General features: G+C 47.5%; 3 protein-coding genes across 5 annotated transcripts; 2 read left to right on the plus strand and 1 right to left on the minus strand.

Annotated features, from left to right (window-relative positions):
• Window positions 1-2,975: 2,975 nt before the first annotated feature.
• CAT (catalase) lies at window positions 2,976-27,693 on the plus strand. Its single transcript, XM_070427770.1, has 13 exons — window positions 2,976-3,128; window positions 11,279-11,450; window positions 12,558-12,668; window positions 14,073-14,203; window positions 14,671-14,775; window positions 15,352-15,477; window positions 17,956-18,147; window positions 19,364-19,516; window positions 20,783-20,921; window positions 24,382-24,515; window positions 25,629-25,736; window positions 26,541-26,624; window positions 26,952-27,693. Exons 1-13 carry the CDS (start codon window positions 3,063-3,065, stop codon window positions 27,015-27,017), a joined length of 1,587 nt encoding a protein of 528 aa, XP_070283871.1. The 5' UTR covers window positions 2,976-3,062; the 3' UTR covers window positions 27,018-27,693.
• A 4,818-nt stretch (window positions 27,694-32,511) lies between these two features.
• ELF5 (E74 like ETS transcription factor 5) lies at window positions 32,512-58,518 on the minus strand. 3 transcript variants are annotated; one of them, XM_070427773.1, is made up of 7 exons: window positions 58,402-58,518; window positions 51,502-51,626; window positions 40,941-41,174; window positions 37,634-37,684; window positions 35,779-35,847; window positions 34,590-34,785; window positions 32,512-34,103 (listed from the first exon to the last, which is right to left on the minus strand). In XM_070427773.1, the coding sequence occupies exons 2-7, from the start codon at window positions 51,620-51,622 to the stop codon at window positions 34,007-34,009; spliced, it is 768 nt and encodes a 255-aa protein (XP_070283874.1). In that variant the 5' UTR covers window positions 51,623-51,626; window positions 58,402-58,518; the 3' UTR covers window positions 32,512-34,006. The 3 variants fall into 3 exon arrangements, with proteins under 3 accessions (XP_070283874.1, XP_070283872.1, XP_070283873.1); XM_070427771.1 differs by lacking the exon at window positions 58,402-58,518 and adding an exon at window positions 56,228-56,483; XM_070427772.1 differs by lacking the exon at window positions 58,402-58,518 and adding an exon at window positions 56,317-56,393.
• Window positions 58,519-115,733: 57,215 nt separating this feature from the next.
• SPATA31E1 (SPATA31 subfamily E member 1) lies at window positions 115,734-131,325 on the plus strand. Its single transcript, XM_070426288.1, has 5 exons — window positions 115,734-115,861; window positions 126,027-126,264; window positions 127,014-127,077; window positions 127,522-127,582; window positions 127,830-131,325. Exons 1-5 carry the CDS (start codon window positions 115,734-115,736, stop codon window positions 131,323-131,325), a joined length of 3,987 nt encoding a protein of 1,328 aa, XP_070282389.1.
• The last annotated feature ends 11,398 nt before the right edge of the window (window positions 131,326-142,723 follow it).

Consider the following 142,723-nt stretch of genomic DNA (forward strand, 5'->3'; position numbering starts at 1 on the left):
ACCGCAACCTCCCCATCGACCCTGCCTTGAGTGTAACAGGGGGCGGTGCCCCAACCCCCCAATCAGTCTACCCTGAAAGTGACTGAGGGTGGCAGTGCAATCTCCCGATCCGCCCTGCTCTGTGTATGACGGGGTGGCGCCCCAACTCCCCAATCAGCCCTGCTCTGAGCCTGACCAGGGGCTGCACTTAGGGATTGGGCCTGCCCTCTGCCACCTGGGAGCAGGCCTAAGCCAGCAGATTGTTACCTCCTGAGGGGTCCCAGACTGCGAGAGGGCACAGGCCGGGCTAGGGGACCCCCCCCCCTCGAGTGCACAAATTTTTGTGCACCGGGCCTCTAGTCTATAATAATAAAAGCATAATATGCTAATTAGACCAGACTTCCTTCCAGACGTCCTTCCGGCTGGGGCTTCGAGGGAAGCCTGGGTCCCAGAGGGAAGCTGATGCCGGCAGCTGGGGGAGGAAGGCCTACTCTTGTGTGAATTTCGTGCATTGGGCCTCTAGTGTTTATATAAAGAACAAAGGTTAACACATGACTCCAGGTCACTTTTTATTTACTTTGTTGATATTTATCTTAGTTAATAAAGAAAATGATTAGCTTAATTCTTTCAATGTTTACTTATTCAACAAACCATGGACCCTGGAAATGAATGGACAATGCTAGAATTCTAGTTCTATCTCTTAATAATTGTGTAACCTTGGGCCAGTATTTATTTAACTTTGCTATGCCTCATTTTTCTAATCTATAAAATGAGGCACAGAGAAGTTAATTCTAACTTGTAGGATTGTTGGAAGGGTTAAGTGGACAAACGTACACAAGAAGCTTAGAACATTCCCTGGCATAGAATACTCAATCAATTCTAGGTGTGCTGGAATACAACAGGGAGCAAGTCAAGAGTCCCTCCTCTCATGGAGTCTACACTCTGTGGATGGGGTAGGTAGCAAAAGACATCACACAAATGACACAGCTAATAGCACCTTTACAATTGTGTTGAGTGTAATGAAGGAAAAATATAGGGCACTGAAGGTCACTCTGTAGGCTGCTTTTCCAATGAACCTCAGACATTAAGCCTTTATGATTTAGACCAGCTGTTTTCAATCGGTGTGCCATGGCACACTGATGTGCCACAAGAATTTTCAAAACATGCAATGCCTGACTATTTAGTTAGGGGCACTAACCTCTTTTCTCTTAGATTGTCAAATAAAAAAATGACAACTTCCAACACAACAACAGCTGTCTGGTGTGAAGGAATCCAAAGTATACCTATTTTTTTTTTTGTCAGATTGGCAAAAAAAATATATATTTTTGGTGTATCATAGAATTTTAGTAATTAGTTTCTGTGTGCCATGAGATGAAATAGGTTGAAAATTACTGACTTAGAATCTTGATATCACACTTTGGTAAAATCAAGAACATCTGAAGTTTACACTACTATTTATCCACCCATTATATGTAGTGTGATTTAAAAAAATCAAACTTAAAAGTTGAGAACTTTTAATTTAAAGATGACAGCATATTATGTATATCAAGGTGTTTAAAGATAAATCTTAGCATCTGAGGGGAGAAAAAATTCATTCAATCCATTTGACTTAAAAGACAAACTAGTCCATGACTTATTAAATATTTTACTTTTCAACTATATTGCTCTTTAAAGACACATAATTTTTCAATAGTCTTAGAAAGGCAGGCTACTGTAGTGATTTAGGTTCTGAAATCAGAAGACCAAGGATCTAGCTCTGACATTTGGTTAGCTTTTAAGCGTTAGGCAAGTTCTTCCACCTCTTTAGCACCAGATTTTTCATATTTAAAATGGGAACAACCAAGTTTACATCACGAGATTGTTAAGATCAAGTGATAGTCTGGCAACCATCTAGCAGCCTCTAGCACATAGCAGTCACTGTAAAAAGGGGAGCTGGTACCCTGCCAGCGTGGCTCAGGAGGTTCAATTCCCGGTCAGGGCACACACTCAGGTTCTGTCTTGATCCCCAGTTGGGGGTGTGCAGGAGGCAGCCAATGATTCTCTCTCATTATTGATGTTTTTTTTTTTTTTATCTCTATTCCTTCCTCTCTGAAATTAATAAAAGTATAGATTTAAAAAAAAAGAGAACTGCTTATTCAAAGGGGACCCTAAAAGGCTGGCCTTTCTTGCTATGATTTTAGACTATTAAGACCATCAAGACACCTACCCGGTTTGGCTCAGTGGATAGAGAGTGGGCCCAAGGACTGGAGGGTCCCATCGATGTTTCTCTCTTTGTCTCTCTGCCTCCTTTCCACTCTCTCGATAAAAATCAATAGAAAAATATTCTCGGGTGACAATTAACAACAACAACAACAACAACAAATAAAAATAAATAAAGACCATGAAGAAATTGTCGATGTTTCATTTTTCTATTTTTCAGAATGGTACATTTTTCTGTGCATAGTTTGTCTTGAAGAAAAAGTCATGTAACATCTGAAAGTAAGATTACTAGAGGAGCCTGATTGCAGAATCAGTGTCGGCATTTATTCCAAATTCCCATCAATCCTTCAGTTGCAAATAATACTATCATTAGGATATGTATGTCAAAACCTCATTTTGCATGGGGGAATTCACCCAGGATTTCTTAAACGCTGAGAGCCTGTTTACAGAGTTCAAAGCTCCACCCAGCAGGGCCTCCCCAAAACTGGCAGGCCACCAGCAGCCCAGGGCGGCCTGCAAGATGCTGATAACCAGAGGTGACCCAGGTCCCGGTAGGCGAGGGTCCGCTCAGGGCTCACTAATCCGGGGGTTTGGCGGCCGGAGGGGTGTGGCTCCCCTGTTTTTCACACGGCTCCCCAGCCTGACCCAGTCCTGGGGTCGCACCAGGCTCCAGAAACCCCTACTCCTCACCCCGCTGCTCCCGCCCCTATTTGGCTGCCTGGCCAATCAGGAGGAGGCTCTCCCGATGGGGCGGGACGAGGGGCGGAGCTGATTGGCCGAATCTGAAGTCTCGCACTTCAGCTCCGGGCAGTAAGCCGCGTTGGCTGCAGAAGGTGGCGTGAGCCGAGGCCTCCTGCAACGTTCTGCAACCCAAGCCTGTCGCCATGGGGGACTCCCGGGACCCAGCCAGCGACCAGATGAAGCATTGGAAGGAGCAGCGGAACGCGCAGGTACACCCCGCGCCCTCCGAAAGCGGGGCGACCGCGAGTAACGGCCCGGAATTCCCGAGCGCGGCGATGTGCCGGGGCTGAACCCCTCATCGCGGCCTGGGGTTGGGGCCGGGGCCGGGGCCGGGGCCGGGGCCGGGGCCAGGGTCGGAGCCGGGGCTGCTTTTCGGTCCGGACGGAGTTGCGTTCTCGGGGAGGAGGGAGAGGGTTCCCGCGGGCCTGCAGGGTTGTCTGGCTCTGGGTTTTGCACTTTTGCCAGGTAGGACAGAGGTCGCAGCTTCAGGGAGAAGTGGAGGCGCGTGGAGGGAGAGGCCGAGAGCTGCAGCTGCAAGGAAGGAAGTGTGTGTGTGTGGGGGGGGGCGGGGGGGGGAGCGGGGCCGGGCTCTGTTTTGACCTTGCTCACACAGTTATACAGGCTTTCGTGTTTGCGGGCTGCCGTGGGCTCAGGGACAGTGTTCTATGCTCTCCATGACCCCAGCACCCATGACGGTGACGGATACTTAGTACCTCCATGATTTCATTTACATCGGGAAAATATGGAGTCTAGCATTTGAGAGGTGGAAGCGACATTAGGGATTACTTCATGCGTGTTTTCACACGTGTTCTTTGAGAGCCTGCATGTGCCAGGCACTGTGCTGGGAGGAGGCGTACAAATACCAGTGGAGCCAGAACTCTGACGCGGAGAAGCTCAAAGTCTCATCTGGGAGACAAGATAGACAAACAGACGATTATTTATTCCATTGTGGGGAGGGCTCTTATATAGTTATATAGGTATCTGTACGGTGTGAAGGGAGAGGCCGGCTTTGCCTGACAGGCTTCCCGAAGCAGGTGACATCTGACTCAGACCTTCAAAGAAGAGTAGGATCTCACCCGGTGGTGGTGGGTGAGGCATTCCTGGCCGGCACCCAGAGTCTTAAGTGTGTATGTGTTCCCCCACGTCCCGCGTGGTTCAGGGTTCAGGATCTGGAAGAGGAGCTGCACACAAATGAAAGAGAAGAGACAAGAGATACTTTGGAAATATTGGGGGGCCAGGCGGGCAAGTCCAGCTCAAGGGGAAGGACTTCCACTGGTGCCCAGGCCTCGCCAGCCTTTTATTCAACTTTGGTTACACATAAAGCCCTTAGTCAGGCAGGCAATTGCGGTAGCAATTTACAGACTATCTTAAAGGTCAGTAAATACTAGAAGGATTTACTCTGAGACTGTTTGGTCAGGAAATAGCTTGAGCCCCCATTGTCAGGACTAGACAATCGGTGCATAACTCAGGCCCTTGCCATGGGTTCAAGGTTCACCAGCGTTCTGGGATCCTTGTTTGCACTTCTCTGCTAGTGAAGACAATGGGCGGCTTCCCACACTTAAGGGGCATCTTTGAGGAGGTTGGATTACATGAGAGCACATCTGCTCTGAGTCTCCTTTTATCAACTTGGCCCAGAGAGTCTAAGGGACTTGCCCAGTTCTGGTGGTGGCTGGTGAATGGCAGAGAGAGGACTAGAGTTGAGCTTTCCCTGGCTCTTGCCTAGGGCTCTTTTTCAAAGCTGGGTTACTAGTCCTGAAATGGGGTATTTATTCGTGCTGAGTGCACATGGATTGCTTTATCGTTACTTCCCAGTTTGCGAGAAGACTGCCATTCTCCTCTAAGGGCCTGCAAAATCTCTCTTCTCATCCTGGCCTTTATTGTATGCCAGTAGCTAGTTCAGTTTTTTTTTTTTTTTTTAAATTTATCTCGATTGTTGGAAGTATTACAGATGTCTCCCTTCCCCCCCCAATTGACCCCCTCCACCCCGCACCCCGCACCTGTCTCTCCCTTGTTCCCCCCCCTCCCCCCGCCTTCACCACACTATTGTCTGTGCCCATGGGTTATGCATATATACATTAAAGTTCTTTACTTAATCTCTCCTCACCCACCCAACCAGCCCCCCTTTCCCTCAGATTCATCAGTCTGTTCCATGCTTCTATATCTCCGGATCTATTTTGTTAATCAGTTTATTTTGTTCATTAGGTTCCACATATGAGTTGAGGTCATGTGAGTTTTTTATGAGCTTTTCATCATAGCGAACCCGAGAGACGTGGAGTCTTACTCATCAAGCACGCGCACCTAGTTGTGGCAGAGTCACACCCAGATCTTGGCTCTTGGAGACAGGACTCTCTCCATACCCAGTGGTTGCTACATCGTGGCTCACACAGAAGTTTGCATGAACACTCGGTGAATTGCAAAAAATACGGGCAATGTAATGAGTTTTACATAGAACAAAATTTACTCCTTTTGAAAGGACTCCCCTTTATTCTGAGACTAGCTTGCCTCTGTCTTCATTGTTTGGGAGAATCATGAACTGTTTGTTAAATCATGGAGACCCTGCTGTTGATTTACCCTACATGGTTTGCCCAGGCCAGACACAGCTGGCCCACAAAGCACATCTGTACTTGGGGGACTCGAGGTTGGAATGCTGCTGTCTCCTCTGCCCGTGGCGTTGTAATGCACTGTGTACTTGTCCTGATTGGAATGTCTTCGTATTCCTCACTTTTCGCTGCTCTGAGTGAAAACAGCTTATTTTTTTGAAGTGTCCTCCACGCTATACCTCCCAAGAGGAATTTTGCATATGTCATAAAAAGCCTGTATGATTTTCCAGTGTTTTAGTGTAAAAAAGTTTCTAACATTCGGAAAAGTTGAAAGAATTGTGCAGTGTATCTCCATATACCCACCCTCTGGATTGTACACTGAATATTTTGCTATATATGTTTTATTTCATGTATTCTCTCTGTCCATCCCTCCATATATTCATTCTCCTACTTTTGGGGGGTGCATTTCAGAGTAAGTTGTAGATATCAGTAGACTGGACCCCATGAACACCAAGCATACACATGAACAGAGTTCAATGTTAATGTTTTTAAGGTAAATACTTATACACAGAGAAATACACAAATATTAAGTGGATCATTCTATGATATATACACCTGTGAATCCTATTCCTTTATCAAGATATAGAAGATTATCACCGCCCTGGAAAGTTCCCTCATTGCTGTTTCCCAGGCATTTCCTTCAATCCCTCTGCAGGCAACTACTGTTGATTTTCTTTTTTAACTTTCGATTTTTGTACTTTTTGTTAATGCTTCATTCAGCAAAAGTGTTTTAAGACTGTGTTAGCTGGTTTGGCTCAGTGGATAGAGTGTTGGCCTGTGGACTGAAGGGTCCCGGGTTCGATTCCGGTCAAGGGCACATGCCTGGGTTGCGGGCTGGATCCTCAGTGAGGGGGTGGGAAGGAGGCAGCTGATCAATGATTCTCTCTCATCATTGATGTCTCTCTCTCCCTTCCTCTCTGAAATCAATAAAAATATTTTTTTAAAAAAAGTGTTTTAAGTCTAAAAAAATGTTTTCAGATTCATTCATATTGTTGCATATGTCAAACTTTATTTTTTTTTTTATTGCTGAGTAGTGTTCTGTTGAATAATATACCATTTGTTTATCCTGGAGCTGGATACCTGGGGTATTTTCAGTGTTTGGCTATTATGAATAAAACTGCTATGAAAAATATTATACAAGTCTTTTTGTGCACATATACTTTCATTTCTCTTAGGAAATACGTCGGCGTAGAGTTGCTGGGTCATAGAGTATGTGAATGTTTTAAAATATGTCTTTATTGATTTCAGAGAGGGGGAGGGAGAGAGAGAAAAATCAATGAGAGAGAACCATTGATCAGCTGCCACCAGCACAACCCCTAGTGGGGATCGAGCCCTAACTGGGAATCGAACCATGACCTCCTGGTTCACTAATTGACGCTCAACAGTAATGACCCACTCCGGCCGGGCCAGTCTTTTCATTTTAGCTCTTCTGGTGGGTGTGAAGTGGTATCCGATTGCACTTTTAATTTACATTGTTCTGATGACCAGTGGTGCTGAGAAGAAGTAAACACAGAAACAAGAATTTGGAATTTGTTATTACCTTAACTTCTTTTTCCCAAAGTGGTTGTACCCTTTTATGCTTCCATCATCAGCGTGAGAGTTCTAGTCGCTCCACTTAATATTTGTGTATTTCTCTGTGTATTCTGTCAGCTTTTCGTGTCCATCTTTTTCTCTCTCTTACATGATGAGCCACAGTGGTTTGAGGTTGAGGAGGGGAGTGAGTACCTGCAGTCATTGAGGGCTTCAGGCTGAAGGAGGCCACTCCTTTGTGGACTAGCTTTCTTGGAACCAGAGCGTCAGCAAATGTGAAAGCAATTTATTGGGCGTCTTTCCTTGTGATCCGATTTTGTTGCGGTTAAGTGAACTGGGAGTTTTGTAAACTTGAATCAGATATGACCTTTAAGATTGCCCTGGGCATCGCTGTCTAGCTACAGGGGGCCAAGAGCATGGAGAAGTGTGTGTGAGAGGTTTAGGGGCCAAGCTAGAAGTGGTGTAGGTCACTTCTACTCATATTCCATTGGCCCGAACTCTGTCACATGGCCACATCTAGCCATGAGGGAGGCTGGGAAACGTAGTCTACCTCTGTGTCCAGGTAGTTTACCCTACTGCATTATCCAAACCATACAAAACACGTTTGGTGAACATCTATCCAGCCATTTTCTTGTGATGTGATGAAAGGCTGGATAGATTTTCATAATGTGTCTGTCTGCCTGCCTCCCTCCCTCCCTCCCTCCCTCCCTCTCTCCCTCCCTCCCTCCTTCCCTCTTTCTCTTCCTCTTTAAGGAAGGACATGATCTCGTTTTAAAGATTATGTCCTTTTTACTTTCTGACATGAAAATATTCTTTCTGTTAGAAAATTATGACAGTAATGGATAGTGTGTTTTTTAAATCTCTCCTTGCTTGGCCCACGCTTTTGCTCACATGGGCAGCGTTGTATCCGCGTCCTCCTCCTCACTCCCCAGGCTGTTTTTACTTTTACTGGACTGTGCAAGCTTTACCTGTCGGAACTCCTGTCGGAGCGCACCATGCTGCCTTCTTCTCCTCCTCCTGGACCCAGGCGCAGAATGCCAAGCTGGGTGGATCCTCTTGGAACCAGAGCGTCAGCAAATGTGAAAGCAATTTATTGGCCGTCTTTCCTTGTGGTCTGATTTTGTTGCGGTTAAGTGAACTGGGAGTTTTGTAAACTTGAATCAGATATGTCCCTAGGTACGACTTGGACCGTCTTAAGTATCTTTATTTCTCGTTCTCGGAATACATTGAGGGAGGGAGGCGATGCTGCAGGGGTTCCCAGTCTCTTTGGATGGAACTTAACCGGGAGCTTGTGTGGCTCACAGCTTAGGATGCCATGGGCTGGCTCTTCCACTGGGACACTTAGGCTTCATTAGTGGCCTCTGCTCCCTTAAAAATTGGAGGCTTTGTATGTCTCAGGCCTCACCTTTTTAACCAGTTAACTGCCAAGCGTCCAAAATGGAAACCATCCCACTTGTGTTTACAGACGCTTACGGGGTACAAAGGGTTAAAAAGTTTCCTTTTTTTACCTGGGAGAGAGGTTGGGTCTTAGCTCATCCTTTCCTGTCTGTGAGTCATAAGACAGTGCCTGCAGGGTCTGTGTATTTTTTTTTTTTTTTTTTTTTTTTAGTAATTGCATTGATGTGATGCTGCCAATATTTGGGATGGAGAAAGAGTGACTGATAATTTAATTCACTATACACATGTGCTTTCACTTCTCTTGGTAACTAAACTTACCTAGGAATGGAATTGCTGGGTCATAGTGTGGGGGAGAGAGAGAGAGAGAGAGAGAGAGAGAGGGGCAGACAGACACATGATGAGTAATGGAATAAGCATTTCTAAGCTCCTATTTCTGTTTGTCGAAATCTAGAACACTTCATATTTTTTCTCCAGGTAAGAAAAGAGAGGCTGATTGCAAAATATAAAACGAGCAATTCTGTTTTTTTTTTTCTCTTTTATGTTTTGTTCTGTATTTTCTTTCTAAGTATTTTGACCACTGTAGTTTCTATTACAAAAAGTAAAGGAGTATTTTACATTTGTGGATCAATTATCCTTCATTTCTTGATCCTCTTTTTCTTTCTTCTTCTTATTCCCTACTTTTTTTTTTTTTAAGGGACCCTGCCAGTTCTCTGTGCTCCCAGATGTATTTAATAGACAGTTTCAAGACAGAGAAAACCTCGTTTGCAATAGCTATTACTCCGTGCATTTTAATGATTTCATTTTCCAGAGTGTTATTCTAAATGTTTGCTGGTTATTGAAAACCACTAGCGATGTTGTGATCATTTCGTGTTGGCAACTCACCAAGAACAGAGGAAAAAAGTTCCCCTGGTGATTCCACTGATAGCTAGGGCTGAAAAATTAAGGTTTAGGTTTAAACTAAAGGTTAAATTGCACAAGTTCACTCCTTTTTCGGATTCATTTTTCTACTTTAAGTTTTAAATGGAAGTGTACAGTGTCACATGTGTATCTGCAAAAGAGAGTGGTGTGATTGGCGGTAACTGTTTTCCCTTAAACTTTTGTCCAGTTCCGAAGGGTTTGCTGCTGGATGGGTAGGGAGAGGGCCTGACTGGGTGCGTGCACGTCTGTCATGGCTGTTGGGTCAGTTTCTCACAGCCAGTGAAGTGGTAGCATACATGTGCTTACGTGTGCGGCCTGCATTTTGCAGACATTTACTCTTTTAATCCCTGTATTAACTCTGAGAGGTAGTCTTTTTTTTTTTCCATTCTGCAGATGAAAAATTGCAACTCAGAAATAATAAGTAACTAGCTAGTAGCTGCTCATCTGGTAACTGGCAGGGCTGGAAGTTGGACCCAGGCTCTGTGGGGGCGGGACGCAGGATTTCTCCACGGTGCCGAGTTGACTTCCCTTTTCACTGTGAGCAGAACGCTAGTGGCTATAGGGATTGTATTAGTGCGTGTGAGGGCCTTTTTGATTAATTTTTAAAATTCCAAGATCTCTCTTTTTTAAAAATATATTTTTATTGATTTCAGGAAGGAAGGGAGAAGGGGGAGAGAGAGAGAAACATCAATGGTGAGAGAGAATCATTGCTCCGCTGCCTTCTGCACGCCCCCTAGTGGGGATTGAGCCCTCAACCCAGACATGTGCCCTAATCAGGAATCGAACTGTGACCTCCTGGTTCCTAGGTCTACGCTCAACCACTGAGCCACACCAGCTGGGCCCAAGATCACTTTTATTCAGTGCATTTTCCCAAAGCTCACGGTACTTTTATGGTTTAAGTGACTTCCCTCCCATCTGTATTTTAAAGTTTGGGACGGATATGCACTAAGTTATATACTCCACTCCAGGTGGTGGAAATTCTGAGCATAGTGCTTTTTTGGGTAAGTGAGGTCGGTACCGTTAACTTTCATTAGTAGACGTTTTTGAGTTGTTCTCCCGGGACAGAGGTGGTGTAGCTTGGTTTCACCCACACATCTCCCCTGCCTTCCCTGTGAGGGGGACATGGAGAGGTGGTTGTCGGAGTCAGAGATAGAGTGTGTGACGATGGAACAAGGATCATGTGGGGCTTAGAAAAACGCTGCTCCCACCCTAGAGAAGGGAAGCTTCGGATGTCGCTGAAATTGGAGAATTGAGTGGATGAAAACATGCTTGATTACGGTAAAATAACCTATTGTACTTCAGAGACATTTGACGTCTTTAGAAGATTACTACTATTATCCATCTTACCAGTAACAGTTTGTTTTCAGTGACAATGAAAGCTGTTGACCTTTTCTACTTGGGGAATGGAAGAGAAATGTTGCCGATAGCTGGGATACACACTGCTTGAGGGAAATGGGCAGGATGGCCCACTGTGACATCTATAAAGTGTAATAAAGCATGTGTGAGTGCTGAGTACCGTGCTCGCTGCCATAACTTCTCAGAGGCCACCTTCTCACTCTTCGTTTGGACACTCGGTGTTAAGCACGTACGATCCCTTCTTTGGGGATCCTTAGCTGGGGGTGGAGCCTGATGACTGTATTTGCAACAGGAGCTGAGCAGGTTCGCGGGTTATTTATCTTCCTGTTCTTGAGAGCAGACTTCTTAGCAGATTGGGGTTGAGATTTCTCAAGGACTTCTGAGACCTGATTATAAATTCCAGGCAATGAAATGTAAAGACTTTGTGTAGAAAGTATGAACATTGCAAAATGATGTACCTGTGGCAGTGCAAATGACCGTCTTTTAAAATTATTATCATTATCACTTTTTATTTTGTACTGACTCGCCTGCACTCTTTTCCTTTCGTGTTTGCTTAGAAACCTGATGTCCTCACCACCGGGGCTGGTATTCCAATAGGGGACAAACTTAATACTATGACAGCAGGACCCCGGGGGCCCCTCCTGGTTCAGGATGTGGTTTTCACCGATGAAATGGCTCACTTTGACCGGGAGAGGATTCCTGAGAGAGTGGTGCATGCTAAAGGAGCAGGTGAGAGCTGTGTCCACTGGTTGTCAAAGGATTGTTTCAGAACACTGGGGTTAAAAATGATTTCTCATTTCAAAGAAGTGCCAAATCTCCATCCCTGGGAGAAAGGAAAAGGTGTCCGTCAAAATAGGAATTAGTAGTTACATGATGCTCATTTCCCTGGATGAAACATTGTGTATAAAATACTTTATTTTATTGAAAACAAAAGTAATCTCCCTTTTCTGCCATTATGCAGTTTAGTGAAGAAATACAAATATGATATACAGACATGGACATACCATAACTAGGTTGAGATGTTGCACTAACTGAATAAACAATGGCACAGACTGTGCAGAATTGAGGATAGTTGGGTTAGGATGGTGGGTTGGTGGTGATTTTTCCTTTTTTGTTCAAAATATCTGTAAAACGTTTACCTTGCTTTTAATTACAGAAACAAAAGATGGAGGTGGTATTGAAAAGAAAGCTAAAAACTCAATAGGAAAAAGGAAGCTTGATAGAAAGGAAGAAATAGTCTTTCTCTTAGCTGCTTACTCGGACTCCCTGATTTCTTTATTTCCTCTTCTTCCATCTTCTCTAGTTTTTTCGTTTGTTTTTTTGGCCTGGCTTTTCCACGGTGACTTTGGTGTGTTGTGCGGTTTGTTGTTTGGCTCTGTGATGTCCTTCCTACGTGTTTATTGCTTTCCTTGTGTTTTCTTCTCTTCTCCTGTTCTTTTCTCTTCTAGGTCCTCCCTGTACTTCCAGGCCCTCTCAGGCCCTATGTCCTTGGGGCCACCTTGATCAGTTACTGCCAGCCCCACCCCTGTCTTCCTGCTCTTGGCTCCAGCTGTACAGCCCTCAGTTTAGCACTGTAATAGGGCTTTGACTTTTACTCCTGTCACTGTGTGTTTGGACACCTCCCCTTGCCCTAGCATCAGGGATGCCATACTGGTAGGTGATACAGGAGTTTGCACTCTACAAATGCTTGTTGGTTTAAATTGACTTCATATTGGAAGCTCCCAGAAGGCCAGTTTCAAGGCTAACCCATCAGTTTCTCTGGTCACCTAGATGCCTGTTGAGGGCCTGATAGTCTGAGTGACGGTCTCATGAGAATGTCTGTGTCTTTCTCGTTAGGGGCCTTTGGCTACTTTGAGATCACGCACGACATTACCAAATACTCCAAGGCGAAGGTGTTCGAGCATATTGGAAAGAGGACTCCCCTTGCAGTTCGATTCTCCACTGTTGGTAAGTCAGTCTGTTTGCGGGACCTGTATTCCCGCACCTTATTTGGGGCATTTGTGACGTAATTTCAAGAAAACCTTGTTAAGAAGACAGAAAACAAGCACTTCTTCAAATCATTGCCACGTGTCACAGTAGAAAATATATCTTGCAACATGTAGGACGTTACTTATATATCTCTTTGTTGAGGTCTAAGGAAATCACACTTGAACCAGGAGGTCACGGTTTGATTCCCACGGTCCTGGGTCAGTCCATGCACTGCCGTGCCATTTGGAAAGAACTTTGCCGCAAGTGGTGGTGCCTCAGACGGAAGCATGGAGTTGGTGCTCTTGTTCAGTCACCACGATGACAGCTGCCCCTTTTTGAGAATTAACTCCACGCCACCCATGCTTTACGGACATTAGCTGTCATCTAACGTGTAGTTTTACTTTGCAGAGAGGGATTAGTTCTGTTGCAGAGAGGTTAAGTGATTTTTCTCATGTCACGGAGCTAGTGAGAATTAGATCTGCCGGGCTACATCTTAACACACCACAATGTTGTGACTCTGTTCAATCTGTTTGTGCACTGTTAAAATTCTTGGGAATGCAAATCTAAATGAAATCAAGAATAAGAACCTATATGTCAACTCATTTTCTTAATATGAAACTCGTAATTCTGCTAACTTGTGTTCTCTTTGCTCACCACCTTATCTTCGTAATTATTCTCTCCCCTTATTTTAATTTAAATTTTAATTTCCTGTTCGAACAAAGCTTTCTCATTATGTTGAATGAATAATCTTCTCAGCTGTTATTACATACACAGGCAAACCTCCGGATATTGTGCTTTCGGCTCCAGACCATCCCCATAAAGCAGTTATCACAATAAAGCCAGTCATAGGCTTTTTGCTGGTGGAGGGTCTTGCCTTCCATTTGTAAAAATCGAAACATCGGTGATATAAAGTGCAATAAAGCGAAAGCACAATAAAACGGTGTATGCCTGTCTTGCTCTCCATTAATTCTTTTGTTTAATTTGTAGACCAACTTAGCTGGTGGGTGGTAGAAATAATAACCTAGGCACTTCCACACCTAATTTACGTCTAGGAAATGGATTGGATAGGCTAGATATCAGTGTTTCTTTATGACTCTAGGCCAGGGGTGGGCAAACTTTTTGACTCGAGGGCCACAATGGGTTCTTAAACTGGACCGGACGGCCGGAACAAAAGCATGGATGGAGTGTTTGTGTGAACTAATATAAATTCAAAGTAAACATCATTACATAAAAGGGTACAGTCTTTTTTTTTTTTTTTTTAGTTTTATTCATTTCAAACGGGCAGGATCCGTCCGCGGGCCATAGTTTGCCCACAGCTGCTCTAGGCTTCTTGGGGGCAAAGTGCTCTGCGTGTGCTTCATTTCCCCCATTTGAATCTTCTAGCTGGAGAATCGGGCTCAGCCGACACCGTTCGTGACCCTCGTGGGTTTGCAGTGAAATTTTACACCGAGGATGGTAATTGGGATCTTGTTGGGAACAACACCCCCATTTTCTTCATCAGGGATGCCATATTGGTAGGTGATAGCGTATTTTGCACTCTACAAGTGCTCGTTGGTTTAAATTGATTTCAAATCCTCCGTATAGATTGGCATTTGAGGGGCAGTCCTGGGAAAGACAGGAAGAAGAGAATTCGGGTCGGAGGGATTGCCTTCTAAGACACATCTTTCTGTAGTTAATGTCTTCTTATAAGATCAAATTATGACAGTTACCATTGGGCTTGGATTTGGCATTTTAGTCTTCACTGACTTAATGGGAATAGTCCAATTTTCCTTGCAGAGCATGGAAGATTAATAAAAACAGTCACTTTGCCCTAGAAACAGGAGGAGGGTAAATTTCATGCTAGGGTTTAGCAGTTTGAAATTCTAGGATGATGTTCGGAATTATAATCCATCAACCTAGCAACAGGCATTGTATAATATTCGATACCATAATTCCTCTAAGTGTGATTTGTTTTTTATTCTCTCTCTCTTTTTTCATTTAGTTCCCGTCCTTCATCCACAGCCAAAAGAGAAACCCTCAAACGCACCTGAAGGACCCAGACATGGTCTGGGACTTCTGGAGCCTGCGGCCCGAGTCTCTGCATCAGGTGGGAACACTGCTTTTTCCTTGGGTCACAATATGGCACCTGGGAGGAAACTGGGATCATGCCTCAGAGTGTGTTTCTCCAGTTTTGACTGTTTCATTGGAATTGGTTTCTGACTTTCTTTTTGGGAGGCTTACTCAGATTTCTTGATCTTGAATAATTTTATAATGACCGATCTTATTAATCTTGCCCTGATCATAGACCTTAAGTGATGCTAGAAACATTATCAGTTGAAATTTAGCAATATTAAGGACTAAAGTCTCTAGTATGAAGTATTAGGGAAATGAGGGGAAAGTAGTGCAAACAAATTTACTTTTAAAATAAATTTTGAATAGCAAGTTAGGCTAGTTTTCAGGTTTATTTTAGTTTTTCTTTGTAGAGGTTAATGATTTATCTATCATTCTGCTTTAAAATTCTTCTTTTTAAAAAAATAAATGATGGTAATGGTAACCCTTCTTGTAGGTACTTGGTTAGTATGTTTCATGCTAGGGACTTTCTGGACATGTAGGAGTGTCTTAAAAACCTAGGATGTTTTGATCTAAATGGAAAAATATTAGGTGTTATTTTTCTGTTCTTTAGGTCTCCTTCTTGTTCAGTGACCGGGGGATTCCAGATGGACACAGGCACATGAATGGATATGGGTCGCATACTTTCAAGCTGGTTAATGCGAATGGAGAGGCAGTTTATTGCAAATTCCATTATAAGGTACATGCTTTCCTTTGGGGCAAGGGATAAAAGGCTCCCACCACCCACATCTCCTTAATTCTGTGGGTTAGGCAGAGATGCAAAAGGTCAAGGCCTCTCCACCCTTCCCCTTACTTCCACCCCCAAGGATGAGAAGTACTCATCTACTTGATTAGTACCGTGACTCTTTTGTTTTCCTGCTCAGTCAGGACTGTGTATAGTCTCCTTTTCATGTGGCTAGAGGGTAAGACGACATAGCTGCTGTCCATTGTCAAGCTTTCTTCTCCTCCTGGACCCTGGGCACTCTGCCATACATATTTGGGAAAATGTTTCTTTTGTGCTGGCTTTCTGGTGTGGGCAGGTGCACATTGAAATTCTTTTCTCCCTGGAGAGGGAGGATCTAAAGTTTTTATTTGGGCTCAAAAGTAATAAGATAATACAGGCCTCCAGACTAGGCCAATGAGATTTCTATCTGGTTTAGCCTAGTTCTCTAGAGTTCTTTGTTGGAGTTTTAGAGTCAAGCCTTTGCAAATAGTAAAGGCTTTGCCTTTCCTAGCCCTTAGTCACTGTTCTGAACATAGATATATATTGGGGTCCAGGAGGGGACTACGGCAGAAGTGGGGCATTCTGTCGGCAATACCTAGCTCACCGTTACTTTCTAAATACATTTCTCCTAACATTTTAATTCATCCATCCATGTATTTAGCATTTATTGAGGGCATATGGTGAACAAGGAAAATAAGTAAAATCAATTACAAACGTCAGAAAATAAAAATTCTATTTTTTGCCCTCACTGGTTTGGCTCCGATAGAGCGTCGGCCTGTGGACTAAAGGGTCCCAGGTTCTAAATAGAATTATTTTAAAAATATATTTTATTGATTTTTTTACAGAGAGGAAGGGAGAGGGATAGAGAGTTAGAAACATCCATGAGAGAGAAACATCGATCAGTTGTCTCCTGCACACCTCCTACTGGGGATGTGCCCACAACCAAGGTACATGCCCTTGACTGGAATCGAACCTGGGACGCTTCAGTCCGCAGGCTGATGCTCTATCCACAGAGCCAAACCAGTTAGGGCATATTTTTTAAATTTACTTTCGTACGATCAGTTACCTTTGGGGAGGTTTTTGAGAGCCCTTTAATTAACTGAATGTTTTAAAGGGCTCTCTCTTAATCTTGCCATTTGTTAGGATAAGCAGTATCCCATGAGAGCTCTAGAAGGTTACTAGGAAACCTCTGGTGTCTAAGAACTTGTTTCCAAAACTCCTGCTAAAATAAGAAGAGACAGAAGTGGACTCATGACAAATGGCGTCTCCCTTTAATGACCTCACAAAGACCTGTTTTCTTCTGTCCTGTCTTAATATTTACTTGAACAACTTACTAGTATGTAGGTATATCAAACAGAAAAACCGTCACTCCTCTTTATACTTATGACTTGGATCTATAATCTTTGGCAAGGAATACGTTGGCTTGTGACTGGCTTGAACGTGGCCCATGGGCTTGTCATTGCCAAAAGAAGTGTTAGAGTAGGACTAAATCCGTGGTCGGCAAACCGTGGCTCACAAACCAAATGCAGTTCTTTGGCCCCTTGAGTGTGGCTCTTCCACAAAATACCACGTGCGGGTGGGCACGTACAGTGTGATTGAAACTTCATGGCCCATGTGCAGAAGTTGGTATTTTGTGGAAGAGCCGGTAGTTTATGGAAGAGCCTCACTCAAAGGGGCCAAAGAGCCGCATGTGGCTTGTGAGCCGAGGTTTGCCGGCCACTGGACTAAATGATTGTATCTGGGACAGCTGGCATGGTTGGTGGCTTTGCAGTTAGACAAGCCCAAACTCAGATCTTCCTTCTTCTATATAACTGTGACTTGGGCATATTATTAAAAGTTCTCTGAGCTCTAGTTTTGTGTCTATAAAGTTGGGATAATAATACCTGCTGTCCATGGTCCTGGAGAGATGGGCTTGCTTACGGGTCTGTTCAGCAGCGGGCCTGAGGTAGCCTGAGATCTACGGAGATTCATGTCTCGATGATTCTGACCTAAGAGAACTCATTTTTAAGCCCAACAGATTTAATTAAAATCAGGAAGGTGTTGCAATATTATTGCACACTTTAATGTGTTAGCTCTCTGGATGATCTGCCGATGGGAACCTCCATTTTTTAAGTCCTGGTTTTATTTCTAATAGTAGGAAGGGTTCAAATCTTGCCTCTGGCTAGAGAGTTGGGATTTCTGTGGTCGTAATGGATTAGTCTTTCAGAGTTGATTTTTGCTAAGGAAGTCTTTGGTGTGATGGGGATCTTTAGATTTAAGATACAGGTGGGAAATTTATTAAAGATCAGTATTAAATTCATATTTGTGTCAAATTTGAACAGTGGGATTACAGTTAGAAGGGAAGGCCAGTCTCTGAGTAGTGTTACTCAGAATCCTACAATGAATTCCTGACTGACTAGAGTTCGCTAACTGTGCCAGTAAGTTTCAATTTGAATGTTTTCTTTCGTTCTGTAGACTGACCAGGGCATCAAAAACCTTTCGGTTGAAGAGGCAGCAAGACTCTCCCACGAAGATCCTGACTATGGGCTCCGGGATCTCTTCAATGCCATCGCCACAGGCAACTACCCCTCCTGGACTTTTTACATCCAGGTGATGACCTTCAGTCAGGCAGAAAGTTGTCCATTTAATCCGTTCGATGTTACCAAGGTAAGTCAGTTCACAACTAAGCGGTTTTCTTCTTTAAGTCTCTTTGTACCTAATTTTAACAAATTTCCAGTCAAACACTCATCATGGCAGGGAAGTCTTTCCCAGCCTGTGAATGAGTGCTCACCAGCATCTTGCTTCTAGTTCCCGATTGTAAGCTCTTGAATTCGCCTAGGTCAGGGGTGGGCAACCTTTTTGTGAGTGCGTGCCAAAACCAGCAAAATCTCTGACTCAAAATTCTTCTGCGTGCCAACCCTAATTTTTTGAGAACATGTTACGCCTACTTGATATCTCTTAAAGTGTATGTATGTGAAGAACCTTGAAGAAATAATAAAATTCATTCGAGCGACAAAAACACAGTATATGATGATGAAAAATACATTTATTTTTTAATGTATGCATGTACACTGATAGTCCGACAGAAAACTTTATGACTCCGTTTGATATTATCAGTGGGACTTTTGCAGCTGCATCACTGATGACAGAGATTTTACATCAGGTTTATAATCCCTTCAGAGATATGCACGAGCTACTACTTTCATCCGTCAGGCTACTCCTATTATGAGACTTAGCAAAATTCATCACTGAGAACAAAGATTCACAATTGTAAATGGAAGATTATAAGAGAGGGTTTCGAGTGCCAGCAAAAGTTACTGGTGTGCCGTGTTTGGCACGCGTGCCAGGGGTTGCCCACCCCTGGCCTAGGTGGCTTGATATATTGTTGTTGTCTTTTTTATTCTCACCCGAGGATATGTGTTTATTGATGTTTAGAAAGAGAGGAAGAGGGAGAGAGAAACATCGATGTGAGAGAGAAATATCGATTGGTTGCTCCCATAGGTGCTCCAACCAGGGATCGAACCCGCAACCTAGGTATGTGTGCCCTGACCTGTAATTGGACCCACAACCTTTTGGTTTATGGGGCGATGCTCCAGCTAATTAGCCACCTGGCCAGGGCTTGACATATTGCTATTAGCAGGGAGCAAGTTTTGAAAAGCTGATGTACTTTTGCCCAGGGAAAGTGTCAATATTTACTGTTCACTGTTGTGAAAGATTTAACCAATGCACTTATCTTACATTCTTATCATCTTATTGGATTAAACATTATTATTTTTACTTATCATCATTGGCTTCATTCTATTTGAAAGCTGGCATTTTTTGGGGGTACTTTAATTTGCTTCAGTTGGTTGTCTGGTAATTGTGAATATCACATTAATTTTAGGTTTGGCCTCACAAGGACTACCCTCTTATCCCCGTTGGTAAAATGGTCTTAAATCGGAACCCAGTCAATTACTTTGCTGAGGTTGAGCAGCTGGCCTTCGACCCGAGCAACATGCCGCCTGGCATTGAGCCCAGCCCTGACAAGATGCTTCAGGTAAACCTGTGGGTCGGGAGGTACTGAGGCAGGAGTACCTGCAGGTATACGCATGCACACGGGTACACACACACACACACACACACACACACACTCACTCACACTCAAACACACCCTGTAATTTGGTGTGATCTTTTGTATGAAGAATTAACTAGAACATCACTTAAACTTTAATTAACCTGGGTCCTTAGCTTTTGTGGGACTGACTGGAACATTCTGAGATGGGCATTACAGTATAAACTACATTTCATGGTAAAGGCCCTCAGTGTGCTAACACTGACATTTAGTCCCTTAGTCTTCAAGAAGTTACGTTAGAAAATGCCACAGGTATTTGTAGGGTATAGAAAGCACTCGCTGTTCAGTCTGTAACTGACAGTAGGGGGTATTTTTTAGTTGATTATAACACCTTGGTCACATTGATTTTATTCATTTCCTCTTCAGTGGTGATGCTTGAAGAGACCCGGACATGGCTTTTCCATCTGTAAAAAGACCCAGACATGGTCTTTCAAACTAAATTTATTGTTGTCAGTGGTGAAAGGCAGTAGGTTAATTTAACCATTCGTCTTGGTAACGACCCTACGCATTCGGTCCTTTTTCTTCACTCTCCGATATGCCCTTTTGAGTGTACAAAGAGTGAAAACTCTCCTGTGGACTAGACATCATAGGAGAATAATTGGCTGAACAGTTACTGAGTAAACCAGTCCTTCTGGATTTTGGACTGTGATCATGGAACAGAAGTGAAAGCTTGCACCCGGGTCAGACTGCAGTGACTGATGGCTGCTGCTGGACTCGTGTGGTTCTAGTTCAGGTGTCACTCTTTTTTTAAAAAAAAATATTTTTATTGATTTCAGAGAAGAAGGGAGAGGGAGAGATAGAAACATCAATGATGAGAGAGAATCATTGATCGGTTGCCTCCTGCATGTCCCCTACTGGGGATTGAACCCGCAACCCGGTCCTATGCCCTGACCGGGAATTGAACCTTGACCTCCTAGTTCATAGGTTGATGCTCAACCACTGAGCCACACAGGCTGAGCAGGCACCGCTCTTTGGAGGCACGCTAAGAGTTCCCTGTTGTATTGAATAATAACTTTTTTCACTTTGACACTGAGAACATCTGAGACTTTTATAGAAAATACATTTTTCAATAGTTTTAGTTATATTATTAACTAACATACATTGAATACCTACCGACGTGTACAGTTGATTTTGTAGAATTTTGCTTCTTTTCATTACTGCTCACAGTGTCCGTTTCATTTATGACTGCAGGGCCGCCTTTTTTCCTACCCTGACACTCACCGCCACCGCCTGGGACCCAACTACCTTCAGATCCCTGTGAACTGTCCCTACCGTGCTCGAGTGGCCAACTACCAGCGTGACGGCCCCATGTGCGTGGTCGACAACCAGGGTAGGCCTAAGACTCTTTGCTCCCTGGGAGGGCGGGGGGCACTGCTGAGCAGAGGGTGGGACAGCGGTTTCCAGTCTGGCCCCGTGGGACCTCCGGCTCTGGGAAGGGGCTCACAGAGGCACTCCTGCCAACCACATAATTTTTGCCTAGCAGTAAAGGTCTAAATTGTCTGAGGACTCTCCATAGCCAGGGGTCCTCAACCTTTTTAAACAGGGGGCCAATTCACTGTCCCTCAGACCGTTGGAGGGCCGGACTATAGTTAAAAAAAAACAACTATGAACAAATTCCTATGCACACTGCACATATCTTATTTTGAAGTAAAAAAACAAAACGGGAACAAATACAATATTTGTATTTGCATGTGGCCCGCGGGCCGTAGTTTGAGGACCCCCGCTCCATACTGTTGTATGTTTTATTGAGAATTCCACCTCTGGCTTTCCTTGCTATCCATCCTATGGTGCGAGGCAGGGAGGAAGAACTTGCACAGTGACTGTAGTAGAGTCATGTCTAACATAGGGGTTAGGTTTTAAAGAATCTTCAGAAGTGGACAATTCCTTACATTACCCTGGCTTTTATTTCTCTGAACTTCTGCTGTGCTGTGGAGGAGAAGTCTAGCTAGAATTTGGAGCGGGTAGGAGAAGCTAGAACATAGGGGATGCAGAGAAAAATCAAGGGGTTCTCCCCCACTGTTTTTTGTCAAGTGAATATAGTTGAATTCATGTAAATCAACTGGTGAGATGAGACTCTGCTGCATTTTGGTTTTTGGAGCTCATTGATCACATTTATGGGTGTTTTTTTTCTTTAAGTTACACTTTTGGGTCCATGTACAAACAGCTTCTATTTCTAATTATTGTTCTAATTAGAGAATGCTTAGTGAATTTTTTTTCCTTTTAATGTTCCACAGTTTAGTAGAGATCGTAGTTTCCTTTTATATTTTTCTGTTTAGGACGTGTGTTTTAGTAATAGGCTGCTTACATTGATCTTTTCAGAAATTTTACTATTCAGTTATATGTATAGCCCTAGGTGTCTATATTCAAACAAAGTTAATTTTTCCAAGATAAGGATTTTACATGTGCCCTAAAGGAAATTTGGAAACTGTAAGATAAAAGGGAGAAGAAAAACCCACTTGTGGTCCCAACCCCCACAAGCCACAACTGTTCCATTTTGTTACATTTCTTGCCAGTCTTTCATGAATATTTTTATACATTTACAGTTGTTTTGCATATACAATTTTGGGCCTTGCACTTGTTACTATTATCACTAAGCCTTTTCCATTATTTAACAAGTTTATATGCTCACTAACTGATTACATTGGGGGGTTACCCTGTTTCTGCTCTCTGAGGTATGGAGTGTATTATTGCCCAGAGTAATTGATACTTCTTGTGTCTGTCTTGTGCATCTTTTTTCTAAAGTGATTTTTTATTTCATTCGTATCCTTTGGTCCTTTGTTATTGAGACTGGCTATTACTGAGAATTGTTCACTTGTGAAGAGTCAGAGAAGTTCATGCATGTTTTGGAACTTCATTAGTAAGTAATAGCTTCTTTCTCTCTCTCTCTCTCTCTCTCTCTCTCTCTCTGTTAACCCTCACCTGAGGATATTTTCCCATTGATTTTTAGAGAGAGTGGAGGAGAGAGGGAAAGACAGAGAGAGACATCAGAGAGAAACATATCTACTGGTTGCCTCCTGCACAAGCCCCGACAAGAGCCCGGGCCAGGGAGGAGCCTGCAACCTAGGTACGTGCCTTTGACCGGAATTGAACCTGGGACCCTCTGGTCCGCAGGCTGACGCTCTATCCACTGAGCCAGACCAGCTAGGGCAGTAATTGCTGTGTATTTGATACAACCTTTGCCTCCTTGTTTTAAACGTGTAACATTTGGGCTGTGCTCTTAAAGCTCAGTGAAAGTGCTTAATTGTTCCCAGGAGTCAATGACTTGAAGACAACTCCCACTTTGAGTAAAGGCCAGAGCTTATTTGGAAATAGAACTTAAACATTACTCAATTGGGCACATTTTGAAGAACTAGCACTTAATGCAGAAAACCACTGCGGTGGCTGGTTATTGGGGCACTTTGCTTTCCATGGAGATGTGGTTGGCCTGCAATGCATTTCTGGAGCTAATGCTGTCCCCCCTCCTTCTGCATGCACTTGATCGATGTGATAGGAGGCACCTCTTAATTATCCGCTCTGGGCAGTCTGTGTATTCTGGCAATGTGCTGGGTAAAATCCCAGCCCCAGACTGGTTTGCTCAAGCCACTTAGCATGTTTCTAGGCCCCTCCTGTAGGCAGTTGTGTGCGAAGATAATTCAGGCTTCTGCTACTATCGGCTAAAGCAGAGTGGAGTTAGAAAAATAAATATGCCAAAATGGGGGGTGAGGGGCCTTCATTTTTTTTCCAGAAGTCATAAAATTTTTTGATTATATTTTTCACTTCTTTTCCTACAAGTCCAGATAAATGATGCTGATATACTAGGAATATATCAAAGTTTAAAAAATTCCTATTTTATTTATCTTTGGAGAGAAGTCAGAGTGAAGTAGAATTGAATAAAGTCATAATAATACAGGAGAGATACCCTGAGGATCCAAAAGCCTTAACGAAAAGCCAAGCAGAGCTGTGTCATGGGAGTATAGTGTGTGCTGGAATGGAGGAGACAAACCCCCCAGAGTTCTAATCCCTGACCTACCACTAATTACTGTGTGGCTTTGCAGTGGTTAAGATCTCAGGGCTCAGTCATTGAAGGAGTGGAGCTGGAACTTGGAGTGTCTCCCAAGAATTCTGTGACTCAATGTTGGAATCGAACCTGAGCCCACATGAAATCCTAAAGTTTGGAACGTGTCCTTGGGTCTCATTTTCTATTTGGGGGGGGGGGGCGGTGTCAAATCAAATCTGAAGAAATGTATTTGTACTGACAAGCATCAGATTTCACAGATCCGATCATTGACGTGTTCAAGGGGAATTTGAGATCTCTTCATTAAGACCTAGAGCAGTAGTTCTCAACCTTCCTAATGCCTCGACCCTTTAATACAGTTCCTCATGTTGTGGTGACCCCCAATTTCATTGTTACAAATTGAACATAATTAAAGCATCGTGATTAATCACAAAAACAATATGTAATTATATATGTGTTTTCCGGTGGTCTTAGGCGACCCCTGTGAAAGGGTCGTTCGACCCCCAAAGGGGTTGCGACCCACAGGTTGAGAACCACTGGCCTAGAGTGAGGCAGCCCATGCGAACGTTTGGAAGATGGCAGTATTCTCTAAGAATCTGAGTATTGCCTGTGGGTAAATATGGTACATTAAAAATAACATGTGCATGACAAGTAGATGTATGTGTAGGTATGTATGTATGTGTATGTGTGTATACACATACCGTACATGTAATTGAATGTATTTCATATTGCATTGTATGTAGACTCCCTTCATTCTTTCTCCCCCTTAGTGAATCTGTGTGGTTTGCCTTTAAAGGTGGTGCTCCCAACTACTACCCCAACAGCTTCAGTGCCCCGGAACAGCAGCCGAAGTTGGCCCTGGAGAGCAGCACCCGCGTCTCCGGGGACGTGCGGCGCTACAACTCTGCCAACGATGATAACGTCTCTCAGGTAGTGCCTTCTTTGTCTGCTAGGGGAGCCTGCCAATTCCCCCTCTCAAAGTGTCTCACAGGTCTCCTGTCGAATCCAGGGAAGTCATCTCTAATCATACACCAGTCCCTTTACTGGGCGGAGTGGGAGAGTTGTGTTACTCTGCTCTCTCGGTACGAGGGATGCCTCATTTCAGTTCTCCCAAATGTTACCTAAGGTACAGTGGGGGCCACTGGGGAAGAAGTGAGTCCATGGAAATCTAAGAAATGGGCAAGTTAAGCTTGTGGGTAGCAAATCTCAGAATCCGGGCAGAACTGGCAGATTTAAGGGACTAGAGCTGGATTCAAAACAGCTCTGGGAGCCTCAGTAGCAGGAGTGGAGGTGTGGGGCGTCCTGTTCACATGACTCTCTTACTCTTCCTCCATCTGTTTTTGCTTTCGAAGCTTTTCTCCTCATTGCCTCATAGCTTCTGTTGTGACATGGCTGCGGTTTTGCCACGACCGTGTTTGATTTCAGAAATGAGCAGAGGCTATTAGAACTCATGCCTGATACTTAGCTCCTGTTTTTAATTTTAATCTATTGCTATTAATTTTAGAGGCAAACCCAATAATCTAAGGAAAATATCACTTAACATCTATCTTCTCCAAGAAATCTTGACTTTTGAATAACAGGATATAAATGAATTAGTCCCCCCCCCTCCCCCCCCCGGTTCTGGGTGAATTGAACAAAGGTTGTGCTAACTGGGTATTTGATGATCACTTGCACAGTCTGGACTTCTCAGTATGAAGAATGTGGTGGGATTTTTAACTGTAGGCTATATTGCCTTATACTTTATAAGCGATTTATTAGCAGTGACTACAAAAGACGTTATTGAATAGCTCATTATTAAATGAGCTATTATCAACAACTGAATTCCTCCTATTTGACAAAATAAAACAAAACAAAAAGTGAAGAACTCAACACAAATGACAGTTTTAACTGTAATTTAAGATTATTCTTAACTTCTAAAAACTTCCATTCTTCCGCAAATGGGAAGTCTCACTTTTTCATCTCAAAAGTGGCATCCTGGGTGAGTTTTGTGTGGGATAACGTGGTGATTCCACTGCGCCCACTCTGTGTATATTTGCCGGGCAGGTGCGGACGTTCTATACGTGCGTACTGAACGAGGAGGAGAGGAAACGGCTGTGTGAGAACATCGCGGGCCACCTGAAGGACGCCCAGCTGTTCATCCAGAGGAAAGCGGTGAGTGAGACCTTGGCAGCTGAAGGGCGGCCTCTGCTGGCTGGAGAAGAGAGTGCAGCTGCGAGAGAACCCGTAAAAGGAACAGTGTCCTTTCTATTTTATTTGAGCCAAGTGGACTTAAGAAAATGGGAACTAAGCCCCACTCAGCCTCTGATTACTTTCTCTCCAGTGGATATGGCATATCTCCTGCGGAGAGCCAGACAATTGCCCCGTGAGGTAGCTGGGGCAGGTTGGATCTTAACTTCTTGATGAGAATGACTAAGGCACAGCGTGTAAGGAGCGAACTCTTCGCCTTCTTCTCACATGTGCCGAAGCTGTAAGGCTTCCTGTGGATTTATGATGCCCCATCTCATCCTGCTGCCTGCTGGGGCCCAACCCAGCAGGGGATTCCTGCTTGAAGTGTGTATGGAATTGCCCAGCACGTGGCCACGACTTTGTATATTTTCAATTCAGGCGGCATCTGGGCCCGTTTCTGAATACAAACCACTGTAACTTGTGTTCCTCTGAGGTCAGCTCTCTGCACGCAGTCAGCGCAGCTTGCCTCCTGTGCCTTTTCTCACAGGCGTGTGTGAGGGAGGTGCATTATCTGACTCACCTTGTGGGCAGTGGGCACGCACAGGAGAATGGCCTGTCTCAGGTTGTGCAGTGCCCGTCAGCGTTGGCACTGGACCCCAGCCTTACTCTGTGCTGTTGACCACTGTGTGGTTCCACTTCCCGAGGAAGCATCCCTTCTCCCCGGAGTGAACACCATGAAACAGACACTGTCCTGGGAGGGACTAAGGTAATGTCTCCATTTATTTTCAGGTCAAGAACTTCAGCGATGTCCATCCTGACTACGGGGCCCGCATCCAGGCTCTGCTGGACAAGTACAACGCCGAGAAGCCTAAGGTGAGCCCAGAGCGGGCTGGCTGAGGCAGAGCGTGTGTGCCCCGGGCTAGACTAGGCATCGTGTGGTTTCCTTCTGGGATGGTTCTCCGCTGGCACAACTATTAGATTTCTTAAAGCAGCTGTTCAGAAACTCACTTGAGATCTAAAGAACCCACCTGCAAAACACGTACTCTTTATTTTAGCTCTGAACAATATAAGGCAGTTTAAGGTGAATGAGTTCTGAATTGTTGTTATTTTTATTTGAGCACAAATTAAAGCTCAGATAAATACCAGGTTGCTGCTGCCCAGTGAGCTAATTAATCTGCTGGTCTTCTTCTTTTAAAACAGAACGCGATTCACACCTTTATGCAGCACGGGTCTCACCTGGCTGCAAGGGAGAAAGCGAACCTGTGAGGGTCGGGGCCCTGGTCTGGAGCCGAGTTGCTCTCCGCCTATGAAGCAAAGCATGGAATTCACACCCATAATCCACTCACCACTCACCACTCACCACTGGATAGAAGATTCTGCTGTGCTAGATGTGCAAATGCAAGTCTTTCAGATGATAATCCCGTTTCCATAGCAAATAATGTAATAATGGCTTTTAGTGAAAATGAAGGGGACAATGAAGATTAGGGCTTAAGAATCATTAAAAAAAACAACAACATGTGTTTGCTTTTGACAATTGGTTGGATTCTTCACTTGAAATGATCAGAATGAAAGTTTCTAGCAGAAATATAACTAACTTTGGTAAGAAAAAAACATGTTGGTGAAATTAGTATGCTTACATATCATCTCATGGCCTATTATTTAAAAATATGGTTGTTATATATATGAAGAAAAGATAAAGATAAGCCACTCAGAATTTTTAATTTTTCTGAGTTCCTTATAGGAAAAACACATTTTTAACGCCTTAGTGTCTTTTGAAGATAACCTCAACACCATCATGGCTTAATGCTTATTTCTGCTTGGAACTGATCAGATTTATAAAAACAACAACTTGGAATTACATTTATGCTAATACTGCATTGATTTTACAACAGACCGATTTATAATTATTACATTTTTACAATAAAATAATCTGTTCATAAGACTAGAAGAATGGTATTTGATTTCTTTCGGCTCCATATATAACGTGGGATGTCCCACTGAACCCTGAATCTGAATATCATCTGTTATCAGATGCTTACCTTTAAAACTGAAAACACCAATATTATGAGGATACTATGTTATTTGCCTTAAGACCCTGTGGACCAGAACTTTAATTATATTATAAAAGTAGCAAACTGCCCACCTTTGAAAATTACTTCGATCTCTTGTTCATTAGCTTATTTCCCCATCTGCTTATGAGTTTTTAAAATAAGGGCTCAGAACCTCAAATTCTTTTCTTAAAACCCATGTTTGCTCGAAAGTCAAGTGGAATACTTTAAAGGTAAATTCTGAATACTAAGTGAAAACCTATTTTCCTTAAATACTCATTCCCTTCATCTCAGATCTTCAAAACCGGTTGGTACCACTCTTAGGAATGCCCTGAGACCTTCGGCTTCAGGAAACCATGAGACCACTAGCAATACAAAATCTCAGTCTTTGAGCTCAAACTTATTTATTCTTCTATCAGACTCTCCTGCCTAAATTCCTCTGATGTTTGAGTGCACTTGGAAACTGTTGTATTTTTACACATATAAAGTAAATGTATCCATTTGTACCCACTTTCCAAGCATTGGTGAGTACTTTCAATATAGTAGCTTCACTATAGTTATATCTCTGTATAGTATGAAATATAGTATATAAGATAAATTGATAAAAATTCATATAACTTGACAATGGGAAAGAGGTTATTGACTTAAATATTGGTTATAAACAAAGACAGAAATTTTGAGATAAGTTTCTGCTTTGTTCTATTCTGTAGTGTAAAAATAAGTCCATAGTTAAAATCACATGTATCTATCATGTTTCTTGTATGTAAAAGTCTGACACATAGAAGTGCCTCCAATTTTATTCTGGAGACCTCTTTTGTGATTTTCAAAGATAAATACTGGCGAGGTTAACTTCCCCAGGTAGCTTTTACTTCCTAGGGAGCACTATTGAATTATATCCCTTTTAAGTGACATTAAGATACATGCTACTCATGGTGATGGCTAGCCAGCAACGATGGCAAAAGAGCAAGAATGCAAGAAAAGGAAACACACAGTTTTTCCTTTCTCGGGAAATGGGATGACAGTTGCACAGGTGTTTCAAACCTTGATTTTTAAAAAAAATATATTTTATTGATTTTTTACAGAGAGAAAGGGAGAGGGATAGAGAGTTAGAAACATCTATGAGAGAGAAACATCGGTCAGCTGCCTCCTGCACACTCCCTACTGGGGATGTGTCCACAACCAAGGTACATGCCCTTGACCGGAATCGAACCTGCGACCCTTGAGTCCGCAGGCTGACGCTCTATCCACTGAGCCAAACCAGTTGGGGCTCAAGCCTTGATTTTTATCATGCTCACCGACATTGGCCAACGTAAGTCATATGGCTAAGCCCAAAGTCAAAGGGTGAGGAAGTGTACTCTGCCCACGGAGCTGATTGTTGTGTGTGTGTGTGTGTGTGTGTGTGTGCGCGCGCGCTCTCGCGTGTGTGCGTGTGTGTGAACATATCTGAACAATTTAGCACAGACTTCCCCTCCCATCAGTTTTCCACATTCCCAGAAACTTCCCTGGTCATCACCCTCTTCATGCCATTACTTTCCCTTCTTACTGTGTTTACATTTTATACTTTAAAGTCCTAGTGACTCCAGACGCAGCCTGGTAAAATACGCCTCTTCCTGGGCTGAGATGACTGTGGCTGGAGCCAAACACAGCCCTGCTGCCTGGGCTTTTACACACGTGGCCACAAACCTCAAGTGGGCCCTCGGTGCTGTGCGGAAGTCAGGCTCTGTCCTCAGCAAGCTCTCCACGTGTCCCCCCGCCCCTCTCAGCTCCTTATTCACCAAGGATAGAATAACTCCCCCATCTGTCCCTCCACCCGAATCCTCAGCTTGCCAGCATCGACAGCCACCTGCTCTTCTTTCCTTCCCGTTGACAGAGGTGAGCTGTGCTCCCACTGGAGGTCAGACCCACACACGCACCGTCCTCTGCCTCCTGCCTCCTCGGGAGTTGCCCCTGCCCTCTCTCGAATCGCCAGTTCTTCCCTTCTTTCCGTATCAGTCCCCTTGGTGTGCAGACCTGCTGTTACGTGTCTCCTCGGATCTTCTCTTCATCTCCCAGGCCTCTCCTGTCATTGCCCCCTTTATTGAAAAGTATCTGAAAAGAGTTGCTTTACTTCGCTATCTCCACCATCTTCTCTCCTACTAACATCGGGGAAGTTTGCTATGGAAAGCTCTATGGCGGTCCTTTTTACGGAGGGGATATGCATTCTCTCATTTGACTGTTTGCTAAGCGAATTTTGCATTTTCTGTTGTTTTTAGTTATTTGGTATTGCTTGCTTAAAGTGTGCTATCTTAAACAGTCCGTTGTATTTTCTGTTCTTGGATGAATTGTCTTATGAAACTCTATGTTTAAGTAAAACCCTCATTTTTTTTTTTTTCCGAATGAAAGAGTCACATTTATTGCTATCCGGGACTATGAGGGGCCATTTTGCTTTCCCAAATCTCATAGTGATAAGATGATGGCAAAGCCGGACTTATATAGGCAAAGATCACAAAGGTATTGATTACATCTCAAGGTTTGGAATGAGGAACCTGGTTTGCAAAAAAGCAGTTTACAGAAGCAGAAGCAGCATGTTATCTAAATTATAGTTTTGGGTCTCAGGGTCTCTGAATTGACAGAAGCACATTATCTAGAGCCCTCGGGTCTGGAATGAGGAACCTGGGTTAAACTTAGGCATGTTATCTAAATTACAGTTTTGGGTCTCAGGAACACTGAGTCAACAAGGACACGTTAAGTAGAGCCCTCCGATCTTGGGATAACTGTGCTGTCCTTCCCAGGTAAAGGAAAACGTACTTTCTAAGACCAGTATGACCACTACAAATGGGATTTCACATTACAATCAATAGGGTATTTAATCTAATGGGATGATTTATATAATTCAGAAAACCAAAATAACTTTTCTATTGTTAAACAAAGCAAATAAGTACAGAAGCCAAACAACGGGGTTAAAGTTAAACTATCTACCATACTTCATTCCCCACTGGAGTAAAACCCTTATTTTAAAGGGCAGAGCAGGCTGAATGATGGTCCCCACCCAAGGGACATGTCCATGTCCCAACGTCCGGGACCTGTGAAAGCGACCTGCTTTGGAAAAATGGTCTTTGCAGGTCATTAAGCTAAGGGTCTTGAGATGAGCTGGGCCCTAAATCCAATGATAAGCGTCCTTCTCAGAGAGCAAAGGGGAGGAGGAGGGACAGGCCGTATGGAGAGGGAGGCTGAGATGGGAGCTTTAGCCACAAGCTACCGAACATCTGGAGCCCCCAGGAGCTGGAACAGGCCAGGAGGGCCCATCCCGAGAGCCCGTGCCGGGAGCCTGGCTCTGCCAACACCAGACTTCCAGCTTCCAGAACTGTGAGAAAATAAATTTCTAGGTTTTCAACGGAATTTTAAAAGATTTTTAAATTGATTTTTGAGAGAGGAAGGGAGAAGGAGGAGAGAGTGAAACATCGATGTGAAAGCAAAACATGGATTGGCTGCCTCCTGCATGTCCCCTACGGGGGATTGAGCCCACAACCCAGGCATGTACCCTGACCAGGAATCGAACCAGCGACCCCTTCAGTGCACCAGACAGACACCCAGCCAACTAAGCCACACCGGCCAGGGCAATTTCTGATGTTTCAAGCCATCAAATTTGGTGATTTGTCTTGGTCAGCCTTAGGAAACTAATACAAAAAGGATTTAATGGTTTTATAAAGCGACAACTTCTGGAGTAGCAGAGGGATTCATTGTTTGAGTTCTCAGAGTTGCCTGATGCCCCCTCTGGGGGTAGGACAGCATCTCCTAGGTTATGCGTTGCTCCCCAGTCCTGTTCAGTGCTGCCTGCTCTGCCCCCACCCCAGTCCCTGCCATCCCCTGAGCTACTTGGTTCTGCCAAGCTCTTTGCCTGAAAGCCCCCGCTGCCCCTCTTGTTCCCTCAGGTCCAGTTTCCTGGACACTCTCAGCCGGGCTGTGGGCTCTGACCCAGTGCATTAATATGGTACTCACCTTTTTATGCGGCCAGGACAGGGATTCCAAATTAAACATGTGCAAGCTCTCTGGATGCATGAAACTAACAAACCAACCACAATAGTGCAAGAGCAGGGCTGGAAGGCGGAGGGAGGCGGTGCCTGGAGGCTTTGCCCAAAGGGAGAGTTCCACGCAGCTCCAGACACTGGGAAACCAGTGCTGCCAGGTCTGGTTTTTATAAGAAATGGGAAAACTGGATTTTTCTGTAAATCTCCTGATTTGTAATCAAGGAAACTAATTCATAGTAAGACACAGAACAAAAATCAGAACAAAAAAAAATCAGAACAAAAAAATCCTCACCTGAGGATATTTTTCCATTGATTTTTAGGGAGAGGTGGAAGAGAGAGGGAAAGACAGAGAGAAATATCGATGTGAGAGAAACACATCGATTGGTTGCCTCCTGCACACGCCCTGACCAGGACCCGGGCCGGGGAGAAGCCTGAAACAGGTATATGCCCTTGACTGAAATCAAACCTGGGACCCTTTGGTCCACAGGCCGACGTTCTATCCACTTAGCCATACTGACTAGGGCTGTTTTTTGAGGGGACCTCTGTCTTACGGAGGTAGGATTACTCCATATATTTCTTGCATATCTTGGGGCACTTTAAAACTCCCCATCTCCTAAACTACGAAACCAACGGAAGGGTCCTCAAAGGTTTAGGCTGTCAGTGCTTTGCTGGGTATGTTCTGCTGAAGTTAACAAACAGAGACAGTTCAACATGTTAAATATTTTATTCACATTGTTTACAAACTATATCCACCTGGGAAACACATGAGTCCAAAAACAGGTTATTTTACAGTCATTCACATTTTTTTTAAAAACAAGTTCCTTTTTATTTTTTTTAAGCCTCACCCGAGGACATGCTGAGAGAGAGAGAGAGAGAGAGAGAGAGAGAGAGAGAGAAACATCAATGTGAGAGAGAAACATCCATTGGTTGCCTCCCATATGTGCCCCGACCGGGGATGGAACCTGGAACCCGGGTATGTGCCCTAACTTGGAATTGAACTGGTGACCTTTAGGTGCACAGGACAACACTCAACGAACTGAGCCACTCTGGCTGGGCTCACACAAGTTGCTTTTGAAGTTTAAGCATGGAGGTCCTCAGCACAGGATTGTGGTGTGCAGTGCCTCGCCACACGAAGCTTCCTGCTCTGGTGGCATAGAAGTCCCGGCTGTCCACCTAGTTGGAGGTCACTAATGGCGTCCCTACCAGTGGCCCATGAGACTGTCAGTGCACCCTGTAACCTGTGAGCGTTTGGTCGCCATTTCTGTCAAGGAAATATGTTTTGGAGCTTGAGGACACATCAGGTAGGAAGGCAACACAGAAGAGACTCAATTTCATTGGCTGTGACTGAGCTGTCAGGACATTTCCATTGGGCACGGACAGAATCAACGAATTACCATTTCATCGTGTTGACAGCTTGAGTCATAAAAACAGCCGTGATTTGGAAATTGATGCAAGTGCCTTTGCCTGTCGGATGCCCCGCCCCCCTCCCCCCCACGCCCTCCCAGCAGGAGAAAAGGGAAATAAACTCAGCAAGAATGAAGAATGTGTCTAATGGTAAGTGTGTTATTCGGTAAGGAAGCCGTAGGAGTGTTGATGAGTGGCCATGAAGATGTGTTGGTTGAGAAACGTCTTGTTAACCTACGCTCAGCTGGATGGCTTAGCCCTTCCACTAATTAAGAAGCTTTTCTATGGAATTTTATTTTAACGATGTAAAACCTACGGTATGTTTGTCTTAGCACGTCACCCCTTCCTGTTACATTAAATACGGACGAATCACTTCTTCCCTTTGTGAGTTGCCACAGCTCAGTGTGTGGGAACTTGGGAGCTCTGGGGATGGGAGCACCGGGTGGGTCTAAAGGCAGAGCTGGGTCCTTTCCTCTGAGCTGCACCCGTGGCTCTGGCTGCTGAGGTTCTGCACCTCTCGAATAGGGAAGCCATGTTTGCTCAAGGTACCAGGAAAGATCCCCCCCCCACCCCCGGGGTAAAAAAAAAGCAGCGGGATTTCTTAAGGGTTGCTGCCATCGCCCGTGAGGAGACAACAACAACTCTGAATCCAAATGTAGGCAGAGATGTGGAGAAACTTTATCAGCACGTTTGCACGTTTAAAAAACAAACCGAAAACCAAGACTTGCAAATGTCTATTGCGACGTGATTGCTTTCAAACAGAAATCCATCAGCAGGAGCCAGACGATGGAGCCGGTCATAGCTTGTCTTCCTGCCACCCGTGTGCGTTTTTTCCAAATTTGTACACTAACCTTCGGTCGACCCGTTCCAGAATTCCCGTTTTATAGTAGTACCTGAGAAAGACAGCAGACGAGAACCAGGGGGTGGGGGTGGGGGTGGGGGGAGGAGGGCTTGCACCCCAGGCCAGCACCGGAACATAAACACTCTCCCCATTCTTCTCAGGGGACAGCCTGGGCTCTGGTTACCCTGGTATTTTCACACCCTGGTCTCAGCTTACACTGAAACCTTTCCCAGACACCTCAACTACAGAACCTCCCACATTCAGCTCTGAACGTGTTCTGTGTGTGTGTGTGTGTGTGTGTGTGTGTGGTGGCCGGATTCACAGTGATCCCCGGGAACACTGCCAAGAATGAAAAGGACGGCGTGTTCATTTACAGACCATAATCCCACCTGGAACTAAGAAGCGGAGTGTTGTCTCATGACCTTTCGATCATCACGAAAGAAAAAATAAAAAGCTGCAAAAGCAGTTTACCGTCCCAGGGCTGGCCATTTGATGCAACCGCCCGGAGGCTCGTGGCATTTCGTGGCCGTTAACTCACCTCAGAGCTCTGCTCAACTTCTCGTACGTCATTCTGTCGTTTTTCTTCCTTTGTCCCCACATCTTTGCCAGGGCCTCGGATTTCACCACCCGGAAAATGCCCTGCTCCCTGTCTTCCCACTCCAGGATGCCGCAGTTTTCTTCGGGAGACAGGAGCAGGTCGCGCACAAATTCCCAGAGGTGGGAACTTTGGAGGCCTTCGGAAGGAAAGGGAGTGACTTAATTTTTTTTTTTTTAAATTTTAAGAGAGTTGTGCCACTTCTCATGAACCCATGAGAACACGAGAATTGCTGCCTGGTGGGGTTAGGACGGAACCTCGCCGAGCTGGGAAACATCTGTCTCAAAACTGACATTTGGGGACGCACGGACGAGCAGTACCGTGGCCTTGCCCTGCTCTGTGGCACCACGGGGTCACTCTTAGGGAATTCATGAAGTGACCGTGAAACAATCTTTTCATTCTTTCTGACAGGCAGTGGGCTGTATCAGGCTCCCACAGCCACAACTGTCCGGTGGACCAATCCTACAATTAGATTTTTTCACAAAAAGCTGGTATTTCCCTTGTTCCACTGTATTGTGGCTTCGGCTGGTTCTGGAGTCCAGCTGCCTGGGGTTGGGGCGTGGACTGACCTTTTCCTAGCTCTGTCATTGCAACCTCCCTCGTCACCTGTAGAATGGGATAATAAGAGTGCCTACTTCATAGTGGAGGTTAGAGGGTTAGGATTTAATACAGATCAAGTGGCCAGAACCAAGCTCAGCAGGCGGGCGGCACCCGGTAGGTCTGTCTTAGTTCCGGGAAAGGCTAACAGGACTGCCAACTCCTGGTGTCTTTTTCTGCTGCTGCCCCTGAGCACTTCAGTGTGAAGACCTCCCCCCTTGCCACGCGCCCCTCCCCCCCCCCCCCCCCCCCCCCCGCCACAATAGACCAGGACAAATAAACCTTTCCTCGTCATGGTTAGACACTGTCTTTACTTCCTCATTTTAATTCTTACAGTGCCATTCCCAAGTGAGAAAGAAACCAATGTGAATTTGACAGCATTCATCAAAATCCTTGTCAATTTCTGTACTGACTTCTAAGCGGAAAATAACGGGTCCCACGTAAACAGCCAGTTTCAAAGCCTATGAGACCAGGTGGCCTTGCCTCGTGAATGGCTTCAGGAAGTTAGAAATGAAAAGGGTGTCTCTACACTTACTCGTTCGACTGTGACTGTGACAGTCTTGACTTTTGATGCCACTTGTTTTCAGGCAACTGGAATCAGCATCTGGAACAGAATGAGTCACAGCTGTAGGAAGGAATGGAGAGGCCACATGCAGGCCTCAAGTCACCCCCGAGTGGGCACATGGATTGAACACCTTTCTGGGAGGCGGCTCCATGCTAGGTGCTTTGGGGGTGATTAGTAGGTGGGAGGTGCAAAGATGCCGAAGACTCAGTATTTGTCTTTCAGGAGAGTTTGCACCCAACACTAGGGACCTAAGCAAAGCACAGCTCATATCATGCTCATAGTAGGTGATCAATAGATGTTTATCGAATGAATGAATGAAAGAAAAGAAAGAAAGAGATGGATGAGGAAGCAAAGCAATTCAGGGCTTCAGATTTAGACACACCCGGGTCATCTGTCACCTTCTAACTTTGTCACCTCACCCTACTAAGCGTTCGTTTCTACCCCTGTGAAAAGGCTATGGTACTAGGACTTGCCTTACAGGGTTATGGGAAAGATGACCCGAAACAATGTCTGTAAAGATTCTAGCACAGGGTTTGGCTCACAGTAAGCGCTCAATAAAAGCTAGCTGCTATTGTTAGTATTCTTGTCCTGACTCTAGTTATGGCTAGTTATACATTCAAGTATAAATTCTAAAGAACTTATGGGACACAGTATTCCTTCCTAGCCCCTCCTCCTATGCTGTGAGGAAGGCAGGCTGACAAATAGACACCCCTTTATAAAGTGGAGACCTGACCCTGAGAAAGGAGTGGTCAGGTCAAACTCATGGCTGCTTAGAAAAGAGAGCAAGGGCCTGCCCTGGGCTCCAGCCTTGGGCCTCAGACTCAGGAATGGCCCCTGGGCCTCAGTGGGCTCAATTCTTCTAGGGGCTACACCTGGGTTGGGCTGGGTGGTGAAAGCTGGGGTTTGATGGCTGCAAATGGGTGAGAAGGGGCTCCACCAGAGCCAGGGAGTCCACGGGGAATGCAGAGCTGCTCTTGTGAGGGCTCCGTGTTCCGTGGGGCACGGGGCGCCTGCCTAAACCCACAGCACGTGGTTCCTGCACCTGGCTGCCTGCACTCAAACTGAAGAAAAAACCCTTCATCAATCAGATCATCTGAATTCTCAGGTGACTGCTTCGGACTTTAAGGAGAGAAAAAATAAATCATAAGAAACGATCTGTCCATCTGCCCCTCAGCTTGCACCTCTCTGGAGTCACCATACGCCCTGTCTTTTTGCAGATGAATGAGCTGAAGTCCGGGAGGGGAGGGGCCTGCCCAAGGCCTACATCCTGATCCCCAGGCCAGAGCCTTTGCATGGGCTCAGCAACTAACAGCAACCACCACTGTCAAAATCATTGTCATCGTCTTAAGAAATCAAAGCCACAAAATTCTCTTTCCTGAACCTCCATCTGCAAGAGCAAAACAGCGAGGCTAATTTTCAGAATGAACCAGGCCATTCGAGGGCCTCCATCACCTTATCATTATACACTCGGCCTGCTAAGCGAGCTCGGATTCAACCACGGGCCTCTAGTGGTCAGTCATTAGGATGATTGTTGCTCACAGACACCAGTTTTGGAGCATCTATGCCGCTGGCGCAGGCCAGGCGCTCTGTAGGCACTGTTTCTGGATCTTACGCACCACGTTCAGACAGGGAAACTGAGTCTAGGGTAGGCTAGGAGATCACAGGCCCCAGCCCAGGCTCTGTCCACCACATTTTTTCCTGCCTTCTCCTGGCCTGGGGTTGTCTCAGGCCGTCACCCTCTCAGGGTGGTCCTGAAAAAGCGATCAGGCCCCTGCCCAACAGCAGCCGCAGCAGAGCCTCGGGCAGCTGGACCTGGGCTACTCACAGTCTTTGATGCCGGCCTTGGTCTCTTCAGCATCATTGAAGAAGGAGTAACCTGCGAAGGAAAAAGCAAAGCACAGCTCATGTCATGCAATCGTGGTTTCCCCTGGCCAGGCCCCGAGAGAAACCAGGAAGAAGGGAGGGATTGTCCCCTCTGTGGGATCTTGGAGACCACCTGGTTTTTATAGGGCCACGGGAAGCCACCCCTGAGAGGTGACCACCTTGTCTGTAAAGGCCACCTGGAGAGAGCCCCCTGGTGGTCAGTGCGCTCCCAGCAGCCTCTAAGATTTTCCCAGTGGGCACTGGGGAGTGAGGCCTGGCTTGGGACCAGGAGGCCTGGGCTCTGAGCTGGGCTGGACCACTGACCCCTGTGAGGCCTTGCCCAGTCACAGTCTCCGGGCTCGTGGTCCTCATTGGCAAAGCCACCACTGAACGCCCGTTTGGTCTAAGAGTCTGTGGTCTATGACTTGGCTCTAATTCCCCGGGGATTGGAATGCGTGTTGGGTGCTGGTCAAAGGGGAAAATGGACATAGGAGGCCACGAGAAGAGCACAACCTGCTCTGCGGATTGAATGAGGATTCGGGAGACTGCCGGGCCTCGGTTTGCTTGTCTGAAAAATGGGTGGGTTGGGGGTGGATTAGGAGTTTCAGATCATGTTTTCATGAAGCTGCACAGGCCAAAGCACTCCTGCTTTCTGGCTGGGGAACCGATGTGAGGACTACCTTCCGTTTACGAAGGTGACTGGCACAGGGAGGGCACATTTGTGACTGTGTATTGCTCGTGCCGCTCTCTGATTGGTTCTGGTCAGCCACGCGCCTCAGCTCACTCTGCCCAATGGGCTGCCGAGACCAGAGGGGGACTGGTGAGGGGCTGCTCCTTTCCTCCACCCTCCACCCTGATGCCTGCTGACCTCGCCTGCCAGTGACCCGTGTCCCATGTTTCCGGGCCCTTCCGTCCTCCTGAACTGACTGAGCCAGGCAGCACGTGGGGCTCCGGAGCTCCCTGTGGCTCCTTTCCCGTTGAAAAGCATTTGTTTTGTGTCCTTGTCTGCCTGAGCCCTAATCTACGGGGTAAGATAAGGCCTAAACCAGGCAACAAGCAGTTCTCCCTATAATTTACTATCCAAAATGGAGAATGAAACACAGCACTCATAGTAAGTTTTCCAGGATAACAGGTGAAAACAATGTACCCTGAGCAGACTGGTACGTGGTAAAGGTCGGCCACGGTGCATGTATTTCAATACACAGCAATGCTCCCGTCTGAGGAGCATCGAAGGAGGAATCCGAGAGGCGGGCAGGGCGGTGGAGCCCAGGGCTTTGCTGCCCAGCATGATAACTGCCCTGGCCTCGTGTGCCTGAACCCCACCGTTCCAGGTGGCCCCATGGCTCCAGACAGTTCTTAGAATGAGAAGAGGCAACGTATGGCCTGTTCCAAAAAGAGTTGGTTCTTAGCTTATTTGTTCTGCTCAGACCCTGAGGTCGTGGGACCAGGTTTGTGTGTGTTTGTTTTTATGTAACAAGTGCCAGGGCAGGCGGGTATCCGAGCTGGGAGACCTCAGCTCAGGGGCTGCTGGGGCCTGGAGATGAACTTGATCGACCTGACGTTTGGCTACGGCTGGCAATGCCGGCCGCGCTCTCCTTTAGGATGGCATACCCTCTCCCTGGCCTGGGATCTGTGTGCCAGGCCCCCCCTCAGGCAGGTTCCTCCCTGAGCCGCTGTGACCTGCCGACTTGCCCCTGTGCAGGGAGGGCTTACTCTAAGTGCAGCCTCTGCTCCCGGCTCCTGGCAGGTCACTGTCACGGGTGATAGTGAGGCAGAGGCTGGACAACGATGGACGACAGGTCTGCCTGTCCCTTCTGTGCTCCTGGTGGGCCGTGGCTCTCAGGGCAGAAGCTGAGCAGTGCCCGAGGGCCACCGTCCTTAGCTCTCCTGCCCTCAGACAGGCGTGATGGGAGCCGATCAAGGGGGAGGGCAAAGAACCCCAGACCCCGAAGGTCTCTGTGGGTTTCTGTTCAAGCAGGAATCCTGCCGCAGCAGCCCTACCACGCAGGGGGCTGCAGGCTCCCTGATTATCTCCAGCGACAGGGAGCTTCCTACCTTTGGTATCTTCTGAAGCAGCTTTTCCAAAAGAAGGTGCTAACTTCCAGAAAGGTCTTTTCCTCAAGTTGAGCTGAGATGTGTTTGTTTTTAAAACTGTCTGCCTTTTGGTTATATTCACACGGACAAGGACAGCTGTCACTTACGCCACTGGCGTCCCTGGCTGCTGCGCCAGGTAACGTTTCCCCGACCCCTGTCTAAGGGCCTGTGGAGGTGTGTACCATCCATCATACCGACTAGGCTGCGGACATTCAGAGAGTCTGACGGCTTGAGGGGTTGGAACCGGGGTTGGGACCAGGTTTGAGATCTTCCTGATCTCAAAGCCCTGGCTTTGTACTGACTTCCCATGAATCATCTCCCTTTGCTGCGTGACCTTGCAGAAACCACATGACCGCTCGGGACCTCCGTTCCTTTATCTGTGACACAGAACACAGAATTATACGTGCTCAAAACCCCTGTCCGCTCTCGGAGCAGGCTGGAGCGGTGAGTCATGCGCCTAGAACCACCTTCAGGCTGTTTGGTCCTGGACCATTAGGAACGGGATCAAATAAAACAACGGTCTGACTCCCTCGGAAACGGGAAGGAAAAGGGTCTAGTTAGTTTTCTTCTCTTCTGTGTAATGAAAGGTCAAGCAGAAACCTCTTTGTGTCTACCCTTTATAGCTTCCAACCTTTAAAAAAATATATATATATGTATATATAGACTTCAGAGAGGAAGAGAGAGGGAGAGAGATAGAAACATCAATGATGAGAAAGAATCATTGACCTGCTGCCTTCTGCACACCCCCTCCTGAGGATCAAGCCCACAACCTGGGCATGTGCCCTGTGACCGGAACCATGACCTCCTGGCTCATAGGTCGACATTCATAGGTTGAGCCACGCCAGCCAGGCTTTAGCTGCCAATCTTTATGAACATAATACATTATTTTGTTGTATAGCCCGGGTGGTCCCTGAATGCTATTTTCAATTTCCCTTTTTCTTTTGAAAAATGTACCCAACTTGCCTTCCTGTATCCTGCTCCCTTTCACCTACAACCTCCGATCCTGTCATTCTAGAGCTTCTGGTTTCTGAGAGGTTTTGGTTAACGGGATTTGGCCGAACAGAAAGTGCCAGTGGGGGAAGTTTGCTCTGGGAGTCCCCCGGCAGGGAGGGACCTGACAGGTCCTGTGGTCCAGGCCTCGGCCCCTCCCTCGGCCCCACCCTCCGGGCACCGACCTTGGGAGCGGATGTTCTGGAGGATGAAGTACAGGTACTCCCCGCAGATGCCCGCCGCCTCCACGAACTCCTCCTGGGTCATGCTGCACAGCTGCAGGCCGCTGACGTTGAAGTGGCAGAAGGAGATGCAGTTGGTGTCCAGCTTGTACTGGTCGCAGCAGAACTGGATCCATTCCCAGACGTGGCGCTTCGTCCAGTACTCGGGGTGGACGGACGTCCAGTAGGAGTCGCAGGCTGCACCGGAGGAGAGAGAAGTGAGGGACGACGCCCCTGGGAGAGCCTTGGGAAGGTCCCTGAAGGCGGCCCCGGGTACATCAGCATCCTCATTCCTTGCCCACGAGTTGAAAGCGGCTCCAGCCCTGGCGGGGGGTGGGGGGTGGGGATGGGTTCTGCTGGGGCCCAGGCCACCTTCCATTCTGCAGTAAAAACCAGAGGGGACTGTGTCCTGCGGGTGGACATGAGGGCAGAAGAGGGAGTGACAGGGGCATTGTGCTTGGGAGTGTCCAGGCCTAGTTGGGTGCCTAGAAAGAGGGGAGTTAGAGGGGAAAGAAAGAACAAGGCCCTTCAGTGATTCCGTGTCAGACGACATGGTGTCAAGATCACAGGCTTTGGAGCCTGACAGGCCTGGTCCGAATCCTGGTTCTGTGGCTTCCCACCGGGGCCAGGTCCATAGCAACTTAAGCCTCAGTGTCCTCATCTGTAAAATGAGGATTATGTGCCCAACACACAGGGCTGTTTGCAGTTGGGGTTAACACATAGAGGCTGTTCAATAGTTACTAAATGCCTCCTGTGTGCCGGGCACCCCCTGAAGCTGATTTCATTCTCTCTGCTCTTATGGACAGTTGCCAACACTCGCTCCTGGTCTGTGCACCGCCTCTGGCCTCCTGGAGGCAGGGGCCGAGGGCTGGTGAGATGTTGCCCAGAGACCAGCAGACTGTGGGTCTCCATAACAGATTTCTCTGGAGGAAAGGGGGGATTGGTTGCAGTGTTGTTTCGCAGTGGTTCTCAACCTTCCTAATGCCTCGACCCTTTAATACAGTTCCTCATGTTGTGGTGACCCCCAACCATAAAATTATTTTCGTTGCTACTTCATAACTGTAATTTTGCCGCTGTTATGAATCGTAATGCAGATATCTGATATGCAGGATGTATTTTGAGGGGTCGAGACCCACAGGTTGAGAACCGCTGCTAGGGTGTTTTAAAGGAATTCTATCCTAGGACCAGTGCCCCTTCCCTCCTTCAGAGGACGCCCGTACACAGTCAGACAGAGGGGGCGCCATCCTCTCTGGGAGGCGGAGAAGCGGCGGTGCCTGGCCTGGGGTACAACGCAGGAGAAACAGAAAGGGTGGCGGACACAGGATACGGAAGAGGTGAGGTACCAGTACCCGGTCAGACTCTTGGACATAAGTAATTCTCGCGAGTGCCATAGTACTCATTCATGCGGCCCTTCATTCCACAACGAGCCCCGGCTTCCTCACTGGTAAGATGGGGAGAGTGGCGGTGCCTGCATCCTAGAGCTGTTCTGTGGATCAGATGAGTGAATCTACATAGAAGCACTTAGAACGGAGCCCGGGAGAGTTTAATGCCTCTATTAAGATGGTCATCGAACACCTGCTCTATGCAAAGCAAGAACTCGTGTGGGAAGGAGTCATGGTAAAGAAGATTTTGGTCCCTGTCCCGTGGGAGGTCACAGATGAGGAAGCTGAGGACGTGCCTGCGATCCCACAGCCAGTGTGTGGCGGAGCTGGAGTTTGGACCCCAGTCTGAACTTGAAAGCCGTTACTCTTCCCATTCCATCACCCTGGTCCTCAGAGGCTCAGCGCAGAGAAGAGATGAAACAGGGAGCGAGGGAGGAGGCAGTTGGAGAGCCAGAGAGAATAAGAAGGCCCACGGAGAGAGGCGGGGAGCAGAGTACAACACCGCTGACGGCCCAGGTCACGGGGACGACAGAAAGGGTCACTCACAAGTTAGTCTGCGGAGCTAATAGCAGTGAGGCTGTCTGGTCCCCCCTTAAATGCTGTGTTGGCTGCCACTGTCCCCAGGGGAGCCCTGGAGCCTCTGACCCGAGGCAGGGGATGGGTTCTCTGCCCTGTGAGGCGTACCGCTCCCCGACACCCCCATGCCAGCTTCTCAAGGTCCTCAAATCCCCCCAAATAGGTAGGATTGGGCATTTCAGAAGACGGAAATGGAAGTTCCCCTTAAAGCTCCGAGTCCTTCCAGAAATTGATTTTCCTCCCCTAGAGTGGATCGAGGGGCAGTCAAACCTAATAAAATTTTTTAATGTATTTATAATTTTTCATCTGAATTCGATGTGCACGTGGCTCAAAGGCTTGATACCGTGCCAGGTGGCTGAGGCCAATGTCACTGCCTCTATGCCCGCTATGCCTTGGTGGGGAGAGTGAGGGGCCTGCTGGCACTGCCTCTCTGGCCCCCTGGCCGCCGGCTGGAGCTGGCCTCCTGGCCAGTGGGGTGTGCCTGGTGGCCAGCAGGGTCTCCTGGGACAATGGTGCGGCCACTCCTGAGTCTCTGTGTGCTTTCTGTCCGCTGATTTCTGACTTGAGCCAACCTAAGAAGGGCCCTTTGCTTGCCTGGTGTTCTGACGAGAGATTTTTATGAGCCTGACATTCTCCCCTCCTGGTCTGGAGCTGAGAGCTGACAGAGGTGCCCTGCAGGTGGAGGACACAGCTTGCTGCTTCTTTTCATGGAAAGGGTTCTCCGAGCCTCCATGCCCTCCCCTCTCCGCCTCCACCCCCTCATTATTTTCTTTGGTGCTTGGAGAGGGCCATGTTGTTTCTGGAAGCCAAGCTAGAGGGTTCGGAGAAATGCCTGGGTGGGGTGGGTGGGCACCGACACCCGGGAGGTGTTGCTGGCAGGGCTCCCTCCTCAGCTCTCCCCTGCATCAGGCCACAGAGCTGGCTTTGTGTGCTGCTCGGCCTGGAGAGAAGCCAGGACCTGGACAGCCCCGGAGCTGAGAGGAAAATGCTCTTCTTGGGGACCTGGGGCGCTTCTGGGCTGTGGTGTGCCTCGCGGTCCTGTCCTGGCAATGCTGGCAGGGGTGAAGAGGCCCCGTTGCTCCCTTAGGTTGCCTCCAGCTCAGCACCTTTCCACAGGCGCCTCACTTGCTCAGGATGAGGTCCCCATCTGCCTTCTTCTACTTCCTGCTCCTCCTCAAGGCCACAGCGCAGGCCCCCTCTCAGCCAGGCTTCCCTCCCTCCACAGCCCCCTCAGGTGCCCTTCTCATTAGGATACACCCCCCTTGCTCTCTCTCCAGATCGTGGTGAGCCCCAGGAGGCGGGCCACCTCTGCTTGCCTCACCTCTGCTTGGCTCACCCAGGATCAGAAGTGTGGGGGCCCGGCCTCGCCCACCGTGGGTGCTCAGTGAGGGTAACCAGCTGGCCGAACGGCCAGTGGTTATTACCTCCACTTTCCAGCGAGGACACTGAGGCTCTGGGAGGTTCGTTGGCTTTGAATAAAGCCGCACAGCTGGCCAGGAAGGGAGCCAGGCCCCCTGACCTCCTTGGCTGTGGGAATTTTGCATCCTGACACTTTGGTTGGGGAGGACCAAACTGGATACACACCTTGAAGTCTAACTCAGAAGGATTTGGATGATGGCAGGTATTAGATATATCATCTAGGTTGGAAAAATCAGAAAAAGGGTGGAGAGGCTGGTGATGACAGTGTTTGCAACCCCAGGGAAGGACCTGAAGCAGACGCGTTGCCCTTTGGTTACTTGGAAGAGATAAGCTCAGGGCCGGAAAAAAAAAGGGTAATACACTCACAGAACATGTTATCTTTAATAAGTTGTATCGTTTGAAAATATAAAGTGTTTTCCTTCATGCGTCTGCCATTCATAAAATAATCTAAACTGTTTGGAGAAGCTGAGGTCTGAGGCCCTTGGCGTACATCTACCGGTTAGAGACGGATGGCATCCAGTGCCCGGTAGCCTTCATCCAAGTGTCCACAGGCCGCTGCTGAGCAGCAGGCTGGCCAGCTCCTTGGAAGTCAGAGGCGGGTCAGGACACTTGTGTAAGGGCCAGCTGCGTTGGGAAGAAGAACTCGGGACGTAACAGGGACAATTCTGGAGGAATTCCGACCAGTGTGCGGTAGCCTGGGATGCACATGCATTTAGAAGGAGGCCTCAAGCTTTCCGAGCGGGGCTGGCACGCTCAGATGCCCACAGAGCCAGCAGGTAAGGTCCATGCCTGAAGGGCCCCACGTGGGGATGTTGAGACGTGCCACGCGGGAAGGTGGGCCCTGTGGTGCCAGGTCCAGATTGTTATGTGAAATCACATGATTTTTTTTTAAGTGCTGGCAAGTTATTTAAGTTTTAACAAACACTCTGAAGGTCGAGTAAGACTCTTCCACAGGCTGGGCCCCCCTGGAAGTCACTTTGTGGTGGAGAACTTCACCTGCTTTGGGACACTTGTCCCCTTGGAGATCATTGTTTAGAGTGGGCGTGCTAAGAGTGTAATCTTTTGTAAGTTGAGTAGCACTTCCTTCCAATTAAAAGTTATTTGGAAGAAAAGCAGCGCTGCTTTGCTGGGAGTTGAGGTGAAGGGATGAGATGGCTTCCCCTCCGTAGCACCACAGGGCAGCGTGAGAACCCTGCTCTAGAGCATGAAACTGGGGCTCCTGCTCTTTGGATTCCCCCAAAAGGTATGTGGCCTCACACTTAGTGGTCCTGCCTTCTTGGGATTTATCCGCAAAATAGGAAAAACAGGACCTCCTTCTCCCGCTCTTGAAAGGATTAAGTGAATCAAAACACAGAAAGCACTTAGAACAGGGGCAGGCATGTGGTAAATGCTCATTAAATACCACCCATTTATACTTGTTAACATTCGGGCTACCCATACCACTACTCTAATTGCATTTCCTCAAATACTTCTGACATGTTCTCTCTCTCTCTCTCTCTCTCTCTCTCTCTCCCTCCCTCCCTATCTCGCTCTCTCTCTCTCCCACCACTCTCTCTCTGTAGGCCAGCACCTCTGTTCCCTTCCAGAGCTTTGGGTTCATTTTCTTTATGAAAGAAGGGTATTATATTATTAACCATGCTAATTTGTCCTTGTACTGCTAACATGAGTAAGGTAGCCAGTGCTGTTCAACACATGGGACACAGGTGAGTCTGTGTGACTTTGGAAATGCTTCATGATCAGGACGTACCCGGACCCATGCTTCTGACACGGGTGGGAAGGCAGGGCTAAGCCCCCCGGTGGACAGCAGGTGACGGGGTGAGTAGGCTGTATGTGCATCTTTAGGGGAAATGCCAGAGAGTGGGTCCACTAACCCCCCACCTCCATCTTCTGTTACGCAAGTCCCCTCGCCTTCTCCTCCACGGGGATGGCTGTCCCTATGCCCTTCCTCTGTAGACATTTTGGAGCCAATGCTGTTCATTTTCTTGGAGACTTTCTTGGAGCCTCACTTGAAACAAAAATTTTGGGGGAGATTTTGACTCTTTAGAAATGACAATGAAATAGATATGCAGCAGAAGGCCAAATCTGTGTATTGCAAAGTAGTGTGAGCTTAGAGACTTATGGTCCCTGGATCCTCTGCCGGAGAACTTGACCTTTCTCCTCTGCTGATGGGGAGCACGGGTGGGAAAGTTTGTGAGGCCACGTGAACCTGCAGACTCTGGTTCCCACCATCCACTCTAAGCCCCTGCCAACTGACGTGGAGAGAAAGGGACCTTCCGGTCGGAGGAGCAGGACGGTGTGGAGTCACTGAGCTGGGGCTGTGGAGAGGGCCCTTCCTGATGTGCAGTCCTGGCTCTTCAACTTATTAGCTGTGCAATCCCAACAGAGTTTCCTAACCTCTCTGGACCTCAGCTTCCCTCCTGTGTAAAGAGGAATCGCGATAGTGCCCAGCTCTTAGGAAGTTTGCTGGGAAAAGGAGAAGAAACGATGAATGTCAAGAACTTGGCTCTGTTCATTTGGACGATAGTAAGCTTTTGATATGCCGCCTGAGATTCGTTGTTATTTTGGGGCTACATTTGTTCTCAGGGAAATGAGGCCTTTCCAACCCGGGCCTCAGTCTCGCTGAGGGACAACAGAACAAAGTGAGCCCAGGGACCGGGAGGGGGAGACAGACAGCCGGGGTCAGAGGAGGCCGAGGTAGATGGCTGGACCATGATTAGCATGATTTATGAGCAAAGGGAGCTGGGGGAGTTTCTGGCCCAGGGCAGCCCGTCAGTGAACTGGGCGGCTCAGGCACCATCAATTGCAGCTTTGTCACTGAAAGGAAGGACTTTCTGAGGGGAAACCTGAAATGATAAATTGCTTCCAGGTTTCCTCCCGGAGCTGGTCTAGCCCCGTCCAAGAGCCCTTCTTGGCGTTCCTTCTAAGCCTGTGGAACGATTTAGATGAGGAGATGGGGGAAAAAAATACACAAAAAACCAAAAACCTGGGCAGTGTAAGGAACTGGATGGAGAAAAGAGGAGAAGGGATGGTGGGGTGTCAGCAAAGGGCTGTGGTTGGAGGTGTGTGCGGAGTTAGGAGGGGACGGGGAACGCCAAGCCCTGAGTGGTCCCGGGGCCACGGCTGCCCAGAAGGCTCAGACTTGTGTAGGATAGGGGAGCAGTGGTGAATGTGAGGCCTCCCCCTGGGGGTGCTCTGGGGTGTCCAGTCATTTTGTATTTATTTATCTGCTTTTCATTTAGAAATCATTACTCTTTCTTTCGCATGTGCTCTCAAACTTCTATACCCAGCACCTGAATCTTGCTTAGAAAAGCCCCCGTGGAACCTAAATGCCTTCTTCCCTGATCACCTGGGAGGAAGCTGATAGCTAAGATCAGTGGGTTTTGCACCTTTCTTCAAAGGTCTTTCTTCAAATAAAATCTCCCATTGGGTCACAATCACTAACATGTTTGTGGAGTGCTCAGTATGTGCCAATTACTGCTCCACTCTGCGTTTTCTCATGCTGTCCTCAGCACAATGCTGCGAGGTCTTAGATCCTGCCACCCATTTTACAAAGTAAATGAGGAAATTAAGGCACGGAAGGGTGAAGTCCCTTTTCCAGGTCACACATGAGTAAGAGGCAGAGCTAAGGTCATAGAGGTCTTCTCCCGATCCTGCAGCCACACCCTGATAACCACTGTGCCATACTGTCTTCGGAATAAAAGCATGGCAGCCTTCCCGGAGGGTGGGGATGGAGAGGAAGGAGCTGGAGGCTGGTCTTCTCAGCTGTCACTCCAGGTTGCCAAGGGACCTTCCAGGAACCCCCAGAGCTGCCCAACCTAGAAACCTCTGCTGCAGCGTATAATCCAGATTCCAGAGCAAGGGGGGCACCACATGTGGGTGTGGCCACCTTGGCAATTGGGGGAGAGAGAGAGTGTGTGTGCGTGTGTGTGTGTGTGTGTGTGTAGGTTGAGGATGGAGCTCTAGCACGTAGGGGTGAGGCCAGGAGACTTCATGACTCGTTTGATGCTTGGCCGCTGGAATTTGACTAGAGATCTTTTGAAAATATCCTATGCTTGTGAAATATTTGCAGCATCCCTTTGATAAAATTTTCCAGTTTTTGCAAGTCTTTTCTTCTAAGAGCCGAAGGGAGGGCCAGGGTGCATTCATGAAATTCTAAGTATTTTGCAATCTGATTGTCCTGTCCCAGCCCGCAGTCCGGCGACGCCAGAAGTCCTGCTTCAAAGAGCAGGTCACCTTTTGGTTAGCACCGACCCCGCTGCCCTCTGCTAGAGCCGTGTGGGGCCGCTGTGAAGACAGCGGGCTTCCCGACGGGGTTGAGTGTCCCTTCCTGCCCGCTTGTGGACACCACCCATCTGCTGGGCACTCCATTTCTTTCTCCCTTTGGTCTCAGAGCATCTAGCCTGTCAAAGATTCTGCATTGAAAAGGGTGAGACCGGTGTTGCTTTTGTTCAACGTGAAAAAGGAAGAGAGATGAGAAAAAGCTGTGTTTCCATGAGCCGGGAGCGCCTACCCAGTGCCAGGTGCTATGCTACACGCTTGCTTGGTGGGATCTGCCGTCCTCGTCCTCCCAGCTCTGGGAGGCCGGTGCTGTTCCAGCTGGGATAGCAATGTTAGAGAAAACGTGGGGCCAGGGGCTGGTGGGTGGCAGAAGCTCACAGGAAGCTGCCCCTGGGACAACTCTGAATTCGATGAACTTCCCGTGAGGCAGGAGGTGACCTCTGAGCACGTAAGGGCTGCAGAGCCGTGTACAGAGGTGGAGCTGGCTGTCTCCTGACACATCCCTCTCGGTGGGGGCTTGTGCAGACACTCAAAGCCACGTGTCGTCTGTCTGGGTGAGAACACGACGGAAGCAACCCTGGCCCTCCGCCCTCCTCCCGCAGATGGGGCTCGCCCAGGGCCAGGTGCTCACTGGGACCACCGGCCTCGGCCTGTGGGAGGTCTGACATCCCACTGAGCTCCGCAGCTGGCTGCTCCCTCGGGGAACACCAGGAAGCTGGACCGCTCCTGCAGGCTGTTTCATTTCCACTGGCCTCCTGCCTTGGCGGCCTCCGCTCTATTCTCTCGATGGGTGACGGAGGACGAAGGCTACATCTGTGATACCGCCTGATGCGGGAATCAGAGAAGCTTCTGGAAGGGATCCTAGAAATGACCTGGTCTAACCCCTCATTGCATGATGGGAATGAAGAGTCCTCAGACAGGAGAGAGCTGAGCCAGTATCTAAGACTGCTGGGTCTTAGCAGCACTGGCAATCCTATTGGTGATCACTTTGGTCAACTCTTTTTTTTTTAATTGCTGTAAAATATTCATAATGTAAAATCTACCATTTTTTTGAGTGTACAGCTTAATGGCATTAAATACATCCACATTGGTGTGCAACCATATCACCACTCTCCATCTCTAGAACCTTTTCATCCTCCCTTTTTAAACAACCACATATGCTTGTCATGTGCCCGACTGTGTCCCATACACGTCACTCTCTGTGAGAGAGGCATCATTACAACTCCATTTTACAGATGAGAAAACTGAGGCGTGGGAGGTAAAGGTGGTGCCTGGCTCCAATGACTATAGAAGCTGCTACGGAGACGTCCATATTGCAGAACAGGCAGGGCAGGGGCCCCCAGGATGGCAGGTCTGCGATATGCGTGGGTGAGAGAAGGACGGGACCTGGCCTACCGTCGTGCCACCTGTGGGGAGGGGACAGCGCCCTGAAAGCCTTCGTGTTCCTCCTTCAAATTTAGCCTCTTAATCAAATATTGAGGAGAGAAAATCAAACACATTTCTCAGCGCCTTTCTGAGAAACCAGGTGCTTCTTAGGCCCGAAGGAGAATTGCAATATGTATCCGAGTGAATCAGGTTCAAATGCAATGGCCTGGACCCTGCAGACGAGGGTGCAAGATGTCATGGGTGCACTTGTGCGCATGGGGCCGGGGTTGGGAGTGGGTGCAGGACCGAATTAGGTAGGTAAGTGCCTCCAGGCTGTCTGTGCAGCCCTGGCGTTTGGCCTGCAGGCAGGGGGCTTCCTTGGGGTGGTGGACATTTCATAGCAGCCTCGGAGGCTGGCCCTCCCCTGGGCTCCCCCCTCAGGGAGTGTAGCCCCCCGACCCTGTCTCCTGACCCTGAGTGGGGACCTGCTGGGCGGGGCGCACAGGGTTAAGGACCTTCGAGGGCTGACAGTTGATCAGCAATTGCGTCACCGCTCTCCCCAGCAGGGCGTGCACCTGCCGGGCTAGCAGTCAGCCAGGTTTGCTGTGAGGTGCAGTCACCCGAGCACCTGGGGACAGAGGCCCTAGAGGGTTTCTGGGGCCAAGCTCAGCTGGCCTCCCTTTGGCGTGGGATTTGCACAGGGACCCGTGCTTGCATCCCGGTGGGGAAAACCGGCTGAGAGAGGAGGAAGGGTGCGGAGGGCAGCCTGGGGGACCACCGCGGGACTCATATTTGCTGAGCACATGCTTGTTCCAGGCTACGCATTTTACACACTTTGGCTTCTTGATCCTTACAGTAACTCTCATCACCCCTGCTTCAGGGATAAAGGAGATAGAATCTCAGAGAACAACAACAGGGTTAATATCAACGACCCAGCGTGATGTCATTCACGAGCTGACCGAGTGGGATAGTTAAGACTACAGTTGCTCCAGTAAACGTTCATGAAACCCAACAGACCGTGAGACCGTGGGAAAGTCACTTAACCTCTCCGTGCCTCAGTTTCCTCATCTCTAAAGTGGGAATCACAATTGTTTGTTTCCCATAGGGCTTCTCTTTGATGCAGGGGAGTGTTCAGCAAATGTTAGCTAGAACCACGAGGCTGGAACAATCACAATACACTAGGCTCCAGACTAAGGGTTCCTTTCTACTACAGTGTTTAAATACAATAACTCCAGGAGGTTGGTATTATCATCTGCATTTTACTTAATAGCAAAATGAGGCTCCGAGAGGTGAGCAGAGCCCCAAGGCCACAGAACTGGGCAGGTCAGGGTGAGGTTCCAGTGCTTTCCTTCCTTCCACTCAGGCCTCCCCTGGCCCCCTGCCCCGGACACGGGTGAGGGGTGGCATTTCCAGGCCCCTAGCATGGTCTTGTCACCAGCCCAGGCCAGCACCACCTCCTGCCCCAGCCCATCCCAGCTCGGATGGGCCTCCCCAGGTGTACCTACCTGTCTGGTGCTCGAAGGCAGGATAATACTCTTCATTGCTGAACAGGTCAGTCCAGGACATCAGGGGATCGCAGAAGGACGCGTTGGGCAGGAAGGTGCTGTGTGTCACTGAATCCAACATCACCCTGCAACGGCGGGAGAGGCTGTGAGGAGGCGGTGACTGCTGGAAGCCACTGCAGGACGCCAGCGGGCCCCGGTGGCTTAACAAGGACAGCAAAGACTCGCAACCGGCAGCCCCCTGGGAGCCAGGCCCCCCTCTACGTGCTTTCCACGATTGAGCCTTGTCACATCCCGTGGGGTTTGCACATCTGTCCCCATTTCTAGATGAGGACACTGAGGCAGGAGGATTGAGACAATTGTCCATAGAATATGGCCCGCAAGTGGCAAAACGGGGATTTGAGGATGGGAGCTCTTACTAGCCAATACTGCCTCTTTCGTCACTTTTCCTAGCCACTCACATCTGACCTCTGAACTCTGGCTTATAATGTCTAACAATGTGCTTCTGGAAACACGGCCAGAGTTGCTATCAATGAGCGCACCCGCACACCCTTATCTACAATTCTGAAACCCCAGAGCTCCGAGACCAAAAGCGTGTGTGTGTGTGTGTGTGTGTGTGTGTGTGTGTATCTTTGGTGCAAATGTTTCTGAGCAAAAAACAAAAAAACAGTTCTGAATTGATCTTATGTAGTTTTATATACTGTTACATAAATGTTACATCTATGTGTATATAAACTATACACTATACATATTCAGACTATGTGTAAAAACTATACACTATAGACATATATAGATGATATATATGCTATATAGTTTTGTAACCCTAGTTGCAGTGTGTTATTCTGCCTGATGAATATTCACGTGGTGTGCTGCAGGAACATTGATGGGGTTAAGCTGAGCCAGAAGAAATGCCCGGAGACAGGTGGTCTGTCTTCTGCTGCGTGTACACCGTCACCTTCTGGTGCCTGAAGCAGAGTGAGTTCTGCAGCACGCCCAGCCCCGGGGGTTTGGGTAAGAGAGTGAGCACCAGTGACTGTAACACACAGTCGCTTTGGACTCCGGGCTGAGTACGTCAGGACTTCCATCCAGTCCTCACGGGCTCCGCAGAACGTGAGCTCCGAGGCGGGGTCTGTATCACGGATGAGGAGGGGCCTGACACTCCAGCGAACGTGCCCACACCACCCAGCTGGCAGGGTGGAGTCTGAGTGACAACTCAGGTTTGTGTATGTGACATCAAGACCTGGTGGCTGTGCTCTTGTCCCTGCTCACACTGGCAGAGGGGACGCTGGGGAGACGCTGTCTGGTCGAGGCTGGGGTGGGGGCAGAAGAGATGGGCCTGGGGCCCCCCACTCTCGTGCACTCTTGCCCACTAGTCTCATCTCTCGAGTTTCTCTTTGCTGCTTCCCATGTCCCCACAATTCAGACAAAAAAGAATTCGTACTTGGTGGATTAAAAATATATGTTGGCCCCACTTCTCTTTTCTTCTTATGGAAGTAATGTTGATGAGATATGGGGGTTCTACCTCCATTTTGTGAAGGGGACCCTGCAGCTCAAGACCACACAGCTGGTAAGTGTCAGAGCAGAGACTGGGCTCTGGGTCTCAGGGAATTTTAAGATGGAGAGGAGCTTATCAGTCATCTAGACCCGTGTGTCCTGACGCCAGTCATGTGTCTCCCATCACCATAATTTACTTAATACATTCAACAAAATCACCCCTTTTTTGTTTGAACATAAATATGTTTACTTAAAAGGAAAACTTGATATCACCATTATCCACGAAAAGTCAGTATTCCCGAACATACGTAAAAATGAAGACATAAGCACGTAAATAAAAATTGTTCATCCATGCACCACGTGAGTCAGAGGTTAGCAAACTACAACTTGCAGGCCCAATCCAGCTCACCTCCTGCTTTTGAATGGCCTGCAGCTAAAAATGATTTTACATTTTTAAATGGTTACGTATTAAAGGGCTATGTAGGTACTTACACAATAGCCTGGATTTTGCCTGTTGGCCCACCAATCCTACAATAGGTACTCTCTGCCTCTTTACGTGAGAGTGTGCTTACCTTCGACCAGATTCACCTCCTGTAGGTACCATGAGTGCTGGAAAGTACTGAGTTAGTGCATCGCTCCCCTCGCTCTGTCCTCCAGAACTGAGAAAGCTAAGGCCCAGGGAGCTTGTGTCGCTTGCTTCAGGTCACAGGGCCAGTTGGTGGCAATGTTATGGTGCATGTAGAGAGTTCTTAAGTTTTCCAATCCTCAACTCTCAGCCCATCAGCTTCCCTTTCTAAAAACACAGTCATGTCGCCCTCAGGACATCCCACGCATTCTTATATACCGAGTAGGACCACAGTACTGAGAGGGGCAGGGATTGTGTGGTTCCAGAACCAAAGACCGATTCTTTGGGGGCTTTGGCAAATCTGTCATGATCATCATCATCATCATCATCACCACCAAATGTTTATGAGAACTATGCTCCTGACATAGATAAGCAACCAAGTTCAAAGCCTCACATGCAGGTCCCTTTCTGTGCCGTCCACGAAGAGTTGCCAGACCCCACGGGGAACCTCCTTCCCGGGGCCCACAGAGGGTTAACGCTGCAGGCGGATTATCGTGCTCATGGATCTCCCCCTGGGAGCCATATCAAACAGAGGTCAAGGCTGCCTGCGTTCGGACTCTGATTTTCCCACGGATTGGCTGGCTTTATACCCTGAACAGGAGGCAGGCTGAAAAGGGATAGGGTTTATGAGAAAGGAAAGAGCCCCCGGAGCCCAAAGCCCCTTCCATTTCCTGGAATCCACATCGGGGAATTCCCCTAAGTGAGGGCTCAAGGGGAAAAGGCCCCCTGCCCTTCTGGGCCAGAGGCTCAGAAAACTGAGGAAGAGGATGGCACACCTCTGACCTGACTTCATGTTGGGTTTGGAGAAATGCTAGCTGGGCTCGGAGAAAGGCCAGGTGGGCTCAGGGAAAGGCCAGGTGGGCTCCACATAGAAGAACATAGAAAACCATCCCCAGGCCTGCAAAGTCAGTTAGAAACCCTCCAGCTACAAAATACGACAGTAGGAGTGAGCGCTCCATCTACACCTGACAAAAAGCTCTCAAAAGTCGACCATTAAATTCAGTTGAGTCATATAAAAATTAGGACTATGTCTGATCAATAGGACATTTACCTCCTTTAAATATTTCCCCCCCTTACACCGGTCCACTCACTTGCTCTGTAATTTCCCTAGTTTTGGACACAGGGCTGAATCTGATTCCCTTTGGTAATTCCTTCTATGGCCAATTACATCCTTCAAGTTTCCTTAAAGGGCTCTCTCACGTGAACACTGTGCTATTTTTCTTCTGTAATCATTTCTTACTTTGGGGGAAAATGCCTTTTATAAAAGCAGCAGAAGTTGTTTGTCTTAGGAGAGGGTTTTATTAACTCTGGGCTCTCCACAAAAGACCTTGGCCCCTTAGCAGCGTGCTCCAGGTGTGAGTTCAGGAATAATGGCTGCTTTGTGCCCAGTAGCTCAGCTTCCTAGGCCCTCTAGGGTCCCTGCGGTAATTGAGCATTTTAGCTCTTAAGATTTCTTTTCTTTTTTTTAGGATTTTTAAAATCATCACTTGAGTATATGTTTATTGATTTTACTGAGAGAGAGGAAGCAAAAGAGAGAGAAAGAGAAAGGAAGAGAGGGACACATTGATGTGAGAGAGAAATATTGATCAGTTGCCTCCCATGCACACCCTGACTAGGGATAGAACCCACAACCTAGGCACGTATCCTGATGGGGAATCGAACCCACAACATTTTGGAGCCCCATTTCTCAGTGAGGACATTGAGGCCCAGTGACAGGTAGGTCCCGGCCTGAAGGTAGCCCATACATCCCCAACAGGGGGTGACATTGACCCCAGAGGGGAAACATTTGGTCCATGGAAGGAGGGGGGTGGTGCCAAAAAATCTTCGATGTTATTATGTTTCATGAGCCTCCAAAGGGCCACAGCATATTAATGACTTACAGCATTTCTGTGGAATTAACATTTCATGGAGGGGGGAGACGACTAAGAAAAATTATCTCAAAAAGCTCCTTAATGGGGGCAATAATGAAAAAAAGAAAAAAAAAAGGTTGAGCAGCACTGCGCTAGACTTAGAGTCCACAGCACAACAAGGAGGGTATGCTGGGCCTGCTGCCCCCGCCACACATGTTTGTTCTCGGAGAGGCTGGCGGCCGTGTGATCTTGGAGAGAGCACTGGGCTGGGAGTCACGATTATGCCTCTTGCACCTCTCCAAGCCTCAGTTCCTCTTCTGCTACCTGAACACACGGAGGCGGTGGACTCCACGCCGGGCCCTGGCTCCATGGTTTCTTCAGGCACCCACCCGACCGGGTTGACACCCAAACACATGCCCGCACCCACAGATGCATAGGTGTGGGTGTTATTTCAGTCAAGCTCATCAAACTACTGCAAACAGAGGTTAAACGTTTATCTCTGAGAAGGCCCCCTGCTTTCCTCTTCTCCCTTCCCTCCTGTGCCCACTACTTCCAGCAGTGGGTCCTGGGTATGGAGCCAGGCCCCGTGGGCACTCCGGCCCCTCCCTTACTGCCCGTCAGCAGACCCACAGCTGTGAGAGTCCGTTCCCCCCACATGTTGTCCCCATGCTGGCTGCCTCGGAAGCAAGTAGAGAAGGTTCAAATACATCCACACAGGGGTGGTTCCCTGCCAGGCATGAGGAAGGCTGGCCGGAGGTACCTTTCAAAGTGAGACCTTGAAGGCATGGAGGCTGAAGTCCCCGCTGACTCCAGGGGCTTCCTCGCCCTCCTGAGAGCCGGCTCACTCACCACGTGCGCCCAGGGAGGGTCCGCGCAGCCAGAGGGACAGGCCTGTGGGCTTCTTGCCCTGCACGAGTCCGAGGCAGCAGCGGCAGGTGCGGTGCCCATGGCCTGCGCAACCAGCACCTCTGCCCAGCCTTCCGGAGCGAGAGGGGAAGGAGCAAACCACCCAGCCTTGGCCAGTTTGTCAGAGGAGGAAAATTCCTGCCTGACCCTGGCAGAGATCATCAACTTCACTCTGGGCATGTGACCAAAAATTTTACCCACTTAAGCATCGACGCATTGGCTGTTTATGCACCAAAACATCACCGGGCAGAACCAGGCTGTCGGGATATAGCCTATGGGAAAGGGGGCCATGAAGGGCCTTCGCTGAGCCCATCCTCTGAGCAGTCTCATCGGGAAGCAAAATTGTTTTCCTCCTTCGATGCTTCAGTGACACCTGAACGCTCACCGGGTCCCCAGCCCCGCGGGCCCGGCGGGTCCATTTCCCACTCTTTGGATGCTCCCAAGAAGGGACCCATGAAGGGAAACCCAATGGACTGTTTCGACACTTTCTATTAAAGGATCGTGGGTGGGGTGTTTGAGTGTTTGCTCTTCTGGGAGAAACCAGAGCGGCTGAGAACTGCCTTGCTGACATGGTGCCAAAGTCCGCGTTTTCCTCCGGCTTGCTCAGGGAGCTCGCCAGTGGGTTGGTGTTTGGTTGTTTTTCTGAAGGTGCAGCAGAGACCCACAGGAGGTCTGCTGTAGGGATCAAACCCATGGTGGGGTTCAATGTTACCTCTGTCCCCACAAGCAAAGAAACACGGGACCCACGTCTTAGGGCTCAGCCAGCCAAAATGATTTTTGTTTCATACGAGGTGTGGTGCATACAAATCCACGACCCTCTCTGAGCTCATCTCTAACATGGGATCCTCAGGCTTTCCTGAGGACTTAATTAAATTAGTTAAACATGCAGAGGGCACAACACATATATTCCCTGGGCACAACACATATATTCCCTGGGCACAACACATATATTCCCTGGGCACAACACATATATTCATTTCCGGGGGCGATCAGTCATCATCAATGCATCTAAAAGGTTGTTATACAGGGGACTTGTGAGAAAAGCAGACAGCCACACTGTACCCACTCCTGTGGAGAACACCCCGAATCATGAAAAACATTGTCGCGGAGAACACAAGGGCACAGAGTTAAGCCTTCACTCTGCGGGGCAAACCACCCCTCTCCACGGGGCCTCTAGACTAAAACATGAAGCTGTTTCTCTAAAACACGCTAACTGTCTAGGCCTCAGTTTCCCCATCTGTAAAACGAAGAGGTTGTACCTTAGGGTCTCCGACATCTTTTCTGGTTTGTAAAATTCTTAGCACAATTAAAGGTGGGTCCCCAGCCTTCAGTTAGAGAGGGGAGCATGTGCCACCAGTGGCCGCCAGCAGGGGGCGAACGAACAAGCACCCTCACACACCGCAGAGTCTGAAAAGGTCTGAGAATACAGTGGAAAAACCCTAATCACTGCTTTTCTGGAAAGATTCTCTACATACGAAGGTGGCGTGAGAGGGCAAAATGGGTTTCTTTTAAGCAGTTACATACACATGAATTCCTGAAAAAATATTCCCCAAATTGTAATAAGGCAGCGTATTTTCTCTGTATCAAGAGGGAACTCTGAGCTGGCCAACGGGGAAAGGAGGAGTTTGGCCAGCGGGAGGTGGGCTCTCCTTGAAGCCGAATATTTTTGGGGTGTAAAACCCAGCCTTCCTTCCTAAAGATAGCTTTAGGAGGCGTAGGGCAGTGAGTGCCTGTCTGCATTCTCTTGGTTCCCCTTGGTGTAGTCAAGTGATCCTGGGGGTGTGGGGGCTGTGGAGAAGGGGGTGGGTGGCTCCACAGCCTGTGGGGGCCGAAGTGTCCCCCCCAACCCAGGCAAGCAGTTAAATCCCAGTCACACAGCTCCCGGGAGGCACTGTGACTGATGGAACCTGCAGGGGAGCTGGCAACCTGGAGCTGGAGACCGACCCACCGACCCGGGCCCCCAGCCCCAGCCTCTAAGCCCTGACACCCCTTACAATTCATCCAAAAAAGCAAAGAAAGGGTGCTTACGTGAGGACAGCGCTGACTAGGTCCAAAGAGGAGGCTTTCAAGGCAAGAGAAGGCAGGTGCTCCCGGCACCAGCGCCCGGTGGAAATAAAGGCACCTGTAGCCTTGTGATATAAGTAACACCTACAGACAGGTCCGTTTGGTTTTTCAGGTTTACGCACAGCCCCTTTGATGACGATGACATACAGTGTGACACGGCTCCTGGGGGGGTGGGGGGATGGTTCTCACGTGCAGAAAGTTTACCTTTATCCCGCTTTTGTGCCCAGCTCACCACCCTCCCTCGTGGCCCAGGGAATTCGGTAAACAAGCCCAGAATTCTTGCCTCTGTGCTCTGCCCAGCCCTGCGTTGGCTGGGGATTCTCACTCGTGCAAGCCTGCAAGCCGTAGGGGGAGCTCTCAGAGGCAGCCAGCCTTCCCCCTGGTTTGGTGGAGTCTCGCGCTTTTGAGTAGGAGTTCATTTTCCTTTTCCCTTGTGTGGCCAGGAGGAAGGGCTGGATGAGGCAGTGGTTAAGAACACAGGCTTCGCAGCTAGATGGCTTTGGATTCAAAGTCTAGGTGCACCATTTTCTAGCTGTGTCGCCGTGGATAACTTAATCAGCCTGTCTGAGCCTCATCGCTCTGGTGCAAAGAATAGTACTACCCACTGGGCTGCTCTGAGGGTCACAGCAGGTAATGCAGGTGAAGCCCCGAATAAGCTCTTTGTTAGCGATGATGATCATCGCCTTTTCCTAGGTGGAGCACAGGACCCCTTCTCTACCATGTCCTCCAATCTGTGCCTTTGGACTAGGCGAGGGGAACCAGCTTGCAGAACCATTGTTGGGTCTTTCTTCCACTTTTTCACTCATCAACAGGGCATTGGACACATGAACTTATTCAACTTCTAACATCTCTGGATGTGATGAGCCACGTGATGGCTTTCTCCCTCGCTCCAACCCCGCGCCCACCTCCCCCCTTCATGCCCCCCGCCTTACCGATGGAGAACCGAAGAGATTTAGGGAGCCAGTCTGGTGTCACGAGGTGGGATCTGGCTTGGATGCCAGCTCTCAGGTGTCTAGCTAAGGACTACCTGATTTGGGGGATTTCCCTGAGAGAGTAGAAACCCCACCTAATTTAGGCTGTGAAATAATGTCCCTGGTCAGCTACGGGACAGCATTTATGACCCTATGCCTTTCTGCTCTGGGCTTCCAGCTCTCTTGGGCAGCCAAGACATGTGTCCGACATGCAGACTCTAAGCTTTAGAGTAAAAGCGGGGACTGGTTTGTTAGGTTTTCTTTGGAACACTGGGCACCGGGACAAGCATACAAATACAAAAACACGTACAGTCCGGAGAAACAAAAGGTAGTTCATCTAAGAACTCAGGTGTCATCATGGAAAAATAGTTGAAGGAAGATAGCAGCCTAGGCTGCTGACTTGCTGTGTAACCTCAGCCAAGTCACGTAGCTTCTCTGGGCTTCATTTTCCCCAGTGATAAAAGGAGGAGGTTGGATAAGAATAGTGATTTTCAAACTGTGCTCCAAGGAACCCCCAGAGGTTCCCCAGAGGCCCCATCAGGGCTGTTGGGCGGGGGTGGGGGAGTGGGGGGGGGGTGGAGGTGGGAGTGGAGTGGATTAGGCTCTAGGCCTCTCCTCCCTGCTTCAATAAGAGCATCTCATCTTCTATACAAATCTTCAGGATGAGATTTCATTTGAACAAAAGAATTTGTACTTAAAAGAATTTGCAATGAACTAGATTAGATGGCCTTTGAGAAAGAACTAGATTAGCTGGAAAATTCTGTGATCTGCCTCTTCCTCCTCTGTGTCTCGGGGACCCTGATGGTCTGAGTGGACATCACTGTTGTTGGGCATCTTCCCATCTTGTCACAGGCTTCTGAAATGCTTCTCATGTTTGTACTGTGCATGCACGCAAGCATTCTTCTCAGTAGAGAGATGAGCAAGGAAAACATATTCTTCCATTGTTTTTAGAAAAGAGTCTTTTGGAGAAATTATACTTTTTTCTACACTGTCGTGGCTGAAAAGTTTCAGAGTGAAAAGTTTTCTGGCATTGAATGTGTATGACAACAAACTGTCTCATGGGTCTGAATGTATAGTACGGCAACTCTGAGTCTGGGAAATTACAGGCCTGTGGACAGTGGAGGGAAGGGGTGATTAAAATAAAACCAAAATAAAAGAGGAATTTGACTCTAATTAAGTCTAATTACCATACAGAACCTAAATTTGATTGGAGTGGAGATCTTGGATGATATCAAACACTAAGCTTGTAAAAAACTTGTATTATGAATGTCAATCAAAGACAAGAGATGGGGATTGGGACAGGGAGGAGGTGGGCAGAAGAAATGGAGCATTTTAGAATTTCCAGCGGACCCTCCTTCTGGTGTCTCAGCCACACAGTAATGGCAGGTAACACTAGGCTTATGAGAGCTACTGGCAACTAAGACCAGATTCCGGGGGGAGACTTCTTAAGTTCGAATCCCTGCCTTGCCATTTGCTGACTGGGTAAGACTGGGAAGTTTATTTGTTTAACATCCTTGCATTCCAGTTCCCTCTTCAAAAATGAAGAAAAGGAATACATCTCTTCTAGGGTTGTTGGGTGAATTAAATGAGTTCACACCTGGCATGTGTTGAGAACTCTTATGCTCTTTATTACCTTGTGCTGGTCTGTGACACTTGTTACAGTGACCAAACAAGGAGGCCATTAGCCTCTGCTGGTTCTAATGCCTTGGTAGCCTATGCAAGCAAACTGAGACCCAAGCCAGAGTCGATTGTAAATGCACTTGTATCCGGAAAAAAGGGAATTTAAAAACAACCAATCACAATGAACTAGGCTTTCCAAAATTAGGCAATGGCTTAAAGCTATAGCCGATCCAGCAGTTTTCTTGCATTGCTTTTGTGTCTGCTCTATAAAAGTTCTTCCCCTATCAGTGGCCAAGCCGGGTGGAACTCAAGCCTGCCCAATGTTAAAACCACACCATGGACACCGACGCTTGATCCAGTTGGCCCCTCTCCTTTTGCTCTGGCCTCAGGAAGGATCCTTCCCTCTCTGTTGCTTCAAGATCAGTGGCCATCACAGGCACAGTCTTCCTTTCAGTGCAGAGTGGGAATTCTGTCACTTCCTTGACGCCCTGGTGTCCAGTATGGTTCTTGGGACAAAGAAGACACTCCATCCATGCATGTACCGCAGAGTGAACGAAAAGACAAGTCACCTGAGAAGCCCGAGGTTCCTATCCAATTCTTATCTATATTATAAAAGCCCAGTGGCCCTAACACCGTAACGACCAAAGACTGGCATGGGTGGGCGGGGCTGCGTGATTTTGTGCGCTGGGCTTCTAGTTAGATATAATAGATTTCATGCTTTTCCTAAAACCTGCCCTCTTTAAGCTAAGCCAATTTTTTTTTTAAGTCATTTCTTCTCTCCTCCAATCTGCCATCTTCACCACCACCCCAGCAGGCAACAGAGGCTGAGGACAAAAGTGAGTTAAAGAAATACATTTAGGTAAAGACTTCATAGATGATGGCATTAAGCAGGAGAGATTTGCAGGGTGGTAGTGAGACATATGAGCTTGAATTAGGCCTCTTGTTTCCATTATCCTGATACTATTAGGCTTACAGTTGTTGCAGAAATTACATTTTTCTATGCTCCATTCATCCAGATGTTTAAGAATAAAAAGCTTTCTAACAGTGCCTATGTGTAACAGCAAACTCCTGGCCCCTGCCACCTGGAAGACACTAGATGCGGCATCAGCTTTTCAGGGCCTCGTTTCCTCATCTGGAAGGGCTTACTGTGATCTCCGGTGCATTGTAAGTTCTCACCAAATGGCAATTATTGTGGTTGATGGAGAGACACGCAGATATTGACTGAGACGCCACCTTTCAGCAATACCATAGGAAGTAGGATAATTTTGTCTTTTTACAATAAATAACCATAACTGCTACTCTAGATCAATCATTTAGTAGGTGTCAAGTACTGTTTAGGCATGCTATGTGTATAAGACATTTAATCCTTGTATAGTTTCTGTGAGGTAGGTGCCATTATTATTATCTAACATTTACCAAAGAGAAAACAGGCATAGGGAATTTAAGTAACTTGCCCCAAATCACACATCTTATAGAACTCAACAGGATTTGAGCCTAGGTAGCTGGCATTAGAGTCCACAAGCCTCACCATTAGGCTGTCATGTGGTACCTCTGAAGGAATCAGAATCTAAGTTGAAGAGATATCAATTTTCTTAGGTGTCTCAAGTTGCTGGCAAGGATAAGTTATAAACCTATTGTCCCCTAAACCACCTAACACGGACCAAAGCACAAATAAGTACTCAAGCAATTCTTGTTGGCTGGTTGTGTGTTTGCTTTATTTCCTATTTGGGTATATTTTCCCAGTCTCCTATATCCAACTCATCATTTAGCTGTTCGTGCTGTCTGTTCTCCTGACCAGGAACCCTAATTCAGTATACAGCAACAGTGAGGTGGCTCCCCTGATCATTCCTTCTTGGCTATGAGTCTCATGGAAGTAATGGAACTTTGTGTGATTTCCAACACTAAGATAATTGTGGTGGGTCAGCATGGCAAAGTCAATGGTTGGCAGAAGCATAATGAAAAGGAGGATAAGAATACTGATTTTTTTGTTATTACGTTTAATTATCATAACACTCATGAAATAGCAGACACAAGGACATACTATTCCTAGACTCCCTTCTTCCTGTAAGGATTCTGGAAGTTAACCTAATCAAAGCATTTGTGTTTTGGGTCAGCTTGAATAAATCTGAAGCAATATGGCTGTATAAAGGCACAGATCTGAGAGACTAGAATGGAGGGGTTTTGAAGACAGAATTTTCTTTAGTTGTTTTCCTGCTAAACATCAGTCCCTTGGCAGGCACGAGGGTTTGCTTCCAGAGAGAGTTGCAGGGGGTGAGGAATAGATGACATTGACTCATGCGATCAGTGCTAATGGTGCAGCCCATTGAAATCTTGGGTATTAAATAACCCAGTCCCTCCAGCCATGGCTAATTAGCTTGGTTAATCTGGAAATCACACTAATGAAGGTTAGGCTATCAGTAGATAATTAATCAGTCTTTAATTAAAGACAATCTTCTTATAGGTGAGCTGACATTGGACTTGCTAGGTGAGCTTAACTATTCGAACCTCAGTTTTCTCACCTATCAGTGGGAATTCTCACACATGTATTTTGATAATGTGTGTGGCTGCGTTGACTTCCATACTATATGTCTCCAGACTGATCTCCTGCCTTCTGCCAGCTAAATACATATGGTAAATATATATATATATATATATGAATGATAGGCCGGTATTGCCAAGTATATAAAAAAAAGACTAAGACCTAGTTGTGGCCTTTAAGTAAGAGACATTTTAACAGAGGATTCATGAGGAAACATTTAGAGGTAGTTTATGATTCCAAGCCAAATTTTGAGTTAGGGGCTATAGGATTTCATGAGAAGGAGGTCAGTAAGGGCTGGAGCAGCCAGAAAAAACTTCCCGTGAAATATGGCACTTGAGCTGGGCCATGAAAAATTGGAATGACTTGCTAAAAATGGTTGGTTATTATGTGCCAAGCACAACAACTGTCGGAATAGGAGCTGTTATTATCCCCATTTTACAGAAGGGGAAACTGAGGTTCAAAGAATTTCAATAATTTGCCTAAGGGCATACAGCTAACAAATAGCTGAGTCTGGATTCCATCCTAGGATTGACTCAAAGGCTACCCCACTGCCCACTATGCTCTGTGATGTCTGGGATGACCAGAAGGAGATGCTCTTTCAAAATAAGAGGAAACCTGGGGGTGTGTGGGAGGAGGGAAAGAGAGTGGGGTAGCCCAAGACTGCTCATGTGTCACCCAGGCAGCCCTGGAGTTTTGAATTGTGGTGCCTTGGGTATCAGCCCCTATGAACAGGGAAGGTCTCTGAGTTTGAGGAGGCCTCAGATCTTGTCTGCTCTTCAGGGGCGCGTGTACAGGGCAGCAAGGTGAGACACAGTGAGAAACATTGATTTTGCTCTCTCTCTTTGCCTATATATTTTTCCAGGACCATACTGTTGTTTCTTATGGAAGTTGTGGCTGGGTTTTCTTCTTCCACCAACTGTAAAATAATATTGTTACCATTGTTTGTCTGCCTTCATGTACTATTGGCCACAGTTTAATCTGCCCCCCCCCCCCCCCCCCCATTACAAAGTATAAAGATCTGACGCAGTTACTGAAATGCCCTGAGTTTGGTTCTGTGCAGGAACGAATTTAGAGAAACAGTCTTGGTTGTAAACACAGGGTGGGCTAAGAATCTAGGCCTTGTGCTTTGTACAAAACTCTAGTCTGTCACTATTACAAAGTTTTCTGCTTTACCACTTTATTCCAGAGGTTGTCATCACATCCTATCAGAAATCCTGGTACTTATAAATCTGAGGGCAGAACCCTCAAATTTGGGAAGCTGCCCATCCTCACTAAAAGGTCACATCCACACGGACTCACCTGTCCCTTAAACTTGCAAACATGGGGAGGTTCCAACGAGGAAGTTTCGCTCCCCAAGGTGACATTGTCACTGAACTATGGGAGTTAAAGTGAAGACAACTGTCTTCTTTGGTCCCGGACATCACTCTTCCCTGTGTCTCTTTTCACAAAATTGTGTTTTAATCCCTTTTCAGCGTGGGAGTGGAGGTGGAGGAGGTCAGTTTCATTCTATGTTGACAACTACCTGGTTCCACAGAACAGTGAGGTATGGGACTTAGCTGAATGTCCTCAGGTGGGGCAGTAGTGAAACAGGTAACCATGATGCGCTCAAAGAGCAAAAGCCAGACGAGACAGTAGCTGAAGAAAAACCGGTGTTGGAAAGAGCACTGGGTTTTGAGTCTGACGGATGTGGGTTCAAATGTCTGCCACTTGGTAGCCATCTAATTATCTCCTTGAGTCACAGTTTCTTCACCTAAAAATCTGGGTAAATAAGTTGTAACTTCATAGAGTTGCGGTGAGGATTAAATGAGATAATGTAATATAAAAAGTACTTAGCTCGATGCCTGGCATATATTAAATTCTCAAGAATAATGGCTAGTCTTCCTTGTCTTCTTCTGATTATGATTATTATTATTAAACTCATTCAAGTCTCACTTTTCTAATCAGCAAAATGAGAATAATATTAGCTGCTCACTAGATTAATGGAAATAACACAGGCGCATGCACTTGGCACATAGTAGACATTCACCCATCCATTGGTTCACTTTCAGTCTATTATCTGGTATCTATCAAAAGTTTATCAACCTTGGGCGTTAGGAGAAGGACACTCTATTTGACCAACAGGCCTTAATCATCTTCAATGGAGCAATGCTTTGGTGACATGCTCATTCCGTCACCCACACCTGTTTTCTGAGCTCCAATATATCCTTCTGGGAGCCAAGAAGATCCAGGAATGTCAACAGCCCACTTTGTAGAGTGGCCGACAGACCTGCCACATGACCACAGAGATCTCAGCTGGCCCACTCTGCATCCTTCTACAAAGCTCTACGAGTGGGGCTTTGGCGAGTTCACCTCTCTGTTGCACCCATGGGAGCGTGGGTGTCACCTGCCTCTGTGGGAAGGAAACAGCTGCTGGATCTTTCTGGTTTCTGGGTTGTATCCACCCCAGGCTGCAGCTGTCACTTTGGGCAGAGTTCAGGCAGTACCTCTGTGTTGAGGCAGAGGGCAGGTTTTTCACAAGGCCTCCTGAAGGAGGAAATAATCAATTGGGGTCAAGTGTTCCAGTAGAGCAAGCAGTGAGTTGCACAATCGGCCAGCAGATACGGGCTGTGCTGAGAGAGGGCTGGTCCGGGTATCAAATGCTGCCAGTAGACGGGGGGCACGGACAGGGAGGACCAGGCTGGCTCTGTGCCTGTTCCCCAGTCTCTGGGCAGTTGCTCACCTCTCTTTGTAGAGGAACCAACTGAGCCTTGACCACTAATATTGGATGAAGTTTAAATCAGAACTGGTGACTTTGCGGGGGACACCTTTAGTGTCTGGGCCCCAAGGAGTTCGTTTCTCCTGCCTTCAGGTGAGTGGCATTGACGTCAAGTCAGGCCAAACAATACTCAGGAGGGGCACTACCCTTGTAGGATCCCTTACAGCTGACAAACTGGTTTACGGTCATGGACATTTAAGATAAGCCAAGATAGGTCTGGAGTGAGATTCGAAAATTTGGCTGACAATTGGTGGCTAAAGTGGGCACCTGTGATTGGAATCTCCATAGACTCCAGCTAAGTACAAATATAAAAAGTCTATTTTAAAAAATATATAGTTAAATTTGTTTTTATTGATTTCAGAAAGGGAGATAGAAACATCCATGATGAGAGAGAATCATTATTCGGCTGTTTCCTGCACATCCCACACTGGGGATCGAGCCCGCAAACCCAGGCAGGGACCCTGACAGGGAATCGAACATGACCTCCTGGTTCATAGGTCAATGCCCAACCACCGAGCCATGCCGGGCGGGCAAGGAAAAGTCTATATTAAAAAAAAAAGAATTATGACAAATTCAAGGGATAGAGGAGAAACAGGGATAATTTCAAGTCCAGTTGCATGAACCTGAGCAAACACACGCACACACCGGCCAACAATGCTCCCACAAAGACTTCCATCTGTCATGCACAGAACTCCTAGACACACTCTCAGCCACTCTCCTTCCCTAAGCTCTCCTCCCTGCAGACCCACTGCACACAGCACAGATCCCCCCTCCCCGCCCCCACTGTCCTGTACAGCCATCAGATAAACAGTCCCCTTAGGAAACTGATTAATAAAACTATTTTATCTATAATTACACTTGACTGATAATAATGTCCTCAGAGCCTGCATGGTTAGATGGACTCAGATTGTAACATCCAGATTAGGCCTGAACTCCCTTTGAACTCCGGCCACGCTGCTGGTCTCTCCAGCTCAGAGATCACTAATGGCTCCAGCTGGATTCGCCCCATGGAACCGGGCGGGTAAGGAGAATTCCAGCTCCCCGCGGCTCTCTGTTCTGCCCGACGCCGTACAGATGGTATCTGAGGACACACTGGCTGACACGAGGAGGGCGGCCCAAGTCAGACGACCGCCTCCTGGGAGCCCACCGCTGCGTACCTTGGTGGGTCTGTTTTCACACCAATGCCAAGCTCAGATGCCAAGGAGGAAGTCGCTGTGGATGAACGCTGCCTCGCAGGGACACTTGAAAAGACACCATGTTTAATTCCTGGGTCTTGGGCTCTTGGGGTCAGGCTCCAGGGAGCCATAATTAACTCTTTAAAGAGTTCCCGGTGTCCTGCAGGTAGTAAAATGCCTGATTCTTTATGATGTAACGCTCAATGGAGGCAGCAAGGAGGCCTTTTAGGCTAATTACACGTTGGAATGAGGTTAATGACATGCCGGGGATTCTTTGCAGGGCTCCTCTGACATTGACAAGTCACTTAGTAACACACTAGGGCTAAAGGCAGTGATGGCTTTAAAAGACGGCGGAGGGTGGGGGGTCAGGGTGAGGGTTGGTGGGGTTGGGGGGGGGGGTTGGTGGGGGGCTGAAAACTGAGCTGGACGAGGCCCTGACATCATTCCCTAAATCTCATCTCTTCCTTGGGACTAGGTCCCCGATTTCCAGGAATTAAGAGGTCTAGATTTTTTAAAAATCCTCACCTGAGGATATATTTACTGATTTTTAGAGAGAAAGGAAAGGAGAGGGGGGAGGGGGAATGTGAGAGAGAAACATCGATTGGTGGCCTCCCACACGTGGCCTGACTGGGCATCGAACCCGCAACCTCCTTTTGGTATATGGGACGGCTCTCCAACCAACTGAGCCACTCGGCTGGGGCAAAAGGTATACATTTGAAACTGAGATTCCACGGCATGGGCCTAGAGGCGTGGGTCTCAACACGCTCCTATGCATTTTATACCCTTTAGTCAAGGACGATAGAAAAAGCCTGCTACCTAAGGGGATACTGTACTTCTGGAAGGAGCAGACAGCATGGCGGCACAAATACCATAACCCAGATGAGGGTTAAAGGAACGACGGGTTTACAGGGAAATGTCCAATACGCAGGGGTGAGTTCCGGTAGCAGCCGCCGGCAGGAGCGGAGCACTGCTGTGAACCCATTTCACAGGTGACCACCTGGCGATGACAATCACACAGGGAGGCCCAGCAACTACTCCTCTCTGGCCTCTGTTCAGGGCCAGGCCGGCGCTTGGCCCCTGCACAGCTGTCCCATGGACCACCGCCTGGACTCCAGGATTACTTTACTGACTCCCCAACAGCACGGAGCAGAGCCTCGGGGTTACCTTGGCACTTGAAAGAAGGTACCCTTTTCCTCCTGGTGGAAGGATTGGGGCAAGTCCAGCTCTGCCCACCGGATGCCAGTGTCTGCTCTCCCACCAGGTGCCCTTTTCCCTCCGCATATGCACGCTCAGCACCTACCTCCGCTCACCGGTGCCTCCCGACTGGGCTGGGTGCGAGTCCTCTGCTGTGGTCATCGCTCTGCTCAGAGAAGGCCCCGGCTGAGGGGACCCCCCCTCCTCAGAGAGAAGGACACCGCATGGCTGCCTCCAGGCCGGGGACCCCTCCTCTGGGTGTCCCAGCCCCGAGGAGGCTCCCAGATGCAGCCGGGTCCCAGGTTGGCAGCCGGCAGGTGGGGCGCCCACCTCCACAGTGCCCACGCGGTGGCAGAAGGCTAGGCGAGCCTCCTGTTCCGATGGGAGCTACCAGAGGTGGCGGTGGAGACCCGGGGAGACACCTGCTCGCTCCCCGAATGCTGCCGAGGGCTGAGCCAGCTGCCGGGGCCGTGGTCTCCCGCGGAGGCCGGCGTGGTGTCTGAAGAAGCCACGGAGAAATGTGTCAGACAGAGCTTGTCAGCACCTCAGCGCCCTGCCAAACAGTAATTAGCAGCGCCTGGTGCCACCCCGGAGAGCGAGGGTAATCGCTGCTCCCTCACTTTATAGAAGGGTAAGTGGAGGCCCCGGGAGGTCAGGGAACCACCTGAGCCAGTCAGAGGCTACCCTGGGCCCTGAGAGAGGCTGACTCAGAGGTTACCCTGGAGCTTGGGTGAAGCCAGGCCCGTGGGGACACCCCAGGCAGCTCTTCCCCAGGAAACTTGTGGGCCCCAACAGTTGGGGAGCCTTTTGTCTTCCTCGGGGCTCCCTTCTCTCTCTCAGCTCGGCCTCGCCGTCACCCTGTCTGACTCTGCTTTCTACGCTGGCCCGGTGGGCCTTTGTCTAGAGCGCAGCTCTCCTCTGGGGGGGACGCTAGTCCCGTGTGAAGAAGAGAAACATCTCCCAGCAGCTCATGCCAGGTGGGCTGCCGCCTGCATTTCCCGTGTGAGGTTCACAGAGCACGTTAGCCTAGTCCAGTGATGGCGAACCTATGACACGCGTGTCAGAGGTGACACGCGAACTCATTTTTTCGGTTGATTTTTCTTTGTTAAATGGCATTTAAATATATAAAATAAATATCAAAAATATAAGTCTTTGTTTTACGATGGTTGCAAATATAAAAAAATTTCTATATGTGACACGGCACCAGAGTTAAGTGAGGGTTTTTCAAAATGCTGACACGCCGAGCTCAAAAGGTTCGCCATCACTGGCCTAGTAGGAGCTCCAAGACGTCGTCCAGGAAAGAAACCTGTTTGGTTCTGCTTACCCAGCATTGCCCAAACGTGGGAGCACTTTTTCCAGTAACATCCATTAGCATAGCACGCGGCTCGTGTTCTACCGGACACGCTCTGGGAAATCCTGGGGAGACGGTCAGTTCCCCAGGAGAGGGGACTTGCCCTCTTTCTCAGGGGGGTTCCCTGAGCTACCCGCTCGGGCAGGCTCAGTAAGTTGGGCAGAACTGAGCGGCGCCATCATTTCCCTAGTTCCTCAGGCAGGAAAGCCTGAAGTCATCTTTAATACTCATCCCTCAGAGCCCTTGCCCCAAGCCAGCCACCGCGTCCCGTGGACCCCTCCCCTCCTGTGATGCTTCTCTCTTATCTCTTCCTCTCTTCTTACCCCTCCATAGGCGAGGTCTTCCCTGGCCACCCTCTCCCACACCGCACTTCCTGGCAGAGTGGCCTGTGTGGCTCACTCCATAGACCACAGGACCCCCAGTGACTGCTGCAATTATGCAATATGGCCGCCCCCCCTACTTCATGTTAGTTTTCTTTATCTAGTACTTTCCACTAGTTAGCATTGTGTTTACTTATATATTGATTTGCTTGTGGATTACCTCCAGGACATCAACTAAGGGCCATGTAGGTTGCTCACTGCACAAGGAACCTGGGCCAGATGTGACCTTGTGCCTGTTGGTGTCATTCCGAATCCACAGGTTGATGGCAAATCCCAGGGTACAGCAAGGGGGACGAGGTGGAAATCCAGCCAGAGTCTGCCTTCTAAGCTGAGTTTCCTGGAAGGGCCCACACTTCCCATGAAGATGCCATTACCCAGGTAGCGCTCGGGGGAGGTCTGCCTGACCAACTATGCACTTGTGGGCTGTGTCCACCCAGCGGGGACCCTTTGTGTAATTTTCACAAAGGCACCCCTGTGGGCCAGCCCCTCTTCTATAGAATGTAAGCTCCATGAGTTGGGTCAGGCAGACCCATGAAGGGGGAACGTTTGAGCTTCATGTCACCAGAATGAGCTTGGTATTAGCTAAAGTGATTTGATCTCTGTTCCCTGAAGACAGCCCATGCATTCCTAAGGGTCCCCAACCTTTAGATCATACTCTCCTTTAAGTTTGAATTTTTGTCTTCGTTTTTCTCCACTTATATACATTCTATTTCCCCTTCAGTGTTTCCCTGGAGTCTGGTTTCCTGCAGCAGCCTTCTCAGGGCCATCAGCTTCTTCACTGACATCTATGCACCTCCAACACGCTAACCCATCCTGTGCTCGGCCCTTAGCACTGCCTTGTAACCTGGCATTGCCTTGTAACCTTTTACTTTATCTTTCCTGAATCCACACCTAGACTGTAAACCCTTGTACACATTATGAGCGCAATAGATGTTTGTTGATGACAAAAATATATCCTCTAACACGGGCTAGATGAGGACTGGAAAATCGCTTTTATCTCCCACACCAAATTAAACTGATGACTGTGGCTGCCGGAAGAGCTGTGTTTAGAAGGATTCTGATGTTATGTATAAAGAGGGCCATGATCTCTTAGCCATGTTTTCTGTGTGTATGTGGGTAGTGGGGGCGGGGAAATGGGGAGCAGGCAGAGCATAGACACACCTATTTGCTATTCCTGAGCTAGACCTTGCAGAGGTTCATGTTATGAACTCAAATGATTAAGTAGCGTGTAGGATTGGAGGAATTCTTAGGTGGGAAATTTCACCTTTAGGTGCCCAGCCTCTGCTGGGTTCCCACCAACTTCCCCCGCGCCAGAAGGGAGAAGGGCGAGTGATCAGGAAGAGCCTCTCGTAAAACGTCATCGCTGGTTCTACGTTGCCTTGAGTGGCAGCAGAATAGAAACTGCCGAGAAGGAGACCAAGAGGAGTGGGGTTCTCCAAACCAAGAAAACCTGCCTCCCCGCTCCTGTTCTACAATATCGGGCTATAGTAAGGTTTTCGCTCCCGCGCTTTAGAGGGACAACGCTTAGAGTATGGCTAAAAAAAGAAGAAGAAAATAGTATCTGAAAACTGTAGTAACAAAAAAATAAAAAAGAAAAAAAGAAAGAAGTCACCTACAGGTTCTCATCCTGAACACACCATCTGCTCTGGGTAGTTTGCTTGTTCCTTCAGCAAATACTTGGTGTCTATCATGAACCGGGCACCGGGCTCTGGGCTATACTAACACACAAAGGAGTGACTATCTAAAAGGAAAACAGAACATTTGTTTTTGCTGATTATAAAGTGGAATAGACCCAAAGGTAGTTCCCCAAAAGATATGTCTACGCCCAAAGCCCCCAGAGCTGTGCCTGTGACAGCACGTGGTTAGCAGTGAATACGATGCGATGTGATTAAATTAGGGGGCTTGACAGGCAGAGCTTCTCCTGGATTTTCTGGGTGGGTGGGTGGGGTGGGTGGGCCCTAAATGCAGCCACAGGTATCCTGACAAGGGAGAGGCAGGGGGCTTTAGAGACAGACTCACAGAGGCAGACCCACAGAGGAGAAGGACATGTGGTCAGTGTGGACTCCAGCCAAGCAAGGCTGGAAGCCACCTGAAGCGGGAAGAGGCGAGGAAGGAAGCGTGGCCCCGCTGACAGACTTGATTTCAGACTTCGGGCCTCCAGACTGTGAGAGAATACATTTCTGATGTAAGCCATCCAGTTTGTGGTAATTTGTTCTGGCAGCTCTAGGAATCAAATATACAAAGTAATATGTATTTTTTTGTATGTGTGTAGAAAATGCAGACAAATCCCCAAAAGAAGAAAAATCATAGTAAGGCCAGACCACAATGAAGTAATCCTATAGTTAAAACACACACACACACACACACACACACACACACACACACACACTGGAATTGTTCTGAACACCTTTCCGTGTCTTGTTCTTCAGCATGACGTCCATGGCCTCCATCCTATTCTGCCTTATGCATGTGCTATAATTTATTTAACTAACTCCTGTGTGTTTGATGTTTTGGTGGTTTCCGGTTTCCCACTGCTACACACACCGCTGCGGATATTTTGGATGGTAGCAGCTGGGGTCAGGGCAGGGTAGGCACCTCCCCATTGCCTGGAGTAGAGCGAGCCTCCCGGAGCCCAGCGAGGGAACCCATGATTGGCAGGAGTCTCAGGCCAAGCCTTTTAGCACAAGGGAGCAGCTCCCACACCCACAGCAACAATTTTTAATTTTTTTGAATGAAGAGGATTTAGGAAAGATTTATGAGCCAACTGAGAAGGGCAGGAGGGTGTTTTCAACTTCGAGTTCAGAGGAAGACAGGTGATGGGCCAAGTGTAGATGTAAGGCTGTGCAGTGGTGCTGCCTGTTGCTTCAGCCCCGCCCATGGGGGCAAAGGTTAACAGGGTCATTTTCTGCATGAAATACACCCCTCCTCCAAGGGGCAGGAGGTGAGATGAATTTGTAGCTTTCACCAAAGGTCCTACAGGAAAGAATAGGCGTTACATTTGCAACCAGGAAAAAGGCATTTTGGGTTTCCTTTGATGTAGTCACTGTCATGTGCGTTGTTGTGTTCCCATGCTCCCATTTCAGGGGAGTGTGTCCTCCATTGGAGGCAGGACCAACACGTGGACTTGACCTTGAAAAGAAACGGTCAGGGAGTAAAATTCTGACACATGCCACAATTGTGAAACGCGAAGATGAACCTTGAACTCATTAGTCTGAAGGAAATAAGTCAGCCACAGGACTGCTAGGGTATGATTCTACTGACAGGAGGTACCTAGAGCAGTTGAATTCATAGAGAGACAAAGAGGAATGGTGGTTGCCAGGAGAGGCAGGGAGAGGTGGAACGAGGACTTCTTATATTAAATAAGAACTTAATGAATGGACACACAGGATTAGTTTGCGAAGGTGAAAATGTCTGGAGATGGATGTGGTGAGAGTTACACAGCATCGTGCATATGCTCAGTGCCAAGCTGTACATCTAAAAATGGTTAAAATGACAAATTTTATGTGAAAAAGAAGAGCTCTTCTAGGAGCCCTGGTCAAGATGGTGGGAAAAAAACAGAGTCATAGGGCAGTGTAGACAGGAAGACTAGAGCAACCGCTCACACTGCATGTAAGGAACTGTGCTGAGCCTTGTAATACCCATGCCCTGAATTGTCTCACAGCTCTAGGAGGTGAGTGATGACTTTCCCTGTGTTACAGAGGTGGGAATTAGGATCTAATGAGGTCTGGTAGCTCCCCAAGGCAGCCCTAGAGCAGACTTAGAATTCAAGCCCAGGCCCGGGGTGTCCAGAATCTGCTCTCATTACATTCACGGAGACTCGGCCACTGTAACAGGATGTACGTTGCATATTTGTTCCACTTCACCCACATAATAACCTGGTCCATTTGTTATTATCATCCCATTTTATAGAAAACCAAATGAAGACTTGGGAGTTAAGAGTCTTGCCTACCTGTGCCCAGCGAATGAGTACCAGAAGCTGGATTTAAACCCAGGTCTGCTGGCCTTGGAGCCCAGGTGAGGTTTGTGTATGGCTTCCTGGCTTTGACCAAGCTGCAGGGTGGAGCTTCTCCTAAGGTCTCCTTTCCGTCGGCCTCTCTGCTGCAGCAGGAAAGGGGCAGAGTGTTTGCTGCTGTTCTCTTATGTTAAAGTTTAGGATTTTAAGATGGCCCTTGGCTTGTAGGTTCTCTTCTCCAACTTTTAGAAGTTGTGCGAGTCCTTGCTTGCCTGCCTTCATTACACTTCTAAGAACTCCTGACACCAAGACAGTGTTCACTCGAGACACTGCAATACAAAGATTTATGGACCCATCTGTCTTGTCTACCAGGTTCGAAGCTTTCAGAGGGTGTGGGCTCCGTCTGATTTATCTGTTTCCTTAGTGTCTGGCACTGCGCTCACTCACCGGAGGGACTCATTAAATATTTGTTGAGTGAATGAAGCCAGCGTGGCCAATGAAAAGCTTCCTTTTCTTATTAACGGGTCAATGATCAGCCGTATCTGATTCATAAGTGAAATAATCCATGGACAAGAGTGGTCAGCATTTGCCCCTGACCTTATTGTTCATCTGAGAGAGAGTGATGGAGCCCCTGGCTAAATGAGTTGGGAAAACAGAAATAAATATGATAAATCCCTGCTTTTCAAGAGCTCACAGTCTAGAAGGCGGAACAAAATCACACACAAACCCCTGGCCTAGTGGCCACAAGGTAAGCAGGGAAGAGCAGTTTTCTGGAAAAGGACAAGAATGGAGACAGAGTGAAGATCCCAGGCGCTAGCATCTAGTCTGCTTGGGGTGTGTGACAGAGTACATAAATCCTGTTAGGCTCCGTTTCCTCATGTAATAAAAATGGTGGGGTATCATGGACTGAATTATGTCCCCCCAAAAGAAGTTGAAAGTCCTAACCCCCAGGACCTGTGAATGTGGCCTTATTTGGTCAAGTTAAGATGAGGCTTAGGAAGGCGGGTCTTCATGCCATGTGTCTCCATAAAAGGGAAAGTTTGGACATAGAGACAGACTCCTACAGCAGGAAGACAATGTGAAGATAGAAGGAAAATGCCAGCTACAAACCAAGGGGTCCCGGGGGCTCCCAGGAGATGGAGGAGAGGCACGGGACAGGTGCTCCCTCCGAGCCTTCAGAAGGACTCACTCCATCAACATCAAGATCTCAGATTCCCAGCCCCAGAGCTGAGATAGTACATTTCTGTGGTTTAAGTCACCTTGTTTGTGGTATTTTGTTGTGGCAACCCTAGCAACTAAGACAGGGGGCAACAAGTGCTTATCTTATGCAGACGAGAAGATTAGATGAGATGATATCAGCAAAGTGCTTAGCAAAGTTCTTGGTACATAGTGGTAGCCAGTGGGTACTGTGGGGGATTTCTGGTGTGTGTGTGTGTGTGTGTGTGTGTGTGTGTGTGTATTTGCCCACCCAGCATTCCTTTTCTCTTCTTTTGGTAATAGCCACTCAGTTTTCCTTTGGTAAAGTCACCCCGCTCCTGTTCCAGTCACAGCTCTGCCCTGTCCCAGCCTGGCCAGTCACAGGTGTCCAGCTCCTGGCCCTTGCAATGATGCCAGGAGGGGGCACAGGCCCCAAACAGGGTGATCAGGGTTCTCACGAGGGCTGGGTATGATCCTGAGGAAGGGAGGATCTCTGTTCCTCTTGGAGGAAGAACAGGAAGGACAGTAAATCTGGAGCTTCTTGGGGCCATTGTGAGAGAACGAGAGAGAGAGAGAGAGAGAGAGAGAGAGAGAGAGAGATCTGAAGATACTGAGTGTTTGAGCCCCAGGAAAGAGCACTCCTGAATTCAGTGCCCATGGACCTTGCAGTTACGGAAACCAGCACAGTTCTTACACTGATTTGCGTTGGACTTGATCACATGCGTCTAGAAGAGCCCTGCCTGGTTGTTACCTTTGATGCCTGCCTTTCCTCAAGGACACGCCGTTCTGGCTGAGAACAGTCACGCGGGGGGCGGCGATGGCTGTGCAGATGGAGGTGTGCATCACAGCCTCGTGGACCACAGAAGGCTGGGACGACTTCCCCTGCAATGGCCCCTCAGGGCTGGCTTCTCTCTGTGACTCTCCTTCACGTTTTCCTTTGCTGTGACAGATACTTGGGTCCTTCTCTTTTGAGCAAAATCGTCTGTGGGGAATAAGGCTAGTCCTGTAAAGCATCTCAGAGGATGTAAGAACTCAGAACTCTTACTTCTCAAATTAAGTGGAGAATTCCAGGGGTCCGAGTTGGGAGACCCTTTGGGATGGCTGTGGAGAGGCATCCCCTGTCTTTTGAAGCACCAAAGAGCTAGCTCTTTGTAGTTGGCATTTCTGCCGAAACTTAATTTCGAGTCCTCTTGACGCGGCCATCTCCCTGATGATGGAGCTGCTTATCTCATCCGGAGGGATCCCAAGAAGCTCTTGGGCTCAGATTTCACTGTTGACCTTCACCCAACTATGTGCCAATACTCCTATGCAGAAGATAGATGACCCCTGCACGTCTCTCGCTAATAATTCACTATATATTTAGCCTTCTCGTGTAAAGGGGACTGGGGAATGTACACGGTCATTAGAAGAATTGGATAGTTTCAAAAATTTATTACTCAGTAACTAGATTGTGTGGGAACACATAGTGCATACTGCATTTTAGGGTTACATTTATATTTATCAATTTCCTGCCAGGAGGCCAGAAGAAATAATGAATAATGCATTGTGGCTGCCTTTCAACCATCAAAGATGCTACGCTACCCACCATAGGGAATCTATCCAGCAACCTGGTAGTAACTATGAATGGTGTCAGATGGGCACTAGAGTTACGAGGGCGATCACTTTGTAAGGTCTAATTATTATGTTGCAAACCTGAAAGTCATATAATATCATATGTCAACTCTAATGAAAAAAAAAATGTACATAAAAAGGATGCTGTGCTCCCAGGACTCTGGAGAGAAACAGATGAGGGAAAAGAGGATGTTTCTTAGAACATATCCCATGTTTCCATACTTGCTATAAATGAGGTATTGGTTTTTCGATGGATGGACATATTAGGAACTTTGGGAAGCACAGAGAGCCTAACGTTTGTGTTGCGCAGGGCTTCTCCAACTGGAATGTGCAAGCCAGTAACTTGTGGGCTATATTTTCCAGAGATGGCTCCATGCGATATCCCAGCTCACATGCTGTTCTTACGCTGTAACTTCGGCATTTTCCACCCCTTGAGTCTGGGTGGGACTGTGGCTGAAGGAGAAATGACACCACGGGACTTTTGGGAGTGTTTGCTTTTGGAAATCCGCCAGCAGGCTGCGGAAAGACTCAACCTCAGGATCTTTGTTGGAGCAATGGAAAAGAATTTCTCTCTCCTGGATGTGTCAGCTTGGAGCTGCTGAGGGTCCATCACATGGCAGGAGATGGTTCGAGAGTGAGACCCACACAGAGAGATCAAATCCTGGTAACTGTCGGAGCTCCTGGATCCAGCAATGCCTGAATCTCCCTGTGAGCTTTCAGTTCGACGAACCAGGAGCTCTTCCTTCTTTTTTTTGTCTCAAGCTAGTTTGAGTTGGTTTTCTCTCACCTGCATAAGAAGAGTCATGGCCCGTATAGTGGACAATACTGTTGGCAGCACAGAGGCCATCAACCTTGTCTTTGAAAACTGTTCATGGCTATAAAAACATCCAGTATATGGCTCATCCTACTCCCATAAGGATATGCTAGAGGAGCCTTATCCCTCAGTTACTATTAATGAGCACATCCCAAATGCTAGCCCTTTGGTCTGTGGTTCTCAACCTTGGCTGCACATTAGAATCACCTGGAAATCTTTTTAAAATCCTGATTTCGGGGCTTCATCCTCCGGAAATTCTGTTTCTTTGTTACTAATGTTGTGGCCCCACCCCATAACAAAGAAACAGAATTTCCGGAGGATGAGGCCCCGAAATCAGGATTTTAAAAAGATTCCCAGGTGATTCTAATGTGCAGTCACGGTTGAGAACCACTGCCTTTGATGCTCTAGGCATCCTCATCGGGTGTTCAACCCTCTTTCCCCCAGGACCCCCGACCTTTCCCGGGCTGCCCAGACTCGGGGACACACACTGTGCACCTGTTTTCAGTATGCCTTGCTGTGCACTGGCTGAACTCGGGGGAACTCCTGGGAGCTCAGGAGCGACTCATCTTCAACAGAGCCCCACGCTTGCCTGGGACCGTCACGGGAGGTGCGTGAGAAACTGTGAAACACACATGAATAAGTAAGTCGGGACTCGGTGCCCATTTGGAGCCATTAAAGCATCCTGTGAAAGCTGAACCTCTGGAGAGAGGTCCCCTTATAGAATCCTCCAAACTGAGAGGGCAGAGGAGTAGCCTCCTCTGATCCATGCACCTGTGCACACTCACTCCTGGCCCCTGGGTTCTTGGCTGGAGCAAAATTCGTGTTACCATGGCGGCCGGCCCCAGGCTCTTTCCTATCACCCTAGAGATGCCTGCTTGAGCATTCCTGCAGAGATTGGGTTCTGTGCTGATTATTCCTGGTATTTTTCAGCCATGGCCCCTGGGTCTTCACAGCAGGGAGGAGTCGCCAGGAGGATCGCATTCTTCCCTGGGGACAGTTCTCCGGAAGCCGTGTGCTCTTCCCTACGTGCTGGCCCTCTCGGAACCACTGTCAAATGCCGCCTTACATGGGGATGCATCCCCGACTTGACCCCTGCCCTCAGGCCTTGGCATTTTAGAGCCTTGGAGCTATGGGAACTCATGACACACACTTTTTACTCCCATCTCCTTTTACTTAGCAAATTTTTGGCATAGTGCTCCTTAAGGGTTGGGTGGGGTGCTCCAGGATTTAGAAGCAGCTTCTTGAACTCCCCCTTTTAGAAACAGCCTCCAAACACTGCCCCGTGGGACGTGTTGGAATCCTAAGGCTGTGGTCAGCAAACCGCGGCTCGAGAGCCACCTGCGGCTAGAGAGCCACCTGGGGCTCTTTGGCCCCTTGAGTGTGGCTCTTCCACAAAATATCACGTGCGGGCGCGCACGTACAAGAAACTTTGTGGCCCATGCGCAGAAGTCGGTATTTTGTGCAAGAGCCACACTCAAGGGGCCAAAGAGCCGCATGTGGCTCGCGAGCCGCGGTTTGCCGAGCCGCAGTTTGCTGACCACTGTCCTAAGGGATCCAGCTCATGCGTGCTCAGTAACTCGCCTTCCCTTGTCTCCGGAGAGCAGGGCAGCTACCTTCTGGGGAGAAGGTGCTAGCGCTGGAAACCGGCCCCATCCCTTTGCGGCCGTGTGATCTCAGGCATGCAGCTCAACGTGCAGCCCTCACTTTTCTTATCTGTATAATGGAGATAATGAGGAGCCCTCCGGCTGAGCATTGCTGAGATAATTAAAGCGACCCGGGCAGCGAGTTGAGTACAGTGCTCGGCGCATAAGAACTCAGCAACAGCTGTTGTTAATGTACCCAAATCCATGAAAACGCATTTAACATTTAATAGGAGACAGGGCACAGCGTTAGGCTGCAGCCTCTGAGCCTCCCTGGAAGGGACGTGTTGGTGTGTTGAGGCAGTGTGGTGACTGTGGTGAGTGAGTGTCCAGACCTGGCTGTGACCAATCGCACCTTTTGCTCAGCATTTTCTTTATTCCCTCAACAATATCCACTGTCTGTCTTACTCTGTGTCCACTGTAGGTAAGCGACGGCTCCCACGGTCATGTTATGGGAATCAGGATCCACGCCAGGGATATAGTTTGCAGTTTTGGCTGAACGATGGATTAGCGTTCGAGATACTTAACTTCCTCACTAGAATGTATTCTGCCGTGTCCCAACTCTGCGGACAGGGACAAGAGATGTTTGCTTTACCTTAGGGGGAATGCCAAGCCTGAAAATAATACCTTTGTTGCTGCTGTTTCTTAGACCGAGGCAACTTAAAGGAAGCTTAAGGGTGCAGTGTATGGGTTGAGACAATGCTCTCTGGCTGGTAAGAAAGGAAACCGCAAGGATTAGGAGGCATATTGCTCATTTTTTTTTTTTTTTTTTTTAAAACAGGGACAAGCAAGGGACTTGACTCTTTGTGTACTGGGCTGGCTAGTGGTAGTACATGAATTCATTCCTATGTGGACTCATGGGTCCCAGGTGACTCTCACATGCAGCCAGGATTGCAAACCACTCCCCTAGGGCCGGCTGAAGAGGAGAAAGCTTTCCCATTGGTCCCACCTCCATGTGATCACAGGGTTTTTTAAAGTGATCATGAGATATAGGAAGCTAGAGAAAATCTTAAGTTGCTTCTGTGGAGAAATAAAACCAAAAATCGATGGAGGGAGTGTGTCCTGGGTGGGGTTTGTAAACCAACGCAGAAGCTGGGTCGTGTGGTGTCTGATTGTCCTCTGGTGGGTGTGCAGGCCCTCAGATACGAGACTGGAGTGAGCAGATCAGGGCGATGACCCAGGGCTGGTGAGAGAGATCAGGTCCAGCCGGATGACTAGGGGGATGAGGAGGGGGGTGGAGGGTGGGGGCTAAACAAGGCACACCCAATCGTTGGCTCTTCCAGAGCCAGGGGAGACCAGAGACGTGGGTTTTGATGAAATCCACCAACAACAGAACGAAAATATTCAAGAAGAGGACGCAAGCCTCAGTGTCCGTTATTCCACCTTAAGTCGCCAAAAGCAAATGGGGCAGGAAACTGGGGAAGGAGCTGCATGAACGAAGTGACATCGTCGCTGAACTTGCTAACCTGGTGAGGAACACAGATGACACGCGGAACCAGACATGTGACTGTGCTGGACAGAGAGTCAAAATCTCATGGGGTGATAATGGTGGCTTTATCGCTGCCCGTGGCCATGTGGTCGTTCCAATCTGCCCAATGAAGGGCCACCTGCTCTGACACCTGCCGAGGATGGACAAAAGTTCGGTATCCTTTCCATACACGGCAGCATCTCTCAATAAATGCCCCCAAACGCTCTGAAAAAAAAATTTGTATGCATATTCATATACATTTACTATTTTTTGGTTCTGTGGGGATTGTGTTCACAACATGGAACCCTTAGCTTGACTCTGCATGGAGGAGCATCGTTTATACGCACCACCTTGTCTGACCACAGAGTACAATTCTGTAAACAGAACTTTGCCCCTTAAATTCTGTTTGCCCCTTGACCTTTAGTGGATTCTTACACATCTGCACCGGGCTCATTAGATGGCACAGCATTTATTTCTGGTAACCTAGTCAAACTGAACTGCAGAGTGTTTTGTAAATTAGGGAGACAGTCAGATTATTTTAGGAACGGTTCTTGTACAAGCGCTGATGGGATCAGAACGTACCCTGGGAGTCTGGCGGTCCCTGGCTGGAATGGGAAGCAGGGAAGCAGGGCACCACGAGGGGACAGTGTGCACTTTTGTCAACCAGATTTTAATAACCAGCAAGCCAACACTAGAAGATGCCCCTGAAATCATCAGAGTCGCCATTATGTGTACACAGCCTGTTTGCAGGACACACTGCTAGCTATCCCTTCATTGACCACATATTGTGAACTTTCTTTACAAAACATTTTCCTCTGGCTCCCAGCCTTTCCCCACTTATCCACCGCCCCCCCCCAACCCCCAAAGTCTCCCTTCTCTTTGCTTAGTCAGTGACAGTCCACTTTATTCAAGAAAAGAGCGAGCAAGAACATTGGGGTTCCTCTTCTATTTCACGAGTGCAACCCGGAGGCAAATGCCCGTTCCTCAGGGGCTGGGCCAACATTCACTCCACTAACAGCTCCTTCTAACCCCTTTGCTCCTGCCCTTGAAGCCCTACCTCTTACTTCAGGCCAGTCCCCTAGACTTCTAGTCTCCAGACCGTGGCTGAGCAACGGACCCTGTAGAAACACAGGGATAGTGACAAACGTTTGGATACCAGGACATCAGGAGACCAGATTTTGGTCCTGCCTCTTCCCTTACCAGGTGGGTAATTATAGGCAAAGAGAGAAAAATCACACACTTATGTTGAGTACCTGTGAAAGGATCACTTAGCCCCTCAGCTTCATCAGCTGCACAAGGAAGGGTCTGTACCAGCTGCTCTCTACAGCTCTCCCAGCTCAGACTCCTCTGGTCCCACCTGCTCTGATGTCTCCAGGTTGTGGAGGTGGAAGTCTTGTCCGTGCTTCAGCCCCACGCCCACAGCTCTTTCCTCACCTGTGTGGCTGTAGCCTTGGGCCTCACCCATGGGAATCCAGCCTTTGTCCACTCTCCCTTGGCTTGGGCCAAAGGGTCTCTAGGTGGAGTCTCCAGCCCTAGACCTTTGCTCAGAGGGCCTCCCACAGGAAACCATGGCCATGACGTCCTCTTTCCTCCTCCACGTCCACCCCTGCACTTCTCTCTTCTGCTCACTCCCACTCATGCTCTTGCTCTTTCTTTCTCCATTCTCTCTCCTTCTCCCATCTCCTTGCCTTCCCACACTCTCAGTCCTGGACCTCATCAGCTCACCTGCTTCAATTCCAAGGACACTGAGCTACCGATGCTCCATCACTGCAGGCAGACTGTGCTTTCTTACTCTGGGTCCCTGGGAACATACCGAACCTCTGCTTGCCTCAGTCTCCTCATTTATAAATGTGATGTTGGTTCCCACCTCACAGGGTTGTTGGGACAATGCAATGAGATTATACGTGTAAAGTGCTATAGCAGTGTCTGGCAAAGGGGAATTGCTCAATGTTAGCTAGGGTGTGTTTTTTCCCCCTGCAGCCAGTTGACTTGGCTCATTGAATACATATGGGTGTGATAAATTGAGCTATTAATGTGCCCTTAAAACTTTGCGTCATCTTTCCTTCAAGCATTTAAAATATATGAGCAATTTACTTCCCAAGCCTTCTTATTCCATTCAGCTATCTTCCCTATTCCTTTCTGAAAACACACGCATGCTTCAGCTTGACTGAGCTGTTTGGACTTTCAAAACTCATGGGGCTTTCTCATCTTTTCTTGTCTTTGCATTTGGCCTGTGTGCCCTTTCCCCGGTCTATCTTCTTTGGCTGTTGTGGTGGGACAGGTGGACTTCTTCTTGAGAGATGCTTCAGGAATTAGCTCACATGCCACCTCCTCCAGGAAGACCTCCCTGACTGCTGCCACTCCTCAAGGCAGAGATAAGTACATTTTAAATACTTTCTAGATATCATTGTTACAAGGCTCATACCATGTCAGTATTATTATTTCTGTTTACTTGTCTCTCTTTCTAAACTGGCAAGTCCTTAAAGACAGGCTCCATGCTTTATCCACTTTCTTGTCCTCAGCATCCAGCCCAATTTTTTTTTTTTTTGTATATAATGTGTACTTAGTAAATATCAAATGAATGAAGAGAAGGGGAAAACGCCTCCTAAGAACTCACTACAGAAGCTGCAAAGTCACTGACCTAAAGGGCCTTCGTTTTACTATTTCGGTTCCTATTTCTTTTCAGACATATGCTCCTACTGTGGGCACAGTGGTGACAAGTTTGATGTTTACAAAATCCATAGCTGCTAGAAGGAGCCGATTAGGAGGGGTGGGGAAGAGGCTGCTTGAGATAAGACCACAAAGAAGAAGTGACCCCTGACACTCTGATAACGATAGGATCAGAAAAAGCCCAACACACAGGACTGGGGGCTCAAGTACGGGCTCGTTTAGAGAGTGGGAAAATAGCTCTAAGTAGCACAGGACATTCCCCCACAGCCCAACTGACATCCAGCGGGGATGCCCTGAGTTATGGAAAGGTTAAGTTAGACTTCGCATACTCTGCTTAAGAAAACAAAGTGTTGAGCCCTGGCCAGGTTGCTCAGTGGTTAGAGCGTCAGCCGAGGACCCAAGGGTGGGAAGGTTTGCTCCCCGGCAACCAATCGATGTGTCGCTCTCACATTGATATTACTCCCCCTCTCTCTTCCCCGCTCTGCCCCCCTCCTCCCTCCCTTCTATTCTCTCTCAAAAGTCAATGGAAAAAATATGCTCCCATGAGGATAATGGGCTGAAACCTATTGAGTTTTCAGCCACATGGAAACAGCGTGGGAGCCTTCAGTCATTAAGATGCTACGTGGACATTTCAAGACAGAAACTGTGTGGCTGGTCTGCAGACATTCCTGCAGTCTCATAACGACGTTTGGCTACAGAGGGGTCTTGTCAAAAAACCACAGAATGGTACAGAAACGCTGTCTTAGGACATTGCTTTTCAAACTCTTCTCCTTGGAACACTGGGGGTTCCTCAGCATCCTCTCCAAGATTGATTGTGACATGGGGAGCGTGGGACCTACATTCTCTCTACTTACTGTCTTCAGCCCCCTATGTTCTGTGCCGTAGTTTGGGCATCGGTCTAGGATTTTATTTGAAGAAGAGCCCTCAGTTAAAAAATGTGGTGACAGTTTTCTTATGGCAGGTAAACGGGTATCCAGATACAGGCTCTTAGGAGGCGGCAATGAAGAGCATCGTCTGAGGGAGTTCAAGTTCCAGCTCCTGCGCTTCGCCACGCTGTACCTCAGTTTACCTATTTCTAAAATCGGGATCCGTGTAGTCCCTGTCTCACCGGCTGCTGTGAGCATGAAATTAGTTGAAATAGGCAAGGTAATTAGGAACGTGCGCAGCTTGTAACAAATCTATGCCGGTGTCTGCTGTTTACTATTTAAGGAGCCCCTTGATCAAACACGCCCTGAAGCTGGGAGGGGAGAGCTTAAAAGCCAGTGCGACCCGAGCTCTGAGGAGTGAGTGGGTGTTTGCCACGTAGAGAGGAGCAGGGTGTTTCAGTCGGAAGAACAGGGCAGGAGGGAACGACCATTGTTGGGCCTGTGCTCAGAACCTAGCACAGCGGAGAGGCATACGTGTTGTGCAGGATCCAGGCACTAGAAGGGAAGACAGGATGAAGCCAGTGGTTGCTTTAGAGGTAAACTCCCGGGGTGGGGTGTGAGGCAAGCGGGAGGGAGCGGTGGAAGAAGATTCCAATTTCCTGGTTTGGCAACTGGGTGGATGGGATGCTGTCCATCAAGATAGGGACGCCAGGAGGAGGAGCAGGTCAGGGTGGGGAAGGGAGCGAGTTCACTCCTGGGGCAGCTGGATTTGAGGTGCCTCGGGGAGGTGGAGGTGGAGGTGGAGCTACCCATTAGGCACCGGGGGGACGCTGGCTCTAGAGTCCGGAAGGCAGGGGCGGGCTAGAGACACTGATTCGGGGTCACCTACCGACCAATCCTAACTCGCACTGAAGCTTTGGGAGTGGTTCTGTTCCCTCAGGGAATGAGCCTAAAGCAGTGGTTCTCAACCTTCTGGCCTTTTAAATACAGTTCCTCATGTTGTGACCCAACCATAAAATTATTTTCGTTGCTACTTCATAACTGTAATGTTGCTACTGTTATGAATTCTAATATAAATATCTGATATGCAGGATGGTCTTAGGTGACCCCTGTGAAAGGGTCGTATGACTGCCAAAGGGGTCGCGACCCACAGGTTGAGAACCACTGTCCTAAAGTGACAGGTGAACAGACTGGAACCCGGGGAGCATCAACAGGCAGGAGCAGGCTGAGGTAGGAGGCAGCACCAAAGGCCAGGACGGGAACTGAGGGGCTTGGCTGGAGCAGGTGGGGTGCAGAGCAGCCTGCAGAGGGGCCCTTCCCGGGACGTGTCCACTCTGATAATTTATCCCCCAAATATGATCGCTCTCAAAGGGCACGCAGGGATTTACGGCCTTGGAATCACTGTTGGAAAGGATCTCAGAGATTTTATGGTCCAGTGGTTTTTTCAAAGAAGTGTTTAAGGCAGACGATCTTAAAATAAAAAGAAGAGAAAAGTAAGAAACCTTGTGCCAAATCCCAATAGATGAGAGAGCGATAGCACAAAGCCGCCATCAGCAAGGCTGCAGCTGCCAGCTTCTCCCCAAGTCCTGGCGCAGCCCAGGCGCCCATTCATCCCTCAGCTATGGACGGGTCACCGTGTGCTCGGCTGGCCCTGTGCTCCTCTGGATACAGCTGTGGGCAAAACAGTTTCTGCCCCTGGGGCTCACTGGTTCCCAGTCTTGGCTGCACCTTCACCTCACCCAGGGAGCTCTGAAAAATTCCTAATGCCCAGGCCCTGCCCCACACCAGTGCAATCTGATTCCTGCCCCCCCCCCACCCCCCCACCCCGCCCGCTCCCCCCCTCCCCCCACGCTGGGACTAAGAAAGCGCTCCAGGTGATTTCCCTGAGCAGCCACGTCTCAGAACTGGCTCAGGTGAGACAGCCCAGGGCACGGAGGTCCTTCCACCGACCCCCAGGGGCAGAGCCTTGAGCCAGTCCATGCTGCTTGACTCAGCGCCAAGGCAGGGCTTAAGGGGGCCGAGGTGGCCAGTGCAGGGCTGGGCCTGGAGCCCTGCATCCTGTCCGGACTCCCAGGCCAGAGTTCCCTCTTCTTGTGCTCACACCGGTGTGGCCTCAGCTGGCTCCCTGCTGTGTGGCGCTTAACCCCGTTGGCCACCCAGCTTTGATGTTAAGTAAAAAATCAAGTGAAAGATCTGCATTGTTCTCATTTTTTTTTTCACCTGGGCTGTCTTCTTTCTCTGTGAAAAACCAGTTGAATTCTTTCTCTAAATGGGGTATTCTTCATTGAGAGGACGCACAATGAGCCTCTTTCACCGGCAATCCAGTCTCCAGTAACAGAGGCCGTGGGCCTGCCAGCAATCTCCTTGTGAAATTGGCATGCACCCGGCTTCTGAAAATGAACCGTGGGCACTGACGCCCGGGGCAACCGGGCCCCACGGCATGTGTGGGGCTCCCCGAGAGCCAGGGGTGGCTTTGAGGCTGGCAGGGAGAGGGCTGCTGACAGGGCGCCGAGCCCACATTGGGGTCCCCTGGACTGGCTCTCCACAAAGGGCAGCCAAGCCCTTTCTCCATGTGGCTGACCACAAACCTAAGTCTGGCCGCCACTGTGTAAGCTAGCCACAGCACCTGTGTGACTTTGGTTTAGTGCCATAACCTCTCTGGGCCTTTGTTTCAGGCTGGAACATTGGGAGCGTAGGGTTACTGTGAGGATTAGATGACAGGATGAGTGCAAAAGGTGGGGTAGCCGCACTTATGTGCCAGGTGCTAACGTCAGGCCCCTTTCTCTATAATTAATGCTTGAACCCACAGAACCAAGTCAGCAAACTAGCTGTTGTAGATTGTTATCCCTCGTGTATAAATGAGGATACCGAAGCCCAGAGAAGCAAAGAAACGTGTGTGTGTCCGATGTTACCCAGTCATCAAAGGAGCTGGACTTTGAACTTGGGCCTCCCACACGGGGAGGTCAATAGTGGGTGAGCTGTTACTGTATTACCAGAGGTCGTGTAGAATTCAGATGGGAGGAAGGAACGGTGGCAGGGCACATGGGGAAGACTTCTCTTATTACCTTAGAGGTTGTATCCATAGCTGGGATATTTAAGCCGGAAGCTGAGGAGTTTTCTACTGAGAACAGGGGAAAAGAAACCAATATTTGCTGGGATCAACCAGGTGCTGGGCACCACGCAAAACTTCCTTGGTGTGCATTTCTGCATCATTTTATCCACAGGAGTAAATTTGCCAAGGTGGCGTGGTGGATTTTTATCCCTGTTTTGGGAATGAGGATTCAGAAGCTCAGAGAAGTTAAGCAACATGCCCAAAGTCACAGAGCGTTTAAGCTGGACTTGGAACCACCATCGGTTTGGCCTAAGAAGGAGCTGCCTTTTTGCTTGGCCTTCCTGAATGGACTCTGAGAATTGAGGTCACCTATGTCTTTTCAGTCCACTCCTTTTTTTAAAAAATTACATTTTTATTGATATATATTTTTTTAGACAGAGAGAAAGGGAGAGGGATAGAGATGGAAACATTGATGCGAAGGAAACATCGACTGCATGCTCCCTACTGGGGATTGAGCCTGCAACCTGGACATGTGCCCTGACCGGGAATTGAACCGGTGAACACTTGGATCATGGGTTGATGCTCAACCACTGAGCTACGCCAGTTGGGCCACTAACTTCTTTATGGATTCCTTTCCAATTTCCTAGGCCCTGCAACAGTCAGAAAGGGTGATTTCCTAGGCTGTTTCCTTGACAGCCACATTGGGAGGAGAGCAGCACAGATACTAATATTAATAACTAGAGGCCTGGTGCATGGATTCGTGCACTGGTGGGTCCCTCGGCCTGGCCTGTGCCCTCTCACAATCTGGGACCCTTAGGAGGATGTTGGACTGCTGGTTTCGGCCTGATCCCCACAGGCCAGGCTGAGGAACCCGCCAGTGCACAAATCTGTGCACCAGGCTTCTAGTATGCATATAAGATCTTTGGTTAATCTCTTCCTGCCCTTCCCCCTCCCCACTTCCCTCTGAGATTCATCAGTCTGTTCCATTTCCATGCCTGTGCATTGAGCATCTGACCCCTGGTGGTCAGTGAGGGTTATAGCTACCAGTCAAACGGTCACTTAGGCTTTTATATATATAGATAATCACAATAATTATGACTAACATTGAACACTGTGTTCTACATGCTCAGTATGTTCTGGACACTGTTGTAAGAACTCAATAGACCTTATCTCATTGGTCCTCACAGCACTCCTGTATGGTTGGGATTATCACTCTCCCCGTTTTTGCCAATGGGAAACTGGCACAGATCAGCTCTGAAACTTGCCTCAGGTCTCACAGCTTGCCACTGTGGAGCTGGGATTTGAACCCTGTGGCCAAACCCGGGAGCCACTTGGCAGAACTTGCTGGAAGCTGATGTTGGGGTCTTTGTGTCTCCTGACCTGGCTTTTGATTGGCAGCTTCCACAGAGGTGTTCCACAGGGGAATCGATCTCTGGGACTCATTCTTCCACTTCCTTTTGAGGGAACAGTTGTTCCTGGGGTGTGGAATTGCACAATGAACTTGAGAGGGCTCTTGCTCTTTTCAGCCTGTAGGTTTCCGTGGACTCGGTTCCTGTTCTACTTGGCCCTGACCTGCTCACTCAGCTGGGATCTCGAGCCTACAAGGTCCTTCTCTTCCCCTCTTTAATGAGGAGAGCTCCCCTCATAGGAGGTGGGGCTCCTGTGCTTTCTCACCTTGTTCTCAGGCCACACCGTCCTCTGTGGGCTACCTCTGTGTCCCCAAACCTTGGATCCAGAGCTGGACCCAAGTCCTATGGTTGGGTGGCTGGGTCAACCGGAGCCACCAACCCAGCTCTGGCCCTGGGAAACGTGGCTACAGTGGGCACAGCATCCCACCCCAGGGCTCGGTGCTATGCCATGGCAACAACTCCACACCTGGATTTACATCGCTGGGAAGGGAGATGGCTTTTTCCTTAAAGGGATTTAATTCAGTCCCCCCACTTTCAAGGGGATGCAAATACAGTAGCATTCTTCCTGCCTTTTATATTCCCTACTTTGAAAAAAACCACAACAAAACCAAACACTGCCTTAATCACATTATGAGCAGCAGTGATTTATTGAGAACGTACTATGTGCCAAACACTTGACATCTCCTTTTAATCCTCTTAAAAATTTTGGAGGGAAAGGCCTTGCTGATCCTGTTTTTATGGCTGAACAAACTGAATGTGGAGAGATTAATGTGCTCCAAGGCACACAGTGAGAAGTGGCCAGGATGTGAGGAGTTGAGCCCAGGTCAGCCTGACACCAAAGCTCTTAGCCACTAGCCATGCAACTTTCCACCTGTCTCCTCGCCCGTCTTCCCCTTCCTCCGGAAGTCCTGAGTGTCTCATGGATGGGCGAGCACTTGGGCAGTTTGGGTGATACGGAGAGCTATTCTAGCTGCCATTTGCTGCCTGCCAACGTGGTGTGCCTGTGATTTCTTAAACCTGGGACCAGGGGGACCTTGTACGGTGCGTTTGGGGCAGAGTGTAAACAAGTCACTTGTCTTTCTCTCCCAGGCCGGCAAACACAGCCCTGTCATGTGTGAATGTGCGTGTGCGCTCGCCTGTTCCACCCTTACTTGCTCCTCCTGACAGATAGCTGGTCCTGTGCCCGACTTTGATTCCCTTCTAGTGAAAAACAACCCCGACCTGAAGATAAGAATTCACTCAAGCAAGATTGGAGGGTGAGATAATGTGAAGCTTGCAGTGAGTTCATTTTAACTGGTAACTTATTCCACCCAAGAGTTCTCCTGTGTGAGGAGTGAGTCTGGGTCTGGGCAGGCGTGCAGGGAAAGCTGGGAAAGCCTGGAAAGCTGAGCTCTCCAGGAGAGCCACGGGGTTCCTTATGCAGATGTTTGGGAGTCCAGGCCTTGGACCAGAGGCGGAGGCTGGGGGACAGCGCTGGTGCAGGCCTGTAGGGGTCATTCATTCTGTAGGAGGCATCCATCTTTTTTGCACATCTCCTTAGGTTTGTTTCTGCATTCTGAGCCTTGATTTCCCCAGTGGAGGACCTACATGCTAGCATTCTCAGCCCCCTCTTATAGCTGAGTGAAGAGTCATAACTTAGGCTCCTTCACTGAGACACCCCCAAAGCAGGCTTTGATCTTGAAAGGGTAATATGAGGAGGGTGACACTGCAAAGGAGCTATTGTCAGGGGAGCGGGGGTGGGGGTCCTGGCAGAGTCAGCGTTGTGGCACAGTCATGGCGGTGGCAGTGGCATCTCTGCAGAAGCACCTCTGCCTCTCTCCCTGGGGCGAGCTTGAGTCGTACTCTTGTTCCTCCTGTGGCAGAGCTTCCGTGTCTGACTCTGACACTCCAGGAGATTTGAGCTACTCAGGATCCTATAGATTTGTTGAGGTTTGCTTAGTGGCCCACATATGGTCTATCTGTGTATGTTCCATGCATGCTTGCATGTGTATTCTGCTGTTGCTGGGCAGTGTTCTATAAATGTTGATTAGCTTCTTTAGGTTGATAGTGTCATTGAGTTCTTGCATGTTTCTGTTGATAGTCTCTTTAGCCGTTGTATGAATTGTTGAGAGAGGAGTGTTGTAGTTTCCAAGGATAATGTTGGATTTGTCTATTTCTCCTTTCAAGTTTTAGTGGCAAAATATTTTGCAGCTCCGTTTGATGAATGCTCCTTTAGGATTACTATGTCTTTCTTGTGAATCAATTCTTTTAAAATTATGTAATGTCCTCTTGTTTCTGGTAATTTTCTTTGCTCTGAAATTTACTTTATCATATAATTATATACCTTGCTTTCTTTTGATTAAAGTTTGCATCACATAGCTTTTCCTGTTCGTTTTTTCTTCCAACTTACCTATATCATTATGTTTGAAGTCAGACAGCATATAGTTGAGCCATGTTTTTAAATCCACTCTGACAATCTATCTCATTTAATCTCTATATTTAGACTATTTACATTTAATGTAATTATTGGTATTACAGCCTTAAGTATATTATTTTATTTTTTATTTTCTATTTGGTCTCTATTTTTTGTTTCTCTATTTTATTTGATCTGTCTTCCTGTGGATTACTCGAATATTTTTTAGAATTACATTTAATTTATCTGTCATATTTTCAACTGTATCATTTTGAAAGCTCTTTTAGTGGTTGATCTAATATGACATTATATATACATAACTTATCACAGTCTAGTGCTATTGACATTTACCAATTCAAGTATAGAAGCTTATTTCCCTTTAAGCCTCATTAGCCTCTGCCATTTATAATACAACTAGGGGCTCAGTGCACAAATTCGTGCACCTTGAAAGGAACTGTGGGCTGTGAGGCTCCATAGGCACAGGGGCAGGTCTCAGCCCATCCTCCACGCCTCCGCCCCGGCCCCCAGTCCCCTGTCTGCCCGCAGTCCTGCTCACACTGCTGCCGCTCCCACATGCTGATGGCGCCAGCCCCGCTCGCACCCTGTGATGGCATGTAGTGATTGGGGCTGGTGTGGTCAGATGGTGCGAGCCTCGGCTGCTGCCCTGATCGTCCCTCAGGTGCAGGGGAATGTGGAGAAGCCCTCAGGGGCGATCGGAGCCAGCAGCCTCCACTTGCACCTGCTGATGGCGCTGAGTGATTGGGACCGGTGGCGGCTCATAGGAGCAAAGAATTTTCAGTAACCACCGGAGGCTTGCCCCGATGATAGTGACTGGAACCTCTTGGTCTGGTGCCCCCACTCACCTGCTTCACCATCCCACCGTGGCCAATGCCCGCCATGTTCTGCAACACCCCCTGGTGGTCAGCGCACGTCATAGTGACCGATTGTTGAGTTGTTTTGCCATTCGATCTATTTGTATATTAGCCTTTTATTATACAGAGAATTGCCTTAAATATTTCCTCTAAATACATTTAGAACTATATCAGACAATATTATACTTTTTGCTACAACCATCAAGCACAATTTAGAAAACTGAAGAGAAGAAGGACTGTTCTTTTATGCCAAATTTTACTCTCACCATGTTCTTTCTTTCTTCCTAATGTCCCAAGATTCCTTCTTTTGTCATTTTCTTCTGTTTAGAGAACGGTTGTTAGCTATTACTTTAGGATAGACCCACTGGTGACAAATTCTCTTTGTTTCCTGTATCTGAGAGTGTCTTTGACTTCTCATTCATTCCTGAAGAATATTTCTGCTGGATTCTGAATTGACAGTTCTTTTCTTCCAGCATGTGAGTAATGCTGTGCCACTCCTTCTGGCCTCCACAGTTTCTAATGAGAAATCCACTGTAATTAAAATTCCCCCCAACCCCCCAGAAGTTTGACTATGATGTATCCTGGAATGGATTTCTTTGGTCTTATTCTGTTTGGGGCTTGCTGCTCAGCTTCTTGGATCTGAGGTTTAAGTCTTTTGCCAAATTGGGGAAGTTTTCAGTTATTATTTAATTGAATGATTTTCCAACCCTGCCTTCCTACTCCTCTCCTTCTGGCTCTCTGGTGACATGAATGTTAAATTTGACAGGCCCCAGAGGCTCTGTTGATTTTTTTCATTTCAGCGTGTTGTTCACACAGAGTTATTTCTATCATTCTATTTTAAAGTCTACTCTTTCTTTTCTTTGTTTCCTCCATCCCACTGTTGAGCCCATCCATTCAGTTTGTTTTTTTTTTTATTTCAGTTATTATATTTTTCAGTTCTATAATTCCATTTCTGTTTTTTACTTGTTTCAAACATGTTCACCATTGCACGTTGCAACATTTCTGTGATATCTTCTTGGAAATCCTTGTCAGATGATTCTGTTTCTGTCATTTTGATGTTGGCCTCAAACATTTTGATGTTTGTCTCTCTCACATTCCAGCTGAAATTAATTCTTGTTCTTTGTGGAGAATTTAGAAAATACAGATGAGTAAAACAGAAAGCATCTCAAACCAGAATAACTATTGCTAATATTTATATACCTTATGTATATATAATAAGAATGTAATTATGCTCTACTTCTTGCTTAGTAACCTGCTTTTCACATAACCAGAGATCTTTATATCTATCCATTCCAATAAGTATAGTTTAGATCATAACTTTTAAATGGTTACATAATATTTCATTGCAAGCATAGTTGCTTGCATATCTGTTCCTATTGTTGAACGTGGAGATTATTTCAAAGTTTTTTTCCATTGTAAACAATTCTGCATGGAACATCTTTGTAGATAATCATCGTGAGCTCATCTGGTTACCTTGAGATAACCCCCTAGAAATGAAACTGCTGTAGGGGATGCACATTTTTTTAAAAAAATATATTTTATTGGCCGTAACCGGTTTGGCTCAGTGGATAGAGCGTCGGCCTGTGGACTCAAGGGTCCCAGGTTCGATTCCGGTCAAGGGCATGTACCTTGGTTGCGGGCACATCCCCAGCAGGGGGTGTGCAGGAGGCAGCTGATCAATGTTTCTAACTCTCTATCCCTCTCTCTTCCTCTCTGTAAAAAAAATCAATAAAATGTATTTTTTTTAAAAAAATAAATAAATATATACTTTATTGATTTTTTACAGAGAGGAAAGGAGAGAGATAGAGAGTTAGAAACATCGATCAGCTGCCTCCTGCACATCTCCTACTGGGGATGTGCCCGCAACCCAGGTACATGCCCTTGACTGGAATCGAACCTGGGACATTTCAGTCCGCAGGCCGACGCTCTATCCACTGAGCTAAACTGGTTTCAGCGCACATTTTTTTTTTTTTTAAAGAATTTTTGATACACATCTTGACAGAGTCTTCCCATCCTGCTTCTAGTACTAGTGTCATTGCTTGGCTGTCACTCTGCTCCAGAGTTTCCTCATTCCCAGAGGCTGTCCCACCTTCAGGCTGCCCTCTCCTTCTCTATGTCCACTAGTGCTAGTTTGTGGCAGGATGACATGTGACAAATTAACTTACAGGTTGTGACAACCTCCACTTTCCACTTGCTCACATCTTGAGGACCTTTTCTCGTTCTAGGCATGATGGAACTTCCAAACTGGTGTGGCACAGTTTTAAGTTCAAGTGCTGAGGGTTCAGATGGAAGATTTGAGAAGCAGATGTGATCCACCATTTCCTTCCTTCACTACTAACCTCTGGTTCTCAGGGAAGAAGAGAGGTGGAGATGATGTGACTGGGTGAGGTGTGAGTGCGAATGGCCCTATCTCATGTCTCCCTCCATCTTGCAAGATGAGTCCTGGCAGGGGGGCATGATAGAATCTGCCTGGAAGTCAAGAGGACCCATGACAAGCATGCCAGTGTATAGTCTGGGGAACTATGTAAGGAACATGTAAGTTCTCTATTTATCAGAGAAAGGCTTCCATAGAGTAGAAATGTATAGTATAGGTCTACTGGGGAGAAAAGGGTGTAAGGACAGAATTCCAATTTTCCCCAGGCCTAAGAGTATTGAGGATTAGGCATCTGAATGTCCCTGTGGCATCAAGTTGGTGTATAGAGGAGAAGAGAATGGAGGAGAAGGAGAGGAAGAAGAGAGTATAGAAGAGAAAGAAATGAGAAATGAGCTGGGAGGCCTACACGTGCCCCTGACCGAATGTGTGTGGACCCCATGGCAGAGGTTGGAATGTGGGTCATGCTTCCAGGCATCTGAGGAGGACATGGTTGCATCTCAGAAAATTTGCTTACATGGGACACAGGTAAGGACCAGCTGAGATGAGTTACATTTGGAGCCAAAGGCCAGCATGGGACCAAGACATTTGCAGATAGTGAGGTAACTGTACACAGGGTGACGTTCTCTCTCTCTCTCTCTCTCTCTCTCTCTCTCTCTCTTTAAAAACACTAATTTTGACTTAGTTTACTTGAGAGTAATTAGATTAATTATTCTATTTGACCAGAATAGGGATCCCAGGTAGAAAGTATACTCATTTGAGAAAGAGCAGGGTAGGGGGGGAAAAAGAATTTTGAGTTCTTGGTGATTGACAATTCTTAGCAACTCAACTTATTTCTTTAAACTATAGGCAAAGAAAATGTTTTTCAGATTTGAGCCTCGACATATCTCCAAACAAAAGCTCCTTTTGTTTATTTTTATGTTTTATATGCACAGTAGTTATCAAACTTTTTAAAGTCCCAGTTTGTTCAAACAAAAATTTTTATGGATGGCCAATATCATATAAAGCAAGTAAAAATCAGCTGGTGGGGTGGTGGGGGGGATGATTTTCATCAATCATCTGAGGTTCATCAGAGGGATCCATAGAACCCCGAGGAATCAACAGATCCAGAGCTGCCGTGTATGGCTGTGCAGGGTGTATACTGCAAAAACCTGGTGGCCAAGGGATGTATGACGAGGCAGCTTAGCGCTACAAAGGCCGTTGGTACAGAGACTGTACATTGGTACAGAGACTGTAAATCCAGTCCGTGTTCCACTCCTCAAGACGTGGGCTCTGGCACGGGGCTGTACGTACCTGGGGAGAGGAATGCATTTTCTTTGCACAGAGTACAGTCTGCTTATAAGCCATGTGTCCACAGAGCAGCGTGCATGCACAGCAGGTTTCTTTTCAAATTCATCCACCCAGATGGGGCACCTCTTGCACACAGGCCACATACAGGCACATGGTGGTCCTGCATGAGCATGCTTTGAAAACCACAGTAAGTGTTTACAGGTACATAGACTTTGACTTTGTAATTTTGAGTCTCCATTTTGCCGGTAAATGTTAAAACAAGTTCAGTACACTTCCTTATTGCAGACTTAGAACTGTGGGCGAGGGGACCACAGCCTATTGGAAGAGCCGTGACTGGCACTGTCATTGAACTGTGGGGAAATGTGTCAGGCACGATTTTCTCTGGGAAGAATCCCTTGCTGTGATTTTTAGGGTAACTGTAAAATCAGAACTAGGAGACCAAAAGATCACTTTAGTGAAACATCCTTATTTTATAATCAGGGAATGGGGGTCCTGAGAAATTATGACTCATGCTCAAGGCCACAAGATTCTAGGTGGTGGAGCTGGGACTCAAATCTAAAGCTTCCTGGCTATGGTCCCAGGGCTCCTTAGTTGGAGTCCTGCTCACTGGCCTCCTCTTCCGAAGACAGATATTTACCTCTTGGAGATGCTCTGGGCATGGTCCTACTCGGAGGGAGGAGAATGCCTCCCACCCCAAGGGGAGCCTAGCCAGGTGCTATCGTGTGGTGTCGATGAAATGGGTGGTCTCTGTACCAACAGCCTTTGTAGCGCTAAGCTGCCTCGTCATTCATCCCTGGTGCTGAATGCAGCCCTGTTTCCTGGGCTGCACCAGGGCCACCTCAAGCAACAATAATAACAACAAACTAATGATGGCGAGCACCATCATCATCGTGCTTGTCCGGGCAGAGGACCTTTGATCTGGGGATCTCTAAGCCTGTTGCCAACATAATCCAGCAGCTAGTGTCATTATACCCTTTTTACAGACAGAGAAAATAAGGCACACAATGTTTAAGCGAGAGGCTCAAGGTCACACGGGGCATCATTAGTGGAGACATGTGAGGCACTCAGGTTAACTCTGAAATAAAATCTCTAGGCACTTAACAGGCTTTGGTTGGCCAAGGCTGCTCTTTATGAGGACTGTATATGTTTATAAACCACGCTGTAAAAGCGAATACTGATCATTAGATTTTATTGAAAGGGTGTCTTTCACAATCTTAAATGCTGTGAGCATGCGGCAGACGCTGCCCTGCTCCCAGCAGCCAGTGCCACACGTAGTCCTCTGTGAGCCTCAGGTGGGTCCCCAGTGGATCGGGAAGGGGAGCCTTCTCTAGCAAGATTCAAAGCTGGCATCGTATGACAGAAGGGCCATTGGTCAGAGTCTCTGGGGACCTCAATTTGTTTTCTCCTCCCCCTCAGCTTTAATGAGGTATAACTGACAAATAAAATTGTATTTATTTAGAGTGTTCAATGTGATGATTTGACATACTTTGCGAAATGGTTACCACAACCCTGTTAATTAGCTCATCCATCGCCTCACAGTTAGCTTTGTGTGTGTGTGTGGTTTGAACGCTGAAGGTCTACTGTCTTAGCAAATTTCAAGTGCACAGCACAATATTATTAACTGTCCATTAGATCCCCAGAGACTATTCATTTTATACCTGAAGCTTATAATCCTTGGATTAGCCTCTGCCCATCTCCTTTGCTTCCCAGCCCCTGATAACCATCATTCTACTTTCTGTATCTAAGTTTGACTTAAAAAAAAAAAATTCCACACATAAGTGAGGTTATACAGGATTTTTCTCTGTCTAGCTAGTTTTATGTAGCATAATGTCCTCTAGGTTTATCCATTTTGTTGCAAATGGCAGAATTTCCTTCTTTCTTATGGTTGAATAAAATTAAAAAATAAGATTGTTTTCTAAATTTCTCTTTTCGATAGTTCATTGTTAGTGTGTAGAAATGCAATAGAGTTTTAGAAATTGACTAGAGGCCCAGTGCATGAATTTGTGCATGGGTGGGGTCCCTCGGTCTGGTGGGCAATTGGGGCCAATTGGGGCCGTCTGGCGGTGGGGGGGTGGGTGTGGGGGGGAGGGACTGCGGGAGGTTGGCCAGCCATGGGAGGTTGGCTGTGGGAGCGCACTGACCACCAGGGGCAGCTCCTGCACTGAGTGTCTGCCCCCTGGTGGTCAATGCACGTCATTAGTGACCTGTTGACAGGGTCGTTTGGTTGCTTAGGCTTTTATATATATAGATTTTGTATCCTGCAACTTAACTGAATTTGTTTATTCTAACTGTGTTTTGGTGGAGCCTTAATGGTTTTCTATATGTAAGATTATGCCATATGCAAACAGATATAACTTTACTTCTTCCTTTCTGACGGAATAACTTTTATTTCCTTTTCTTGCCTGATTCCTCTGGCTAGGACTTCTAGTACTATGTTGATAGAGGTGGCAAAAGTGTACATACTTGTCTTGTTCCTGATCTTAGAGGAAAAGTTTTTAGTTATTAACCGTTGAGTATGTTATTACCTGTGGGCTTGTCATATATTGCCTCTATTATGTTGAGTTACATTCCTTTTATACTTAATTTGTTAAGAGTTCTTACTATGAAAGAATGTTGAACTTTGTCACTTGCTTTTTTTGCATCTATTGATGATCATACAACTTTTATTCTTCATTGTTTTAATATGATGTATCACATTCATTAATTTGCATATGTTGAATTGTCCTTGCATTCCAAGGATAAATCAAACTTGATAATGATGTATGATTCTTTTAATGTGCTGTTGAATTCTGAAAGCTAGTGTTTTGTTGAGGATTTTTGCATCTATATTCATCAGGGATATTGGAATGTAATTTTCTTTTCTTGTAGCATTCTTATCTGGCTTTGGTATCAGGGTCATGCTGGCCTTGTAAAATGAGATTGCAAGTGGTCCCTCAGGTTGTAATTTTTGGAAGGTTTTAAGAGGAATGAGTAGTAATTGTTCTTAAAATGATAGAATTCATCAGTAAATCTGTCAGGTTATAGCCATCATATATGTTTCATTGTTCAGCAGGTATTTGTGAAGACACTGCTATGCGGATTCCATTTGGTCCTTACAACAACCCTGGTGAATGGGAAGTAAAGGGTGCTAGTAAGAGATGGCTGCACACCTGGGGACCTGCAAGAGTGAGAAGTTCCTTTCCACCCCTAGGCAGTATTTTGACCCCATGGGAACATTGGGGCCATGGGATAGGGACTGCTACATGGGAACTGTGACCATAGCTCAGGGGACACGGCTACTGCCACAACCCTGGCCCAGTAGGAAGGGAGTGGGGGAAATAGATCACCTGCCTCTCTCTCCTCTGTCTCCCAGTCTCCTCCTAGCACTGCCCATTGGCCGAGTGTAACTAGAGGGTAGAGGGCAAAGGAGGCTGGTAATGCAGTACAGAGTGGCTGGCCTGTTGAGGCCCAAAGCAGGGGAGTTTTCAGAGCTGGAAAGCAGAGCAGAATCAATACCAAGCAAGAGGCTCTTCACCTTCAGAGCCTGGGGACCGAGAATCAAAGTCCCCACCAGGGATTTGCTTAAACACATGCCCCTGGCCTCTTACTGTCTCTCCTACAGCAGCAGTAAAAGACCCAAGGACCAAGGGATGGTGGGCAGAGAAATGCCTGCCCACACTGTACCAGGGAGTAGAGGGGAAGCCTGATTTCTTTGACCTGTATTTCCCAGATGAGGGGGCAGGCACGGATCAGCCCTTTCTCCCAAGACAAATATATCTTTCCATTCGAGGGAAGGGTAGGGTGGACAGACATTTGTCAGATGTCCATTACATGCGGGTCATGGAGTTTGCCTGTGTGCATTCAGGTTGCCTCTGAATCCTTTGGTGATTAACTTAAGAAAATCACCAGCTACAGGGACAGCTGCCTTTGGAGGAAGCAGGCAGGTCGAGCTCTAGGAAAGCTGGTGACGCTAACACAATTTGCCTGGGAAGCCTTCCCTGCTCTTTCACTCTTCTGAGGCCCAACCCAACACCATGGGCCAAGCACCCACACATCTCTCCCAGGAGGAGGAAAACAAATGTCTGATGAAGTTATTCACTCCAGGTGTTAGGAACTTAATGCGTTACCCCTCCCAGGAGAATCCGTGGTTTCCAGCATGGCCAGAGAGTGGGTGGTGCTGAGCCCAAAGGAGTGAATCACTAGTAGTGGAATCCCAGGCATTTGGGGAGGTCATCTTTCTGGGGTGGGTTCCTTCCTGACATTGTTCATCTTATACAAAGACGGCAGCCACACATATTGTCCTCCAAGAAGATATTGTCCCTGTGGGTGTAGTGACAGTGGTCTGGTTTTCAAAACCAAATCCATCCCTTTGAATGAGAGGTCGCTTAAACATCCATACGGCCTTCCCCAGAATAGAGGCGAGTCCCTGCCCTCCTCTCTGAAACTGGGTTCCTGTCACCCGGAACCCCACGCTGTTGTTATGCAACAGCCCTGTTGGCAGCAGTGTTTGGGCCCCTTGTTTTCAGGGCCAGGCCATTTCCAAGAAAGAGCCGTGGCCTTTGAGTAGGACTGGGCCACTGAATAGGGACCCTGGTGCCAAGGGAAGGAGCCAAGAAAAGGCAGAGAGGAGGAAAGTCCTGATTTTTACATGAAGATGAGACAGCTGCCCCCATGGCAGCCAGATGGCACCCCTGTGTCCTGCAGCAACCCTGGGGTCAGACTGGGGCCGGGGAGGGCTGCGAGCAGGACACAAGAGCAAAGTCTCCAGCATCTCGGTGGGAGGGTATGAGAAAAGCCACCCTCATCAGGGGCTGGAGGCTTGGGAGGGAATGCCCCTTGGCATTCAAGTCCAGCACCCCACGGATTTCTAAAAGCCAGGCTCATGGGAAAGGTTTTTCCTATTATATTCAGCAACATCATCAACAACAATAATCACTACTCCCATTTATTGAGCACTTACTCCGAAGCCTTCACCTATTTACATAAGTTCTTACAAAGGTCTTATTCATTCACCCAACACGTATCTATTGAGTTCCTACTTGGAGTCATGCACAAATCTAAGCACTTAAGGCAGATCAAGGGACGGTGTGGACAGAATCCCTATCCTCATGGGAAGAACGTCATGTGCAATTAGCAATGCACAACTCTAGGCTATTTTAGGAATTGGGGTGCCCTGACATGGGGCAGCCTGGCAACCCCTCTCTGTGGAGCTCCCATTCTAGTGGAGGTCACAGAATACCAGTGAGGTAGGTGTTACTACCCTCTGGTTACAGTGTGAGACACAGAGGGGTAAGCAACTTGCTGAGTTTTTCAGCCAAAAATGACCGAGCCATGATTTATCCCCAAGTCAGCCTGACCTAAAGCTCTTGCAATGTACCCATGTCGTGTATGTGCCATTCTCTCCCTGGGGGTACAAGAATGGGGCAAACACTTCGTAAAGCACGCGATTGTCTAACCACTCTCCTGTGCAGTGTGAAACGAATACAAAATAATATTGAATGTAAATGGTAACTGAAAAATTAAAATAAATTAACTAAAGAAAAATACAAGAAATAGCGTACATCCTTAAGATGGTTTGTCATAAGCTCCCTGGAGGAAATGGAGAGCTGAAATACTAGTGAGGGAACAGAAAGCTACTTGGGTGCTGGAGACGGGGAGGTGGGAGAGGTGGGGTCAGGGGGGTGGGAGGATGTCAGAGGAAAGCTTGGTTTGCTCCAGGCAAATTTCACCTTCCTCTCCATGTTGCCTTAGACCAGCGGTTCTCAACCTTCCTAATGCCGCGACCCTTTAATATAGTTCCTCATGTTGTGGTGACCCCCAATTTCATTGTTACAAATTGAACATAATTAAAGCATAGTGATTAATCACAAAAACAATATGTAATTATATATGTGTTTTCCGATGGTCTTAGGCGACCCCTGTGAAAGGGTCGTTCGACCCCCAAAGGGGTCGCGACTCACAGGTTGAGAACTGCTGCCTTAGACGGAGGTTACCTACGCAGCCTCCCTTTTTTGGAAAAATAATTTTCATGACAGTTTGGGCAAGGGATGGCAAATGCCTGGCACAGTTACTGCCACCCCCCTTGTCCCCACACGTTCGCACAGACACCGCCTTTCCTGCTCGGTGGGATTGTAGCCTCAGATCCTCCTCAAAGCAGCATTCCGTGCAGCCGCTGCCAATCAGAGCTGACACTGGAGATAAAGCCCGTTCCCTCTGCTGGTTCAGACATTTAGCTGACTCCTGTATAGTTGCTCCTGCCCGAGGCATCCCACTTCATCACTGAGACCTCCACAGAACTTGGGAACTCGGAGCACAGTTCTGTGTTGATTCACGGAGTGTCCCCTGGATCGATGGCTTTCAGTGTGGACTACCCTGGACTGACTCATGGTATCTATTTGTCTCCTCCACTGACCAAGCTGGTTCTCAGGGCTCTGCCGAGATCTCTCATTGCTCCACGTTCTATTACTAATGAGGCGTTGCTCCTTAATTACTAGGTGTTGGAGACCAGCATTAATTTCCTTTATTTCAGTGCATTTAGCAAAGAACTCTCATGAGTAGTTCCGTGCTTCACACGAACTGCCTGATTTTTCATTTCCAGCAGTGCAAAGGTCACGTGGCTGGCAATCAGGGCAAACGAAAGATAGCTGGGAATCGGAGTGACGGGAGACTAGGCGAAGTGATGCTACAGCATCAGCAGATGTGAAGCCCATCTTCATCATGGAAGCACTCAGACTCTTTGATACAAGGACTCTCCGCTGCCTTATTTAAAGTGGAAATCAACCAGGATGTGGGAGTAGCAGGTGCTGCGGGTAACACCACATTCTAATGGGTGAAAATGAGCAAAACTATGATATTAAATGGCTAATAGCTCTCCTATAAAAAGTCACTCCAACCTACATGAATCTAAATTTCCTACCCGAGGCTGTTCCACCTCCCGAGCATAGCTGAGCCCTTAATGATTCAGAGTTTCAAGGCCCCAGGGTCCCAATTCTGAGAACCGAAGAGTGGGGAATGTTTGCTGCAATGTGCTTTCTGGTTACAAAATCCACCGAGAAATTGTCTGCTTGGATTAAATCCAAGATTTAAAAACAAAACTAAAACGAATGGTTTCTTTCCCATGAAAGCCGAAGAGTTAAGGAAGGTAGAGGCTCGTTGGATGCTAATGAATGAAAGGGCTCTTTCTCTCCGCCTTGGAGACACTCTGCTCTTGGTGATTAGCGTTGGCCGTGTTCAGCACAAAGGGCCCGAGGCTGCGGTGGTCATTATCTTTGATACTCTCTGTGATCCTGAGTGGCCACTGCACCTCTCTGAGCCTCAGTTTCCCCCTCTATAAAATGGGCAGAGATATCAGGCAAGGTAGAGTATTAACCTAAGTGTATCATTGTTACCCTAAACATCTTTAGAAAGACATTGGACATGCTTTTTATTCAATCACATGTTTACATTTGTTTTTTAAAATGTGGTTTATTGGATTTTCCATGATGGACTAACTATATTCATTGCATACATTTCAGAGAATACGAAAAAAGTAGAAATAAGGAAAGTCACACAAAGTTCTTCCACCCATATACAGCTTCTCTTAAATTGTAGTGTGTCTCCTTCTAGCCATATTTTTGTGTATTTTTATTGCAGTAAAATTTACATACCATCAAACTTACCATTTTAACTGTTACTAAGTATATACAGTTCAGTGGCATTAAGTACATCACATTGTTCTGCAACCATTGCCACCATCCATCTCCAGAACGTTTTCATCCCAAAATGAAACTCTGCACCCACTAACCAATAACTCTCCATTACCCCCGTCCCCTTGCCCCTGATGGCCACTATTGTAATTTTTGTCTCTATAAATTGGACAACTCTGGATGCCTCCGATAAATAGGATCATTTCCAGTAATTTTAAGAATAGGTCTTCTTAAAAGATATGAATTGAACATAATGAATATGGAATTCAGTGTCCTAATTTCTTAACATTTTAAATATTATAAACATCTTTCTGTATTGCTTCATTCTTGATACGAAAAGATTTTTAATGGCTGAACATTATCAAATCGAGTGAATGCCTCACCCATCATTAATCTTCCACAATTTCCAATCGTTGGCCATTTGAAAGAAGGCTGTGGAAACATGGTTTTGAGTAGAACTTTTATCACAGTGAGGGTCACCTTCTTTGTGCAGATTCAAGAAATTCATCGCTGGCTTCAGCAGAATGAGAATGTTTTCAGGCTCACGGTCTCTAGTGCCAAATGGCTGGGGAAAGCTTTTCAGGCGGTGCCATTCACAGCTGGCGTGGGCTTTCTCCCAGGACTTAGGGATGCTGATCTCTTCATCAGGGGTGACTAGCGTTTTCCTTGAAGCAGCATTTGCAGAGCAAGCCTTGTTTTCCCTTTAGATTGTGTGTCTACTTGGGGTGACCTGGATGTTTGCCGATGAAGGTTATGAAGTGCTAAAGCCACCCCCCTAAACCACACGTTGGCTCCTCCATCAGGGCACTAGGGACCTTTGAAACCTCTCCCACCTGAGTTTCTGTGATTCCAGGGCTCTGCCACCACACAGCCCACCAGATGGACCCAACAACTTCAGCTTTCTCACGCCAGCCTGGCTCATCCATACCTCCCAGAGTCAGGGAGGTGTGGACCCGTGCTCGCCCTTCCCAGGAAAGCCCATGTCGCAATGAGCTCTGCTGTGCATCCCCCCAATGCTTTCTTGGTAGCACCATCTGCTGACACTGCTCCTCCCTTGCCCTCAGCTGCTCTCCAAGAAGACGTCACGGAGGCCAGAGATCCCAATCAGCCCCGTTCTCCCTGTGGCACTGTGTGCTCCGGCCTTGCCAGAAAGCCAGCCTATTTTTACCTATCGTTCTGATACCATCTCGGGGTGTAATTGGAATTGAGCTCTCTGTGTGGAAACTCTTAGTCAGAATGCAAAGGATTGAAGAGCGCTCGGAGGCTGAACTCCGGGAGGACTCTTGCCGGAGGCCACTTGGCAGGGGCGGCTCTGGTTTCTTGGAGCCACAGTATGGCCCACAGGTGGATGTTTCCTTCAGGAGAGATTTCCTGGTGTCTCAGTAGCTATGGGCCATGGCGAACACGGCCACCTCCTGCCTTCTCTGCATTATTTGATGACTATGTGGGTGGGCTGTCCTGTGGTTTAATTCCAATGGCAGAGCACTCACTGTATGTTGGTTCTTCTTGTCCCTGTGGGAGCCCTGATCTGCATGGCACTGCGTTTCCCTGGAGATATTGTCTGGGGTCCTTCAAACTGCATCAGGCCCCTCTGACTGAGGACACCCAGATGTCAACCAGATTCTAAGTCCACGGTCTTACCCTGGAGAGCCACCTGGGTGTGAAAAGTTTTATGAGTTTTACCCGTACCAGTAACATCCGCTCAAAGGTGTTCTCTAAGAATATTTATTTCAATGATTCATGAGGTTTCTTTCCTGAGTTTTTCCCTGCACAGTACATATGCAATGATTTTTAAAATCAGATCCAGTGTAGTCTTCCTCTTGATTGTATTTCTCCTGTGAGGTTGATTCCAGTACAATAGCAAACAAATGGGTGCTCATTTACTGGACAATGGAGTGATTTCACGGATGGAAGGGAACACCATGATTTCTATGGATCCACATTGGATCTGTCTTTCTCAGGTAAGATGTCAGTTCTGACAGTGCTCAGTAGAAAAAATCAAGTCGTGACTTTTCTTTTTTCTTTTCTTTTTTTACATTTAACTATGATGGAACTAGAGCATGCACAGAAGTTGGCAGAAAAACAAATAGAGTTCTATCTTCGAGTTTCAGGAACGATCAATCCTTGGCCAACGGGGCCCCTTTTCTGAGCTTCTCCCTGACAGTGTCTGATCCCCAATTCACTCCCTGACTGCAGATTCTTTTGAAGCATGTCTTAGACATCGTGCCATTTCACACCTAAGTATTGCATTATTATCTCGAAGAGGTAAGCATTACCTTTAAAAATAGATATACTGGTATCTACTTTGTAAATGAAGAAAACTTCAAGACATTTCACAGAGGACTCAGGAAGGGATGGGACTCTATTTCTTTCATTAAAACATGTATGAGACAGCGAATCTATGTTTATTGTTTCCAACCTACGCACCTTTGTAATTTGTTAGATAAAATTAAAGAGGGGCTGTTATGAAAGGCATTATTATAATTTTTGTTGAAACCAAGAATTTAATTCTTCAGAACACAATTATTATCATGATTCAGAATTATACACATGAAATGTATTTTCCCCAGAGGTAAGCTCAGATCCGGTCGATTTAATTTTCCATTTGCCCAGCTGGGTGGTTAGCCATGTTAGTTTGGTCCAGATGGGTGGTCTCTAAGATTTTTTGACTGCACATTTTTTTCAATCAAGAATGAAGTGTGTATTCATAATATGAACTATTTATTTTTAAATTGAATATAAACTCTATTATGGTGGTAAATGAAGTTTACTATAGAACATAAAGTAGAAACTAAAGGATGAAATGATAAGCAAAAATGAATAGCAGTTCTAACATGTTCTTCCTGCTCTCAATGGAAGTACCCCAATTTGAAAACCACTGGGGAAAGCAGTGAGAGGCAACGTACACCACACAGAGGCATCGTCGCAAAGCTGGACTGTCTGGGTTCAAATCCTGCTTCACCACGCCTTAGCTGTGTGATCTTAGGCACATCACTTAACCTCACTAAATCTGTCTTCCTGTCAGTCATATGAGGGCGTTAATACCTCACCGGGTTTTGTAAGGCTTAATCCTTACGCAGGGCCTGGTACATGGTAAGCATTTGATTCATTGTAGTTAATGATAATTATGATCATAATAATGACAATAGTAGAGGGCTGGGCTGTATCTAAGTTTTTATTGATTTTTGAAAAAGTTATCTTTATTGTTGAGAGTATTACAGATGTCCTTCCGTCCCCCGCCAACACACACTGACTCCCTTCATCCCACTATTGTCTGTGTCCATATATTGGTTATGCATATATGTATATACGTTCTTTGTAAGTTTTTATTGATTTTTATAGAGTACACAGCATGATGCACACATTGGCACTTATTCAAGTGTTGTGGTGCTGGTGATGCTGTGATGATCGGTACAGGGCTGGTCATGCCAAGTGTGATCAATAGCACAGTGTACATATCGTCACTCACTCAGTTTTATTTGTGCTGATGATAGAGCTGACAGTGTGATGACGGTTCCAGGGATGGTCACATTGGGGTGGATGAATATGACCAAAAGAGGAAGTCAGTCCCTACCGGATCTACGTCATCAAACTTGCACCCTCCTTTCCTAAGAACCCTTCCCTTAACCACCCGACAAATATGCTGACTAACTTGTTTGTCCGTGTCTCCCTTCCCGGCCTCTGGTTCTTGCTGATCTGTTTTGCTGCTGGGCCCTCCTGCTGTGTTCCTGTGTCTCTGTCTTTCTCTGGGGCGCTTGCCTGAACACAGGCTTCATAGATGGAGCGGAGCTCTGCGCACTGCAGGGCCATTCATCAGCCAGTGGCTATTTGGTACTCACGTGGAGGAGCCTGCCTCTCCAACCCTCAGGACGATGGGTAGAGTGCCGGAAACCTGCCCCGTGTGGCCCTCTGTGGGCTCATGCAAGTTGTGACTCACGTCTTTCCTGTTGAGAGAGAGAGCAGACATTGTAGGGAGCAAACTCATACACTTGGGCAAACTGAGGGCAAATGCCCAAACCTGGTCAGGTGGGAGCACCTGGAATGCACTTGTCCAGGGAATCTGCCCCTCAGCTCTGCAGCTTCCACTGCCCAGGGGTCTCAGGGGCCTCTTGGGAGGGGCTGAATCCCCAGTGATATGGATCCCCAGAAAGCTTTCTCCTTTCCAAAATCAGGACAAAGGAAGGCTAGTGTTGTGCCCAGTGGTGCCAAAAGGTAAGGCTGATTTAAAATAAAAATGTGCCTTCAGCCCTTTGTCTGGGGACTTGTGTTGTTCTGTTAACCCTGTCTGCTGGGCTTTAGGGAAGTGTACCCCACCTTCTCCAGACTGTATATTTTGAAGAAATTTAAGAGTTTGAGGTTGATCCATCAGCAGAAGCACCCAAATTCTCTTGTCCTAGACATTGATTCAGGAATTAATCTCTAGCAAATTCCAACCTAGTGGCACCTTATGACCTCTTATTTTTTCTTTTTACTTTTCTGTATACCACTTTGTGTCCACCCAGGGTGTCTGAAAATGAGCTGTGACCCCTAACAATATATGCGTATTTCTTCAAATCAATTTTCCAACTGGGGTGTTGCCCAAGCCTCAAAATTACCAGGTTCCAATTCTAGGGGTTGGAGTAGCCATTCTATAGAATGAGATGACATGTTCTTAGAATTCTAACTGTACACGGATTATTCTTTAACACAAAACTATTATTCTATGGATTTTAAATAGTTTATCAGTTCTATACTTAACTCTAAATATTCTTGGGGCTAAAACATACCTATCTAATAATAATCAAACAGTCGTGCGATTCCAAACAAGTTGGAATTGCCTTCCCAAACTTGTTTTTTTGGGGGGTGGGGGTGGGGGGTTTCCTCAGCTGGCTGAGAGACCCCAGGCAAGGGAAGAGGAAGAAATTTCTTTTTGTGACTCTAATGGAATGGACTACATCCTTTTTTTTTTTTTAAAAAAAATATTTTTATTGATTTCAGAGAGGAAGAGAGAGGGAGAGAGATAGAAACATCAAGCATGAGAGAGAATCATTGATCGGCTGCCTCCTACATGCCCTTACTGGGGGTTAAGCCCACAACCTGGGCATGTGCCCTGACCAGGAATTGAACCATGACCCTATGAACCATGGTTCATAGGTTGATACTCAACCACTGAGCCATGCCGGCTGGGCACAGAGCTTATTTTTTAAACTGAGGTAGGAACGAGTGCCAGGCTGCTGCCTGGCCGGTGAGCTGGAGCTTCCACCATGACTTAGTGGCATTGTTTTGGCTAAACGTGCTCACCTCTGGGAACAGGACCTGAACTGTTTTGGTTGGTTGGTTTGCCTCTTTGTAGTTATTGTAAGTCTTTTAGTCCCAGGAACTGCTTTGAACAATGCTGAGAAGAAAAATATCAGTTAAAGACAAAAACGAGTTAAAAACACGTGCCCCTGCGGAGTGCGTCGATGGCATGCGTGCGTGCCGAGACTGACCGGTTGTGGTGACCTTTCCGTATTCACGCCACAAACGAGTGCAGGTCCTCAAAGCTGGTGCTGGGCATTGGACATGCAGTGTGTGCCAGGCGCCCTGCGTTATCTCAGGGAATCTTCACAACAACCCTGTGATGGAGGCTCTTAACCTGCTCTTTGCAGACGAGTAAACAGAGAGGGAAGTACCCTGCCCGGGGTCCTGCAGCCAGCCAGCAGCTCGTAGGTGTGGAGCGAGGACTCAGAGCGGGTCTATGAGACTCAGCAGCTCACGTGCATCACCTGACAGGTTTACTGCCTTTCCTCTGCATCTTCATTAGGTATTTTTAGCGCCTAATTACCCCTGCCCTGAGCTGGGTGCTGTGAAGGGGAGTTACACAGGCCCACGGGCACTGTGACTGTGGACACCCACTGACTCAGCCCTGGGACACAGCGAGGCGGAGGTGCAGAGAGTCCCTGGGGTCCTATTGTTGGGGGGACCAGGATGCTAAAGTGCTTCAGGGATGGGGGGCTGGTGGGCAGGGATGTAGAGGAAGGAAGGGGCTCCTCTGGACCAAGCAGAACCCTCCATCACCATGGAAACCTTTCCCCTTTCCCCTGGTGTTCTTCTTTAGGTCTCAAAAGCTGATTTTGTTTTCCTTTCGTATGAAAGAGCCAGGTGGACACCCAAAAACATTTGAGAAATATAGAAATAGAAAAATAAATGACTCCAACACTGCTTGACATTTCTCAGCCTTGGTTATTTTCAGTGTATTGTTATTTGTTTTACCAAACAAATACATGTTCATAGTTTAAGACATTCAAATAGTACTTCCTATAGGCCAGTGGTTCTCAACCTTCCCAATGCCGCGACCCTTTAATAAGTTCCTCATGTTGTGGTGACCCCCAACCATAAAATTATTTTCATTGCTACTTCATAACTGTAATTTTGCTACTGTTCTGAATCGTAATGTAAATATCTGATATGCTATATGTGTTTTCCGATGGTCGTGACCCGCAGGTTGAGAACCACTGCTATAGGCTTAGAATGGCCAACAGTGGCCCGAACTCCCTTTCTTCCCGCCCTGTACCCTTCAGGCTCTCAGGTGCTGTTCTGGATTTGTACCTCCATGTTTCTAAAAAAAAAAAAAAAAAAAAAAAAAAAATGCTTAAATGGCTTTATTTATCGTTTATTAATTTGATTGAGTTTTGCCATTAAAAATGAGGACTTAGGCCGAACTGGTTTGGCTCAGTGGATAGAGCGTCGGCCTGCGGACTGAATGGTCCCAGGTTCGATTCCGGTCAAGGGCATGTACCTTGGTTGCGGGCACATCCCTACTGGGGGGCATGCAGGAGGCAGCTGATCGATCTCTCTCATCGATGTTTCTAACTCTCTATCCCTCTCCCTTCTTCTCTGTAAAAATTCAATAAAATATATTTTTAAAAAAATGAGGACTTAGATCCCTTCAAGTGCCCTCTTCCCTCTGTGCCCACTCTCACCACTAAACACATAATCCCCCTTCCCCATCCTCCAGGTAGTAATGGCCCCATTTTTGGGTGAGTCTGGGGTCAGTGTTTACATAATAACTATTCAAAAAGTGCTCATAGCTGAGCCACATAATGTGCTAGGAGTATATATTCTTTCTTTCACAACTCCTCCTCCTCCTCCCTCACTCCCATCTCACCGTGGCATTCACAACTATCTCATTTTCCCTTCATTTCGTTTTCTAAATATCTCTCCTCAACTCTTTGTAAAAAATAGGTTTTATTGATTTTTGGAGAGAGGAAGGGAGAGGGATAGAGAGATAGAAATATGATTGACTGCCTCCTGTATGACCCACAGAGGATCGAGCGAGCCCACAACCCAGGCATGTGCCCTAACCTGGAATCAAACGACGTTCAACCATTCAGCCACATTGGCTGAGCTTCTCCCATCTCTTTTCTTCCACTCTTCTCTCTGTACAGTCCTCCCATCAGATAGTCTAGTAGCTGTATCATCTCCCCTGGTGCCATCTCTCCCAGAATCCTCCACCCTGATCAGTGGCCCTTCCTGCCAGCTGCTCCACTGTCTTCCTGGGTTTTCCCATCTCCTCTCTGTCTCCCCAGCAATTCCAGTTGCCCAGTTTCTGTGTTGGAACAACTGCATCCATATCCCATGCCGTTCTGTTCCTTGCTTTGATTGAACTCACCATCTACGAACTTCCTGAGAAAGAGCAAGAGGTAAATTGTTAGAGTCCTGGACTGAGTTTTGAAGTCACCAGCCTAGAAGCATCATTGTGCCTTTCTTTGTACACCAGGACTCCCCTGGCACTTCCCAACCAGCTTGTGGTGAACCCATCCCCTAGGACAACAGTACTGCATGTCCTCAGCTGGCACGAGGCCACGGCCCATGCCTGACAAGTGCCAATCAACAGCACTGTCTCAATAATACCTTAGCCTCAACACCCAAGGTTTATGCTGCATTAATCACCTAATAAAGAAACCTTCACAGGTTTCTAATTACCAGCCTCATCTTCACACTAGGCCCATTTCAAGAAGTGCCATTTTATACGCTGGAGTGCTTATAGTCACTCAACAAACATTTATTGTCTACCGTATACAAGACACCATGGCAGGGCTTTACCATGGTGTTTCTGATTCAGTCTTTACGGCAATCCTGTGAAGTGGGCATTATTGCCGTTTGTAAATGAGGAGACAGTTTCAGAGATTAAAGCTTCTCTGGCTATTCATTCAACGCACTTCCTGAGTACCTACTGTGTGCTAGGTGCTGGGGATCCTGCAGGGGCAGACACACATGTCCCTGGCCTCGCCAAGTGTCTGGTCCAGCCAAGAGCAACGGGCATGAAACACATGATTTTGTAAGTAGTTTCTGAAATACATTTGAGACAGTGCCATGAAAAAGAAGTGTGATCTGCCGTGTCCCGGGCTGAGAAGTCAGAGGTGAATTTCCGGAGGCCCTGCCTTAGGTCTGAAGATCAGTCGGAAGGGAGAGAGGAGGAAGAGCACAAGCGAAGGCTCAGAGGCAGAGAGGGGCTCTGAGTAAGGGAGGGACGGAAAGACAGGTGTGGCCAGAGCCGCATGTGAGGCAGGCAGCTGGACGGGCCCCAGGTCAGGAAGCAGGTCACGGAGGGCCTGTGTGCTCCATTATGAAGCCTGCATGTTACCTCCGAGAACACGAGGGCGCGATGGACTGAAAGGATGAGATTCGCTGGGTCAAAACGCATTCTGGTTGTTGTGGGGGCACGACCGGGGAGGGGATGGAAGTGGACACAGGCAAAGCCAAGAGGAGGCTGCTCCAGACATTACACCCGAGGTGATGGCTGCTTCGCACGAGGGGTGCAGGTGGGGACGGGGAAAAGTGGGGGGGACCCAGGAGGCGTTTGGCAAGAGGGCTTGCTGAAGATCACGGGGAGCAGAGCCGGGGTTTGAAGCCAGCTCTGGTGGTGACAGAGCTAACACAAAAGCTGCGTTTTCCTCTGTGCCAGGGCACCTCTTCTCTCCCGGCGCGGTGGCTGGGATGCGAAGTCACCACCCAATAATTACGAGGAATCTCTGTCTTCCCGGTGCCATGCTCGCTCCTACAACACCCGTGCAGTATGTCAGTCATTTGGGATGTGAGAAGGAAACGCAGCCACTGCCTTTGAGGGCTCACAGCCTAATAAAGACAGTAGGAAGGTAAACAAGGCCCCAAACCAAAATGAAACTCGAGGAAGTCACAGAAGCTCTGAAGCATATCCAGTTCTCCCCGACTCCAGGGCTGCAGTTCTTGACTTTGACTCCAACCCCCCCCCCCCCACCCCCCCAAGCAAGGCCTTTAATGGTCCTAGAGCAGGGGTGGGCCGAACTTTTTGACTCGAGGGCCACAATGGGTTCTTAAACTGGACCGGAGGGCCGGAACAAAAGCATGGATCGAGTGTTTGTGTGAACTAATATAAATTCAAAGTAAACATCATTACATAAAAGGGTACGGTCTTTTTTTTTTTTTTAGTTTTATTCATTTCAAACGGGCCGGATGCGGCCCGCGGGCCGTAGTTTGCCCACGGCTGTTAGAACTAGGTTGCATTTTCCTAAAACAGACTTAGATTCGCCCGATTCTCATCCTGGCCAGACATTGTCTTTCTCAGGAGCAATAGAAACACATTTGAAATTATTTTTATTATTTTTTCAGTCCAAATAAGTAATTGATCTTCATGAATTTTATGGGTCAATGTTTTTAAACCTTCTCACGAATGAACTTCTTGGTCCTGGGGGCAGACGTTACGCAGTTGGAGAATATGACCTACATTTCCTGTAACATTGTTAGTTTTCATGTGTACCAACTATTGTGTGACCACGTACCCAGATTTGGTTTGAAAATAGGGTTTGCCTCTCACGAGGGGTAGGTAGGGACTTGAGGGTGCGTGTCTACAAGGGAAGCTCTGAGGTTCAGTTTGCAAAGGGGATTCAGGGACCTGCAGATCTTGTGGCTTCTAGACAAGGGACTCCCTTGGGAATTCGGGCTGTGTTCCTTGGGGACCTTCTCTGAGCTGCCGTAGGGAGAGGGCTAGGGTAAATGGGGGCGGGGGGCGGGGAGTGGGGAGGGGAGGCGAGGGGGAAGAACAACTGTTGCTTATGGCACATTGTTTGTTCTCAAAGGTTGCAAAATCCCGTGTTCCCTCATCCAGGCCTTAACAAAATAGTTTGAAGTACATAAAGAAAGTGGTGCCCTGACCGGTTTGGCTCAGTGGATAGAGCGTCGGCCTGCGGATCAAAGGGTCCCAGGTTCGATTCCAGTCAAGGGCATGTACCTGGGTTTCGGGCACATCCCCAGTGGGGGGTGTGCAGGAGGCAGCCGATCGATGTTCCTCTCTCATCGATGTTTCTAACTCTCTATTCCTCTCCCTTCCTCGCTGTAAAAAATCAATAAAATATATTAAAAAAAAGAAAGAAAGTTTTGTTCAGTTAAGTATTTATTTCACATAAATAATGTGTAAACACAATTTACAAATAACTCCAGATGATAAAATATTCTTTATTGTAAATTCCTTATAGCCATTGGATTCCCACAGAATGCTTTTTTTTTTTGTTGACGTTTGCTCTGGGCTCTTGTATCCGGAGTGTAGCCAATCTATGATTTCAATCCATGAAGAAGTGTAGCTTTTCACATGAGTTTAAGTTGATATTTCCCTTTGTGAAGAGTAAGAAAAAAGTGAAATGGCAAAGCTGTAGGTCAGGCCTTCAATCATTTGTCAGTGACATGAGCAATGTCTTTGCTGAATGGAAAGATAGTTTTCGGATATCAGGATTTTTTGCACTCAATTGTCTGCGCTATTCACAACAGGTTGATTATAGACACAGGTTAAAATTTAATCTGAATTTTTAACATTTCTCCATCACTGTGTTAAAAGTCTCGACCAGGGATCAATAAACCATGGTCCATGGGCCCGATCTGTTGTTGTGAATAAAGTTTATTGGCACACAGCCTGCCCATTGGCTTCCTGTGTTACCTATGGTTATTTTTGCACAATTGCAGTTAGACACAGACTGTATGGACGCAAAGCTGAAAACATTCATTATCTGGCTCTTTACAGAATAACGTTTGCCAACCCCAGGTCAACAAAACAATAAACCAAGCCTTGATCTGCGGTGCTTGGTTTGTAATGTTTGCTGATTTGTAGTGTTTGGGGAAAACCCAGAGTTTTGAAGTGGTCGTGCTAGGTTGATGCCCGGGACGTTGGGGTGTGGAGTAGACAGCTGCATATACGAGTCCGAAATGCACATGGAGAGGCTAGGTTGTGGGTGCATACTTTAGGAATCACCAGTAGGTAGATGGCATTTGAAGGCATGAGACTGGATTACCCCATTGTTGAGGGAGATCAGATACAGAGGAGAAGTGCCCGAGGATTAGGTTTTGGTGAGGACCCTGTAAAGGAGACCCTGTATTTATAAAATGAGGAGGCACAGCCCTGGCCGGTTTGGCTCGGTGGGTAGAGCGTCGGCCTGCGGACTGAAGGGTCCCGGGTTTGAATCCAGTCAAGGGCACATTGATCCCCAGTAGAGGGCGCACTGGAGGCAGCCGATCAATGATTCTCATCCTTGATGTTTCTATCTCTCTCTCCCTCTCCCTCCCTGGAATCAATAAAAATATTTTTAAACAACGAGGAGGCACAAAGACTCTTCTTTGTTGGGGCATTTATAAAAGCATTACTTGAAATGGTTTGGGTAAGCCCTCTTACTAGTCCCATGGACCCAGGCTCGTGGCCGCTGCTACAGTGAGTGCTTCTTGCTTTGTCACTCTTTCTCAGAGAAGACATAGTGATATTTGGCAAACTTTCTCCACATCAGTTTTAAATGAAAATGTAAGTCATATGACTTCCTAGTGCAGTGATGGTGAACCTTTTGAGCTCAGCGTGTCAGCATTTTGAAAAACCCTAACTTAACTCTGATGCCATGTCACATATAGAACTTTTTTGATATTTGCAAAGACTTATATTTTTGATATTTATTTTATATATTTAAATACCATTTAACAAAGAAAAATCAACCAAAAAAATGAGTTCGCGTGTCAGTGTCATAGGTTCGCCATCACTGTTCTAGTGTGTTCTACAGCCAAGCAAATAGCAATGGCGGCCACGGAAACACTGGGCGCTTCTGCAGTGGCCAGGCTGGAAGAACAAGAAGCGAGTGAACTTGCTCCTCCCCAGCGGAGAGCCCTGGAGAGCTGTGTCACAAGCACCACAGTAGCTTCAATGTAAGTGTCTTCCCTTCTTTCGAGTGTCAGTGTTCTCACTGGTAGCTTAACTTCTCTGAACCTCCATTTCCTTATCAGTAATGACTAATTATTCCCATCATAGGGTGTTTATAAAGATTAAATAATTTTAAATAGATTAAAGCAAAGTGAGATGCAAATATAGAAGCGGAAATGACCGCGCGGATAAGATGGCTCCATTGGCACAATAACGGATGTTCACCCTTTGTATAAACAGTCAGGATTTCTATTCATACTCAACGCCCTTACTACCTTCAGGACCCCCACATTCCAAACAGACGTGAGAGCATCCCCCACGATGATGTCATACACTTCCTGTTGGCCTGAAGAATTAGGAGGACGAGCTGACTGATCAAGCACATGAAGTTGATGAACAGCAAGCGGGAACGTGCAGGGTGAAAACGATTATGACCATGCTAGTCTTGATTCTGAATTCATTTTAGGTTAACGCATGGGGTAAGTATATGTTGAGGCGGTTACAGAGATGGGAGAGGGCTGGATTTCTCACAGGGTCCGTGGATCTGGGTTCTAGCCTTGACATTCACAGACCATCTCTGTACAATACTTCCATTGCTCAATAAAGAAGTGGGATCCAAGCCCCACGGAGCCTTCTAGTTCTTTCTTGATGGGATTCTGTGACTTCACCTTTTTGGAGACTAGAAAGCCATTGGTCTCAGTCTAATTATTTCAATGTCATTCCACCAGGTGGCGATGTTTCCTTAACCCCAAAGCAAGCTTTCATTTTGGGGAACGGGGTGGGAGCCAAGTTTTATTGCCCGAACCTGCAAAAGAATGATCCTCCAATGCTGTGGAGTGAAAAAGGAAAATTGTTTTCTGAACAACGTAGGCAGTTTCTGCTGGAAACCGACAGGTACCTTGTTTAGAGATTTCTCCTCTCTTCAGGGAACACCAGGAGGAATTTTATCTTCCATGGTTACATACTAGTACATAGAGAGCTGGGAGAGGTTGGAACAGGTGGGCCCTAGGGAGGCCTAGTAGGCAGTGCAGATGTACCCTAGCCGGTGGGCATGCATGAGTCCCGCAAAACTCCATCCAGAGAGGGGCACCAGGCGTCCCCAGGCCACGCAGGACTAGGAGTTGCGGGGGGAGCGCCTGAGCAAAGATGGTTCTGTCAGAATCAGACTGCTTTACCTGAAGGTCAGAGATGCAAGAGAGCAGCATATAGGCCCAGCGCCCTTCTCACGCAGACAGGAAAACTGAGGCCCAGGGTGAGTCTGTTCTCCTGATTCTACCTCCTTGCCAAACTACTTTTTACTTGCACATTTCAAATCTGCTTTTCCAATGCCTCATCTCACGTTCTGGACTAGCACACCTTGTTTAAACTGCTGGCCTCGGGGTGCCAAGCCCCTGCGCGTATGCCCACCGGACACGCTCACTGAACAAGACTCCAAGAGCTGACTGATTTGTTAAAGACAGCAGGGAAGAAAAGTCTTTTAAGATAATTGTTTATTCCTATAAGACAAATCTCACAGTAGGGATTGCTGTTTTTATTTTTGCATGTAATAATAATAATGAGCATTTAGTATTTCCTATGGACTAGGCTCTGTGTTAAGCTCTTGACATCATTATATCATATAGTAATCCTCCTAACAAAGCTGTGAAGTAGCTATTACTATTCAGTTATTTATACAGGCTCAGAGAGGTTAAGTAACCCTCCCAAGGTCACACAGCTGGAAAGGGCAGAGCCAACCTTCACATCCTGATTTACCTAACGCCAAATTCGCTTCCACGTTGTATTTCATGACGCAGTCTCCTGGATAGGACCTGAGATAGAAACTTATTGGCATTTCTTACTGAAACACCAGTCGCTATCTCATCATTTTCCTGTTGTGGCATGAAGGCTCGGTGATAGTGAGCCAACTCAGAGCCTGGAGACTTGGTGACATCAGTGACACGCCCACAGGACACTCAGAACATGGCCACCTGGTTGATGAGAGATACTCCTGAAAGCTGTCAGCTTCAGAATCGAGGACTCAATTAGAATCAGTTTGTTTGGAAATTCTGGAGGCATGATCTCATTTGGTCCCCATGACTACTGTGTCCCCACCTCACAGGGGAGGACAATGTAGCAAATACAGGAAATTGTCCTAAAGAAATGAATGCCAGACACAAATGGTCTTCTGAAATCGAGGTTCCTGATTTCCCTCCACAGGGTGTGAAATGGAAATAAGATGTAGATGAACTTAACAGTCAGCGCCCAGAGCAGTGCTTACTGTCACAGAAGAAGAGAGGAGGATTTCCAGTCTGACAGAGTTGGATTCCCGAACCAACCCCATCCCCTTCTAACCATGGGACCTCGGGCAAATTACCTCACCTCTGCTGAGTCTCAATTTCATCATCTTCCAGAAGGGGACGATTTTATACAGTACATCCCAGGGCTGCTGTGACATTAAATGACATCGTGTATGTCGAGGGCCTGGCGTAGTTTCGGCAGTATAGTCCGCGTTCAGTAAGTACCCGTGATGACGAGGAAGGTGGCTGCTCTCATTGCTCTTCCGGCTCACAGCCCAGCCTTAGCCCAGATCCTTCTTTATGAACACTGGGAGCCCCTTTCGAACCTCTGAACCCATTTAAAGGCCAATTACCTCGAAGGCCCTTCTGTGTCTGCTTGTTGAGAGCTCATTTGTCTCTGGAAGACCTTCATCCTCCATGTTTCTGTTCCATTTAAAAAATTTTTTTACACCCTGGTATGTGGGGCTCAGTTGGTTGGACATTGTCCTGTGCACTGAAAGGTCGCCAGTTTGATTCCTGGTTGGGGCACATGCCAGTGTTGCAGGCTCTGTCCCCAGTAGCGGGTGTGCAGGAGGCAACAGATCAATGATTCTCGCTCATCATTGATGTTTCTGTATCTCCCTCTTCCTCAATTTAATGAAAAAGATTTAAATTTTACTATTTATTCATTCATTTACTTAATTTTTATTAAATTGATTGGGGCAACATTGGTTAATAACATTATATACGTTTCAGGTGTACAAATTTATAATACAACATCTGTGTATGTTTTTGCCAGACTCTAGAATTGAGGTAGTGAATTCTCAGGGCTTCAGCAGCCTTGGTCTATGATGCATTTATTCCCCATGCCTAATAAATGTTCAATGAATAAATAAGAGACAATAACACTATAAAAACCAAGAGTAAAAATAAGTATCCTTACATGTGCTTTAGATCTTAAATTTATATTCAGGCTGCTGAGAGCCAATGTGTGTCTGAGAGAGATTTTACAAAGGACTGGAGTGTTGTGACCGAAGGAAAGGGCAAGTATCCAACATGGGGAGGCTGGATGGACAGTCACCTGGGTCAAAAGGCAGCTCCATTTTCCATTTTTTGAGGAAACCACCGGTTCGCATTCCCACCAGCAGTGCACCAGGGTTTCCTTTTCTCCACATCCTCGCCACCACTTGTTTGTTGATTTTATTTATGATAGCCGTTCTGGCAGGTGTGAGGTGATGTCTCATTGTGATTTTAATTTGCATCTCTGATAATTAGTAGCGTTTAGCATTTTTTTTCATATGTCCATTGGCCATCTGTATGTTCTCTGTGAAGAAGTGTCTATTCAGGTCCTTTACCCATTTTTTAATTGGATTGTTTGTCTCCCTGGTGTTGTATGAGTTCTTTATAAATTTTGGAAATCAACCCTTTATCAGATGCATCATTGGCATATATGTTCTCCCATACGGTGGGCTCTCTTTCCATTTGGTTGATGGTTTCTTTTGCTGTGCAGAAGCTTTTTAGTTTGATGTAGTCCCATTGTTCCTTTTTCCTTACCCAAGGAGACATATCAGAAAAAAATATTGCTATGAGACATGTCTGAGATTTTAATGCCCCTAGTTTCTTCTAGGATTTTTATGGTTTTGTGACTTATATTTATGTCTTTTATCCATTTTGAGTTTATTCTTGTGTATGGTGTCAGTTGGTGGTCTAGTTTCATATTTTTTTCCATGTACCTGCCCAATTCTTTCAACCTCATCTTTTTTTAATGTTTTATTTTTTTAAAATTAAATCTTTATTGTTCAGATTATTACAGTTGTTCCTATTTTCCCCCCCATAGCTCCCCTCTACCCGGTTCCCACCCCACCCTCTGCCCTTACCCCGCCCCCCACACTGTCCTCATCCATAGGTGTACGATTTTTGTCCATTCTCTTCCTGCACCCCCACACCCTTTTCCCCCTGAGAATAGCCAGTCCACTCTCTTTCTATGCCCCTGATTCTATTATATTTACCAGTTTATTCTGTTCATCAGATTATTTATTAACACCATCTATTGATGAGACTCTTCATTCCATTATATGTTCTTGCCACCTTTGTTAAGTATTAATTGATCTGGGTTGATTTCTGGGCTCTATGTTCTGTTTTATTGATCTATATGCTTGTTCTTAAGTGAATACCCAGCTGTTTTGACTACTAGGGCCTTGTATTATTGTTTGATATCATGTATTGTGATATCTCTAATGTTGTTCTTGCTCAAGATTGCTGAGACTATTTGGGATCTTTTTGAGTTCCATATAAATTTTTGAAATATTAGTTTTAGATCTGTGAAATATGCCATTGTATTTTAATGGGAATTGTGTTGAATCTATGGGTTGCTTTGGGTAGTAGGAACATTTCATTGATGTTAATTCTTCCAATCCATGAACATGGTATATGCTTGCACTTATTTGTATCTCCCTCAATTTCTTTCTTCAGTGTACTATAGTTTTTTGAATGCAGGTCTTTTACCTTCTCAGTTAAATATATTCCTAGGTACATTATTTTTTTTTGCACAGCAACAGTAAATTATATTGTTTTCTTAGTCTCTCTTGTTGATAGTTTATTATTGGTGTATAGAAATGCCTCTGATTTCTGAATATTAATTTTTTATCCTGCTATTTTGCCAGAATTATTTCTTAGATCTAGTACTTTGTTTTGGTGGTGTCTTTAGGGTTTTCTATGTACAATATCGTGTCATCTGTGAATAGTGACAGTTATATTTCTTCCCTTCCAATTTGGTTGCCTTTTATTTCTTCTTCTTGTCTGATGGCTGTGGATAGGATTTCCACTTCTATGTTAAATAAGAGTGGTGAAAGCGGACATCCATGTTTTGGTCCTAATCTTAAGGGAAACACTTTTACTTTTTGCCCATTGAGTATGATGTTTGCTGTGGTTTTGTCATATATGGCGTTTATTACATTGTGGTATGTTCCCTCTATTCCCAATGACATATTCCCACTTTGCTGAGTTTTTATCATAAATGGGTGCTGGATTTTATTAAGTGTTTTTCTGCATCTACTGATATGCTCATGTGGTTTTTATTTTCCATTTTGTTTATGTGGTGCATCACGTTTCTTGATTTGCAGATATTTTACCAATCTTGCCTCCCCAGAATAAATCTCACTTGATCATGGTATATGATCTTTATATATATATATATATATATATATATATATATATATATATATATTTGATTTTTTACAGAAAGGAAGGGAGAGGGATAGAGAGTTAGAAACATTGATGAGAAAGAAGCATTGATCATTTGCCTCCTGCACACCCCCCACTGGGGATGTGCCTGCAACCAAGGTACATGCCCTTGACCGGAATCGAACCTGGGACCCTTCAGTCCCTAGCCCGACGCTCTATCCAGTGAGCCAAACTGGCCAGGGCATGATCTTTTTAATGTATCACTAGATCTGGTTTGCTAACGTTTTGTTGAGAATTTTAGCAGCTATATTCATCAGGGATATTGGTCTATAATTTCCTTTCTTTGTAGTGTATTTATCTTGTTTTGGAATTAGGGTAATTCTGGCATCATAAAATGAGTTTGGGAGTTGCCCTCCTCTTGGATTTTCTGGAATAGTTTGAGAAAAATAAGTGTTAGTTGGTCTTTGAATGTTTGATGAAATTCACCGGTGACGCCATCCAGTCCAGAACTTTTATTTGTTGGGAGTTTTTAAATTACTGTTTCAATTTCACTAGTTGTAATCTGCACATTCAGATTCTCTGATTCTTCCTGATTCAGTTTTAAAAGATTATGCTTGTAGGAATTTATCCATTTCCTCTCTATTGTCAAATTTGTTGGCATATAGTTCTTTTTAATATTTTCTTAAAATCCTTTGTATTTATCTGGTGTCAATTGTTACTTCTCTCTCATTTCTGATTTTATCTATTTGGGTCCTCTTCCCCCCCCCCCCCCGCCCCCTCCCCCCCCGCCCCCAGGAGTCTGGTTAAAGGTTTGTCAATCTTATTTAAATTTTTAAAAATCCTGTTCTTGGTTTCATTGGTCTTTTGTATTTTTTTTAGACTCTATTTATTTCTGCTCTAATGTAATAAATAGGGAGTCATTATGGTCTCCCACCCTCAAGTCATTTAAGTATAAAATTAAATTGTTATTTGAGATTTTTCTTGTTTCTTGAGGTAGGCCTGTAATGCTATGAATTTTCCTCCTAGGACATCTTTTGCAGTGTCCCATAGATTTTGGGTTGTTGTGTTCTCATTTTTATTTGTTTCAAGGTAATTTCTGATTTCTGTCTTGATCTCATTGTTAACCCATTCATTGTCTAGTAACATGTTATTTAGTCTCCATGACTTTGTGTCTTTTTCAATTATTTTCTTTGGTTGATTTCTAGTTTCGTTCCATTATGGTCAGAGAAGATGCTTGATATGACTTCAATCTTCTTAAATTTATTGAGGCTTGTTTTTTGTCCTAACATGTGGTCTATCCTGGAAAACGTTCCATGTACACTTGAATAGAATGTATATTTTGCTGCTTTGGGGTGAAATGCTCTGAACATATCAATTAAATCCATTTGATCTAGTATGTCATTTAAGGCTGCTGTCTCCTCATTGATTTTGTCTGGGAGATCTATCCATTGATGTCAATGGGGTGTTAAAATTCCCTACTATGACTGTGTTACTGTCAATATCTCCCTTTATGTCCATCAAGATTTGCTTTACATATTAAGTATTCCTACATTGGCTGCATGAAAGTTTATAGTTATATTCTCTTGTGAGATAGCTCTTTTTATCATTACGTAGTGTCCTTTTTTGTCTCTTACTATAGCCTTTGTTTTAAAGTCTATTTTGTCAGATATAAGTATTGCTACCCAAACTTTTAAAAAAATTTCCATTTGCATGAAATATCTTTTTTCCATCCTTTTACTTTTAGTCTTTGTGTATCTTTCCTTCTGTGGTGGGTCTCCTATAGACAACATATAAATGGGTCTTGCTTTCTTATTCATTCAGCTACCCTATGTCTTTTGATTGGTGGATTTAAGCCATTTATATTTAAAATGAGTATTGACAGGTACATATTTCTTGGCATTTTTTTAACTATGTTTTTCTTCTTCCTATTCTTTTATTTTCCTCTTCTTAAAGCAAGCCCTATAATATTTCTTATAATTCTGGTTTGGTGGTACCAAACTCCTTCAGCCCCCTGGGAAGCTCCCCCCACCTGCCCCCTGGGAAGCTTTTTATTTCTCCTTCAATTTTAAATGATAGCTTTGCTGGGTTAGGGGTTAGGGTTAGAGTTATAAGGCCCCCTAAAAATGAAGCAGACATCAGGGCCCACCATGTTCCCCATTGATCTTAGTTGTCCAGATTTGGAGTCACCATGCTCCCCAGGTATCCTAGTTGTCCATACTGGGGACTGTCATGACCCATTGACAATATCATAAAGGGTGAAAAGACTGTAGACAGATAAAAACCACCATTGAGGCTGAAGATGTGCTTTTGAACTGAACATTCATGACAGTTTAGCCAAATACATGAAATGCTCTTATTTCCTTAAAGCTTTATAAATGACCAACAGAGAACATATATTATTTTTTAAGCCTATATTTCAAGTATTAAGAAAAAGTAACCATGATGTGACTATAAAGTACCAGCCCTAAGTAAATCCCCAGTTCCCACTGCCAAAAGGGATATTCAGTGATGTCACAAGGGAATTTCCTATAGGACTCCAAGTGCGCTCTCTCTGTGGTACAGGCAAGGCTTGAGGTTCCAGAGGTCCGCAGGGGGCAGGAGAAGGAAGGCGGGGCATACTCTGAAAAAGTGAATAGGTATAGAACTCACTAGGAATATCAGAAAAGACTGCTAATGAGCACAATTTACAATAGCCGAGATCTGGAAACAGCTCAAATGCCCATCAGTAGATGAGTGGATAAAGAAAGCTGTGGTACATTTATACCATGGAATACTAGGCAGCAGTAAAAAAGGAGAATCTCTTACCCTCTAAGACAGCATGGAGAGACCTGGAGAGTATCATTCTAAGTGAAATAAGTCAGAGTCAAATGTGGAACCTAAGTAACAAAATAAACTGATGAACGGAGTGGATCCAGAGACATGGAAACATGGAACAGAGTGAGGAATCTCGGAGGGAAAGCGGGAAAGGGTGGGTGGGTAGGAGTTAATCAACCAAAGACCTTGTATGCATATATGCATAACCCATGGACACAGACAATAGGGTGCTGAAGGCCTGGGGCGGGGGCGGGGGGTGGTGGTGGATTGAAGGGGGTTAATGGGGGGTAAAGGCCTGTGTAATACTTTCAACAATAAATATTTAAAAAGAAAAAAAAGAAAGGATTGCTTAAGACTAGACTCCCACCCAAGCCTTTGTCCCCGAGTCCCAATGCCCACTCCTAAGATCAGAACTTGACCTCCACTAACCTATTCCTGGCTTCTGGGTGTAACATACATGCTTCTAACTTCTGGAGAATGGAGACTGTCTATTTGGGGCACATAGAACAGATAGGGTCAAGACAAAACATAAAAGATTTAAAGGAAATGAGGAAGTGCTTAATTCTTGAATGTGAAACTACTGAACTGGTCTGTCAAAATGTGTGTGTGCAATGGATGTGTGTGTATGTGTAGACGGCATGTATCATAAGTCTCTGAAGTTTTTCTAACTTTAGAAGTGTAAATGCTATCATAAAACACATCATTTGGAGCTTTAATTTTTATATTTTTATTATACTTATTTCATTTTGTGAATTTTAAATAACAAATCATTATTTCCAAGTGAAAATGGCAAAGATTGATGAAAACAATAACAAATTATAGAGACAAGTTTAAATACTTAGATAAGTATAAAGTAAGGGTCTACTTCTGCATGATGAAAGTAAAAGTTATTACGAGGGGAAAATAGGTTGAGATTGTAACAACGTGGATGAAACTGAAGGGCATTATGCTAAGTGAAATAGGCCAGACAGACAAAGACAAATAGTGCATATTGTCACTTATACGGGGAAGTAAAACACACACACAAATGTGAACTCACAGAAAGAATAAAAAGTGCTGCCAGAGGCTGGGGCTGGTAGAATCAGCAGAGAGAGGCTGGTCACAGGGTACACATTTTCAGTTACAAGATGAAGAAGACCTGGAGATCTAATAGTTGATCACACTGCATCGTATCTGAAATCTGCTGAGAGTAGAACTTAAATATTCCCCCCCCCCCACACACACAAAAATAAAAGTAAACATGTGCGGTGAAAAAAAAATGGAGCTGAGGACAGAGGAGATTCTGAGAGTATCAATCCCTGTGAAATAGCCCAAATTCCCAAGAGAACTTCAGACCTTCAAAAGCTATGAAATTGGAGTTTGGTGGATTCCAGCCAAGAGCACCAAGAGACACAGAAACCAGGCAATACCTGGCTTCCAAAAGGAATACATAGAAATTGATGAAGGTCTAGAACAGTGGTTCTCAACCTTCCTAATGCCGAGACCCTTTCATACAGTTCCTCATGTTGTGGTGACCCCCAGCCATAAAATTATTTTCGTTGCTATTTCATAACTGTAATTTTGCTACTGTTCTGAATCGTAATGTAAATATCTGATATGCAGGATGTATTTTCATTGTTACAAATTGAACATAATTAAAGCATAGTGATTAGTCACAAAAACAATATGTAATTAATATATGTGTTTTCCAATGGTCTTAGGCGACCCCTGTGAAAGGGTCGTTCGACTCCCAAAGGGGTCACGACCCACAGGTTGAGAACCGCTGGTCTAGAAGGTCCAGGAGAGTGGAGGGGTGGAGCCTGCTAGGCCTGGAGGGGGAGGGGCTGGGGTCCAGCTCACTCCCTTCTGCCCCCTCCCCCACACTCAGGAGCCCTTTGTGACCAGACCACAGCCCTGTGATGCGGACCTGGGTCTCTAGGCCGCAAGCCACTCCCAGCGCTCAGTTGCCTGAGGGCAGCAGTGCGATTCAGATGATGGAGAACCCCCTCTTTTCTCTGAAAAATGTTATTGCTACTTGGCAGAACACCAGTCCTTCCTGGGTATTGGATACCATCTTTGGCCTCCTGTGTGGACTGCTGCTCTTCCTTGTGACAGTCCATTTCTGGGAGAGAGATCAGTCCTTACCACCACCAAGGAAACATAGAAACAGCAGGAAGGTAAGGCGCCCTGGGCCCAGAAAAAACAGAGGTCATCTTTTTTCCAGCCTTATATCCACTTTTCTGAATCACCTAGAGAGACTCCCCAGACGGGAAGGGATAGAATGCCTGTTGTCAGGAGAGAATCGAACTTCACCCTTCAAGGAACAAGCCACGTGGGACAGGGGTTAGAGCAGGAGGGAGGATTTCTGTGCAAAGATCTCCGACCAGGAGGCCAGGTGGGTGGAGGGCTCTAGGGCGCAGTGACCAGTGGCCAAGGGTTGGATACTAAGAGTTGGATCGCTGTGGGGGACAGGCCCAGAGCCCTGGCTCACCAGCTGCCTTCCCACAGCAGGCATCTCGGGTGAGCCTCCCCTCTGTTGGGGGCTGGTCAGAGGGCAGGGCAGAGACCCCGAGAGCGGGGAGCAGAGGCTGGGGTGGGGCTGGGGCCGCAGGAAGCAGAGTCGTGGCACAGGGCGCTCCGACGGGCCTGCAGGTCTGAGTTTCTCGGTGTGTTTCTCGGGTGGAGGAACAGTGATGGAGGAAGTCCATGGTCAGTCTCAAATAGAAAACCTTTCTTTACTTTTTGCAAAGAAGAAAACCTGCGATGATGCTGATCCACTTCAAAAATAAAAGGGGGAAACCCAGAGCGCCCCAGTAGTTCCATGTAGAAGGTCATATTGTTCACGAACTCTGAGTGCCTGCTGCTGGTCTAGAGAGAGGAGGGTGAGCACGGGGTCCCAGCCCCTCGTTTGTGTCTTGTCTCCCAGCGTTCAATGGAGCCTAAAAGGAGGAGCAGGAGCAGGAGCAGGAAGAAAAGTGGAGTTTTGAAAGGTGAGCTGCCCCTCAGCCCTGCGCCTCCATCTGTCCTGTCCCGATGGCCCAGGGCCAGGGTCTGGAGTATGCCAACGGCAGAGCTGGGGAAGGAGGTCAGAAAGCGGATACTTCCCAGCAGGGATGTTAGGGACCAGTAGTGCCCGATGGGGAGGTGGGACCTCCAGGTCCGACTGTGGGCATGGTGTTGACCTTCGCTCAGATTCCTCCGAAGTGCCCCCTGCCTCCCCCACCCTCAGGGATGTTGGGAGGGCCACAGATGTAGAGGATGTGAAAGCACTTTGTAAATGACAAAGCACTCCTGTCAGAAGCCTTGCCATCACTGCCAGGGTTCATGTGACCTTGGCCATGATACTTGGGCTCTGGAGTCCACTCTCCCAGGTGTCTCTCTTAAAGGGCCACCAGGCCCTGCTCCATCATGTGACCCAGTCTCCTGCTTTGCAGCCTGCAGAGAGTGCCTGCAAGAACTAGAGGAGGCTCGGAGCCTCATTTCTCTCCTTGGAAGGTAAAGCATCTCCCCCTTCTCTCCTGAATCTCTAATGTGACTCCGGGGCTTAGAGGCCGCCTTGGACTCACCTGGTTGGGGCGAGGGGACCATGGGTTTGGGTTTGGCTATGGCCCTGGGGTGAGGGACAGCAGGAGCATGGGGAAGTCAGCCTGGGGGCCATGGAGGACCCTGCGCCCCAGGTGCCCACCACCGCCAGGCCTGCCCACCTGCTCCTGGCTGCAGCCTGTGCCTCCATCTCCTGCAGCCACCTCGGAAGGCCCCCTGAACAGGGTGGCCTTCATCAGTTCTCCTGTCAAGACTCTCCTGATGAGGTGTGCACAGCAGCGCCCGTTGAAGCCCACCTGCCCGGCGGGGAGCCCGCGGAAGATGCTGCTCCCGCCATATCCCCGTCGGCTTCTCTGGCTCCTCTACCTCTGGCCCCTACCCTGTCAGCAGAACATCAAGACCAATCTGACTTGAAGGGAACCCCACTGGGTACCATTGCAAAGAGCTCACTTCCCAGTAATGCCATTGTGGCACTGCCTAGCCGAGCCATCTCCCGCGTTGACCACTCAAGCTGTCCCCTTCCAGCCCTGACCTGGTTGCAAGAGGCTGCCAGAGCCTTGTACCTCTCAACCTCATCACAGCGCAAGTCCCAGCAAGAGCACCTGTCCCACCACCCACCCAAGGCCCCATTCCGGGGAGACCCCACAGACAGGCAGGTAGAGCCTGGTAGCCTCCCATTTGTCAACCCTGGAGTCCAGAGGCTGCTGGAGATTCTGCTCACCAAGAGGGCAGAACTGATGATGTGGAAGGAGAAGGAAAAGGAGGGGTCACTTTCAAAACAAATGGTCCCAGAATGCCACCTGCACTCTTTGGGGAGTATGTGGAAGTCCCTGGGTGCTGAGCAGGACACCCCAACCCCCCAACCCTGCTGGAGCCTGAGGGACAAACAAGAGCAGGTGCCTGGTCCTCAGCAGTTGTCACATATCAAGTTCCTGGAGGAGCATCTCCAGCAGAAATGCAGCCAGCTCTTCTGGGGTCTCCCCTCTCTGCACAGCGAGTCCCTGGTGGCTACTGCCTGGGTTTCAAAGAGCTCTTCTTACCTACAGCCTCTTTCAGTTTTATTCAATGGAAACTCTAATGACCTCCCAGTTCCAGTGCAGCTTAGAGCACCGGCAGGGCTTCCCCAGGCCCCACCCTTGCCCCTTCCTGGGGCCCAACCCCTACCTTCCCAGCCCCCACCTCTGGCTCCGATCCAGACCCAGACCCAGAATCTCACATCCTCCCTCTCAATCGGATCACCTTCTTCTCCGCACCAGATGGGGACCTCTGGGGTGTCTTGCCCTACAGCCCAGAACAAAAATATCCCTTGCATCCCAAATGAAATTCAACATCTGGAATGTTCCTTGTTGCAGAAGCAACAGAAAAGGGAGAAGGCTTTACCCTCTGTGACCAAAAGATCTCAGGACGTCTTTAGCCAACCCACTCCCAACCTTCCCCAGCATAGTGGGGTCTCCCAAGGCCCCGGGTCAGTTTCTGGTTTTCAGAGGGACTTTATCAGCCCTAATCTCCAGAAGCTACATCTTCAAAAGGGGCTCGTGGAAGATGAGCAGCGTGGCGGTCTGCACTTCAAGGTCCAGGTGTCTCTGGAATTGAAGCAACCTCAAGGCCAAGTTCCCCGGGTGTGTCAGGTACAAGATAAGCAGGGGCCCTTGCATCTCTCTGTGTTTGCAAGTAAAAGCAGCCAGGACCCACAGAAGATGGAGTCCAGGCACCAGAGAAAGTCCCATGGGAAGGGCCAACCAAGCAAAGACTTCAGTAGGCGTCTACGGCAATGTAGGAGGAAGAGGAGCCCAGAAGGTCTCTCCAGAGACTCAGCTACCTTTGTAGTGAAGGCTCTGGGAATCAGCTCCAAAAAGAAGTCAGAAAGAGACTTGAAGCCCCCAAAGACTGACTCAGGAACTTGCTTACCCAGAAGCACAGATCAGAACCATTTGGTCAGGAAGTTAGAGCAGATCGGTCAGGACTTGGACCCTCTGAGAGTCGATCAACCCTGGCTAGCTGACAACCATGCTTTTCCCAAGGGCAACATTCACATAGAAACCAGAAATCCAGCAACTTCAGAGAGTCGGGAACATTACGTGAACACCTCCCGCGAGCTTTCCTTCCTCAGTCCCAGCACTCGACAGATGCTGGAAGTACATTTTCTAAAGTTTCAGGTGAGGTGCGAGTGTGGCCTGTCCCTCCCGGCCTTGGAGCCCATAAATCTCAAGCTACATGAGGCTCAATATTCGCACCTTCCACAGTCCCCTTTGCCCAGTTCAGCTGCTTGTGTACCTGAGGTCCACTCAGAAGCCAAGTTCACCAAGGCCTTGGGAAAACAACCTCAGGCCTTTTCAGAAGAGGTGATAACAAAAGAGTCAGGTCGCCTCCCCACCACCTCTGCGAATGCAAGTAAAAGCAGCCAGGGGTCCTTTGAGAAAAGCCAGACGTCCATTGAAGGGACACCGTCTGGTTCTGGCCATGGGCTCTCAGAGGCCCCTCGAACTAAAGAGGAGAACAGGCCGTCTTCTCAGTCCCTCACACCCATCCTCCGTGGAAAAACCCAGCAGAACGGTACTGTCATGGCTGTCAAGAAAAAGAGCCCGAAGCCAAATCCAAGTTCAACAGTAGCCAGGAAGGAGGCAAAGCAGGAGAAAGGGACTCAGACTCCAGAAGATCCCTGCCAGAGGCCAGCGATACTAGAAAAGAAGGTATCATCCCACTCTTCAAGGGCTGAAGAGTCCAGGAAGGCAGTGGAGGCTGAGACGGACCCTGCTTGGGAAATCATTGTGGGACCCAGCGTGCTGGGCAATAGCCAAACCACTAATACGGATATGAAGAGATCAGGGTCTCCAGGACCCACTCAAAGGTCCTCACCCCTTGCAAACTCAGTTGCCCAATATCTAAAAGAGCCATGCCTTACAACAAAGAAGACCAGTAAGTATGAGCTTCAAGGGAAGGTAGAGTCAGGGAGCCAGCTTCCAGACCACGCCCCTGGCTTGCTTCTTCCAGACTGTTACAGTGACGTCCTCCTGCAAGACTATGCCACCGGCATGCTCATCCAAGACGATGTCACCAACGTGCTCCTGCAAGACCCTCACACGGATGTGCTGCTCGCTGCCGACATCTTGGCTTCTCACTGGGCACTGTGCGGTTCCCAGGGGAAAAAAACCAGTGGGGACATGCCAGCTGCCCAGGGGCCATATAACCTCATATGGAGTAGACAGAGCAGCCAGGGGCAGCAGGCACCCGGGATAGCAAAAGTTAAGGCCCCGTGGCAGAGCCAAAGAGAAATGTTGGTCCCCACTGATCAGAGGGAGGACAGGAGGAGGCCCCAACCAGGACCGCACAAAGAAGGGTTGGCAGAACGGAGGACCTCACAAGCCAAAGGGATGAGCCACCCCCCTCAGGTGAGAGGTAAAGGAGACACCTTCGGGAGGAAATACCTCCAACGCCTGCCAGAGGAAGAATTGGTTTTTGTAGAATGCAACTGTACAAAAAAGATGAGGCACTCTCTACAGGACAAAGGACCAAAAGACCCCCTTCAAAGAGGCCTGCCTGCCTCAGCCATTGGCCGGAGCCAGGAACCAGTCAAAAGCAGATCGTGTGTGGACACTGGGCCCGTTGAAGCTCAGGCAATCATGACAGCTGTGGGGCAGATCCTGGTGCAGAAGTTAGCATGTCACCAAGAACTTCATGCCCAGGAGTTCAATTAGCACACAAAACAATTCCAGGCCCCAGAAGGTGGGCATGGCCACAGGGTCTCTCCTCTCCAAAGCAGAGAAGAGTAATGAGATGGCCTCCAGTCACCGAGCCTGGAAGTGGAAGAGGACATAGGGGGGATAAATGGTGATGGAAAAAATTAAAAATTAAATTAAAAAAAATTGTCTCTCCTCTGGTCAATTGCAATGTGCTTCTCACTTTTTTTCCTGGTAGAAGAATTAAAAAAAAAAATTCAGTTCATAGAAAACCTGTTTTTTTTCTTCTTAGCACATCCTCTGCACTAATGCCTTCTTCCTACCACATATTTGTTTCTGAAATATAGGATTTTCCTCAGAGCTGGTGGCCTCCATCTGTGCCCTGCAGGGAGAAGAGAAGGGATCAGGGTTCATTCTTCCTGGAGGAAGGGGGCCATGGAGGGAGGTTGACAACACTGAGGCACACCTACCCTCACCCCCATTCCCTCAATACACCTGTTTCCATAATTCATCATCACAAAGACAAATGAAAGCATTCAGGGGTTGTTACGATGAGCAAAACGTTTAAGATCTGGCTCAGCTGTCCTCTCCTGCCTTCTCTCTACTTGAACTTGTGCGCTACAGGGGAAGGGATTACAGAAGCTGAAATAGCCTCAGGCCCCAGGAAGGGTCACAATGTGGGAGGGGGCCTTTGGCAGCTGTGCTGGCCCTGCGTCCAGAGGTGAGAATCCCCCAGCCCTGCCTCCCTCAGTCTCTAGCCGGAGGCTTCACTAGCTGAGCTGATCCAAACAGCAGTGTCAACAGAGTGGTGACCAGACACGTACAGCAATGCACTTGGAAAAAAGCAAAGGCAGCTCAGATGATGCAAGATCACCCAGATGTCAAGCACCCTGTGCTTGCACACTTGCCCATTCATGTTAGTAACTTTTTAAACATTTGTGATAACAATGCCAGTTGGGCTTCTTCCCTTGGGGCCTCCCTGGATGGATTAATGCAGACAGCTGCTGCTTTAGGCTTTCTGATTGGTTCCTACTGGTTTGGGGCAAAACCAAAAGCTTCTGAGCCAAGAGCAAGGTAGAAGAGCGTCCGAGAGCCTCTGGGGAGATGGAGAAGGACAATCAAGAAACCACTGGGAACCTCATCTGCCAAGAGACTTTCCTAGCACCCGGAGGGTTAGAAAGGGGCAGGGGAGGGGGCCTCCATTCACCTGCCCCCTTTGCAGCTCACTGGCATCTCATTCAGGTGCAAGCAAGAAAAAACTCAGACCTCTGGAACAGAATGCCCCTCAGGGAGCCAGCTCAGCATATATTATCCCCATGATTGTTTGGAGATGAAGCAGCCTCCATTCTGGGAAGGGTGACGTGGACCGACAGAGCCTGGCTTTGTAGCCAAGCAGAACTGGATTGGAATTTGGGTCATAGCTAGGGGACCCAATGGCACCTTTTAATCCGAGTCTCAGATTTCTCATGTATCAAATGGGAACTATAATATCTACTCGTAGGGTAAATGGAACCATGTACATGTAGTGTCAGAAACTAAGCCTGACTCATAGTTGGGTGTCATAAGTGGTACCTCTTAGGGCAGCGGTTCTCAACCTGTGGGTCGCGACCCCTTTGGTGGTCAAACGACCCTTTCACAGGGGTCGCCTAAGACCATCCTGCATAACAGATATTTACATGATGATTCACAACAGTAGCAACATTACAGTTATGAAGTAGCAACGAAAATAATTTTATGGTTGGGTCACAACATGAGGAACTGTATTTAAAGGGCCAGAAGGTTGAGAACCACTGTCTTAGGTGGACGGAAGCCTGAGGGGCTGGGCCTTTTTTGATTGGCCAGAAACCAGCCCTCTTATCACCTTGCTGATATCTCCTCATCTGTGGACAATGACTACTTTTCTCTTTCTCATGGAACCGTGACCCTCAAAAAATATTTTTCATGAGAATTATCTGGATTGCTAGTTAAAAATACACCTTCCCAGTGTCCCTTACCCAAAATTTCTATTTCAGTAGGTGAGGGTGGGGTCTGGGAATTGCAGTTTTTTGCCAAGAATGCCCCTCCCCACCCCACTCCAAATGCAATTCTGAGAAACACTGCTAGTGTTTATCATCTAGGATTTACAGAATGCTGACAAAGCCTGGTTGATGTAAATGCAAAATATTCTTCTAAAGCCCCAAATAGAAATGAATACTCCCTAACCCCTTTGGGTGTGCAATTTGAATAGTTATAGCACCTTTTCACCACATGCAAATGAGACCCAAATGAATCCTTATTTTGACCCATAAAGAATGTCTTCTGGTGGTGAGGTTGGGAAGAGACAGAAGGGCCTGGATGCCATAGGGAAATTACCACCAGCCCGCAAGACACCTGGCTCCTACCTTTTGGTCTGTAGTTCACTAGCTGTGCAACCTTGTCATCTCACGTTAGCATCTCTAGATCCATTTTCTCTTCTGTAAAGTGACAATGGTAATCCCTGTCCTGTCTATGTCTCAGGGATACTGTGGGCTTAAGTGAGATGAACAGGTTTTGCAAAGGGCAAACTGGTTGGTGAGTACGGAAGACTTAAGTGTTAGAGTATTGACTGGGCTGGAAAGTAGAGCCCAGTTAGGTATCAGTTGGAGTCTAACCAGGAAAGCAGAAAGGAACTCACTTGTTTTCAACAGAGAGAATTGAATGCAGGGGATGGGTCACACTAGTGTTGGAAGAGCTGCAAAGCCAAAAAGAGAATGACAAGGTAATTAACAGGTTAGCAAGAGCAGAAAGTCACTAGTAGGTATAGACTGGAGAGAGAAAAGGAGGAGGTATGCTGCTAGAGTCCCTGCTGCATTTGTCGAGGGAGAAATGGAGTGGCCGCAGTGGGAAGAAATACCTGTCTCTCACTTGCCTCGGGACTCCTGTTGGCATTTCCACTGGCTGAACCCAGGCTAAAGCTGGCTGGCAGGAGAGCCGGAGAAACCTCTACACCTTCAGCCATCAGACCTGAAGGAAGAGAGCAGAAAGGTAACAGGGCTGAGAGGGGAAAAGGGTAGGGAATGGATCTCAGGGCAAACAGACCAGAACAAGCACATCTTTCCATGGTCTGCCTGGACATAGGTCTACCCACAGGTCCTTGTTAGCTGAGTTGTCTTGGAGCTGAGAAAGCTATGCTACTTCATCCTGCACCTCAGCAGCACTTAATGGCTCAATTAAAAAGTTAAAAATGGCCCAAAGGCTAAGATTCTAGGTCAGGCACTGCCTCCACAATGACCAAGATTCATGAGAAAAGATATGGCATGGAATCAAGGTTTTATTTGAACTTTTGGTCAATAGAGACAGTAAGTATGTGTAGGGAATCTGGCCAACATTTGCCTGAACCCTACCTAGTTTAATAACGGTCAACTAATTAATCAGATCTCCTGAGTTTTATAGTTAATCAATCTACCATGCGTGTGTTGAAATTTTCAGGTCATTAGAATCCCATTATCTCTGTTCATTGGGAAATGGCCTCTAAACATAACTTAATGCTTCTCTGATGAAGATGCCTTAGGATTGTGCAGGGACCACATGGGAATGGAAGGAGCCGAAGGTGCCTGTTCGTTAACAGGGATTTCTGGTTAAAGGAGCGCTGTTGACTGTAGAGGTGGTGCTGTGGGCTCCTTTAGAAAACTGCCTACTTACTGGGCAGCACACCCCTCCAGGGAGAGAATGAAAGTGAGAAAGGGAAGGAAACACTGAGCCATCCTCTGCTCTGGCTTCCTCATTATACGAGCAGACTGAGTCCTATAGAGTCCCCTATCCTGCCTTTGCAGAACTCTTCCTAAGCAACCAGAGACCACATGTGGCCCGTCTAGATTTGCAATCCATCATGAATGACAATGTCAGGATGCATGATCAGCTACAACGTGATTCCAAGACCACGCGCATTGGCATCGCATGTGACACTAGCACACACCCCCTTCCTCAGACCCCTTTCCAGACTCAAGCTCAGACTCTGAGGATGCGGCTAGGAAGTCTGCCATTTTCACAGACTTTCCTAGATGGTTCTTACACACATGAATAAGAACACATGAACATGCGTCGAATGAAAAATAAATGAAAGAATGAATGAAACAACGAATGTGGACGCTATCCACCATTTAGCCACTCTTCTACTGAAGGACACGACTGTTCCCACTCGTCCAGTTTACAAACAGCGATGCAATGGATATCTTGTCCTGTCACGTCGTGAGCCTGTACGGAAGTTTCCGGGACTTGTGTCTGGAGGTGGATTTGCTGGGTCACCAGCATGTGTATCTTCCTCTTTACGGGAATTAACAACTCACTCTCCAAAGGGTTCACAACAATCCACAGTCCTGAACCAGCAGTGGGTTGGCGTTCTTTCCTGTTACCTTCTGGCTAACATTCATTCTCACTGGACTTTCCAGTGTTGCCAATTTGAAGGATATGGGCGGCCTCTCACACAGTGTTTCTCTGATTAGTGAGGCTGAGCGTCGTTTCATGCGTTTAAAGAAGCTCATTTTAAAATTGACTTTTTAAAAAGATTTTTTAGCGAGCTTAAGTTGTGAGGATACATATGTCTTTTAACCTGGTACTGCCCTCAATAAAGTAAATTTTATTTGCAAGAAAAAAGACAATATGTTGTGCACACATTTGTATTTTCTTTCTGGATTTCACCCGTGCAAAAACAGCTGCTCACCCCGGAAGAGATCGGGGCCTTTTGTGAAATGAAGGCGCAGCTGGGGAAATCCTTAGGAAGGGCCTGCTCTACCCTGGAAAAGACGGGTCACTTCTGAAAGTCAGGGCAGTCCACCCGGGGCCAGCTTTCTTCTCCCGCGGCCTCTGAGGACTGATCTTCCTGTTTCTTCTCTGGGACTGCCGCCTGGTTTTCTTCCTACAGAGGGGACCTTCCTGTTGCCTGCAAAGTGGGACTTTGTGACGCAGAGTCTTTGTCTCCCCTCCAATCTTGGGGCCCTCTAAGGGTTATCGGTACTTGTCACTAGAAGCCGCTCTAACAAATGCGGGGCAGGCACAAGGGATGGAGAGTCTTCAGCCGATGGTGTCATCAAAAGCAAACAAAGGAACCAGGCCAAGTTAGGGTTAGGCCTCTTCCAGTTGGCTTCACTAATGCATCAGTCATATTTCTTCTGAAATAAACCTGTCCCCATCTCCACACCCTCCTCTCTCTGTGAATTCCCAGGACTAGTGTTTGTGAGTTTCTCTCTTCTCTTGTATAAGGAGGCCTGTCCTCTTTCTCAAACCAGCCACCAAAGGAAGAGTCATCACCACTCACAGGAAATACCAGAAAGATGTGTTGTCACCTCTTATCACGCAGGGAGGTCACTGGGACAGGTTTCTGAAGGAGCCTGCTGGCTTGGTTGTTCCTACTCCTGTTTTAGAGCAACCATGATGGGGGGAGGGGAGAGGGTGTGTGCAGTTTCTAATTATAATCCCTCCTTTCTGCTGTATTGTCCACCTTTGCCAACACTCATTCTATTACTTGTTTTACTGCTGGACCAGTCAAGAGCCTAGAGCAGATAGGACAAGCAGAGGGACAGGGCTTTGGGCAGCTCCACGGAGGGGCAGCAGGGCAGGAAGGTGGGGGAGTGGGCTGAGGGCCCTCAGGTCTCTTTTGGGGGGATTGCCACATCGCTGACAAGGATCTACCTGATGCCATCCGTCTTTCTTACAGAAGTGCCCCCACTGGGGTCCTCTACCCTGAGACACGATGGCTCACCGAGCTGAGGTTCTGCGTGGTTGATTGTCTACTTTAGTCCTTCAGCAAATATTTACTGAGTTCCTATGATGTGTCGTATATCATGCTGGGTAGCATGGGTGGTGGTGAGAGTAATACAGAGAAAACCTGTCTTCATCCCCCCTGTTGCTTAGTAGAGAGCAGGACTTTAAGGGACTAAAAGGGACAAGCTAGCTTTGATCTCTGCAGAGAGAAATGTCTGGAACAGAAGATGCTATGGGAAAGGGGTCAGAGCTGAGTGCCTTAATGACAGGAGAGGGGCCTGGATGGTCAACAAGCAACAGGTACTCAAAGGTAGACAGAATCTGGGAATGAAGGCTTCCTGACCAACGAGTTTGCCTCTCCTTGGCGTTTTATCTAGAGCTGAGAACTAAGGTAGGTAAAGCACCAAATACAGAGCATGGTACATAATAGGTGCTCAATAAAGTGTTATTTTTCTTTTTAAAAAATATATGTTTTTATTGATTTTTAGAAAGAGAGACATCAATGTGAGAGAGAAACATCAATCAGTTGCCTTCCGCATGCACCCTGGCTGGGGATTGAATCTGGACGTGTGCCCTGACTGGGAATCGAACCAGCGACCCTATGATGCATGGGACCATGCTCAACCAACTGAGCCACGCTGGCCAGGACTACAATGTTATTTTCCTTTTCTCCTTATTGTTTCTCTTTTCCTTTCTACCCTCTCTTTTATTTCTTTCCCTTCCTCCCTTCATTTCTGTATCTGATGGGATTTCACCTCTAGCCCCCTTCTCGGCATGAGTTAGAGCAGTGGTTGGCGAGCATCTTTGTAAAGGCCCAGGCTTTGCAGGCCAGACAGTCTCTGGCACAGCTGCTCAGCTCTGCTGCTGTAGTGTGAGAGCAGCCATAGAAAATACACAAGGGGATGATTACGATGTAACTTGTTACGGGCACTGAAATTTGAATTTCATATATTTTTTGCATGTTACTACATATTATCTTTCTTTTGATCTTTTCAATCATTTCAAAACATAAAGGACATTCTTAGCTTGCCAGCTGTACAAAAACAGTGTCTCAGAGGCTCTAGTCTGACTTAGAACAATAGTTCTTTATTTGGGGGTTTACAACCAACCCCTCTGAGGATCTGAGAAAGTTTCACATTCATTCATTCATTCATTCATCCATCTATCCTTCATTCATTCATCCAGCTATCCTTCATTCATTCATCCATCTATCCTGCAAGGTGTGTGAGGTCTCCTGTGCCCCTGCCACTGGAGCTGTAGCAGTGAGTGCCAAGAAGTCCCGCCCTCAAGGAGCTTGCATTCTAAACACTAAATAAGCAAGCAAAGCAAGACCTCGTGGCGATATGCAGATATACAGGGTGCTGCCGGGAACTGGGGGCAGGAGGGAGTGAAGCCGATTCAGGCAGGGCTGGTGGAGCAGGCCTCTCTGAGGGTGAGACATCGGAGTTGAACCTGAGTTGTGAGAAGAGCAGGAGGAAAGCTAGAGGCAGAGAGGGAGCCAGAGGGGTCCAAGCGCTGGTATCCAGGCTGGGGCCGAAGGAGAGGGGGACAAGAACAGGCAGGGGCCTCTATGTCATGATAAAGGTCTTCCTCCCGCCCCCCAAGCAATGGAATAAACAGGAAGTGGTAAAAGGGATTTGGGCTGAGAGGTGACAAGGTCCGATTCAGATCATTTTGGCTGAGTGTGGAAGCCCATTTCTAGAAGCAAGTACTTAGGAGCACACACCCAATCGTTTTGCTAATTGTGTGTATTTTTAGGGCTTCAAAGGTCTTCCTGAAAGTCCATCTAAGGGAGTCCAAACCTCAACTCAAAAATCCTGGCATTAAAGAAAGGAAAAGGCGGAGCCCACACTCCGGAAGGAAATGTTCTTCATGCCCCTGGGAAGGCCCTTCTCCTACCTGGTGTCCCTGCTGGCCCACCTGACGTGGGGCCTGCAGTGGCGGGGGTGGGGGGGTGGGGGGGGGCGCTGCTCCAGCTCATGTACTAACCCTAACCTGGGTCACTGCCATCAGATTGCAGCTCTTATCTGATGCCAGCAACACAGGTCAGGGTCTGTGCAGAAACCCTGGGAGTGGGGTGGAGGCAGGTGGTGAGAGAGAGTCAACCTTCTCTCTCCCAGGTCCTGGTTGTCACCCCCCACAAGCCCCAAACACACACACACACACACACACACACACACACACACGCTTCCAAGGAAACAGCACCCGCAGAAGCCCTCCCTAGCGCCCCCTGCCAGTTACTGCAGTGCCAAACGCCTTGGCTCTGCCCTGCTGGGCCCATGACCCCGGGGCTGTGCCTCTGGGTGCTCCTGGTCTTGCCGAGAGACGTGGGCCCTGAGTCAGGCCCTCTGCTCCAACCCGGTGGCCACCTGTGCTTCTGGGGAACTTTGGAGGCTGGGAAACCGTCAAAGAGCAGTTAATCACTAACTAGCTGGAGATAAGAGAGGGAGAGGGAAACAATGGAGAACATGCCCAACCCAGAGCTTAGAGCCTCCCTGCCTGCACATGCCAGGACCTCACCCGCCGGGGGGAGCTGGGATCAAATGGAGGTTGTTCACGAGGGAGAAGTGACATGCAGTCTTGGCAGGGCTGCACCAACCCGGGACTGAGGGTCTGACAGGGGCCAAGGCCCCTTCCCCACAGGCCCTTTCCTCCAGCTAAGCCTGGGCCCCAGGGACAAAGGGGCAGGTACCCAGGGAGGCTTCCTTTATCTCTATGGTGAGGCTCTGAAGTGCGGACGGGCCCATTTGTTATGGCAGCCGGTGCCGGACATGGAGATCAAAGATAAATCAGTCTTCCTTCCCTCCCCTGCCCGTGGTGGGAAGAGGGGGAAAGAAACAGACACGAATGACACGGTTTCCACTACCTGCTAAGCTGGGAGAGGGGAAGACAGATAGGCTGGGATCTAGGAGGGAAGGGCCAGCCCTCCCTGGGGAGGTCGGGAAGGACACTGGCGGTCATTCACCCAGGAATTGCCAATGTCAGCCTCAGGCATTGTCCTAGGCCAGCGGTTCTCAAACTGTGGGTCGCGACCCCTCTGGCGGTCGAACGACCCTTTCACAGGGGTCGCCTAAGACCATCCTGCATATCAGGTATTTACATGACGATTCATAACAGTAGCAACCTTACAGTTATGAAGTAGCAATGAAAATAATTTTATGGTCGGGTCACAACATGAGGAACTGTATTTAAAGGGCCAGAAGGTTGAGAACCACTGTCCTAAGCGCTTCCTATACAGTATCTCTCACCCACAACCCCCCTGCATGGGAGCTGTTAGCCCTCCTTTACACATGGATACACACAGCTGGTAAATGCTGGAGCTGGGATTGGAACTCGGGGTTTCTTGACCTTAGACTACATCACTTTCCTTCCAACGACTTGGGTGCTGGGGAAAAGCGAAGTTCCAGACTTCCGCTCCAGCTGCTGGCAGCCATTCCTGCCTTCGTATGACTGATGTGGATGCTTATGTGGCTTTAGGACAGGAAGGTGGTGGTGGCGGTGGTGGTGGTGGTGGTGGGGTGCTTGCTGAGAGTAGAGAAAAAGGGTCCCCCGGCCAGAGGAAACAGAGCCAACCTGTGGGCACCTGGTTCCCCTTTTCCCACTTTTCTTACCCCTGCTGACCTGATAGTTTTTCATTTCTGTCTTCTGAGAACTCCACTGGGAAACATGCCTGCCTTTCCCCAGATGGTATCAGGGTTCCGCAGTTACCTCATCATCTTTATTACCTCCTGGCTCTTCGGGATCTCAGAGATAAAAATGCTCTGCCTCCTAAGAGCTCCGAGAGGCTCGTAGAGAAACACCCAAAGGACCGCCAGCTGGAGCCTGACCTCCGCCCACCCAGCCCTTCCAGCTGCACCTCTGCTGGGGCGGGGGCGGGGGTGGGGGTGGGGAGGAGTGTCCTGGGCTGCTCCCACCGCCATTTGGCCAGATGAACTCCTTCCTTTGGGTCTCAGGGCCAAGCTAGCCGGATGCGGGAGGAAAACGTGTTGACTCTTCCGGGGTGGGGGCCCAGGACTGAAAGCAGGAGGACTGCCTTACAAGGTAGGCTCTCCTTCTACCTGCTGACAACAGCCAAAGCTTTGGAGCGCCTCATATGTAGCAAGCACTCGGCAGAGTGCTCAACACCTATGAATGAGTTAAACCTCCCAATAACTCCATCAAACATTGACTGTTATCATCCCCTCCCCCCTCTATAGGCAAGCAAACCTGGGACCCTTAACTGGCTCAAGGCTACACTGCTGGTGAGTAGCAGAGCTGGGCTTCGAATCCAGGAGATCAGGCTCCAGGTTATGGTCTGGGGCCAGCTGTGTCAGAATCACCCAGAAGCCTGCCAGGAAAGCAGAATCCCAGTCCATCCCCAACTCCCTGAATCAGCACCTCCGTTGCATACACCATCCCCAGGTGAGCCTGCGGCATGACAGTCTGAGAGGTGCTGCCCCTCTAAACCCTATGCTCTCCTCCCGGTAGGAGAGCTGGTTCATTTATTTGAGTGGTGAATAATTCCCCAGCTCTGGACACTGTCCCAGGCAAGTGATGGAGGCCAAGAGACAAACATCGTCACCGAACTGTTGGCCGTGCCCTCCGTGTGGAGTGGGGTGAGGCGGTGCGAGCCGGGATGAGACCGCTGAGTCATTTCACCTTCCTTGGTCCCAGGTGAAAAGGACTCCAGTGTAAGGGAGACAGGAGTATCGCCCCCTCTGCAGCCAAGAGATAGGGCTTTCCCAAAGCCCTCATCCAGGACATGAGGGTCCTAGATAGCTGGGGGGGGGGGGGGGGGGGGGGCGGGGGTGGTTCCCATCCTCATTTATTTCTCTTGGTGAAATCCTGCCCACAACTGTGAGTGGGTGACTTCGGCCACACGTCCAGTGTGGGTAAAAATCAGATAGGGCGAGTGGTGAGGAGAGGCCGAGGATCCCGGCCTCTGATGTTAGGGACCTGGTGTTTCGAAGGGAAAGGGGCAGATACGACCTGGACAGTGTGGATTGTGTTGGGGCTCCCTCTTTTCCCCTGTCCTCTTGTCTTCCTGCAAAACCCTTTGAGAACCTTTCAGTTACCAAGATAAAAACCGGCCCCATGTTAACACTAGCCAGCATTTCTCTAGCTCCTAGTCCCAGCCCAAGGCACTTGACATACATAATGCGACGGAGTCTTTCAAACGACCCGAGGACACATAAGAATCATCGTTACTCACACCTGAGAGCCAAGGGGGCTGGGGCTGAGTGGGTAAGCCACTTGCCTGGCCCTCAGCCACTTCCTCCTCCTGGGCAGCCCAGATTTGAAGCCAGGGTTTTGGGATGCCAAAGCCCAAGTACTAGAGCAGTGCACCCACTGCCCTGATAAGGTAACTGTGGGCAGTTACTCAGCCACTCGGGAAGGGGACTGAACAGGCGTTTCCAAGCAAGAAGGTCGGCTCCCAGAGCCAGCTGACCCTCAGACTCTCGGAAGGAGCACAGTATTCAGTGTTCCAGGCCCCATCTCTCAGTGACTCTGGTGGCCGCGTCTGCGTGGGGCCCAGGTGCCTTGCACTTTGGCACTGCCCCTCAGGTGCTCCCGATGCTGAGCCTGTGAGGGCCCCCATGGAGCCGGGGACAGACGGGAGCAGTGGGGGCTGGACGCAGTTCCTCCTCACTCAGTGCAGGAGAGCTTGCTGGCTTCTGAGAGTGAAGGGTAATTAACGTGGAGGGAGCTTCCCGCCAGT

This window comes from Myotis yumanensis, unplaced genomic scaffold, assembly GCF_028538775.1.
Source record: "Myotis yumanensis isolate MYYU_CA2020_CCGP unplaced genomic scaffold, mMyoYum1.0.hap1 SCAF_10, whole genome shotgun sequence".
NCBI classification, from domain to species: domain Eukaryota; kingdom Metazoa; phylum Chordata; class Mammalia; order Chiroptera; family Vespertilionidae; genus Myotis; species Myotis yumanensis.

Excerpts from the sequence above, each read along its gene's own strand:
- SPATA31E1 (XM_070426288.1), top strand. The coding sequence starts at position 115,734 with ATGGCGGCCACGGAAACACTGGGCGCTTCTGCAGTGGCCAGGCTGGAA. Across the intron at positions 126,265-127,013 it reads AACATAGAAACAGCAGGAAG|CGTTCAATGGAGCCTAAAAG; the intron begins GTAAGGCGCCCT and ends CTTGTCTCCCAG. Across the intron at positions 127,583-127,829 it reads CTCATTTCTCTCCTTGGAAG|CCACCTCGGAAGGCCCCCTG; the intron begins GTAAAGCATCTC and ends CATCTCCTGCAG.
- CAT (XM_070427770.1), top strand. The coding sequence starts at position 3,063 with ATGGGGGACTCCCGGGACCCAGCCAGCGACCAGATGAAGCATTGGAAG. Across the intron at positions 12,669-14,072 it reads AGTTCGATTCTCCACTGTTG|CTGGAGAATCGGGCTCAGCC; the intron begins GTAAGTCAGTCT and ends TGAATCTTCTAG. Across the intron at positions 18,148-19,363 it reads ATCCGTTCGATGTTACCAAG|GTTTGGCCTCACAAGGACTA; the intron begins GTAAGTCAGTTC and ends CATTAATTTTAG.
- ELF5 (XM_070427771.1), bottom strand. The coding sequence starts at position 56,415 with ATGGGCACCGCACCTGCCGCTGCTGCCTCGGACTCGTGCAGGGCAAGA. Across the intron at positions 41,175-51,501 it reads TGCCTTCGAGCACCAGACAG|CCTGCGACTCCTACTGGACG; the intron begins GTAGGTACACCT and ends CCTCCGGTGCAG. Across the intron at positions 37,685-40,940 it reads CCAGAACATCCGCTCCCAAG|GTTACTCCTTCTTCAATGAT; the intron begins GTCGGTGCCCGG and ends TTTCCTTCGCAG.